At 43.0% G+C, this 112,026-nt stretch overlaps 5 protein-coding genes across 7 annotated transcripts; 2 read left to right on the forward strand and 3 right to left on the reverse strand.

Moving 5' to 3' along the window:
* The first annotated feature begins 13,059 nt into the window (after positions 1-13,059).
* On the forward strand, positions 13,060-17,796 carry LOC132078925 (histamine H3 receptor-like). The gene is made up of 3 exons (XM_059481273.1): positions 13,060-13,285; positions 13,353-13,519; positions 15,612-17,796. The coding sequence occupies exons 1-3, from the start codon at positions 13,060-13,062 to the stop codon at positions 16,497-16,499; spliced, it is 1,281 nt and encodes a 426-aa protein (XP_059337256.1). The 3' UTR covers positions 16,500-17,796.
* A 1,126-nt stretch (positions 17,797-18,922) lies between these two features.
* On the reverse strand, positions 18,923-43,147 carry VPS35 (VPS35 retromer complex component). The gene is made up of 17 exons (XM_059481272.1): positions 43,124-43,147; positions 36,209-36,307; positions 34,746-34,842; positions 34,124-34,247; positions 32,813-32,995; positions 32,299-32,512; positions 31,496-31,579; positions 30,955-31,064; positions 27,847-27,943; positions 27,608-27,756; positions 26,922-27,129; positions 26,265-26,420; positions 24,146-24,268; positions 23,113-23,292; positions 21,730-21,969; positions 20,937-21,080; positions 18,923-19,815 (listed from the first exon to the last, which is right to left on the reverse strand). The coding sequence occupies exons 1-17, from the start codon at positions 43,124-43,126 to the stop codon at positions 19,636-19,638; spliced, it is 2,391 nt and encodes a 796-aa protein (XP_059337255.1). The 5' UTR covers positions 43,127-43,147; the 3' UTR covers positions 18,923-19,635.
* Positions 43,148-43,321: 174 nt separating this feature from the next.
* ORC6 (origin recognition complex subunit 6) lies at positions 43,322-49,074 on the forward strand. Its single transcript, XM_059481543.1, has 7 exons — positions 43,322-43,386; positions 43,715-43,844; positions 44,621-44,784; positions 45,850-45,939; positions 46,736-46,848; positions 48,063-48,134; positions 48,503-49,074. Exons 1-7 carry the CDS (start codon positions 43,322-43,324, stop codon positions 48,667-48,669), a joined length of 801 nt encoding a protein of 266 aa, XP_059337526.1. The 3' UTR covers positions 48,670-49,074.
* Positions 49,075-49,961: 887 nt separating this feature from the next.
* Positions 49,962-81,855, reverse strand: MYLK3 (myosin light chain kinase 3). 3 transcript variants are annotated; one of them, XM_059481681.1, is made up of 14 exons: positions 69,176-69,784; positions 67,070-67,135; positions 66,032-66,122; positions 64,370-64,796; positions 61,803-62,356; positions 60,524-60,629; positions 59,398-59,491; positions 58,999-59,108; positions 58,207-58,348; positions 57,421-57,491; positions 55,890-56,018; positions 54,730-54,882; positions 52,051-52,183; positions 49,962-51,131 (listed from the first exon to the last, which is right to left on the reverse strand). In XM_059481681.1, the coding sequence occupies exons 1-14, from the start codon at positions 69,686-69,688 to the stop codon at positions 51,060-51,062; spliced, it is 2,661 nt and encodes an 886-aa protein (XP_059337664.1). In that variant the 5' UTR covers positions 69,689-69,784; the 3' UTR covers positions 49,962-51,059. The 3 variants fall into 3 exon arrangements, with proteins under 3 accessions (XP_059337664.1, XP_059337666.1, XP_059337665.1); XM_059481683.1 differs by lacking the exons at positions 67,070-67,135; positions 69,176-69,784 and adding an exon at positions 81,727-81,855; XM_059481682.1 differs by lacking the exon at positions 67,070-67,135.
* Positions 81,856-94,603: 12,748 nt separating this feature from the next.
* C13H16orf87 (chromosome 13 C16orf87 homolog) lies at positions 94,604-106,724 on the reverse strand. The gene is made up of 4 exons (XM_059481193.1): positions 106,544-106,724; positions 102,921-103,017; positions 100,582-100,764; positions 94,604-95,159 (listed from the first exon to the last, which is right to left on the reverse strand). The coding sequence occupies exons 1-4, from the start codon at positions 106,607-106,609 to the stop codon at positions 95,041-95,043; spliced, it is 465 nt and encodes a 154-aa protein (XP_059337176.1). The 5' UTR covers positions 106,610-106,724; the 3' UTR covers positions 94,604-95,040.
* Positions 106,725-112,026: the final 5,302 nt, after the last annotated feature.

Raw genomic sequence — 112,026 nt, forward strand, 5'->3', positions numbered from 1 at the left:
TTCATGCAGAGTGCTTGACTAAGACTCACCTGCAACAGAAACTATTGAACATGTTCCCTTGGGACTGGGAAGGGCCCTTCTTCAGATACTCATATCTCTGGGAAAAGGCCTTAAAAGAGCCAGGAAACTCTTTTTGAGATGCCTCAAAGTCCTCAGGAGCACCAGAGGCATAAATCAAGGCTCCTGCAAGGTGTTCCTCAACTGACTGCAGAGTACAATAGGAACACAGCCCACAACAAAATGTTCTCTTTGTTTGGAGAGAAACAATAGGCAGGCAGATTTTTCCAACAGATGTTAAAATTGAAATTAAGAATTGATGGGAATAAATAGAGGCTTTGGGCAAAAGGAGAAACTGTAAACAGGCTTCAGCTTTATGACTAATACTGCGAGATTCATATATCAGGCATTTAGCACTGTATAACAGAGTGAATGCTGGGTTTTGCCTTATTACTGTCAAAATTTTCACTGCCATTACTGACTCCTCAACTTCCTGCCCCTCCAGAGCTGCTGACCACATCTTTGAAAGAACAGCTAAGATGCAGTGATTAAGTGTAAAGATGAAATCATAATAACACCAGATGCAGAATGCAACAAATTGTTAGGCACAATTATGTCAGGAAGAAGGCATGATTGAAGAGAATAAAAATCACTTGCACTAATGATTTTGCCTGATCATTGCACCTCTTCATTCACTGTAAACAAAACAAAATTAAATTTACTAATGATGCAACAGAATGCAGCTGCTGGAGATGGGATGTGTTGTTTTGATCTACACTTCCTTTTATCTCAGTTAAAATTTTGAACATGGCCATTTAAAGGCGATTCTCCTATATTTTTATGATAGTTCAAGTACTTTAGGTTCTTTTTTCCAGAGGACAGCTGCGCTGTTATCTTGACAACTAATGTGTAGTAATAACAGATTTAGGTCTTAAAAATTAGCTACTAAAGTGTGTCAGGGAAGAGATGAATTAGCCTGAAGTGGTTTCTGACAAACCCTTGTCAGGGGGTTTACGAGCAGACGGCACTTGGGAGGGTGGAGCTGTGTCACTGTGCTCCCTGCAGTGAAGACACACACACTCCAGCCTGGGCAGGAGAACCAGAAGAGAGAATGCAGACTACACTGGAATTGTGCATTTGCTTTTCTGGTGTTGATTCAGTTTTCTGCAATCTGCTTAGCAATTTGTGCATAATCACAATGATCCTACTGCATGATCCAATAATGACACCACCCATAACTACATACACACTTAAATGACAAAGCCAATTCTTGTTCTAACAGAATTCTGTAGATACTCGGGCATTTTAAAAATATGTTGAAGGTCTTTCAAGAAAAAAAGTGTTCCAGACAAAATACAGGTTTTCTGCTCAGTAAATCAGGTACTGGGGTACATGCTAAGGACTGTGGTTTATAAAACAATAGAATATGTGACCCAGTGATTCCAAACACCAGTGGCCCCACCTGTGCCTGGAACAAAGCTTGGTGGAAGCAAGCAATAAAAATCCAACTAAAGCTGCATTAAAGCACAGGAAGTAGAGGGTGGCCTAACTCCCCCAGCTCCCAGGCAGGATTGCTGTGGTGTCCTCAGCACCTGCTCCAGGAGCTGGTGGCACAGGGAAGCATGGATGTGCCCAGCTGGGTGGGAAGTGCCTGCCAGTGTGGTATTCCCAGGGATGAAAACTATTTCTTGTGTGTCCTTGACATGCTGACAAATAAAGGCTGACTTTGTTCATGCCTGTCTCCTATCTCAGCTGTAACTCACTAAATATGCAGCCTCCTGCTAGACAGATAAAACTCCAGCATTCCAAATCTTGTCCATAAAAAGCATCTTTTACTAACATCCTTCTCTTGGTATCAAGCATCCTGCAGCACTTGTAACCACACCCTGGCATGTGCTGTGCTTGTCACTGATTTTTTCATGCCAGACTCCTTCCATCCATCAATTCCCTTCCCAGTACAGAAATGTGAGGTTCCCATGTTGGCAGGGGCAGCAACCATCCCCAGCACAGCTCCCTGTGTGACACACCAGCTCCTGCTTTCCTGCTGCAGCCTGGAGGAGGGAGCAGGCACTGCAAACCAGCTGATGCCCTGAAAATTTATCATCAATGTGCTTCTGATAAATGTGCCCAGTGAGAGGTGCTGCTTCTGCCAAGACAGCACAGACTCCTCTCCAAAGCTGCCAAGAAGTGGCACAGTCCTCACTCCCCCAGCACAAAAAGGTGTTGCTGTCCAGGAGTTAATGCTGGCACTGAGGCAGATCTTTCACCTCTGAGAAGACAGGGCTGAGAGGGGCTGGGAGAGACAATGTTTTTGTTCAGAGCTCTGCTACTGATAAGAGGAAGATAACAGCAAGTGGTTTTCTCTAACTGTACCCAATAAACATGGTCCCAAATGGAATATCCCATATTTACATACATTTACCTTCTATATGCCTCTATATCCACCCTGATCTGCAGCTATTTCCTTGAGTTAATCAAACATTGCTCTTTCCAGAACTCTGATAGTACCAACACAAGGCCTGGCTTTTCAAATTTTATAATAGATCAAAATGAAATGTCCCAGATATTTCACTGGAAAAATTGAAAGGAGTTTCTGTACTTATCACTTGTCCAGTTAGCCTGGTAAAAACAACTTGTCAATTCAGTCCTTGCCAGAATTGATACATACTTGGCAGTGATAAAAAGCAGTAGCTCTTAATAAAAAGCCAGGACCAAGGCTGTTATTTTCAGTGTGAATCACACTGCAATGCCACTTACTGAGCTGTTGTACTGCATGGAAACCAAAAAGTCCTCCAGACAAAACTCAAGGACAAAGCATAAAAGTTGGGGCTGAAAGACCAAAGCAGTAGCAGCAATCCAAGCAAAAGCCATGAGTTTTAAGAGAGGACAGAAAATGCATTTCAGGTGTGTCTGTATATGTGCATATAAACATGCAAAGAGAAACCTTAGTCTAGGAAAAGACAACATGAAATCAGTAACAGAGCAGATTATAGCTGCACCCCAAAAGAAAGCCCAAGTGACACAAAACCCCTCTCCTAGGTACTAGAAAGAAAAATACAGCAAGTATTTTACCTGTGACTAGAAAAGGGACTGACTTCTAGGGAAGTCAGGTTAGCCTAAATACTGTAGATATATGGTAAGATTTTATACTTTACTCATGACTTTATTAATTTAAACTTTCTGAGGCCATGGACATAAGTAACAAAATATGCTATAATATATCATATAATATAATATCTCTTACTCTAAAGTAAGAAGGTAGCCTCGCACCAGTGCTCTCTTCTAAAGCATTTCCCTCCTGATGCCCAAAAGCTAGGCAGAAAATAAATCCCCATAGAACAATGTCTACAGAGCAGGCATTTGTTTCTTGCAGTGCCACTGGTGAGTGTTTTGTGGCTAACTGGCTTTGCACTTGCCATTTTTTCATTAGCCCTCTAGTACTTAGCTATCTTTATTATTAGTACTAATTAGTACTTATTATTAGTACTTATCTACCTCTAAAGCAGGTGGATACCTGATGAGTTTTTTCTTCTTTTTTTGTCTATTCAGCATTAAGCAACTACTTAACCATATAGTAGCTATTACATTGCATTAAAAGTTATTTGTATCTGGTTGTATGAGTATAAAAAGCCATGATTCAGGTTAGATAGGTATTAGATTGTATAGACATATAAAAAGTCATGATTTAGGTTATACTGACATCAGGTTACATACATATCTTATAACTCAAGCTATATAGGCACCCTGTAACTTAGATCAGAGTTATACAGGCATCACTCCAAAGCAGCTGCTCAGCATGGCCCTTGGTGCAGGTTTAACATCCTTAACAGTTACTGCAGAGCCATGGACTTCAAGTACTACAGAATTTAAAAGTGCAAATATCACCTCAGAAACAGGAAACCTTGCCCAAATTATTTCTGTGCAGAGTTTGTTGGTTTTTAAGAGAGATGCTGGTCAGATAAGATCATCTGGGGATAGAGGCAGATCCTTCAAAACAGGAAGGTTTTGTTGCAACCAAAGCAGATGGAGACACAGAGCCCACAGAAGCAGCATCTGGAAAAATCAGCTGCTTCATTTAAAGCAGGAAGCAGCTCTGCTAGTTTTAGGTAGCCTTGTTAGCAAACTAGAACAGGAGTGGAGACTGCTCAGGATGTGTGATCAATGTGCTGTTCTGCTGAGGAAAACACAGGCTGTTCAGGGAGCATCCCTCCTGACACGACCTAGGAGCAAAATCTATGTGACATTTTGAACAAGAAAATGAAGCTGCTGTCAGCACATTTCAAATTGTGAGAGATAGTTAAAGCAAAGACCATGACCATAGGGAACTGCAGCAGCGACGGCCTAGCTGTTGTTCGCCCAGGCCGGCCGGCCAGCAGCAGCACGGGGGGCACTGTCCCGACAGCCGGGCTTGGGGACAGCGCCTCGGGCACACCCAGCGCTGGGGCTGCGGCGGCTGCCAGGGAAAGGACGAGACCGAGAGATGCTGCAACGAACAGGAACTAAAGAGCGCTCTCCCTTTGGGACAAGGCCGGATTTAATGAAATCCATGGGAGCCAACAGACGAAGAGCACACGAGGGCTGTCACATGGGTTTATAAAGGGAGTGGGAGGTGGGGGTGGAACCGGTGCAGGGACGAATGGGAATCCAGGGGGGAGTGGGGTGCATGAGACTGACATACAGGGAAACCAATGGATACAGCTTAAAGGAGGGGCCCCCGCCCCTGGGCCAATCACTGCAAGCCCTGGGAGAAGTTTCTGGAAGAAAGGGAGTGAGCAGGGAGTGAGTGGCAGGGCCCGGGGGCGGGGCAGAGGGAAGGAGACATTGGGGTGCCGGGGTAACCGGGGAGGAGCAGAAATGGATCCACGGGTAACCATGGGGACCGGGGAGATTGACACAGAGCGGGGAGGGGAGGGAGAGCCTGGGCAGAGCCATTTTAGCGTGAGGGGAGCAGAGCAATGCAACTCAAACACAGGGACAGCAAACAAGCACAACACAACACGGAACAAAAAACAACCCTTATTTTCCTTAGTTTCATGTCACAGCTGACTACGTAGAAAAATATTTTAAGATGACACCTTCTGGTTGGTTTTATACCACTGACCTAATGGTTGCCAAAAATCCCAGATATTGTGCGTCTCTGCTTCTATGAAAAGTTCTTGTGCAGCCACAACCTCTGTGTGATGAGTGAAGAAGAGAATCCTAGCAGGGGAAAAAACCCAACAAAACACAACAAACCAAAAGGTGCAGAAGAGACACACAGGCAACTTCCACAGATGATGTTGTATTTCATAGGAAGGCAATGGGAGCTTTTTCTTACAGAGTAAATCCTTCTGAGCCAATAAGCTCTGATTGTTTAGGTGTTCCCATTAAGGCTCAGCTCAAAAGGGTGGTCCCAGCCTGAGCAGATGCATCAGAGCTTGATTCTAACTGTAAGGAGGCCTTGAAAACCTACACAGGTGATGAAGAGAAAAATGCCATAAACATCTATCATTAGCAATTGTAACATATTTTCTCATTTACCATAGTGTCACCTCTCATAAAAACCAGCATGGATCAGCCATGATCAATGTAGGGTGTAACACCTCTGAGTAGCTGAGAAATGTTATACCCTTTTCACCTTGAAATTTTCACCAAAATTCTTCCCCCTGCCCATGGAATAAATAAAGCTATTGCTGCATCAGAGAAAATCTGAAGGTTGATCTGGTGGAAGAAAACTCATTAATCTCTATGATGAGATGACAAGCTCACTACATAGCTAGAAGTGCAGCACCTGTGCTTACACTCCATTTCAATTACATTCTTCGTACAAATAATAAAACTGAACTCATCATCAAAGGATGAGTATCAAATTTTAATACAGCAGATTTTTTCATCATCCTTCTTACAAGCAAGATGAAAAATTAATCTGATGGATCTGCACTGTGTCCCATCAGACAGACATGGATGGGTGAGTACTGACAGTAACTTCAGGCATCTAATTCAGGTTGTTCAAAGGCAAGGTCACTCTGGATAGGCTTTGGGAAGCACAGGCCCCAAACACTGGTGTCTTGATTAACCCTGGGAGGCACCTACTGCATCATCTCAGTGGAATGCAGTAATTTACACCAATACCTCTGCAGAGAAACAAATGTAAAGACACAAAATTCACTGAAAATTTAGACTGGGATGTGAAGCTGTGTGAAAAAATTGCAGAAGAGTCTTATTGATTTCTATAAATCCCAGATCACTTTTTTCTTCTGACCACCTTTTAAATATTTCATGGTCAGGACCAAACAAATATTCCACTCAAATCTGGGGTTTGACTCATAGACAGTGTACACAGGTTGTTGAGGTGATGATTTGAAAGCTACAAAAATGCAGAGCAATGTCAGAAGCTATTTTTTAATGAGTCAGACATAATAAATACACACACACTGAAATCCTTGAATTTCCTGATTGAAAGGTCAAAACTTTTTTGAAATGCTTAGGGAGAAAGCATTTCAAAATTTTTTTCATAAACAAGATGAGGTCACTTGGAACATGAAAGGAAGTATACATGAAATCACAAGTTAAATGAAAGTGTTAATATTAACAGCTGAAGGAAGATAAAAGAGGATGACATTCCCAACCCTAAAGTTGCATTGAAGGGTGGTTCAATGACTATAAAATACAGTGCAAATCTGAGGGCAAGACAATCCCCCTGATGATAATTACCAGGTCCTGGTATTAGCAGGAAAAGGGCATTTCTATCATTACAGATGTACCTAGAAGAAATGTTATTACCCATTAAAGTCCCCTATTATTGTGCTGTCAGTTACCATCTGTTAATGAAGCCTTCATGATCTGACAGTTCATTCTCTAATTGTCACCCTGTGCCAGTCTCTGGTTCACAGCACACTGTGAACTGAGCCTTCATATTTTATGCATTTCATGCGCTGAGTTTTGCAGGCTTCACCTCTGATGTGATCTTTATCTCCTCCCACACAGCCAGCCCATGGCTTCAGAGAGCCCTTTGTGGGCTGCTAAATTACAGACTTCTCTGCTGTTCTGAAGTAGAAGAGTATCCTTATGATCAAGCATTTCTTTCTAAGTTTGCAAGTCTCCCGTGAGACAGTCAACTCAAAAGTTTGTGATTAAGAGGTATTTAATGCTAATTATGCCGCCATTCCTCAGCTCTCTCTCCAGAGCAGTTTTTAAGTTTCCATAGATACCAGCTTGTAGCTCTGTTGAATAGCACCCTTTCAGAAATTTGTGTTTTTTCCCCTCAAGACAAGTCTGCTTACACCTAGAAACCTGTACAACCACATTTATGATTTAACACCTCCTATGTACTCTGATGTCTCTCAGATGCTTCTCTCCCATGTGATATTCCCACCACTATACAGAGTGAGCTGCTTTGGGTGTGTGTGGCATTTTAATAAAAGGTCCACAAATATTCACAACGCTGAGAAGGAAGCCACAAAAGCTAGCCAGAAGGAAACTCTCAAAGAAACAGGTTTTAATGACTTCTTTTCTCAATTTTAGATGGCAAAGTCTTCTTTGCAAGGGATGTGTATATGCTGGAATTCTACAATTAGAGCATTCTCCAGGGGAATAAAAAATAGGCCAGGGGTTATTCATCAAAAACCAAAGCAGGTGTCCAAACAGCCAGGCTGCAATTCCCTCTTCCCCCACTCTCCCTGCAATTGCTGCCACTGCAGCACCTCTGGACATCTGGGGAACTCAAGCTCAGCTTTCTGCTCAGTGTTTCAGCTTCCATCCTGAATACATGAATGAAGAGAGGGTGAAATGGTTGTACCTCTGCCACATCACAGAAGGAAACATGAGCCCCAGACACACTGCAATATAACCAAATTTCACCTGGGTAACTCAAACATGCTGCCTTTTCAGCTTTGAATGGTCTGACACTAGGCCAGGTCTGTGCCCTGCCTTCCAGCACCAATGGCTAATGCTGATACTTTCTTCTGAGCTCTTCTGATTCTGATATGCTTTCCTCCAACACATCAGGTATCTCAGTTTAGTCACTTATGAATGAGTTTTCAGAATTGATGTTCATTTATTATTTAATCTTACATTGTCCTGCTGGATGGAGGTTGCTCTCAATAGCAAAGCCCTAATTGTGTTTCCCTTCAATGTAAGAACTCGTCATCTGGCCCTGGTTATGATCAAGGCTGAGATTTTGAAAACCAAGGGCTAATATAGGAACATCCAAACCAGATCAGGCTCAGTCACTTAAATCCTGTCTCCCACAGAAAGCTTTGCTGGGAAAAGCAATCATATCATGATTTGCATGAAAACAAAGCAATAATATATTGATTACTTCCCCAGAATGAAATGGAACTTCCCCAGAACACCCTCCTAGTCTCCAAGGATTTACAGTTCAGGGAATTCTGGAGAATGAAGTTGCAGATTGTGTAATTACCCTCAATGAATAAATTTATGGTCAGAATTTACATGAAATTTCAGTATCCACTATGCCCAGTGAGTTCTGATACGGATAAAATACATGTTTAGAGATTCTGGGGAGAATATTGTGAGTCTGTGCTTATTATCAGCTTGCCATGGAAGTACCTTCCTGGCTGGAGACACAAAAAGCAGCCGTGCTCCAGCTTATTCCTGGGGAATGCCATCTACTGGTGGAGAAGCTGTTGAGCAAATACATTCACCTGCCAGAAACACTGTTTGCCCAGAACTTGAGTATCTCTCTGACTAGAATTGCCAGATTAGCAGGATTGTGTATCTGGACATTATCAGTGCAAAGGAAAGAGGTGACAAGCCAGGGGGAAAAGGAACTTTTCCAAGGATTAGGGAAGAAGGAACTAAAAACATGAAATAAGCCACAGTCTGGGGACCTCTGATTTTTGCAATACTCTCATCACCATTACAATCCTAAGAGGTATTTTTGGAAGTCTGTCCAGCCCTCACTGAGTGTAATCAGAGAACATTTGGTTCTCTGTAATGTACTTGCAGCCGAAAGACAAAATCAGGATGACATTCTTTGATGCTGGCTACATAAGTGAAATTGCCTAAGTGAAATGCTGATCCATGAAGTATCCAGGATGGGAAGCACACCAGTGCCAAACATGCCAGACTGCTGAACTGGTAATACAGGCTACCAGGAATAACAGGTGAAACTGCTGAATGAATCCAGAAGAAGGAAAAGGAAATAAAAGTACTTGCAGTGTTTGTATTTTGTTACCATGCTGCTCAGTTCTAATGAAATTCTGGTGTAACCTTAAGCAATTGCCTATGAGATGACTGTAGCCTAATAATCCAAGTTCATTAGTTAAACCATATTTCAAATCTCTCATCTGTATTCATCAAACTCACAACTCTTACTTCTTGACAAATTGTTATTAAAACAATAAAGCCAGACATCAAGGGGACCTCAGGCTCGTGATGTTTGGATGGATTCCCACAGAGTGGGACATTGCAATCGTGGCCTCCCCCGAGCTGCACAACACAGAGCAGGCCCCACTCACCCCAGCCTGGCCCCTGTCCCCTCCCTGCCTCTGCCTCTGTCACATGTGAGCACAAGAGGCTTTCCTTCAGCAGCAAGTCCCACTAGAAGAGGATGGAAACCAGTTTGTTGTCTGAGCAGGCAGTGATGCCTCTCAGCAAGAACAAAGTGCTGCAGTTTGCTTTCTTTGTGCCAGAGCCATTCCCTTGCAAGTGCCTTAAAAGCAGGCTGGGATAACTACAGCAGCTGCTGCTGACACCCACACCAAAATGCCACAGCCTCATCCCCCACAGGACAAGCTCCAGTGGATGTTTCCTTACTGAAGAAAGGAAAGTTCCTCCTTGCTAAATGGTAAGTAAACTGAACTCTGAGGCAGATGCCCCTCCACTGGCACTGATCAAACAGTTGATTTTTCTCTGCATGAGTGGGAACAAGAAGAAAATGTGAACTGCATCAAATGCAGGAAGACTTCTACAGACCATTTTAAAAAATGAAGGGAATCAGCAGGCAAGCAAAACTCTGGCTGGCAAAGGGTATAAGGCTAATAGGAAATGCTCATGGCAGAATTTAGTTTTCCCCATTCATTTAACTAGGATCAGCTCCAACAGCAACATTTGATTTCCCAAGTGATAAAGCCTTACAGGCATTTACTCAGAGAGTCTAAAAACCATTCCTTTTTTCTTGGCCAAAATACCAATCAGTCATAGCAAAAGGATAGTTTACAACAACCTCTAAACATAAACCAGGGCTATTAACAAGTACATATTTTGTCAAGATTTGCAAAACTATTAATGCATAGTTTCTTTTAAATAAGTGAAGGTTCCAGTTATGGCATCCCCCTCTTGAAGTGTTCAACAATTTCCCTTTAGCTTCAGTAAAGCTTTGGTAGCAGAGAGCACATGGCACACCAAGAAAACTGCCCCCTACGTGGAAGTATCTCTGCAAAGAACAACAAGAAGAACATTATGTACACTGTGCTATTTGGAAAAAACACAACGACTTAGCTTTGGGTTCAGATGCAGGCAAAGACCCAATGTAAATACATTTATTACCTTACTTAACTGGAAGAAGATACCTGGGGGGTCTTCAGCACCCTCTGGCCCAACAGGCTCTACAGCCAGCTGGAGTGTACCCCCTCTCCATGTGGTTTCCCAAGTATTTTTGGAAGCTGATTTTGGGCTGTTCTGGGAAAACAGAACTATCTGTCTGCCATGTGGGAAAATCATTCTGTTTTTCTGTCATTGCTCTGGAAATACTCACCCACATATGCTGGAGTCATGGGAAATGGCATGATTCAGACAGCTCTCAGTAATTACTGAAGGATGTCTTTGGAAGTGAAAACAATTATCAGGAATTACAGGGGGAAAAAGTTAAAATTTCAGAACACATCGGTATTGATGTGCCTTGAAAAACAACACTACATCTTTCATTTCCTTGGGCAATTGTCATTCCCCTTTACTAACTCTAATAATTTACATATCTTAGAGCAAGAAAATGCTTAGAGTCTGGATTTTAAGAGATGTTGTTCTGAGAGTGCTGCCCACCTAATGCACACTCGTATCACTAGCACAGTCTCCAAAATGCAGTTATGGACTGATAGTTCATTTTTTTAGGAACAGAGTTTTGTTAAGACATCATCCCCTGCCAAAGCAGCAATAATAAAGGAGCTTTTAAAGGCAGTAAAGGCAATTATGGGACTTACTGAGAATCTTAAAATCTGCCAGGAGGAAAAACACTACAAAAGCTACTTCACATAAAGAACACAAGTTTACCTGCTGCAAACTCACTGAGCAGCTGTAAAATTACTTTACATTAGAGGAGTTAAAGAATATAGCTATTATTCATGAAAGAATAAATTCTTCCATGCTTTCCTGGTGCTAGAGATATTTATTTTCTTTTTCTTTTGAGTCTCTTGGCTGACTCTTTATCTTTTATATACCACAGCATGATCAGAGAGCAGTCAATATCACAAGCTTGATCTTGTCCAAACTGAAGTGAATGGAAAACTGCCAATAGGGCTCAAAGAGTAGAGAAAATGAGTCCCCAAACAGGGAGTTAATAATAATCACAAGCTCCATTGTTCCTTTCACTTTTGTTTTGCCTGGCTTTACTTATTTGCTTTAGGGAGAAAATGATATGGGGACATGTAAAAGGAGTGTTTTCCTCACACATATCAGATATGCAGATGCCATTTCTGTCTCTGGACTGGCTGTATCATAAGCAGTTTAAATTGCAAACTATCCTCAGTGGAGCTCCTGATTTACAGAGATTAACTGGCCTGGAATTTGTACTTCTAGCATTGACAAAAGCTTTATCTTCCCTCTGAGGAAAAGGCCAGTCCACTGTTACCCTGAGAACACATGCTTCACCACAGACAAATAATAGAGAAGTAATTCAGCTGCTCTTGTTGTCTCACCTAATGCCCATTGGAATAGCTCTCTTTAGAAAGCTGCTGTGATTGCTTCTAAACTTATTTCAAACTGCTGATTTATGCAAATCTTTTATAAAAGAGGAGTTTGCCACCTGTGAAACAGTGGTTGAATGGCTGAATTAAGGGAAGATGATGCATTGATTTTGAGCAAGTTCTGTTGCCATTTAGTGATAAAGGGGCCCTACCAAAGGCAGCAAACCCCAAAGTGCTCTCAGCCTCCACGGAACTCTCATGGAAAGGGAGGCAAAGCCCATCCCTCAATGGCCATGTATTTTAAGGCAGATGAAGATCCAGCGGGCCAAATCAGGAGAGCAGAGATAAAGCTGCATTTCCTCCTCTGAATTACCCTTCAAAGTCACCAAAGCTCAGCAGCCTGAGCAGCTCCTCCAGGGGTCACTGTGTCCATCTCCTGTTCCCGGGCCACCTCGGCCATCGTGCCAGGGGCTGAGGGAGGCCCGGGCCCTTTCCTGGCTGCTCCTTGGGTTTGGTTTTTGGAACAGCTGCCCTCCGTAACACTGGCTCCTTGACATCACCACTACAATGCACTTACTCTCCAAGTCCACCGCCAGCTTTGAAAAGAGACGTCTCAGAAATACCTCATTCCTGCAATATTGTGGGAAGGAGTAGCCAGGCAGGGCAGTGAGCCCTTGTTGGCGCTGTCCCAGAGGGAAAGGCTGAGGCAGAGGAGGGGTGCCCTGAGGGCGAGAGCGCGCAGCCCGCCCGGGAATGCCAGAGCAGAGACCACCGGGGAGCGCCGAGGGCTTGGGGACCGGGCAGACAACCGAGCCTGCCCCAGCAGCGGCTGCGAACGGGCTGGGACAGACTGGGAGAGGCGCTGGGAGCGTCACGGCCGGGCTGGGCAGGGGCGGGCAGCGGGCACGGGGCGCTCCTGGCCAGCCTCAGAGCCCCGGGCTGGGGAAGGCGGGCACGGGGAGCTCCAGCCCAGCCCCAGAGCCCCGGGCTTCAGCCGCGGGCTGGGGTTTCTGGTGCATTCCCCTCTCCCCAGCGCCGCCACCGCACTCCGGGAAGTTTTGCCGAAGCGGCGCCGTCCCCAGCAGCTGACGGGTTGGGCTGGGCAGGGCAGGGCTGCACCGCCCGGCCCCTCGCTCCGCCCGGCGGGGCTGAGCGGGGCGGTGCCGCAGCCCATGCCGAGCTCGGGTCCGGGCAGTGCCGCGGGCTCTCCGCCGGCACCATGGGCCGGGACGGGCCGTGGCTCAACCTGTCCGGCAGCGCCTGTGCGGCGGGCGGGCCCTTCCCCGCCGGCACGGCCGCGCTGCTGGCCGCGCTCATGGGGCTGCTGGTGCTGGCCACGGTGCTGGGCAATGCCCTGGTCATTCTGGCCTTCGTGGTGGACCGGAGCCTCCGCACGCAGGGAAACTTCTTCTTCCTGAACCTGGCCGTGGCCGACCTGCTGGTGGGTGAGTGCCGGGGCGCCGCGGGGCGGGAGGTGGCTCCGCCCGTGTCACCGCCGAGCTCTGTCCGCAGGCGGCTTCTGCATCCCCCTCTACATCCCCTACGTGCTGACGGGCGAGTGGAGGCTCGGCAGGGGCTTGTGCAAGCTGTGGCTGGTGGTGGACTACCTGGTGTGCACCGCCTCCGTCTTCAACATCGTCCTGATCAGCTTCGACAGGTTCATCTGTGTCACCAGAGCGGTAAGGGCTGGGCAGGGGCTGCAGCGGGCGGGCACGGGGATTGCTTAGGGCACCTGGCTTCCAGCGCCCTTGAGCCTCTCTGGAACAGCGCATGAGACAGGGGCGAGCTTCTCTCAGTCCTGGAAACAGTTCTGGGAGTGATCGGCTTTGCCAGAAAATGCATTTCTTCTCACTTTTACAGTGGAAGGGGTGCTCTGCTTTAGGAACAGGCACAGGCTGTGTCTGCAGAGGGAACAAGGTGAACTTATTTCCTCCCCAGCTGCATCTTGAATAAGCTTTAAGGTATTACCCGGCTGAAGCAGAGCTGCTCCCTCCGTGCCCCACTGATAGCCCACAGGCAGAGACCTGCTTGCAGTGGGTGTCAGACTCTCAGGGGAATTGGATGGGTATGGCTGTGATGGGTCAAAAGTGGCATATTAGAAATTAACATCTTGCACAGGATGCAAATGCCATTTCTATATAATGGTCACAGAAATAGCTCAAGTCGTGTCTGCAGCATGCCACCTATTAAAAAAGGAAGATTAGACTTTGCACCTAATTTACACCTAGACCATAACGGCTCAAAGTATTTTGGATGGTGTCAAAATAACACATTTTACCTGTTAATAGGTTTCACACTTCTACACACACTCTTGGTTAGTTCCACCCACAGTTTCTCCAAGTGTTCATTTAAGTTTGTTGCTCATTTAAATCACCAAAAGTACAGAGAGACTGCAGAAACAATTCAGCAGTTTTACCAACTTCTTTTTGAAGAGGGAGAAATGAACAAATTAATTCTTTAACAGTCAACACTCAGAATTCCTTTATTTTCTAGGTTCTGAATTAGCCATGAATTTTTCTTTCATAAACCAATCTCTCATGACTATGCACACAGTATAAATATATAAACTAGACAGTTTCAGAAACAGAAATGAAAACTGGTCATAATAAATGAAAATAATCATCCACTTTAAAATACTTCTAATTAATCCCTCATATAAAAATCCCTCCCCAAGCAAGAGTACAGAAAATGACTGATGGGTTAGGGCAGTATGAGAACATATAAGCAGGACTATCTGAAGTTCTAAATTATTCTCCATCTCAATGAAAATAGTAACTCCCTCCAAGACCACTCCTGAAATCATTCATAGCTTTGTTAAGGACTGCAAATTCAGACCAAGTTCAGACACACTCAGGTTTCCTCAGCTCTGTGGCTCCTCTAGCAGAACAGCACTGGCTGTGGAGATCAAGGCCCACAGATGGGGGCAGTAAACATGAGCCCTGTACAGAATTTAAGAATTTCATATTCCAAACGCTGTGTGGCTGCACCTGGAGATGTGAAGGGTGAATTCCAAGACATCACATGAGTATTTGTTCTCAGGGACAAACATTTCAGGGAGTCAGAAACAGAGAAGATCTTGACTGATTAATTCTGATTAATTCTATTGCTGATATGGCTTAGTGACACATTATTTCTGCACCTTAGCTTCTCTATTTTCTAGATAACTGAAATCAGTTGTTCTTCTGTAAAGCTCTTAGCATACCACAACACTCCATCTATACACCTTAATTGCAAACAGCAATTCTTAAAGTACTTCATGAAAGAATGAAATTAAGTATATCAAACAGAAGAAGGTGTTGTACAGTAAATTGTGTGATTTTCACATTAAGAAAGTCTCTCTACAAAGTAGAGAGACTGATATTCTGTGACTTCAAACCCTTTTACATATTTCAAATAATTTAAGAATTCCAAATAAAGGGTCCAATAAACATTTTTAACCGTTCTGTAAACAGGTATCACAGCTAATGCAATTAAATATGAAACTGGTGACAGCCAGTTCTGGGAAGAGCAGTGGTTATTTGCTTTGAAGGAGACTTGGTTTCCAAGCTCTAATGCAAGATCTGATGCACTTCTCAGAACTTATCCAATCACCTTGATAAGGCTTCTTGGAAGGCATATTTCAGAAGTAACTCTTCTGTGATACCAGTAAGCTTGGTCTAAAAACCCTCACCTCAAAGCCAGTCTCTCACAACCCTCACAAGTGACAGAGAGGGTTGTGCTCCAAAGCAGCCACACAGGAGATGTGTAATGTGTGTGACTTTTGTCCCTCAGGTCAGCTACAGGGCTCAGCAAGGGATGACCAGAAATGCAGTGCTGAAGATGATGACTGTATGGATTGCTGCTTTTCTCCTCTATGGGCCAGCCATCCTCAGCTGGGAGCACATTGCCCAAAAGAGCATCCTCTCTGAAGGAGAATGTCATGCAGAATTCTTCTACAACTGGTATTTCCTAATGATTGCCTCTACTGTTGAATTCTTTACACCTTTCATCACTGTTATGTACTTTAACTTAAGTATTTACCTCAACATCAGGAAACGCACACTGCTCCGAAATGAAAACCTCTCACTCGGTCAAGAGGACTGTGAAATCAATTTCCAGGGGGGAAAAAGGGCACACTCTGTGTTTTTTGTAAAGCCAGCTCAGAGAGACAAACATGAGCAGAGAGCAAGCAGCCTTCTTCCCCCAGGGAAGGCTCCAAGGCCTCAGGCCTCAGCTGAGCTGGGCAAACACCCACCCAACCTGAGTGCCAGCCTTGAGCTCCCACCCCTGCAGGTGGGTGTACAGACCAGGCCTCCCAGGAATGGCTTCTGCCAAGCACCACAAGGCCTTTGCCAGCCCAGCAGCAAAGTGGACGTTGCTAACATCATGGCAAACAGATTCAGACTGTCCCGGGATAAAAGAGTAGCAAAGTCCTTAGCAGTGATTGTCTGTGTGTTTGCCTTGTGCTGGGCTCCATACACACTGCTGATGATCATCAGGGCAGCCTGCCACGGGCACTGTGTGCCCTACTCCCTCTATGAGATCTCATTCTGGCTCCTGTGGGTCAACTCAGCCATCAACCCTGTTCTCTACCCGCTGTGTCACATGAGCTTTAGGAAAGCCTTCATAAAACTCCTGTGTCCACGGAAAGCCAAAATTCATCCTGACATTTTGATGTGAGAAGTAGGAAGGCTGAAAATTAGTACAATATTATATTTGTTGGGAACACCAAAAAGCAAGTATTGCAATACCTGCAAATATTTATGGAATAGTGGTAAGTAGGCACAAGTGTAGATATTTATAAATATGTAGAAATACAGTTATCCATGTAGCTGGGAAAATCACAGCAGTGAAAAGAAAGGTTATTTTTCAAAGCTCTTTGGGAAATTACATCAACAGTGTATTTTCTGATAATGGTGGACTACTGTTGAAGTGCTGAAAACAAAAAATAACTTTCATGGCTAATAATCAGAGTTCAGGCCGTCACTTTTAATAACTGTAAATATTGCTGGAATTTCATAAAGCATTAATCTTAGATGTGTTATATCTTGTCCCAAACCCACTTCAAGATATCAAGAATCTCAGTTGTCAAGTCTAGGATGCTTTCCCTGCCTCCACTCAGTGGCAAGTCAAATAAGGCATGACCAAAGATAAAAATACAGGAAAAGCATGGGACAGGAGGCAGCACCACAGTAATGTTACCAGAGAAGCTGAGCAACTGTAGCAGGTAAGGGAGCCCTGATGTGAGGGAAAAGGTGATGGAAATAGAAGAAAGTGGAATATTTAGTAGAACAAAGTCCAGGAACAGAAGTAAAAAGGGTTTTGAGCTTTTTAATAGGAGATACAAGAATTGGTGACTTACACACTGGAAGAGTTTCACTAGGAGTTCCCTCCGTCAGCAGTGACTTCCTGCCCCCCACCAGGATCCTGCATGGGCAGGAATCTGAGGTCAAAACTCCACTGCTTACAGGGCTGAGGGTATTACCCTGTGCTTTGCAGTAAGCCTAAGTAGTCTATGAGATCCACGACAGAGCTTTAGGTAAACTTCCCTTCCAGTAATTTTTAAAACATTTACAGCTGGACCTTTACTACTTCTGGCTAGATTAAAAAAAAAAAGAAAAAGTATTGTTTTCCCCTACCTCACCCATTGAATCTTTCCATCCATCAAGTCAGAAGTAATCAAGAAAGTATCACTTCAAGTGTTGGGCTATTTCCCAGGTTATGCATCATGACTGCCATGACTCCAAGTCTGTTCCAATTTACAGCCTTGCTACTGCCCAGGAGTCTCTGCCATTGTGCCTGTGCCACAGGAGCAGCTCACACAGCTGATTCTGAGTCTGGAGTAGGTTTGTCCCACAAGGTATCACACTGAGCATCACTAATGATACAAGTTTGTTCCACCATCACCAGCATTTACTGCACAACCTAACAGATGCTTTCCTTTGCTGGCAAGTGATAGTTACTGAACAGCTCTAATTGTCCATTGCCATAGTCAAAATGCATGGGAATACAATTATCTTAAAAGTTTAAAGGCAGTAAAATTATTTAATTTGTAAACTTTCAATAAAAGTAATTAAGAGCTGTGGAAGAGTCCTAACTGTATAGCCCTAACAAGTGGGAGAGGGTGAAAAAGCACCAGTCTACAACATTTGGGTGACTGCAGCTGAAACTGCAAAACTGGTAATTCAAAGACACTTTCTAAGTTACAAGGACTGACACTGAGGACTAAACAGACATGGTTAGCAAATACTGTAACGTAGGAGGGCATATCCCTACACTATGAACATATCCACATGAACATAATCACCACACTCTGCTATGGATGTGCTATAACAAAACACCTTAACAGTTCTGCTCTGAGGAACAGTTTCAACAGATACAGAGCAACATGAAGAGTTTTGAATCAGCATCATTATAAACCTGGGGAAGTAAAGCCTTTAAATTATCTCCCCATTCATTCCTCCTCCCTTCCAAGCCAGACTTATTCATCAGTATATTAATGATCTAATTGCTGTCTACTCTGCAATTGCTTCCTAGGATTGTATTTGCCTTTATCAGAAAACAGGTAGCACTAAATTACTGACCACCAAAATCCCATTTAATATCCAGTCAAGCCAGGACACATTTTCAGAAAACAGTGTTCACTCAAGGAGTAATGCAATTCAATCAGTTATCTTTAGGACACCACGTTCAGTCAAGGCAAACCAGCCAGGTCAGAACTTCCAGCAATTGGCATTAACCCATGGACAGGACCAGGAGAGCAGCAGCTGCCACTGGCTGTGCTCTGCTGCTCAGTTCCCTACAGCACTGGCATTCAATTGTCACTCTCTGGCACAGAATCCAGTAGGATTCTTCCTCACTGCAGGCATGTCATAAAAACATTGTGAAATGTGAGCACACATCATCTCAGCACCACGTGGAGAAACACTGGCTTTGTATCACCTACTCCCACATGAGAAATGCCAGCAGCTGCCCAGCTCAGCCAGGGTAACTATGCCTTCATTCTTCTGTCCCTACAAAACCAAAATTCTTTCACTTTCATCAGAAGGTTCAACATTAGCTTGGGTTCAACAGTGGGCTCTGAAGAGACATGAAACAACAGGTGTTAATAGCAACTTTATTGTTTCACCGGTGCAAAATCATGATACTGAATAAACTTGTGTAATGCATTTTCCCCTAAATTTACAGTAATGAAGGTTATACATATCTATATAGATTGCAATTTCTCTATTTTTTTATACTATTTGGAACAAAATTATCTTGATAAATATGCCCTGTGCACAGTACTGGCCCTCACTGAATGTCACAGAGCCTTAATATGCAAAATATAACTTCTGTTTTTGAACATGGTACTTTAAAACTCTCCAAACATGCATTAATATATTCTAGTTTTAGGGAAAAATATTACACTTAGTCTTAACTCGGCATTAAAAGAAAAGCACAAGCAGAATTTGACATACAATAATCCCAAAAATCTGATGCTTTGTAAGGATCAGACACAGTTTCAGCTGACAGTCACTGCCAGTTTAGAGCTCTAGTGCTACAGAAGCAACAGTGAACAGACAGAAGAGAAATCAGAACTGAAGAGCCCTACCATGTCACATGGATTTCAAAGAAAGTTTCAGCCATGCTAACTGATGAAACCTGCAGTTGCTGGTCCAACCTTCCAAATTTGTTAGAGTACTCAACACAAGTGTTTGAAGTGCCAGACTGAACACATGAATGTTAACTTGACATTTCTGAAAGGCACAACCTAGGAACCTATCTTAAAAAAACCCATGGTATTTAAATGAAAACAGGTACAGTGAGTGTCTTTCTAAAGAACAAGACCTTCATAAATTGGCCCCTCAGATTCTGGTGATTCCCTCCTCAGACGCAAGTGCTCCAGTGTGTTGTGAAAGTGTTTGTTAATTTGTTCTGTTTCTTCAGTAGACTCAAGGTTTGGGAGGTCTTCTCTGATCTTCTGTATAAGCTGATTCAAAACCTGAATTGTCACCTACAGAACATAAAACAGAAGTCATCAACACCCTCTGTGTACAAGTGCACAGACAGTAGTTTGAACAGACTTGTCTTTAAGCTATCTGTATTTGGACAATCTTTCAAAATGCTGATAAGACTTTATGCAGACAAACTGCTGGGCACTCACTTCTTGTAACTATTCCAACAGCATTTCTGTCCAGAGTATTCAATACAAATTTAAAAAGCTTCAAACAAATGGCACACACAATCAGACTGTATATGCACTGTGAGATAATTGTTTCTTATAGAAATCAGTCAAGATGGTAATATCAGATTTAAAATTATTCTTCGAGAACAACCATGGCTGCCTACAGGCTGAAGTTCAGCACTACACAAAATGCACTGCAGGCCACCAGAGTATTTTTATATCTGCCAAGTGCTTTGAAATTCAAAGCTTTGTTTTCATCTCCATCACATACAGCATCTAGAGTACCCCTACACTGAGAAGCCAGTTCAGTTATTGGAAACTCAGCAAATCCCTCAAATTTCTTCAGGAATTCTCTCAGAACCGCAGGGTATTCTTTAACATCTAGTCTCAATCAATGACATCAGAAAAGACACTGATCTCTACTTGACCAAGCAGGTTTTTCAAACTGCATAACTGTTCTTTATCTGCTAACAGAAAATGGGTCAGGTAACTAAGATTATACACACACACAATTTAAGATGAGTACAAATGGTGTCATATCTATTTTGAGAATTAAAGCTTACACCAACCTGGCAGAGTCAGCAGTGACCATGAACACCTGTAAAAATTTTCTTTTCCTTATGTACCCATCAAGTTTGGTACCTTTAAAGCTAGAATCCTACTACTTTCTCATCTAAGTTCCAGTAAGCTTTAATCTAAAATATTTTAGGTATACAAGTCTCACAATGTTTAAATTCAAAACTGAACTGCAAACATTTCCCCCTAACTGAGAAGAACAAAGTTTAATCCAATACTTTTACTAGTACATCAAGAATTGACTCCTTTCTTCTCACAAGAACTTGTGCCTCTCATGAGGCTACAGGGCAAGCTGAAGAGAATTTGTGGTGTGTGAATGAAGAGCTTAAAGAAACCTTTAACAAAGATGCAACAGAGAATGGATTTCCACTCACCGCCTCATTTTCCTTTTCATAAAAATAGATATATCTATTCAGAATTTCTATGAAAAGCTGGACTTGCAGAGAAGGGTCCATGCACTGATTTGCTATCTTCAGAGCCTTCTTTAGGCATTCCATCACTCTTTTTCCTCCATGAAGCTAGAAGAAAAACCAAAGTTACGAGAAATGAAAGAACCTTAGGGAGCTGCAGTATCTCCTCCCTTGGCACACACAGCATTTCCTGGGGCTCTGCCACAGAAACACAAAACCACACAAACTGCAAAGAGCAAGCTGTCACTGAAAGCTTACCCTGCCTGACTGCCACCAACGTTGGATTTTGTTAAATCACACAGCAACATGAACAGCTGTTGAAAGCCTTCAATTATGAGATCAATTAATTCAATTTCGTAGCACCTACCATAATACATACTTTGAAAAATGTTTCAAACACTGCTCTTTAAAATTACAACAGCTTATGTGACAAACCCTGAAGAACACAGAGGATTTTTTAACCTTTGCTTCAACAGCTTGTATCTGTAATTTGGAAGTTTAGTAGTTCACAGAGAAACAGATAATATAATAAATACAAGCAAAGTGCAGCCCAGTCAAGTAGCCTTTAACTAGCTGACACGCCAAAGCTTGCCTGGTACTTCTACCCTTAAATTAGAGTTTTCTCCATGTTTTTATTTATGCAGTTTCATATATTAGAATAAATTCCAACCAAACCTACATCAATGTATCTACTTTAGAAGTGCCTACAGAACGAAGTGAGGCAGGATGTGTCCCACTGCTGTCCCTTTGTTCTCACCTCCTCCCCATTCTTGTCAGTGTTCCGGCCAGACCAGAACAGATGGGCACAAGTGCTCACAGCTCGGCACTGGTCTGGCTTCTTCAGGAGCTTGGAGGCTGCCAGTGCACACTGAGTCCTCAAAGGCTCGTGGTTCTCCTCACTGAAGCACTTCATCCTCTCAAATGTCCCAATTATCAAGGTGATTGCAGCCAGCTGTGCTTTTGAGTCACTGATTTCATCTTCATATAGAGAGAAGGCCTAGACAAGGGAGAAAGCAAGACTCAATCAGAACACATCAGGAAAAAAAAATCACACCTGCTACTCACAGAGCAAGAAACTGTCCAGTTTTGCATTTGTTAAAAGCTTCAGGCAGGAAAAAAACCTTTCATGTAGAGTGTAAAATCAAGTAAATCCACAGACCAGAAAAAGTCTTACAAGAAAGAGTATTCAAGTGGTCATAGCACATAAGTGTGCTCCCACAAAATCTGAAGACTGAGTTTTTCCTCATTCAAGCACCTATTCAGCAGCAGAAACAGTCCTTGAAGAAAATCTGGTTCTTTGAAACACACAAAACAGCTGAGCAGAAGCTGACAGCAGGTCAGTGATGACAGAGCAGGTAAGAAAAGCACTTGCACTGCTGCTACATGGATGAAGAATCTTCAGAGAATAGACAAATCTTGAACTGTATCTCTAATGGAAAGTAGATAATTGCCATGCTGCTCTCATAGTCAGAACTGTGCTACAACAGCAACTGATACAACACAGTGAGCAAACCCAGCTTACCAGCAACTCTCTTTAAAAACATGCATTTAATAGCAGTATTAGAGGAAAGATTAGGACAAAGCTACAACACGGATAACATGGAACACATTGGTTCTTTATGTGGTAGGTAGGAGGGGAAGGTTTTTGCAACAAGTAAGGCTTAAGACCAAGTTACAAATTCAAATAGATTTTCAGAGTAGTTTATAATAGGTTCCAATAGAAGGATTTTAATTGGCAAAGCCCAGCACAGCAGTTGTGAACACTGCAGATTTTAGGAAACCTCCAAAGAGTGCTTGTGGTCAGGCAATACCAGCTGGGTATCAGGAGCTGGAGACAGAAGCAGTGAAGGAGCATTTTATGCTGAGAAACTACACTCCTCCAGTGAGCCAACTACACGAGCAGGAGGCAGCATTGCAACATACCACTGTTGTCAGACTGAGTATTCAAATCAGTAGCAATGGAGCTTAATTCCACAGCAGCCTGGGAAGCAAGAATGAAATGAGGAGTTTCTACCTAGTAGCACTGGCTGTCCATCATTAAAGGTGTTTGAATCACACCAGATGGTTCAGTGTTCAGCAAACCTGCCTAAATCAAATGAAAGGCAGCACAGGACACCAGCTCTACCAGCTGGACACTCACCTGGGACATGAACTCATAGGCCACAGTTTCATGATTCTCAAAGCCAATCTCTCCTGCAGCCAGTGCTCCCTGCAGGAAAAGTCGGAGAGGCAGCTCTGCCAGCTCTGCTTTGATCAGAGCACTGATGGTCTGATGAGCAAATGAGAAGATCTTCTGGCACTTCTTTTCCCATTTGTCATCCTAGACAAGAAAAGCAAGTACAAGCTTGAACAAGAGCACTGCTACAAGGAAAAGGGAATCTCAATTGTTCTAAGATCTGTTAAGTGCTTCAGTCACTCCAGCTTCCAGTGTTGGCTTCAGTGGGTCTGCACAAAGTATTTCTTTCATTTACAAAAATTTCACACCCATTTTTCCCACCAGCTCATAAGAGCTTTCTTCAGAAGCCTGCACTGAACTGCAGTTAGGACAGCTATGCTTAGCACATAACTGAGCAAAAGCCTAGTTAGCCAAGGGGAGAAAAATTCTGCTCAGTCCAGAGAAATTAGAAGTGGAAGAGAATTTTAAAACCTTCATTTTAAAGAATATTTTAACATTTAAACTTATTTCCTCATAATATAACACCTACAATAAAGGAAATACATATTTAAGGTAACTATCTCAATCAGAAAGCATTTAAGTCATTATTTTAATGTACACTTCCACTACTACTGTATAAGTTAAAGCAAGTGCTTTTAAGTTTAGAAACATTACAATAATGTAGCTACAATTTAGAAATTGATGAATTTCAATATCCAGATTTAAATCAGTTTCATGCCATTAGTTCTGATCTCCAGTAAAGGCACATAATCTGTCACCTTAATGAACAAACAAAACTTGCCAATTTCTGCTTCTTCACCTCTCAAGTACTAAAGTAATTTACTATGACCTGATAAAAATTTTCATTAAATTAAAAAGCATTCAAACCTCAAGAAGAAACCCAAACAAAACTAGCCTTCTGTATCAAGTCTGAGCATACTTATGCAGCCAGCCAAAATGCATTTTCCAGAAAATAAAGCCAAGCAAGCACACAAGAGGCAGCTAGAGGTGCCCTTACCACTTTGGAGTTGTCCTTGTAGCGAAAGGCGAGCTGGTAGGCAGCGAACACCAGGGGCGGCAGCGTGAAGCGGATGCGCTGGTTCCCCCCGGCCCCAAAGTGCTTCCGGGCAGTGTTGAGGATCTGCAACAGAACACTGAGCTCAGAGAACCCTTCTCTGAGACATGCACTCAGGGGAAGCCCAGTGCCCCACCCTTAACCTGTTCTGAGATTAGATGTAGATTTCACAACCTGAATATACAGAAGTCTGTAATCACCCATTGTCACAGACATATTTTATGAAAAATCCTTTTGTTAGCAACTTTTTCTCCTGAGAAGCTGAGAGGCCTCAGAAATGAAATGTAAACAATGATTGTCTGCTGCTGTGGAATGCAACAGGTGCGTCTTTGATTGGTCTCATGTGGTTGTTGTTAATTAATGGCCAGTCACAGTCCAGATGTCTCAGACTCTCTGGTCAGTCACAAGATTTTATTATCATTCCATTCCTTTCTATTCCTTGCTAGCCTTCTGATGAAATCCTTTCTTCTACTCTTTTAGTATAGTTTTAGTATATAATTTTATTTTAATATAATCTATATATATAATAAAATAATAAATCAGCCTTCTGAAACATGGAGTCAAGATTCTCATCTCTTCCCTCCTCCTGGGACCCCTGTGGGACCACAACCCATCACACACTGGTTAGCCACTCTGGCTAATACACTTGGACTAGGCTGTTTGAATTTGCATTTCATATCTCTTCCATACAGAATGCATAATTTAAAGTGAGACACTGTGAAAATCCTATAACCTTAGATTTTTCCTGCAGCTGCTGCATTGTATAAAAATTTGATGCAAGCATTTGTGATGTTGAGGGAGCTATTAAGCATTACTAGTAAAAGGTGTTAAGTAGCTCATAGAATTGTACCTAAAAGATAATGTGACAAGTCCTTTGATGGCATTTAAAGGGGGTCAATGTGACTAAAGCAAAGCACTGCTAGATGAAAAAGACAGACTGACACTCAGAATCTTTGCAGAAACAGCTTCAACATCTCTAGCTATGTAAATTCTTTTGGGGTAGAAATATTAATTTCCTTGGTGCCAGCATTCCTTTGAGAGAAGCTTTGCTCTCTATAAGAAAAAAAACCCAAAATCTTTCTGCTTGACTCCAGTGATAAGATCCTGAAACACAACTGACTCCAGTTCCTGTAATGTTATTCCTCTCCCCATTGCACCAGTTTCATTACGTTTCAAGCAAGAGTTTTTTATACCAGACCTTAAAGTCAAGCTAAATCAATGCTAGTTGTGTTATGCAAAGCTTGCACTTTATTCTGTCGCTCTATTCTCACTGTTTATACAGTATGACATTTATCTCAGGCACAAACTGTAACTTCACAGTAGTCCCTAAGCAGGCCTGACTCTGACATGAGTTCATTGCCATCTGCAGCAGATCCAGCTCCAGCACAGCTTCTGCAGTGGATCTGGAGCGGCATAGACAGAATATCCCTGGCCCTCTACTCTAACACACACTTCTCAAGATAGTTTATTTGAAGTTTAAGTGACCTCCCTAAAGCCAGATATAGCAGATAACAACAGAACTACCTCAACTCAAACCATTACAAGTACCACAATGCACAGATTTCAAGGACATGTCAAACCTGCTGCTACAGATGGACCAAGCAGAGAGGAAAAGCATATGGAACCAAGCAGCAGGACACTACATGCTGTATGAAAACCCTATCCTTACAGAAATTAAAATCCCTAAGGCTAAACATGCTAAGCTGTATTTTCTGAGGTTTTTTGCATTCCCTTGGTATCAAAATAGCACAGTACTCCAAATAGCACTTGCTGTGTTTTCAACAGATCATTATATGAAGTTGTCAGAACATTAAGAGTTCCACAAAACAATTCAGATCGTTGCTACCTCAGGGGATGAAAACTTTCAATCAACAAATTCTTAAGTCCTCATCTGCTTTTTCTGAATAAATATCAGCCTACCACTAAAGGTGTCATACATAATGTTCTCTGCTGAGTTTGTAGTGCCAGAGAAGTGATGGCCCAGCTTCCAGTCTTGTACAGTTAATAATGCAAGAACTGAGACAGTTTAGAGCATAAACATTGAGAAGCACCAGTCACCAACCAGGTACTGCTGGTCAGGGTCATCAGAACGCAGCAGGTGAATGAATCTCCCCACAAGACTCTGCTCATCTGCAAAGTCCTCAGGGTCAGGATCTTCAGCAGGCTGATCTGGCTGATCCTGGATCAGCGTGGATACCAAATTCATGATAGCATCAACCTATAAAGGTAATAGAAGCTCTGTTTAAACTACAGTAGACCATAAGCATAAATTGCCAGCAACTGGGAACATCTTTACAGCCACTCATAGTGGTGATGCTTCAGACATATGTGCCTTAGACCCTGAAGAAGGGTCCCTCTCAGCACAAGTGGGACAGGGCAGCACAGCAGCGCAGAGGAAATTCAGATTCCAAAAGCAATGCAGCCTTCTTTAGATAGCAGACCCAGTTTTGAAGGGATTCAGGGTCTTTTTTCACACCTAACAGATTACTGTCTAGGCTGAGGTGTGGTAAATCAGAAGTAGCCTCTAGGATGAGGTTAGGGAAGAGACTTTTAAGAACACGGGAGGAAGAATTACCAAGTGGGATAAAGCCTGTGCCAGGGGAGGCAGGGGCATGCAGGCTAGGAAACAAAGCATGCCCTGCATAAAGTCACTAAATGTGTTTTCAGGTCCTTGAACAATCATTTAAATACCCAGATTTTCAAATTAACTATATCATACCTGTTCTTGGGACACAATTTCTGTGTTATAATCCAACACATTGCTAAGCACATAACAACTCATGCTCTTCCTGGACTCGTAATCGAAGTATTCAAAGAGTGGGTGAAAATGTTTTAGTTTCAGAACTGTCAGGATATTGTTGTAAGTATCAACTGGGATTTTCAAAAGTCTAGTCAGCTCCTTTGAAACAGCGCTGCTTGTTGCAATACTAGAAGAAAATATATGCAAAAAAATACAATTAATCAATGGTTCACACAGGCCAGTTTAAAGTCTGCTTCAGAGTATAAATTCTGAGACATACAACAACTACCAAGCAATTGGTGCTAGGGAGAAAGGAAACAAGTACCCAAATAAGCCAGTCTTGCTCTTTGGGACATACAGTAACAAATGCATGTTGTAAGTTGCTGCCAGCAGAAGCAGAGTGTGGCTGCAAAGGCAGCAATAGCAGAACTCTAGAGTGCTGTAAGGGATGCCTACAAAATGCACACACATTGTGTGGATGTACAGCACAATTTATTCATGTGGAGCAAGTCCTGGTTAGCCAGGAGTTTATCAGGGCTGCTGCAGCTCAGTCCAAAAGCAGTGACCTTCCACATCCAGAGCATGGCCTGCTATCTCACCAAATGCAGAAGCCCTGATTTTAGGGCATTAATTGCCAGGCCAAAGAAAATGCAAGAGACACTCACTGTTCCAGATTAAGTTTGTTGAATATTTCCACAGTAGTCTCCAAGACCTTGTCAACATAGTCCACACGGTCTGGGTAGCATTTCATGGCCAGGTTAATGAGAGAAACTTGCAAAGACACCACATCCTCTGAGGGCATATCCTGCCGAGACTGAAATTCAAGACAGCATGAAACTGATACTAAAGCACAGAACTTTGCAAAAACCACCCCCAAAACTGCATGCAGGGATACCCAACATACCTGTATAACAGTAGCAACCTGCTGTGAAAAGATATCAAACAATTTGATATCTGCTGGGATCCCAGGTCCATCCTCACGATGTGCAAATAAAGCTAACCTGGTGACAGAGCACGGAAAGCAGCTTGGTCAGGACAGCTTTTCCACTCCTCAAATACAGAGCAGAAAGAGGGACTGGCATGTCCTTTAGGTATATTTGGAAGAAAGAAAAAAACATGTCCTTTAGGTATTTTTGGAAGCTCTATTACAAGCAAAAAGGAAATTGATGGAAGTCAGAAGCCTTATGAGCAACTGAGCCTGGTAACTATCAGACCTGAAAAAGAGTGCTGACAGAAAAGGAAAGGTGAAGAAGGAACAGGAAGGACATTTCCTAATTGATGTTCTTCAGCTAGAAGCAAGTGATCTATTTTTTCCAGCAGATAAAGAGGTACAGAGTAGGCTGATGGAAGAGTAAATATCCTGCATTTACTCATTCAGTGATATTACTGAAATTAGACACCCAATAGCATCCTCCACAAAACAGCCTCCAGGAAAAAAACACACAGAAGGAATATGCTGCCTTAACTAATCTTTGTCACTAAAGACCAACCAACATGGCTGGAACTTACACTATTTGCAGAGAACAAAATACAAAGTGAACTTAAGAAGAATGGAGAAGTGAAGAATATTGGGTTTTGGGGGGTGGGAACAAGAAATTGCCATCCAGCAAGCATTTAGGAGATGGTGAGAGGGATTTTTATCTGTAAGAGAAAGTCATGCCAAGAACCATTTCTGCAAAAATGAGATACAGGATAGAAAGCACCACTATCAGAAGACTTAACACCTTACCAGAGTTGAAGCTTAAGAAGCTCAGTACTATCTTGACTTTCTAATTATTGAGGTTATTATACTCTGAATTAGAAAATGAACTACAAAAATATTTAGGAAAAGGCATTGAATTAATTTTTTTAAAATTCTTTCTACAGGGTTTCTCAATTTTGATTCTGAATCTAAAATAAAGAGGCACATAAGAAAAGCCCAGGAGGCAAAAAAACTTCACTGCCAGGAAAAATAAGACATTGAACTATTCTTATATTTGATTAGGGTGATAAGAAACAGACTTCCTAAAGCCAGGAACAATCACTGCCTTTTCTTAGAGGCACAAGGCAGCTTTCCTTGGCAACAGCTCAGTGTAAAGCCAGCAATGCTACAAGGTATGAGCAAACTGCAGGCAGATGGCAGCATAATTAAAACTCATGAATGTTTTAGTAAGGCAACAAAGATCTCAAAGCAGCATGACTACTTGCAGAGATTCCTTTAGCAGGAAAGCCCCACAGGAATAAGGATAAAATTTTCACAAGCTCCTTCATCAGTCACTGATGTTCAGATTTAATTACTCAATGCCAGCTGAAACAAAGATGAGAAATGCCAAGAAGCACAACCTACACAGGGCAGCTTCACATCTCAACTACACAATACTGAAGCTGCTGGCCACTGCTGCTACCAGCTCCAACACAAACACAAGAGCAACATTCTCCCTGCACACATGGATTCCAAGGACAGATCCACTCAAATGCTCCAACACTGGCAGTAACATTGCAGTCAAAATCTCAAGCTGCCATACTGCAAAGATAACCATCACGCTGCCACCTTTCTGCCCTTGGTCCTACAGGTCAGAGAGAGCTTTGAAAGCCTTCAACAAAATCCAGCAGTGGTAAGGCTGGGAGGACAGAGGGTCACTGCTGACCAGTCACTTACTGGTGTTTGTAACAAAACAACACAAAATCTTACTGTGGAAGTGATACCAAAGTTTAACAGGACAGCAAAAGCTACACAAGGAAAGTTTTCTCACAAGAATGACACTGCCATGCTCCAGTTTAAGAGTCTAGCAAAATATCCCATGACCTCTTCAAAAAGTAATCAAGATAGTCTCAGAAATCAGTTACAGGCAACATTTCTTGGGATTTGGGGGTTTTATGGTGTTTGGGGTTTACAATTTTGGTTGGTTTTTTAAGCTCACAGAATTATGAAAAACTCAGTCACAGCATCCAAGCATGGGAAACCAAAGAACTCCTGTGAACATCTCTGTATGAAGGCAGCAAAGGCAGCACAGTGTCTCTGACAAATGCACAAGCACTGAAAGGTACTCCAATAAAACCAAAGTCTTGAACATATAAATCTGAAAGAACCTGGAGAAGACAAACTACAAACTTGGTGAGTAAAAAATTCAAGATCCTAACTTGTACCAGTCATGCCAATACACTCAAGTCCTCTCCAGGCATTAGAGAGGATACAGGAACCCCACTCAAAGCTGAATGCCAGGGGGACCCAAGATCCCTGTGCTAGCTGAACTCCATTCATTGGTACACGGACCAGATGTACATGTTTGGGTAGAAGGACAAGGCTTCTCTACAGCCTGAGACAAGCCAGGCAAGGGCACTTCCTTTCTGCAGTAAGAAAGTGCAGGTGATCACTGAAAATTTCTGTTTCCTTTCAGGATACAAATTAAAACTTCAGTTTGACCTTAAAGCTCTTTTCCAACCTAAGGATTCTATGATTTCTGCCCCAAATCTGAACTCAGTGCAAGCAGTTTTAAGCAGCACCTCCACAGGAAAAACATGCTTTTAAGAGAACAGTGTAGATGCTATTGGCAAGCTAAGAATTAAGAAGGCAGTTCCATCTCCTACTAGTTCTGTTCTGAAGAAGCATTGTCATGTTCTCTGATCTCTGACCCTGCAAGGTGAAGTGCTCCTGACAGATGATTTAGCCATTGGGATCTTCAAAATTTCAAGAGGTACCTATGAGAGATATGGCTGTCAAAGCAGGGCACTGCTGTCACTTCAGTTCTGAAGCATGAAACTGCTCAATACTAAATGGGCTGTTCCTGGCTTAATCTGTTTACAAGTTTTAATCAGTCCATAAAGCAGGTTTCATTGGAAGCTGTAAAAGCAGAGTGCAGAGAGTAGAAGTAACAGAAATAATATTCTTCACGGCTTTAATTACAGCTGAAAGATATGGAAACAGTGAAGTGGTATCAAAAATAAACATATTCAAATGATAGAAGAATTATCATCTGCTTGTGCACAACACAAACTTAATTTTGAGTCAAGTTCCACCCCCTTGGTCACTCACCTGTCAATTAAAGCAATAATTATATTTTTCACATTCACATTTTGGTGCAGCTCAGCACAGGCTCTGAGAAATGGGTTCAGGGTTTGGAGGTGAAATTCATCTGGGAAAACCTGAAGTTTTAGATCAATAGTCATCAAGTTATAAACTGAATTTGCCCATTGTTACACAGAAGAAAAATGCAACACAATAATTCTAAAGCAGATAGCCACACAGTAAATACACTCTGGCCTATGAAGCTGACCATGACTGGGTAAATGCATGAAGCAAGAGATACGAAACAAATGGGTAACTGAGGGCCCACGTCTCTATCACAACTCATAACACAGGCACTACTGCTCAGATGCTTATAGCTACTGTAACAGAAGGAGCACAAAATCTCCACTCTGCCCATCTGTAAAAAATACAGGACAAGCTACTGTGTGCAAGTCCCAGTGATGAAGTTTTCCAGTCCATGAGGAACATGGGAAAGCTGCCTGAATCTGATTAAGTGTACAGAAGTGTCCCTGTGTCCCATCACTGCAACTGAACTTAAGCAGCTCACCTGTATGATGCACTCCATGAGGTACTCCTGAGCTAAAGCATCTCTACAGTTCACAACTTGCTCCAGTATTCCAGGCAGAACAATCTGGAATAGGGGAGAAAAGGTCTTGCAGTGATTTTACAATTACCTTCTGAGTTTATATTCACACATACATTTAATCCAAGCAGAGCAGCATTTCTAACAGTTCTCAGCTGATTCTCTACATAATGACTGTCTGGTAAGAAATCACATTTTTCTGCAGTTTCATCCTTCAGAGAAAAAACAACTCATCTCAGAAGTCTGTCCCTTTCATACATTATGCAAGCTTTGATTTCATAAGTGAGTGCCACTGACTTTGCAGGTACATATCCAGGGTCTCAGCAGCACCATGGCAGAACTTACAAGGGACAGACTTTTAAATAATACATTTCCTTCACTGTCATTTCACACAGTAACACTTCTCTTGAATGCTTCGGGAAGCACAGCCTCACAACTTGTGAAATCTATCCCAGAACACCAGATGTGTATACAGCCCTTAGACCAACCCATTATTCTGCAAGGAAATTGGATTCAGGAAAGAAAGGTTAGAATTTCTTGTCACTGTTACACTTACAGGAGAATGTGTGAATCATGTCCCTGGCCTGAGAACAAACACACTGTATGCCAGTATTCACAACTTTTCCTCAGGTGAAGAGTTTGAGAAGCACTGGGATTACTGAACTTTTAGCAAAGCTATAACACTTCCAGCTGCTCATCTGCAAGTCCAAACTTGTTTAGTTTGGAACAAGCTGGCAGGAGTCAGAAAGAATGGAGAGCCATCCCACCTGCTTGTATCTCTCCACATTGACCCCCTCCAGCTGGCTGAGGCGGACCAGGTTTGTCCCCACCAGGATCCTCAGCTCCTGCCTCTCTCGCTCCCTCTTCTCCCTGTCCCGACTGTGGCCCTGGTGCTGCATTCGCACCCACAGCTTGTTCATCTCAGCAAAGTTCAGCAGCACAAAATCCATGGAGTCACTGATGTCTCCAGTGGTTTCTTCACTGCAGACAAGAGGTTAAGAACAGAAAAGCTTGTCAGAGGTATTCATCCTTCCAGCCACTGGTGGACATACAAGTTTTAATAAGGTTAGAGGGTGGGGTTTCTGGGTTTGTAAGAAAGGTTCATGTCCTCACTTGTGAGGAACCTTAATGCTAGAAGGGAATTCTTAATAGATAAAACACCTGTCAAGTCTATGGAATTCTAGCATATCTACTTCTCTCAAATCTGAACTAAGTTGCACAGAAAACTTAAATAAGCTCTATTAACAGTAATTTTATTGAGTTATAGCCCATCCTCCTTACTCTGCTTGCTCGCCTTCATCTGGTAAGATATTCCTGGTACACTGCAGGAGATAGTTTCTGAGGAACAGGCCTCTAAGAGGATGCTGCACTCCACGGCACATCTCCACCAGGTCTTTCAAAATATCCTTCCTGGACTGTGGAAATGACTTGACATAGACAACACCTACTGTTATCAGCAGATACCTGCAAAAGACACAGAGTCACACAATAAACCATAAAGTAACAACATCACACTGAAAGGCAATAATAGTTCCATTTGTCCATGATGGCAGGACAACCAAAACAGAAAAAAGCAATAAAATTATCACCCGTGTCCATGATTTTGGGTATTTAGTCAGCTTTCAACTCCTATCTTCCTCTGCTACAGAGAACAGCCACTAGACCTCATTACAATGCTTGAGACACCGAATGTGTAAATGCTCACAAAGTTCTGAATACTCTCAGACCAGCTCATTTATACTTCCAGCATCCCACTAAGCTGGAAAACAGTTCTGACACATATAAATAAGTAAGCACCACAAGTTTCATCAGGGAGAACCAGAGGCTACAAGCAGACAGGAAGACAACTCTGATGGTTACACACAGAGGTGAAGACACTGTGGCAGCCATCAGCCAAACCCCAGAAATTGCATGAAGATGCAGCTGGTCTATCCAGAGCCTCTTCCTGGCATGAACATAAGGTCAGGAATGAAAAACTTGAGTACCAAGCAAAACCTAAATCCCAAAAGTGACTATGGCAAAGATGTACTGCAGCTCAACAGTAACATATTTAAATATAAGTTTCACAGGCCTTCAAGTATCATTTCTGGCAAAGTAACACTTGGCCAAAAAAAAAAAAAAAACCAGAAACACAAAGACTCTAAGAGTGAAGTCACAAACTTTCACATTTCCTATTCCCTAAAAAGATAGAAGGTTATGAAGCAACTACTGTGTGGGAGAAGGTAAGATCTAGATCCTCAGATAACTGAAACAGTTAATGAAGGCACAGTCTCTGATCAGAGCATGGTACTTGGTTATCTTCCACTGACCAGCTCTTGACCCAAAGGCCAACTTCATTGCAAGATGTAGGTGCTCTCATCTTGGTCATGTGCAAAATTAACACACTGGCAGGAAGAACTGACCTTCTGCACCTGCACTCTGGGCCTATCTCAGAAGTGTCACAGTAATTGACTCCAGACAGGCAGAAATAGCATTGACCATTGTAAACTGATTGAGAAGGCAATCACTGTCTGAACCCAGAGCTGGACAACTATTCAGCAGGTTAAAAAAGAAAAAGCAAACAAAGTCACACACCAACATACACACACTTACAGTCTTGGAATGATATTTCCAGCATATTGTACCAGCTCATAAAGGTCTGCCACTTTCCTGCCTTTGGCAAATTCATCTGTCAGGTAGACTTCCAAGTAGTGTAGCTCATCAGAAATTGCCATGTCTTTTCCTCATAGTTAAGGATTGTAACTGAGAATGTCTACAATGTATTTTCATAGTAATTTGCTCATTCTCACCTAGGAAGATAGATGTTGTACCAAATACAAATATGCCCAAGCAGGCAGTACTTCTGAACAGTAATCATGATTGGGATAAATGTGCAAAATTAACCCAAACCTTTGAGCAATTTTTAGCATATTAGATAAGGGAATAAAACTAGGAATATATGAATAGTTTTGCTGATATTGTTTTTAGAACTAGACTCCTGAAACTTCCCAGAGGACGATATGAAAGAGTATAAATACCTGTTTTATACCAGAGAGAAAAACTGAACTTAAACAGTGAGCAAAGTGCATATTCTCCTACAATACATACACATAATTGAATTCTGAGGAGAAAAGTGCTAATAAGTACCTGACACAAGATACCATTGTACCAAAAAAGCCGATGAATACCCCATTGCAAATACATTTCAACTATTAGTTTGCTCCTGAAAGGATACAGAGCTCATAATAGCTCTTTGGAGATAACATAGAAGTCCGCAGCTCCCCAAGCATGTTGGAAGCATGTTTCAGAGCATCCATGAGCTTGTTCTTGTCCTTCAGAGGAGGAAAGAGAAAAGTCTGTTAGAAATGACACTAGGCAACTACAGGATTTTTTATCTATGAAAAAAAAATCTCAAGTGGTTTAATATCCAGCTTATACTACATCATCCATGCTAGCTAAGTGAATATTTTACCTGAGGTGATAAGAAGATGCATCTGAAGACAGAGCTACAGTAAAAAAAAAAAAAAATCACAAGGCTAATGGCAGAAAAATCTAAAATCATTCTGCTTATACAGCAATCTCCTCCCAACACTCAGATTCTATCAAGCAAGTAAAACAGAACGTGGTCCCCTCCTCCAAATCTGGTCTGTTTTGCTCAGATCTCACAGATCTCCTAGAAAGCTCTAGGAGACAGACAACACACACAGCCATCATCACCTTCTCCTTCTTCTCACCCACAAAAAACACCTCACTGAAAGCCACCCCTTACTAGTCTGCATCTAACTCACACTTCTGGTGCATTTAATCACCTGGCATCAAAGGATACAACACAGACCTCTAATCTACCACTTTTACAGACTTGAGCAAGCCATCATAAGCAGCAGCAGCAAGTTTTGAGAGAGAACAAAAAGAATTGCTAGTGTGATCCACTTAGTGTATTTATACTGCCACTTAATCACAGATAGCAGTGAAAAGCACAGCTGCAGCTACTTGAAGACTTCCAAAGCATTCCACTGAGCACAAAACTGGAAGAGGTGTTACACTTCTTGCCACTGTCATTTGGCTGCAAACAAAGTTAGCTTGGCTAACCACATGAAAACATATGGGAATATTTAAGTTTTCATTGCAACTTTAAGTAGTTTCCCCAAATAAAAGCTGAGGCTTCTCAAACCCGAGAAAGCTCCGTGTGATTACATAATCTGCCTGAATTGGCTACAATTCCCAGACAAAAATCTCAGCACAACACCAGCCCATGGTGTTTTCCAGTCACAGAAGAATTCACATGTATGTCTACAGTTAATCAGTACAAAATTGATCCCATGCAGCAGGTAATTCATCAGCAGCCTCTCAGTCTGATAGTCACACCAAGAAAAGGCTACATGAAAAAAACCAACAGAATGGTGGACATAAACAATCTCATCATAAAGTTCATCTTAGGTTTATTTAAATGCAAGCATGTAAATTATAAAGGTACATCTTTAACTTATCTTGTCAAACACTGGAGCAAAATCAGGAACACATTCAAAGAATACCCAAGGCTCACTCTCAATGAGCAGTTGCCTCATTTATTGGCAAAACCTCTGGCACAAAGAAACATAAAGGGTTAATTTTGCTCACAGCACTAGAGACTGGTATTGATTTACTGTTTTATTCCTAGCAGACAAGAAGCTTCATTGCCTTTTAAAGTCACATTCTTACCAAGCATCTCTTCATCTGGAACGACTGCACCTTCACAGCCTGAATGGCTTCGTCCAGGAGCTTTTCCTGTTCATCCTGAGGAGATTGCTGTGTTGTTGGCTGGAGGAAAACAGAAACCAAACAAAACAGAACTCAGTGAAGCTGCTTATGACTTCACTAAAACTGGATTCCCACACTTTAGAATGCACTGCAAGTGACACTGCAGTGTGACCACTCAAGGCTTGTCAGAAATAGTTGTGTGACATAATGGAGAAAGTTCAAGTGCCCTGCAAACACCTGAGGGGAGTTACAGGTATCCTCAAGCACCACTGCTTCTGGGACAGCAAAGCCACAGGGACAGAGCAGGGCCAGCTTTGCCTTTCCAACATTTAGAGGCCAAGAACCCAGTGCAAGTATCTGGGAAGAAAAGCTCCAAGGGAATGCAGAGACTGTGCTGAGAGGAAGCACTGCTGTTACCCCTGCCCACAGAGCCTCAAAGCAGTGCCCAGAGCACGCACTGCAGCTGTACAGATGCTCTCTGTGCTCACAAGTCACAAGTTCTCAGCTGCTATCTGAGCTACCATTCCATTCAGGACAAGATCCTGATAAGCAAAGGATAAAGTACAGTTAGTGCATTCCTGAAGGTAGAAGCTACTTGCAGAGTGGATCAGAAAGCTGAAGAGAAACAACAACTCTTCATGTGTCCTTGTCCCAGTCACATTGGCAGAGTGGCACTCTTGTTTCCCCTCAGAGAGGGGCATTCTATGCCTTCAACTGAAAATCCCACTATCTTTTGACTTCCAAGGTTCATACTGCATTTTCTTAAAATATTAAATAAATCCATTGCTTACATCCTTATATTTCCCCTCAATCCAGCTATAACAGGCCTCCTCCTACTGCAGCTGCTACCCTCCCTCTACCAAAATAACAAGATCAGTTTCTACAAGCATCTTTCAGTTATTTTTGCTCAGATGTCCAACTCAGATCAGAACTCCGACTGCTGTCCCCACCTGCACCCAGCCTTCCTCCTAAGGCTTCACAAGGAACCACTGCCACCCACCTCTGGTTCAGGATCAGCCTTCAACACCCCATTACAGCATCTCCATTTCTCTCAACCCTTGCAGGCCTCTCTGAAATACTGCTGGAGACAACAGCACTGATGCTGTATTTCAGCTACATCTTCTCTAGTCATGACAAATACCAAGCACAGTCATTTGCACAGCAGGTTCTCTGAGGCTTCACCTTCAATAAATTCTCAGCTATTTATACTTGTTCCCTTCATCCACTGTGCTCAGAAGGTCCCTGGTCTGCTCCTTTTAACTGCATTTCAGAAACAAGCTGGTAGGCCACAAATTACATCACCCCAAATTACATCACCCCAATGTTTTTAAAAACTCTGTCTTCAGTACCAACTCCCACATGTCCCATATGAGGAGTCCCCAGAAGTATCTATTGAGATTAAAATTGAGGCCTTAATTAAAGCAGGGAAGTTTTAGTTTAACACCAGTTTAATGGTGATAGAGCATTTCACATCCCTGTTATTTCCCATATTTAATTGGGTTCTTTTTCTGCAGTTGAAATCTCCCCACTATCCTTTTCCCCTTACAGAAAAGAGAGAATGCTCTGCAATGCTGTTCCTGCCTTGATCATGCCCTAATGAAACTCTGCTCCTGAAACTCCTCAATCACCCAGCTGGACAAAACCAAGGCTGATCTGATCCAACAGACAAACCTGTGACAAACCTGCTTCAAGGAGGTTATATTAGAAAAAGGTTCCTTCCAACCAACACTTCTGTGAGTCAGTGTGCCTCAGTAACACTCCAACTATGCACAATAACTAATTAAGAAATGTATTTAGTCAATGAAAATGCCATCTCTGCTAATTAGAGTGACTCCACCTCTCACAAAGCTCTCTCTATATATAACTAATCAATGTGCAGGTCTTCCAAAAATGATTTAAGCATAAGGAACAAGCAGCAACCGTGGTTAGATGATCCTATTTCCCAGGCAATTCAATAGCTACAAACCCTCAGACAACCTCAAACTGTGAAACAAGTATGTTCTGCCAGCAGAAGTTTCTGTAATTGCTAAGCTTTAATTATTCAATGGCAGATCAGACTTTTAAGGAACACAAAATGACAGTGCAGGGACTAGTGCGCAGTAATCAATATCAGAACATCACATTACAGACTTGCTGATTTATGTCTATGCCAGAACATTGGTTACACTCTACAGTCCCCTGAATCCATACCAGTGCTTTAGAGGAAATAAATCACTACTGAGCTGAATGCCATATGCCCTGACCACATCAGATGTCTGTTAAAGCCCAGCCAGGAACAGTGCAGCAATGCTAACACTGACCACACCTTCCCAGGCCCCCTGTCCTGATGGGCATTAAGCTAACACAGCCACCAGCCCTGCTCTTCCACCCCAGCTGTTCATGGGGCCAGGCAGTGCTGGGAGAGCACTTAAACCATCTAAAAAGCTGTGAGACAAACCCAGCTGATTAATGGATTACCATTTACCTGGTTCAGCCTAAAGCCATATAAAACACTGCAAGCAGGGCTGTGAAAAGAAGGCTTTTTAACAGCAACACCAAGCCAAAGCATTACTGAAAAAAACACATATTTGCTACAAGCCCAGGAAGTATTTGGCTGAGCCCATGTGCGTTGGTTTCCTTACTTCTGGTGTGCAAACAACACAGAATCATGGCAACAAGTTCAGAACTATCCTTTCCATGATACCAGCTACAAGCCCAGCAGAAACATTTGTATCTTCTTAGAGAACTTTAGCCACTGTAGTTTAGCAGCAGCTGGGGGGAAATTGGAGTTTCATTCATTTATAGTGTCAGCTTTACATCAAGCTCTGTCTGCATTAACAGAAGACAGAATAATTCCCCTTCTGCTCTAAATTTGAACAGCCAGGTCCCACACTGTACTCAACACTGGGACTAAGTACTGAATTCATCAACAGAAGCATTTCCATATTAACACAAGATATTAATTTATTTCTTCTGTATCTCTCTAAGATACAGAGAATTAAGAAGGAGGAAAACTCAATTTGTATGTATGCTGATTTAAAGACTGAGAAGGTGACCAGACTAAATTACTACAAGGGCACTATACTCCATGTCTGAAGAAAAGACAACTGCAGCATTTTCCAGTGGCAGGGGTAGCACAATCACCTACACTGCTGTCAAAAGCACACCACAGGAGCAGAGGTGTCACTTGAGGGGCTGCTTGCAGCAGCTTTATTTCTATAGGAATAGAAAATATCTTAACAGCAGCACTATTGAACAAGTTCCAACTTTTACTTTTCCAAGTCTGAATATGTATCAGCTTACCCTTTTCTTCCAACTTAGAAGGCAAGCTACTTTCAGTTTTTATCAGTCTTTAGAACTGCAGCAGTTCCCAAACATAACCTGGTCATTATCATGATACACAAGATCACATCAAGACACACGGATGCTACTAACACATGCCTGAAGTTTGAGGATGTGGTGACAAAAGGCAAATGAAGGAAAGAACATACAGCAAAAGCCAACCAGTGAGATCCAGCAGGACACACAATGAATCAGAACACAGCTCTGTCAGAGTCCATGTTGAATGAAGCTGTTTATGTTCTGTATCTTACACTTAAATTACCAGCCTAGTAACGTAAGATGGTATTTTCAAGTGTCACTTTATCAAAGAAGCATCTGTGGAGTCCTAGGTCCATCTACAAAAACAATCCTGAACATCAGCTTTGGAAGTGGAAGACACTGACCCTGGGCAAAAGCAGCAGCACAGAACATCCTGCCTGGTCAGCCACATGTACAGTAAGGTACAAACCCCTGCCTGAGCACAAGAGGAGCAATTTATACCTTCAATTATGCAGCTATTTAGACTTTAGATGTGTCTGAGCTATACCCATACTAGATATACTGCACATGTTGTAGAAAACACAGAAAGTTGATGTGAAGAGCTTTGCTTTGCTCATTTTTTGCTCTGAAGCAATGAGGCAGCAGGTGAGCAGTGGGGAAGGGACAGAACTGCCTCCCCCAGGTGCACCAGCAGCTCCTGCACAAGACACAGAAGCCTTTGCTTGCTGTGAACACAGGGCCAGCACAAGTGACCACATGCAAGTTGTGGAAGTCAAAACTCAGAGATGAATTTGGAAGGGGGTGAGGAAAGCTAGCTTTTGGGTGGGTTTTTTTGGTGTATTTTTCATTCCTTTTAGGTTTTGTTTCTTTGGCTTTTTTTTTTTTTTTTTTTTTTAATAAAGGCTAGGAAACGAAACTGTAAGTTGCCCTGGAAAACAATTTTTTAAACCCAAAACAGCTTGAAACCGGCTGACCAGAATAGTTAATAAAAGTTATCCTGCAGATAACTTAGGGAAGTGTATTACTGCAGCCATAAACATTATTCTGGATCATGACTATCCTCATAACAGCAATTCCTCCTGAACATACAAAGCAAACATTGCACCTATTGTGTAAGACTTACTCATTTTCTACCACTCAGTTCCATGAGATTCATTTGTAGTTCCTTATTTGACACTGAACTGCACTCCAGAGAGGGCCCAAAATAATAACCAATGTGCTGACTTATTTCACTTAAAAATCTGGTACCTTGGAGTACTCAAGAATGACGTAGTACTGAAAGATAGCAGAGTTCCAGAGAGCTTGTCAAGCCTAAAAGCTCCTGTTCTGACACACAGGTGCCTCAAGCTGCATGCAGAGTATAAATAATAATGAGTAAAAGGTTGTGCTTCCATTCCATTCTGAAGTGCATTTTCACCCAATCTCCAGAAGTCCTTTTCTTTAGGTAACTGATGTGCTCACAGCCTGTTCCTATGGCAGTTCCTTCTGTTTGCTCACCCACTGAGTAACACAACAAATGACACCGACCCAGGGAGCTTTCCTGCCTCCTGCCATTGTTATTGTCACCTGCCACCACAGCACTGCTGGGACACTTCAGATGGGGCTGCCCAGGAGAGGAGGGCTGAGCTGCAGCAGCAGACCAGGACACTGCCAGCCTACAGCACACAGAGCACTGCTGGCTAACAGACTGAGGGAATCACCCAAAAAACCAAAACCCAAAGCATAAGCATTTTATACCATACAGGAAGCATTTCCCTGCAACACTGCAGGCTCCAGAACTTCTATGACATCTCAAAGTACAGGAGCTCAGAGATAAATCACAGAGATGAAAGCATTTTTCACGTGTTGAAACTGGTACTTACTGCTACAGGAAGCCACAAGACACCATTAAGTATTAAAGAGGTGGACTTTTTATTCAGGGTATGATCAAAAGCAGCCAGAGCCCTCTTAAAGCAAGTCATGTTAAATGTACTTAAGCATTCAGCTTCAAGGTTTAAGCCAAGCTCAGCCACAGGAAATCACAGGGGAGCCTAATTTGGTAGAGGGAATTATCCCATGTTTAACACCTGTGATTATCTCATGTTCAACATCTGTAACTTTATTTTTTCTCAATCACCTGACAACAACTATTCTTAGAAAGAAGCCATGAGACCAGACAAGTGTCTGGCCAGTTCCCATGGAAATGACAGGCAAAGAAAAGCAGTTGCACTGCTGAATAATTGACCAGCACAAAATATTTGTGTGGGGGACAGAGACTGGTGGCTATATAGATTTAGCACTTCTCATTCACCCAATTTAGTATTTAACATTCCTCTTTCAAGTAACAGTACAGGCTTTGCCCAGCCCCAAAGATACAGAGCTCAACATACATATAACTTAAAAAAAAAAAAAAAGTTCTGTTCCAAAAGTCTAAGAACTGAGCAATTCCCTGTTTATAAAGTTATTTTCTGCCTCACTATCTATATACTGTTAGTACTGTTCATATGCCACACTTAGGCATTGTGGTGGTTACAGCATGTGCTGCTTAAAAGTTTCATTGAATATTACCACTGAAGGTGCATTAAAGATACTTCTGTTTTACTAGGAAACTTGACTGTCCCCTTATTTTCATTGAGGACTGAAAAGTATTAATCAGTATGCATTATTTCCATGGGGAAATTTCAGGTTTCACAGGATGAATGAAGTTGGAAAGATCAAACACCACCCTGCCAGCCAGACCAAGGCACTGAGTGCCATGTCCAGCGTCCAGTCTTTCCTTAAACACCTCCAGGGACCGTGACCCCACTACCTCCAGGGGCAGTCCATTCCAATGTCTGATCATCCACTTTGTGAATAAATTCCTCCAAATGTCCAGCCTGAACCTCCCCCGGCACATGTTCAGACTGTGCCCTCCTGTGCTACTGCTGAGTGCCGGGCAGAGGAGGCTGAGCCTCACCTGGCTGCCTCCCTGCCGAGCAATCGCCAACGTCTGCGGCAAAGAGCGCTACGGAGCGGCGCCCACCAATGCACAGCCACCGCTTCTGCCGGAAAAGAAAGGAACTTTACTCGGGCAGCCTACCACAGCCGTTCTGCAGGCTCGGCAGGCTCAGGAGCGCAGGCTGCAAGGCGGACAAGCACGGCACACGTGCACAGAACCGGCAATGACACAAACCCGGGATTAACACGGGGGCAGCACGGCTAGAGAGAGCGGAACTGACCGAACTGACCGCTGCACGGCCGCGATTCCGCGGTAAAAACACCGCCTTTCCCCGTGCCCCTACGAGCAAAGGGGCCGAGCCCAGCGAGGCGGTGAGCGGGCCCGGGCCGCGGGCAGCGTTACCGCGGGCACGGCGGGCCCGGCCCGCACCCCAGCCCCGCCCGGGCCGGACCGCGCGGCCTCCGCGCCCGCTGCAGCCCCGCACCCGGCCGGGCCCGCCGCGCCGCCGGCCCAGCGCAGCGGCTCCGGGCGCTGTCCGGGCGCTGTCCCGGCGCTGTCCCGGTCCCGGCCCCGTCCCTCGGCCGCCGGCCCCTCGGTCCCGGCGCAGCCCCGCCCGCAGCGGGCACCCCGCGCCCCCGGCCGCTGCCCCGCACCCTCACCATGGTCGCGCCGCCGCCGCCCCCGCCAGCGCCGCCCCGTCATGTGACTGCGCCGCGCGCACCGCCCCGCCCCGCCGCCGCGCGCCGCCCATTGGCCCGCTCCGAGGAAGAGCCGCGCTGCGCGCCCATTGGCGGAGCGGGCGGTGATTGGCGGCGCGGACGGCCAATGGGCTACGAGCGCGGCAGGCGCGGCGAGCGATGGAGCGCGGGGCCGTGCGAGCCATGGCGGCCCGGCTGGGCCTGGCCGAGCCCGCCCTGCTCAGGTACCGCCGCTCGCCCTGCCCTGCCCTGCCCGCAGCCCCCTCCGCGCTGATCCCGCCGGGCCCGGCACCGCAGCAGCGCCCGCCTTGGCTCCTGTGGATGCGCTGGAAGCCCCGGAGCCGCGGGCTGGGTGAAGCGTTGCCGGCCCTGCCCTGCAGAGCTGCTGCTGCTGCTGCTCAGCATCAGGGCAGGGCGGCCGTGCCCCCTCAGCACCCCGGGCTCTCAGGCTGTGCTGCAGCCGGACTGCCGAACCTAGGCTCGGCTCTTGCGGGACATTGTGTCTCGTAGCTGTGTTCCTGACGAGGGCTTTGCGTTCTGGATGTTTTGCAGAAAAGCCGAGGAGTATCTGCGGCTGTCGCAGGTGAAGTGCACGGGGTTAATGGCTCAAATGACGGCGACGAGCAGTGCTGTGATGTGCCTGGACCTGGCGGCGGCTTTCATGAAACAACCGGTTGACAAAGTAAGGCAGTGTGACTGGGCGGCTGCTGCATTTTGCCTGACTCCACAAAACCGCTGTTCTCTAGTGTGTGCTGGGAACAGAAATGGGAAATAATAACTAACTTTCCCCTAAATCCCACAGTTTGCTGTGGTAAACCTTTCACTGTTCAGTTTGAAACAGTGAAAATTGAGATCAGTATCATAGTCCCTTCACTAACTGAGCTTGCTTTGGTATAACATCAACTGAATTTGAACTCTTGTAGTAACAAATAGATTACCAACAAGGATGTTAAATTTAGGATCTGCCTCTTTTACTGTGGGAAGAAAGCAGCTGCTCTAAGAAATCTCTTACTATAGGGGTACCTGTAAACCTTCATCTGTAAATCTGCCAGGTGAACAATACTGAGCTGTCAAAATAATGCCTGGTATAACCTATTCATGGTTGTCCATTTACAGCAGAGGAGAATTTAATTGGACCTGACTCCATGAAAGTGTTGCTCATGTCTTCAAACCAGGCTTTGGTAATTTTGTCACTAATTACCTTGTGATAAAGGGGTCATGTCACGAATGGAAATGTCAAACCTTACTTCCAGCGAAACAGCCTAAAAATATCACTGCATTAAAAGATGTGGCATTACTAGGTGGTTAATCTTTCTGTGTGCAGTGAAAACATAAATTATTCATTGCACAAATTTGCTTAATGTAGCTACTGAACTTAATGGTTGTGTTGGTTGCCTGATTAAGATGTCAGAAAGGACTCTTGCTAATTCTTGGGGCTTGTCTTTGTCTTCTTGACAGAGCTATTGTGTCAAACTCTCTGGTTTGAACAAGACCACCTACCAGAGCTCCATGAAGTCTTTGGAGTGTTTGCTTGGGGTGAACCAAAGGCTGGGGATGCGAGACTTGGCTGTGCAGTTCTGCTGCTCAGAGGCAGTGACCATGGCTTCAGAGATCCTGCAGAGGTGAGGAAGCTCTTGTGGGCACACTGGGAACCACAAGCAGGGTTCTTAGCTCTTCAGTTGTGTAAAGAGCTTGAGTTTGGAAGGGCCAGATATCTCCTACTGATTGGAGCACTGAGGTGAGTTTTCAGCACTGAAAATCCAGCCATGAGCTGGGCCACTTTTTAGAATATCTGTTAGAAAGATTTAGTCTGTGAATCTCAGCAACTGATTGTCCAACTAGGAATTTTTCAGCTGGGAATAGTGTAAAAAATATAGGACTCTAAATCTCTGTATTTGCCCATAGCATCACACTGTCATCCATTTAACTGCTGATCATGGCACAGTTCAGAAGTAATGCTCAGTAGAAATAAATCCTCCCTTTTGGGGATAGACATCTCTTAAAATACACATCACTCTACTGTAAAACCAATAGCTAGAACACTTCAGTGGAGATTCAGCAGAGTTAACTAAAATTTCCCATTCTGTAATATCTGCTTTGAGCAGAGCAGTCCCTGAAGAGCTCAGTGCTGTCCCCTTGATAGCACATGTTTAATGCTGTCAGGTCAGTGCACAAAGGCTCTGCCTGCTTGGTGGCACTTAATACAAACTGGGAAAAAGTAGCCTGGGGCAGGTGGACAATAAAAAATGACATTTTTCAGTGCTGCATATCCACTTTGTCATTTTCCATTTATAAGCCTTTCTCTCTGTAACATTCCAGGGAACAAAGAAACTGTAATGCTGCCTTCTACTGTAGGATGGATTTATGGCAAGCATCTCACTGTAAATTTTAAGATATTAGGGAGAGCTGAAAGTGCTGTGTGGATCAGGAGCACAAGAAGTAGATTTTAGTGACATGCCTTGCTCCAGATCCCCAGTTTAAAACACCTGTAATTCCAGAAGAGGAGGCAATCCCAACCCCCTTCTTTCCCTCACCTGTTTGCTCCTCTCAGCCAGTAGCATCTGTTTCTGCTTGAGTCTTGAGTGGGTTGCAGAGGCCCAGGTGGCCCAGCAGACCTGTTCTGAGTGACAGAGGGATTTGAGAGCTTCATGTGAGGCAAATGCCCCAGTGTCCCTTGCTGTTCCCAGGTACGAGTGCAGCCTCTCGGAAGCACAGCGAGCAGACCTGGATTTCTCCAAGCCCCTGTTTGTAACAGCTGCTCTGTGCACTGCATGCAGGTGAGTGCAGCCCAGAGACCTTCTGGTGAAATGAAATACCTGCTGACACACCATCCACTGCAGCAGCTCATTCACTCAGGGTCTTGCTTAGCACGTCCTGCTGCCCTGCTCCTGCAAAGCTGGAGCAAACCAGGCCTTTCCTCATAGTGAAGTCTTCAAAGTGCACTGCACAAAGCAAAAACTTACATGGCTTCTGGTGAAATACTGCTCAAGGTGCAAGAAGGGCTTCTCAGCACCAAGAAGCTGCCATTCTGAAGAAGGAAAAGCCCCAAGAGCTACACCATCCCATCCTGAAGGTGCTGTAGCATTTGGGAGGTGGCTCTGAGAGCTGTAGGCCCATGTCAGCTGAGAGGTGTGTGACTCAGCCAGCACTTGGGAAGAATTTGCTGGTATACAAAGATGTTCCTCCCTCAGCATTACACCTTGTGACAGTCTTATTCAGAGTACAGGTGCTGTGTAGTTGCACAGCTCCTCACAAGGGCTCTCTTGACACATTCAGTCACATTCAGCTCTTTGTTGCAGTGGCATTTTGTCCTGGGTTCCCTGTACCTTTTCCTAAAACAATTCCTTATGTAAGTTCAGCTCACCCTGAGTTTCAGTTGAGCTGCATTGACTGAGTAGTGCAGGGGTCTGGTTTTTAACCAGATTTGTTTCTGAGTAACACAAGGATAGGTGGGACAAAAAGTCAGGCCTGCCTTCCTCATTCTCACAGGCAGTGTGAGTACAGTAATTACCACCTCACCTAAGTGATAGTTGCTGAAGTCTTGCTTTGTACAGAGGTAACTTTCTCTTGTAGGTGTTTGAAGCTAAAAGTGGACAAAACTAAAATGGTGGCTACATCTGGAGTGAAAAAAGCAATATTTGACCGGCTGTGCAGTCAGCTGGAGAAGATAAGCCAGCAGCTCAGCAGTAAGTTTTTGCCTTTGGCCTCAGTACCCCATCCTGTTCCACCGGTGATTTCAGTCTGATCACTTTCAGCTGTCCCCCTCCAGCCAAATCTGCCCATCCATTCCATTCCAACATGTTTCCTGCAGCCCAGTTCCACTCCCAGTCCTTGCTTCTGGAGAAGTTGCCATAGCTTAACAAGAACAAAACTAGGGGAAAAGTGGCAAGGACAAAAATAATATTTTCCTCTCTTCTCAAATGCTCACTGCTCTTTCCTGTCTTTCCTGCTGCAATTTATTCCTTGCTTCTCCCATACTACCTGACCTATCTTGGATTCCTCCCTCTTGCCTGGTTTCTGCATCCTGTTAACATGGCAACCTGGCACACAAATTATCACAAACATCTCAGGCTGACTCACTCCTGTGCTTTCCTTTCCCCCACTGCAAGATTAACAAGCAGAAGCCTTGCTGCTCTGCTACCAACTCAGCCATTCCCTGGCACCACCCCTCCTCATACACTGGGCAGATGTCAGGAATATTTCTTGTCCATTGTTGAGCCTGCAGCTCTCTCTGCTCCCTTTTGTGGGGGAGAAATACAGTATGTGCCGTAATGTCCTTGTATTTCTGCCGCCTCCTCTTTCTCCTTTTCTTTTCCCAGGCTTTCATTTTTTACTTTCCCACTGAAAGTTATCCTCTCTCACTGTGTCTTCATACCCTGACGTTTCCTGCAACATGCTGCCTGAATCTACCCCAAAAGCTGCTACTTTCTCATAGGCATGTGCCATATAAACCCCCAAAGATTACCCAGCACTAAAACAACTAAAGAGAGCTGGGAATTTCCAGAAGAATTCAGGGAAGAGTGCATCTGTACACCTGCACAGCCTCCTGCCTGTTGTGGGTATCTATGAAAATAGTGGGAATGGAATAGAAGGGAAAGAAATAATTGGTAATCCTGCCTGAGTGACCTGGAAGGGTAGCAGCGTGGTTTGGGGCAATGAACATGGTGGATCATTGTGGTTACCAGTGCAGCAGCCTGCTAATTAAAGCAGCCAGTCAGTCCATGCCATACTTGAAGTGCTGGCACCTCTTGTAGAGCTTGAGCATCAGTCAGGACCAGGGAACTGCTCTGACTGGACAACAGTACTTGTGGAAGGTGGCACTGCTGTCCAAGATTCACATTTAAGCCACCCTTGGAGCCCCAAATACCATTCAAATCAAAGCAACTTATTGTTTTTTTAGAGGCTGTTCCAGTGGCTGCAGAGACACCTGAGAGCTTGCAGAGCACCCTGCAGCAGTGTGAGCAGGAGGATGGTAAGTTGTGTTTAGCTGTGAGTGACAATCACCTCACTGGGTGGTTCTGAGCTCTCCTGCTGCCCATGTTGCAGCTGTGTGATGGGCCATGGTGCTCTCAGTCCTGCAGACCTCTGTGGAGCACAGAGAGCTGGCAGCAGGACACAGGGGTTTATCCTGGATAGGCCCAGTGGAATGAAGGACAGCTGCTCTGTTCAGACACACAGGTGACTGTCCCTGCAGGTGAGGGGAGCAGCACCCACAGGATCAGACAGCACAGGGACAGCTGTGCTGTCCTTCCTGCTGTCTGTCCCTGTGCTCACTGCCTGCTGTCCCCAGCAGCATGCTGCCCATGATGGCCTCTCCTGAGCTTTCTTGTTTCCTCACAGGCTCTGAAGAGGATGAGGAACTGCCATGTAAACAGCCAAAGACTGAAACAAATCAGGACTATGAGGAATGGAAAAAGAAAATCCTGGAAAATGCTGCTAAGGCACAAGAGACAAGGAGTAGTGACTCTGTAATGCCACCCAGTAATGTAACTGCTGCTTGCTCTTGACTTTAACTCTCCCTCTGCTCTAACAAGAGATCCAGTAGCATGTGAATGATGGCTGCCTGGCAGACAGCTGATTTTATTTAGGTTTTAAGTATTTAAGAATGTTATTTTTAATAAATGACACCATGGAGTGGTGGGATTTTACAGGAAGTGTGTGTGACTGCTCACAGGCATTAGGGGTAGAATAGCTTCCTTCTGTGGCTGCAAGAAGCAGATAAGATTCTAATGCTACTTCCAGTGTAAATAAGTTATAAGTTACAGGCCCTTGGGCCCCTGCCTGGAAGCAGTCAGTGAAACAAGAGGAAGGGGACTAACAGTGCCTTGTTAAACTGCAAAGCCAGCAGAGAAATAAAGCCTTATTTTTTAGGTTTTTTTGGGTTTTTAAATAAATATTGTTCAGTCAATGAATTTGATTTATTTTCTTGTGTATAGGAATGAAATCTCTTGTGCTTTTGTAAGGGGTCCCAAATATTCCAAGAAACAACAAAAGTACTGGAAAGAAAAGCTTTGTATTATGACATCATCTTGGCACAGGTACTTGGAATGCAAAATAAGAAACATGGAGATGTCTGTGCCTTAAGAGTGAAGATATCCAGAGGAAAAGGATGTTGACTGGGCAACAGATTTTTTGTGTCTCACAGTCATATGCTTAGAGAAGAGGCCTTTGTTCCATTTCTCTGGCATGTTTTCTGCCTGGCCTGTATCTCTGGACCCACCCAGAAATACTTTCAGGTTTGTTTGGCAGCAGGGCTTAAACCAATGCTGATGAATATTCTTGTTCCACTTGCATGAAATTTATTAGTATTAATTCAGAAATATACAGAGCAATGAATACAATGACATTCAGCATGCAGAAACACTGTGGAAGGAAAACATGAACAAAAGTGGGCCTTCATAGAAGGTGATAAATTATCAAGATTCTTCTCTGTCCCAATTCTGGAAATGCTGCAAATAAAGTCAGGACTATGCAAAGTGAGAAGCACTTGAGTGGAAAAAATAGCTAGACCAGAGTAATGCAGTCTTACAAACCTCATCATTAGCAACCAACACTTCTGCAAAGTCAAGGGGTGTCAAAGTCCATAAAGTTCAAAGGAACTTCACAGATGCCTTTGCTGGAAAGCTACTTTTAGTAATACTAGTTTCCGTTTTTCCTAAGAGCCCATCCAGTTCACACTGAGTTGCAAAATCCAGAACAGGAAACCACAGGTTTAATAAATAATATTGTACTTTTATCTGAGAGATTCTAAGTGGCTCTCACTCTATGCATAAGAAAAGAGTTTAAAATCCAAAATAAGTTAATATTGTGAAGAAGCAGTTTATTGTTCAAGAGCTAAATGAGGGGGAAAAAAGGGCTTCAACCTCCTAACTGGACTAAAGGCACAGTCTGGCAACACACTGTTTCCCTGTCACTGAACCTATCAGAAATGAAACCTGTTTTGCATGTCATACCATACCAGCTTCTCATACTGCATTAAAATTTCCAGAGAGGAGAAACAAATCCTCAAACTAGAACTTAGCAGTTTAAGTGCTGCAGTCATGGACAATGAACAGCACTTACAAGTTTTAAAAACATAAAATCTCTGTAACTCTCCTCTTTTCTGTACAACATGAGGTCTTTTTGCATAGACCCAACAGTTATTAGGTGATTTGTATGCATGGCAGTTTCACACATCTCCTTCCAGAAGTTCAATCAATTCAACTTGCCCTAAGAAACAGCAGCAATGGACTGACTTAAGTTACCTCAAACCAGGGTTCCTCACAGTTCCTAACTATGCAGTGATTATTTTTTAAAGGAGAGAATAGAATAATAAAAAACCAAAACAACAAACCAAAACCACCCAAGCTGGAGTTGCACTTAAGCATCTTCATGTTGTGGGGAAATTACCTTTTGGAAAGAAATATAGAAGAAAACAATGTCTGTGTCTTTTGTTTAAGTAACAAACACCTGAGGGACAAGTTGTGCCACTGTGTAGCAGTTCTCTAAAGCTGGTAACTCACAAACATCAGTCAGTAAAAAGTCTTTAGAGATCCCATGCTTGGTGTGAGAGACCAGAAAACTGCCAGGGGTTTTCTGCTATAAACACACCAACAATACTCTGCAGAGCCAAAGCCTTCAGCAAGAAGTCAGCCCCAGTAACAGCCACGTTTTTCCACCACTCTATAGAACAACTAAAAACTTGTAAAAGCAAACAAAAAAAAAGCTTTTGCTTTTAGAAATCCTGTGTTTCTTCCTTAAGGTTCTTCTGGAGCCACAGCACTAACACACAAAATAATTGAGGAAGACAGTCCCAAAACCTTAGGTTATAAAACAGGGATAGAAATGTTTGGAGACACTGAGTCCTCCTTCCATGGCCTCATGTCCATCTCCAGGAGTGGAGGAGGTTCACACAAGCTCATGCAAGCTTGACAGACATACTCTGAAATCTCTTCAGCCTGTTAGCAGCAGCCACCACATAAAAGTGTTTCTGTGAACAGAACAGAACAGTCCAAGTGTGAGTGAAACCAAGGCAAAGGAACTTTTCTGCAGCTGCCAGGGATTTCTCTTCCTGGTAAATCCATTTTCCTGTAGTGACCCAAGCTTGTGTGGGCTGCAGTGGTTCCTGCACAGCACTGTGAAGTTCTGCAGTGTTATTATAAATTGTAAATTGTACAGGGATAGGTCTTTAAATTGTGTCATCTTTAAAATGCAAGTGCAGAAGTTTGCCAGCAAGCACTTGCAGTGCAGGACTGAAAGAAGTGCAAGTTGCATTTCCTTGGCAAGGAAATGCAACTCCCCAGTGACAGAAGAGAAGGAAATTATCCTGAGTTTGCCTCACAATTCCACATGCTTCCTTCTAAAAAGATCACTGTGTTCACCTTTTAGGATCAATTACCTACAATCAAATAGAGACTCAAACACAAATTATTACCTATCACTTCATAAAAACTTAGTTCAGAAGGAGTCTAGGGTTATCAGCAAGATCCTGCAGAGTTCTCTCCATGGGTTTAAGCCTAGGTTTCTTTCCTCTCTCCCACACTCCCATTTTGCAGTGGGAGGCACAAACTGCCTTAAGTTACATCCCCACTCCTTAGTGACAACAGATCAATGCAGCTGCTAGCAATGGAAAAGTGTTAAGACAATGAAATTTTAACATAAAGTAGCATCTGAAGCCTCTGAACATGTAGAAAGAAAGATGTAAAAAACTTCTAAACACCAATCAGCGTGAAAATTGAAACCAAACTTACAAGAAATAGAAGCATGACCAAACACCTCATTTACAGGTAAAAACAGACCTCATAACTAGTACTCACAGCCAAGGAACCTGTGGGCACCAGGGAGCCACCACACCGGAGGGAATGGCTGTGCCTGCGGTGTGATTTCCCTGTGGAAGCAGAATTATTTACCTTCCATTTCCTGTGGGCCATGTAGCTCTGCAGCAGCAGCTGGGACTTGAGGCGGAGCTTGCACTGCTGGGCCTTGGCGGGGAGGTCCGAGAGCCACTGGTGCTTCAGGCACTGCGTGGCGCTCATCCGGCAGCTGCGGGGAGAGAGACAGAGCTCCGTGAGAGCCCGGCCGGCCCTCTGCTCCCCTCCTCAGCACCCCGAGAGCTCCGTGAAACCCGGCCCTGTACTGCCCAGAGCTCCGTGAGACCCGGCCCTCTGCTGCCCAGAGCTCCGTCAGAGCCCGGCCCTTTGCTCCCCGAGAGCTCCGTGGGACCCGGCCCTCTGCTCCCTGAGAGCCCGGCCCTCTGCTCCCCTCCTCAGGGCCCCGGGCTCCTCTTTGTTAGTGTCCTAGGGTGACGTTCTGATGCTTGTATCCCCATCCGTGCGTTCTGTTTATGCTGGATATCATGTTCTGTGCCTCCAAGACTGGCTCTGAAGAGTGAAAGTTTTGGTTTTCTTATCAGCCGCTCCCCCACGGCTGGCGGGACACAGACGGGACAGTACATGGTGCTGCTTTTGCTTTTCGCTTTGCTCTTGCTTCTGCTTTGCTCCTGCTCTGCTCTCGCTTTTTGCTTCTGCTCATTAGTCAGTGGCTAAGCAGTCCAAATTTCCCCCTGGACTGTTTCTCCTTTCCCTTTTTTTGGACCTGGGTCCTGGGAACACCGAGAGTTTGCACCGTGTGGCTGCAGCAGCTGCCCCAGCACAGGACGGACTGATAACAGAGTGACCACCCCCAGGAGAGACTTTCTGAATTTGTCATCTTTTTCAGAGCAATGACAGAGTGGTGCCATCCGGCATTGTTCATTTTGTGTGCTGGGGGGTGCTGTTCCTATTAAATGAACAGGTTCTTTCCACTTCTCTCTGAGGAATCCTTCCCAAACCGGCTGGGGGAAGGGGCCGTGTAGGTTTGCTTTCTGGAGGGGCCCCATTTTGGGGGTTTTCTCCCAAATTTGCCCTAAACCAGGACAGTTAGGGATAAAGAAACTGCCCCGAATGAACGAACACGGTACAATGCCCGTGCCCGGATCCTGACAGCATCCTGCGCTCTCCAGCAGGAGGGGTGAGCGGGATGAAGGACTGACTGCTGCTGGCTCGGCAGTGCCTCGCTGCAGCTGGGCTTAGGTTAATGTATCACTTTGTTATGCAAATTCAGAACTTTGCTAACAGAAAAGTAACATTTGTGGTGTTATCTGTCTGTCCTGACAGCACTAGCTGTGCCTCGTAGTTAAAAAGCATATTCTGTGCCTCATATTTAAAAAGCACTGTTGTCTATTCACCCTAAACTTGGATCAAGTTAAGCATACTTTAATATCCTGACATCCAACAATGGGCCCAAATGCCACAGCCTATCCTAAAAGGTTTGGGAAGTATATGGTAATAGAGGAAATCTTAAGGTAGAGCTGTTGAGAACAAAGTTTAATTTGCCTTTTTTCAAATCAAAAGCCTATGTCTAACTCCTGAGCTCTGAGCTGGTGAAAAGACAATTCCTGCCCGCCCAGCCTGATTTCAGCAGTCAGGGAGGGAGGGGCTGCAGGTCCTGCCCAGGGCCAGAGCCAGGGTCCCAGCAGGGCAAAGGTGCCTGCAGGAGAGCAGGGGCTGCCACACACCTTGTGAACAGTGGGGCCAGCTGATCACTGCTCTGCCACTCACTGACACTCTTCTCTCACATACTCACTTCATTCACACCTCCTAACCAGACTTCGAGAGGGTGCCTCTGGACACCCTAATCCCATTGCACAGAAGAATTGAAGACTCCAAAGTTTACAGTCTCACAGCAAATCATCATTACAATCTGAGAAAAAATCCTTAGATCTCTCCTGCTGGCAATACGCTAAATTTCACTTAATTCTTTGTTTTTCATAGGAACCTATTGTTCAAAATAAAATTAGTACTAGAACTGATTTGTCTGATTTAGGTAATGATCTGGAAGCTGTTAATATTCTAAGCACTCCTTTGAATTCCCCTCAAACACACAATCTGTTTTACTGTATGCATCATTTCCTGATTTGATTAGTTTTGTATCACTACTCAGCAAGAGAAAAATTTCTGTTCTCCCAGCCAACTCCCCAGCCATGGTCTGACATCAATATGATCCTCATTCTCTGTATTGTTTCATATCTGCAATCACTTTGGATCTCAGTGGAGCTAAGAATGAGAAACCACAAGCAGAGTTAAGTCCCAAATGCTCCCTAGTATCTCCCAAAAGCCTGTAAACCACTTTAGAAGAGAACAATGCACATTTTCACAGCTGCAGCTTCCATTTATCCTCCATGGCATTCAAGAGGCATTTTTGCAATTTCTGTCAAGGCTTGTGACAGTCCAAACCAACAATAGAAATAGTTTTTGCTCAGAGAAGCAAAAGCTTTAGAGACAGATTCCTATACTGCAAATCCTTCCAGATTTCCAGTGTTCTGCCTGTATTGATGCTACTGTGAAAAGCAACTTTTTTCAGCCAGGGTACACAGACACTTTCCTTTAAAACAGGGGCTTCTAAATCACTGAGGAACGGCCCAGCAAGCCCAGAGCCAGTACACAAAAATGTCACATAGCAACTTCTCACTGTTGGCTGCAATCCAAACAACTGGCTGGTAAGAATTTAATATCACTGGTGCCACTGTTCTCACAATCAGACCCAGGTACCTTTTCTCCTTCACAAGCAGTCTGGAAATAAAGTCTTTGGCGTCCTCTGAGAGCTGCTCAAATGCTTCTGCATCAAAATCCCAGCTGCAATTGACTACATAATTCATTGTCTCAGCATCAGTCTCTCCCAGGAATGGGGACAGGCCACTAAGCCTTAAAAAAGAAAGAGGGGGTGGGGGAGAAGAGCAGTTATCATATTTATCATATGCAAGGTGTGGTTTTCCTTCTATGACTCCTCTGCTTTGTAGCTATTGTTATCTTATGGAGGGAAAAGGCTCTCAGCTATGGAGGGTTCAATTTCTCAGTCCCTGCCAGGATAAGGCAACAGTTTGGGGAAATTAATTTAGCAGTTCACTTAGGTCAGGGAGCACCATTAATAGGTCCCCAAGGAGTGGATTCAGTGAGGATTTAGGGACATCCTTCAGTGCCTTCCCAGCAAGGAAAGCTAGAGGGACTCAAGAGCTTTCCCAAACTGGGGGCCATATCCTTATGTGGCTTGAATTAAACAGAATTCTGAACAATAAATTACTTTTTACGGTTAGTCTCTAAGCCCATCTTTATTGCTTCCATCATTTATTACTTCATTCAGTTGGGTTTTGGCTAACATACAAATTTTAACCAGAAATGTATCCAGTTCACAGAAAATGTCTGTGAAAGATTCTGGGATGCAAAACAAGCCCATCAGAAGGCAGAGACTTTGGACAGACAAGCTGTCCATGGTTGCCATCCAGATGTCAGAGAAAAGTTTTTGGCCTATTCATGACAGGTCATTTCTCAGACCCATGGCCCAACACAGATCATATTAATTCTCCTGAGCAGATGCACACCAAGTGTAAGATTATAAAATGATCAGATTACAAATTTAAAAATTGATTCAAGTCCTCAAAAATTAAAATTCTCACATATTTTGGGCAACTTTTCAGAGTGAAAAAATGACCTGACCCATTTACCATCACCTTATCTAAGTAAGATGATAAGGGAGAAGAACATTTACATATTTATCAAAGGCTCATTTGCTGTTTAGAACTTTGGGCACACAGTGAGGTGCCCCTGTATGGAAAGCTTGGGAGTTTTAGCAGAATTCCTTAGGATTGGTCACAGCCAGGTGGGCTCAGGGGCTGCTGCAGCCTGGCCTGGCCTGCAGGGCCCTGGGCACTCACAGCATGTATGTGATCACACCCACGCTCCACATGTCCGTGGGGAAGGACACAAAGTCGTAGTTCACCACTTCAGGAGCCAGGAACTCCGGAGTCCCAAAATTCACCTTCAGCTTCTCACAGGGTTTGTACCTGTACCAGGAGAAGAGCCAGCCATGAGTCAGGAGCTGGGAGCTCATCCCCCAGGGAACAGCAAGGCACAGCTTTTGGGAGCCTGGCAGGGGAGCAGAGCTGAGCGCTGGCAGCCAGGGCAGCTCTGGGGAGACCTCAGGGAATATTCCATCATTGTCCCTCTGCCAGAGCAAAGCCACGAGGAAGAACAAGGACACTAAACCCTGCAAAGGGCTCCCCCAAAGAGTCGTAGCCAGACACCACAGGATGCTTTCCAGATGTTGCCCAAAACCCATTAAAAAAACAAAGCAGTTTTGACTATACAAGATTTGGAGGGCACTGGATTAGTGGGATGTCCCCAGCTACAGCTCAGGGTGAACATCTGCACCACAGATATAACTCAATATAGCTGAGGTGGGACTGAAGAGGATTATTTGGGCTCAGGAACAAGTAACAGTGACCCCATATGGGGAAAATGACCCTGTTCTTTTTGCTACTGCTAAAGAGGGAAAGGTTACAAAACTGAAGCAGTAACAATTGCCACTGATGGCAGCTGGAGCCACATCTGTGTTCTGACAGAACAAACCACTACAGCACTGCCTGGAAATCCCTTTCTCCTGGGTGATCTTGTTGCAAAACTGCCCTCCCAGTTGAAAAACCAACCAAACAAAACCCCAAACTCAATGTACTTTTTGTTTTTCTTCACCAAGTATTTTATGGAAACAAAGTCCTTGAACAGACACTTCTATACAAACACATAAATATATATGTGCATGAATGAACCAGCTTTTAGCTGAAGAAAAATCTCAAAGGATTTAGAAAATAATTAGAGAAATATTATTGTTCTTACTGTCCTAATAATAGTAGAATTAATTCCTTTTTATTCTAGGGCAATTGACCTATGCTCTCACTGCTTTTCTTTAAACTCATGCAAGCAAAATAAAAGAATGGACAAAATTTCCTATTTTTCTGAGGGTTTCCTGTTTCACATGAGATGGCTCAAACATGCTTTTTCTTTCTTTTTTTTACCTTCAATCAACTTAACTACTTGAAGAGTTTAGCAGATAATTTCTACAATTAGAACCTGCACCATGAAACCCTGCAGTCATGAAGTCTCTGGGAGCCTTCACAGAGTCCCTAGAGTAAAAGCTCTACATGGGGAATAATTTTGAGATAATTAGAACAGTAGTAAAGCTTTATTGAAGAGAAATGTTATTTGAAAAAGTAATTAGATAATTAATGCACACAGCAGAAAACTCATGCCTGCAAAAGCAAAATGCTTAACTCATTCACACAGAATTATTACAGAGCCATCAAAACACAAATCCCCACCAAAGAACTACCAGAAACATGTCAGAGGTTTGGTTTGGTGAGTTTGATTTGGTTTTGTTTTTTAATATAATTCACAATTGAACTTTCTTACCTCCTTGCTAATCCAAAGTCAATAATTTTAATCTGATTTCCTGTGTGATTTACACATAGGATGTTTTCAGGCTACAAAAAGAGAAGAGGGTATTTTGAGTTAAATGTTTGAGAGAGATATCTAGCAAAAAATAGTATAAAATTCCCTCCATAAAAAGCCACAAATACACTCCATTTTTTTTTTTCCAGTGAGAATGTTTTTCAAGGTGGGGATGGGGGGTGATGGGGTCCAGCTGTAGAACTGTCTATGAGCCAGCCTGGTTTAATGTCATTTGTGTAAGGTGCTATTTAAACAGGCAGGAAAAAACCAATTTGTATTTCTGTTTAAAAATATCCATTATTAAGGGACTATTAGGAAAACCTTGCAATTTTGCTGCAGGTTGGTTCCAGGCAGGAAAAGGTACAAACTATAGAAGATGATTGAACAGGTATTTGTACACTGTTAAAAAGGGTAGGGGAAATAGAGGGAAGACTGTGGGCGTTTCCAGCCAAGGAGGTTTTGGGTGAATTTTTTTAAAATCCATGATAAAAGGGAATTGTTTAATGCTACAGAGAATGAAAAGCTCTGATTTAAGAAAGGCAAAACCCCAGAATCCTGATGATTCCAAGCAAGCTACTGAACAGACACTGGAAAAAAAGTAATCAATCTCTAAGGCTCCATTCATTGCAGCCATTAATTCTATTCCTTTATGAAATGAGTCCATGAAATGAGAAATTACTCCCCAGTGATCAGAGACTCTGTGGTGCCTAAAGCACCGCTAAAGCACAGAGAGCACAAACAACTGACCTTCAGATCTAAGTGGAGAATGTAATGCTGGTGCAAGTAGTGGACTCCTTCACAGATCTGCTTGGTGAACAGGATGGCATCCAGCTCTGTCAGGTGGTAATTTTCATCTGTGATCCGGTCAAATAATTCCCCACCATCAAGACTAAAATTTTCACACAGAAAAGCATTAAAAACCCTAAAATCTTGCATTAGCCCAATGAATTATTTATTTCCACATTAGGAATTAGGCTCTGTAATTGAGGATCCTAACAAAACATCCAATAGAAAGTGTATCAGCAGCCTCAATGACTTCAAGAGACTTATTTCTCTTGAAATTAAGTATCAATCTAAATTCAGAAATGGCAAAGTTGGCACTAGTATTTGGGGCACACATGTCAAACCCAAACCCACATGACCTGGGGATCCTATGGGACCTGGAGAACCTACAGGGTTCTGCACTCTCACTAAAGTGTCTGTTGTTCTCTCATCTTACTAGTCATGGGAAAATAAGTCTTCAACCTACAAAATTCACTAAATGGAACTTGTCAAACTGAAAGCTGTTTCACATGAGCTGACAAGTGAACTTAATTCTGCGCAAAGGAGAAAATTACTCAGAGATAAAGCTCTGACTAGCTTTTAACCTGAAGAAATTACTTTTAAAGCACTGTTTTTTCCTTCTGAAAGTGAGATTAACTCTCTTTTAGGCTGGGAAACCGCTCACTTCTTCACAGCTAAGAATTATCCTTCCCTATTTGCTTTAGTGACCTGAGAAAACGCAGACATCTGACAATTCCTGAGATAATTTAAACTTACTATTCCATTATCAAAGTGATGTTATTTTTTGCTTCAAAAGCATCATAAAGCTGGATCAGATTCACGTGATTTAACTGGTTCATGATGTTAATTTCATTTTTTACTTCCTCCTGAAAAAAAATGACAAAGTAACAAAAAACGAGCAAAATACAATCCTTGAATTCCACCACACTAAAACAGAACTATTATTTATAAAGCCCAACAACAGCTACAGCACAGATTTCAATGGGACTGGGGGTTTAATCATGAATACAGGAGATGATGAAGAGTCCCAGCAAGCCCAAGATTTTGCAGTATTTGATGGTACCCAAGGATGGGCTGCCCCTCATGGGCAGCTGGGGGCAGTGGTGCTGGCCCTGGCAGGGAGGGCAGGCTCAGAGCTCCCAGCAGTGGGGTTACCTTCTCTTTGGCTCCTTTCACTTTGATGATTTTGGCTGCCAGGTTGAGCCCCGTCGATATTTCCGTGCACTTGTGGACCTGCCCAAAACGCCCCCTGTGGATGCCAAGGAAAAGATGGGAAAATGGGAAAGATGGGAAAGATGGGAAAGCAGCTCAGCACAGAAACCTCTCCTGGAACTATTCTTATCATGAGCAAAAATAGCCTGGGACAAAGTGAACGGGGTCGGGTGGCCAGCAGCATGGAGCTCCTCTTTCTCTCAGCTTATGAAGGATTAGGTTTATCTTTCCAGCCAGTTGTTCAGTGCTTACATTAAAATATTAAACCCCACTGGTCCTGCTGAGGTATGATGGCCTGGCCATGCTCTGGCTCCCTTCTGTAACTGGACCCCCTTGCTGTCCTTCAGGGATATGTTAGTGGGTCTATTAACAAGGATATTTCTGTCCTGATCCCAGAACTTTTTAAATGACCATAAGACCAGTAACTGTAGCCACTCCACAGCCTGCATTTCTGGCATGCTGTAAATTCTCCCCCATGTCATGTTAATGCCCCTTGGGATGATTCCTCACCACCATCTTCCCTGCTGTTGCATCACATTGCTTATACTTATTAAGCCATATTTGTATGTGGATCAATGTGTAAATCAAGCCTTCTTGTCACATAAGTAAGGATACAGGAATACAAAAGCTGAAGCAGCTGCAGACTTCCTATGAGTGAAAACTAAACATAAGGTCAAAATAATTATAACTCTTCCTTAGTTTTCTTTAATGTGCAGCTCAGCACAGAAAAAAAAATTGGAAGCTGCCTGGCCTAATGGGCTTTGTTGACTTTCAAATGTTCTGAATCTGTCTGCCTTAAGGGTACAGGTTCTTCCCACAACACTGAGGCCAGGATTATTAAAACAAATGAAAAAAACAGTCACCAGGATGGCAGTGAGGCACATGAACATGGGACTGGGGCAGAAACCATCCATCTAAGGGACATCCTTGATGCAGGAGCAGCTGTGACCACCCAAAGGGCTCCAGGATGAACCGACCCCCTGTGGCTGCAGAGAGCTGGTGTGTCCCTCCCACCCAGCCCCTGGGGGCAGCTGCAGGGCCCCCAGAGCACGGGGACAGGCACACTTACCCCCCCAGCACCTGGTGCCGGCACACGGAGTAGCTGGCGGTCACCTCGGCTTGCCGGACGCTCACGACGCGGTGCTCGAACGGGGCTGGAGGAGAGGGGCTGTCATCTGCAGGGGACACAGGCTGCTCTGACACTGCTGCACTCCCACTGCCCTGCTCCACCTCCTCACACCAGGGATTGCACCCCACGGCTGTGAGGGGCTTTCGCTGCTAAATCCCTTGTACAGACAAGGATCACAGTCCCAGAGCTGAGATCAGCATCCCACCTCCTGAACCTCCACTCTGTTTTCTTAACACACTGGACACCTTCAGGAGACCAACATTTTAGTTTATGCATTAACAGGAAGGGCCACCAGAAAATACTACCTGAAAGTTTGAAACAAATTACACTTATCTTTAAATTGTTACATGACAGCCAGAAAAACCAGCAAAAATACACAGCACTGAGGAATGAGGACAGTGATTGATAAAATCATGGGGTTCCTCTTAGCAGCAAGAATCTTGCAGTTTCCAAATTAAAGGTGCAATTATATTAGCATTACAAACACTACGTTTAGTCTGTTTGTGGTAAGCTAAATTAGTTAACTGTGATCACTTAATGTCCAAGGTTTTCTAGGGTAAAGCTTCATTAAACCCATTTTTTATGTCCCCCATTGAAAGCAATTTTATAATTAATCTCCAGGTATTTCAGGCTGCAATTTAACATGTATTCAACTCATCTCTAGCCCCTGCTCAGAAAACCAGAGCAGTCAGGTCATCTGCCCATGTCTGTACACTCTGGAACATACACACACACGTGCTGCCAGGAGAGAGCATTCCCTGAGACAAAGCAACCAAGTGTTCCCTCAGGAACCCAGAGATTCTGGCCAATAACACAACAGGCCACAACAAGAAACATTTCCTGCAGTACTTTCTGTGCTCTGGATCTCCACAGCTGCTGAAGTGTGCTTGGTTTGCACCCTCTATCTGAAGGAAGAAATGCTGCATCTAAAGAAAATTGAGTTTTTCAAAATTCTTGTACTTCTCATCACACATACACTTCATGCTATTTTATTTGAAATTATTTTTTTTCCAAAGCACACTTTAAAAAAAAAGTTACTATTAAAAGAATCTGTGAATTGTTATTCACATAGTCAAAGGTACCCAATGCAAAAAGCCCTTGAAGTGTAAGACATGGGTGTTCCACTGAGCACTGCTCCTGCTCTTGCTGTCTGTACAACAGGCAGGAATAGCAAAAATCCTCAATGTACAAGTTTCAAGAGTAGCTGTGAGCAACTTACCAATGATTTCTCCTTGAACTGGAAGAGCTCTGCCAGCTGCCAGAGACTTGGTTTTCTCTGGTGCCTCTCCTGTACCCTGCTGAGCATCATGTCTGCTTCCCCCTGCAGTCTCAGATCCCCTCCTCTCAGACTTGGTGTCTGCTGGGCATTTTTCTGCTTTTGCTGTTTCTTGATGGATTTTTACTTTTACCCCTGCATCTTTCACAGGCTCCTTTGCAGAGGTATTCGGTGAGGTTATGGGCTCACATTTTAATTCTGATTTCTCTTCAGCTTTTTCACCTGGTTTGGGCTTGCTCAGGAATGGCTTTTGCTTCCCTGTTTGAGGTGCAAGTTCATTTTGCTTATTGTCCCCTTTAACTTCTGAATCTGGCTTGGGGCTGATGTTTTTAGCAATCTGTTGAAGTTTTAATTTGTCAGGCTGCTGTTTGACTCCTTTCAAGTCTGCTGGTGTGGATTTCACTTTGGAACTTTTACCTCTGCTGTCACTTACATTTCCCTCCTTGGCCATCTCAATCTTTTCTTTCATGTCAGTCATATGTACACTGATGGATATCCTGCAGAGCAAACAGGAGACATTTGATATTGATGCAGGTGGCCAGCCTGGTTTTTGTAACTTTGTGGGGGAAGAAAAATCTGTGCATTTCCAAACCCATACATTTCTATAGTATGGATAAAACCTAACTGTACCAATCCTGCTGGGAATGACCCACAAACACTAAGGGGAGAGCACCAAAAATCATGCTGGCTCCTTCTCTGTGTCCTCCTCTCTCTACATGTCTGCCCTTCAGCTGAACAAAATGTCTCACCCTGCAAAGAGTTAATCCCACATTTGAAAACTTACTCACTTTTTGCAATTATTACAGTTGGTCTAACAAAACACCACTCAGATAGTGATTGCCTGCACAACTTACAGGCTGGTTAGCTAAATGGCTGCCTGCTCACATGGCTCTACAAATCTGATGGCTTGTGTCCTCTTCCAGCTGGCTGACCTGCACACTCAGCCATCTGGGTTTGGTCTTCTGATGGGATAGCATTCTTTCCACAGCCTTCTCTTAAAAATCTAGTTTTGATAAACTCTCTTACTCCAGCAATACTATTTTCCTTGGCATTTTAACTACTAGAAAAGTTTAATGATTTTTTCCCTCTTGTGTTGCCTAAAAAGAGTACAGGTCAGAACCAATTCTCTGTGCTCCTAAACTCCATCAGACATTTGAGTGATAATGTTTGAGTCAACTGTTACATCTCCAACTGTCATGAGCAGTCTGATTTGACCAAGGCTGAATTGAAACTTGTGAAGTTATAAAGGAGATTTTATACAATGGCAAATGAAGCCAGCTTCTGATGTCTGGGAGAGAACAGACCTCATTTTCACAAAGGTAATTGCCTCTTCCACTGGAGCAACCTCATTACAAAAGATGTTCTAAAAGAAAATGTTGCTGCTTTCTTAAAACAAGAGTGTGAAATGTCTGATTTTCTGCACCTTTAACACCCTGGTGCTGCTGTGGTGTGAGCTGGGAGAGCAGCTGAAGGCAGCTCTGAGCAAACACTTCCTCTGCTATCTAGACAAGCCTGAGCTCAGTGGGACTCTTGGGCACTTCTCCAGGCAGGGGAACACAATGTTCCTCTGATGCCTCTGTGTGGGCTTACAAACTTCATTAGAGCTGCATCCATTTCAGAGAGGTGTTTACCACCCTCATGTGACTTCTCACTCCAAACCATGACAATGCTGGGCTGCAGCTGCCCCTGGGGTTCTGCCTTCCTCTTGCCTGCTGGCCTCCCTCATCCCCAAACCAAACCTGGGGCTCAGACACCACATTTGGACCCAGGAACAATGGAGAAATTCCCCATCCAAAGTCATACATACATTTGTGGGTGTGTATGGACGAGTGTCTGTCACCCCCACACACACATATAAACCACTTTACAGCCACCCACCCACCCACCTAGAGGGGCACTGGCAGTTAAAATCTGCCACAGAAGTTCCATTTGTTGGGGTTTAGTTGGAGGGGCCTTTTGGTTGTGGGGTTTTGTTGGTTTTTGTCATGTGGGCTTTTAAAATTTTAAATAAAAGGGATTAAAATAAAATCCCAGATAAATAAGCCAAAGGAAAATGGACACACCTATATGAGGAAAATATTAGCCTGATAGAGATGAATAAATGAACAATCTTTAGGTGACCAAAACACTGAAAACATTGAGGAGAACAAACACAAATTCTTTGGTTTCGTCATACACTAATAAATATCTCAAATTCCTTTCACCCCCATGGCTATAGAAACCAAGGAGCTGGGAAGGAGTGAGTGGTTTATAACTACCTGAGCTCCTCTGTGGTGGTCACCTTTCTGTGTCAGTGCTGCCACCTCAAACCCCTCTGTCCCACCTGAGCCCTGGGCTGCACAGAACTTCACCCAGGGCCCCCTGAGCCTTCTGCCTTAACCCTTGTAGGGTCTCTCCTCCTCTCCCACCACACAGGAGCTGCCTCCTTTAATGGCCTGGCTTTCCTTTTCTCCCTTGTAACCCATGGAAAGGTTCCAGGTCCCCCAGAAAGCCACCAGCAAGGCCATTACCTGGTGTGTGTCACTTCACAGCCTGTGTCAGATATGGCCCTGGACGTGGAGGGCGCAGCCTCCCGGGACGCTGCAGCTTTGCTTTCATTCTTGCCAGGCTTCTGGTGAACGAGCTGCCTGTGGCACTCACCAGGGCCTGGGGCTCTGTCCCCCTTCTGGCCTTCAGCAGGAGCACTCTGGTTGCCTGCAGGATCTTGATGTACGAAGGGAAGACCATTGTGTTGATTCACAGCTTTGACATCGATGTCCTTTTGCTGTGGACAGCTCTTGGAGCTCTGTGTTTTGCCAGCACCTTCTGCCCCTTGCTGCTGGGCTGTCCTGTCTTTGAGCTGGGGTTTGGAGTCAGCTTTGTGGGCTACAGCACTGGAAATGGTCACCTTCTCACATGCTCCCTTGTTTTCATCCAGCTTTTTCACATTTTTTGTCTCTGAATAAAAGAATCCATTAATAAACTATCCTTGGCAAAAGTCATGGCGAAACAGAGGAGGAATAAAGCAACACACCTCTCAAAATAACCTGCAGAGTTACACTTGAAAAGATAGCATAAATCTCCCAGAAGGTTTAAAATCCTTACACCATCAGGCTGGAGATACTACTCATGCTCATGGCTTAAAACCAGAGATTCACCTGCTGGACTTGGATTCCTTAAAGCAAACAAAAAAGCTGCAAGGCTCAAGTTCATTGCATCTAAAACCTGAAATCACTTTGTGGGCAAATATAACAGGTAGTTTAAGGCACTGCAGATCCTGCAGGACCCTCTTGATCCACACCCCTCTCCCCAGTTAGGGGAGTAGGGACAAACCCAGCAGGACTGCAAGGGACACTGAGGCATGAGACAGAGCCTACTTGCAGTCTGCACAAAATGTTCTCCATTAAAAGGTTCTCCATCACCTTCCCATGACAATGGCTGTGATTATTAACATTCAGCATGCCCAGATCACCAGCAAGCAAGGTTTGCTCACAACTCTGTGCAGCTTTTGGGTCAGAATTGTGACCATTTGCTTTGTTTTTGTCACTTCCAAAGCCATGAAGCTAAAAAGGGGACTGCCCATAAGGATTCAGTGACAATTTGTGAAGACAGCAGCATGACAGGGCCTGCTCAACATCACCTTCACCCCTGCTGCAGCTCCACAGGCATTGACAGTGGATGCAACAGGGCAGTGCCCTGACAGATGCACCCTAAATAGGAATCTGGCCCTGACACATCAGGGAAACTTGCTGATCAAAAAAAAGATATTCTAGTGTCAACACATCCCTTTTTCAGAGAGGGGGAAGAGGGAGGGCTGCTCCAGAGATATTAATGGAAAAGAACTTGTTGGGTTTGCTATGTATAGGGCCACTATCTTCACAGTATCTCCAAACAAGCTCTGCTCTCTGATTTCAGTTCACTGAAACCCAACTCAAAAAACCCCAGCTCTTCAGCTAAACAAAAGTGCTCCTTTTAATTTCTGTATCTTCTAGCTTTTTGTGGTGCTTGATCCTAGGGATAAATCATCTTGTGAAGGTGGTGAGAACAATTCCATTCTCCCAGTACTGAGGGGCAAAGTTACTCAGTTACATCTGAGTAATTCAGGTAGTGGGAAATAGCAGGCTATCAATTTCCAGTTTGTCTGCTGCACATTCTGGAGTCAAAGCTTGCAGCATGCCTGGAGTGATACATACCTTCCAGAGGCTTCTTGCTTTCAGTCTGGGTTCCTCTGCTACTAAGCACATGCTTAGGCTTTGCACCACTCTCCTCAGACTTATCCTTGGCCTAAAAATGACAGGGGAACACAGAAATTACAGTTACAGCCAAGAGTGTCTATTTCCCACGAGGTTCCTGCAGCTATGGAGGCATTCAGACTCTGAAAAAATGGAGAGTTACACCTCTTGTGAATTATTAGTCAGTGCTCTGTTTACTTCCTTCCTCCAGTCTCTCCCTGCCTTTGCAGGGAGAGACTTTTAAAACACCATAACAGATTTATACATTAGCTCACTGCTTTCCAAAATTTTCACTGTCAGGGTTTTTGCCTCCTGTCATCTACTCACACTGATTAAAAAGTATGACATATGAAACATGAGACAGTAGAAAAAGAAATGATGCTGTATTTCTGTTGCTTTTTGGCTGGTGACAGAATGAAAAGTAATGTTTCTGAATACATTTGTCAAAACATATTTGTCTCAAGGTACCCAAAAATTCCATTATTTGACCTGATAAGAGGTGGTACCAAAAAAGAACATCTAGCTTTAGATCAACTCTTGTGTATGCACTTGATATTTCACATGTCACCTTTACAATGATTAAAAACAGAAGCAGATTTTTATCTTTAAGCAGTGTTTTCCCCCCAATTAATTTGAGAGGAGGGATATTTTGTAACAGGACCACTAAAGACCTCAGACAGCAATACATGTGAAACCAAATTACAGCTGACTTCTGTGTAGCAAAAAGCAAAATTAGGGAAAGACATAATATTTCCTGTGGTTGACATACAGTTAAAAATCTAGTGATGATCTAGCCTCCTATCCTGATTTGTACAAGCAAATAAGCAACACAAAGTATTTCTGCAGGTAACTGATTACAGCTGCACATCAGCCCTTCACCTGTTAGTAAAAGCAGTTAAGGATTTCATGCACCAACCCTCAGACTGAACAGAGCCTCCCCACCTCCCATTCCAAAAAAACCAAAACACCCAAAGAGCAAAAGTAGGAAAAAATCATTACCCTTTTTATTACAGCTCTAAGCAAACCTGCAACAATGACCAGGGTGAACATTATTCTGGCACAATCCTACATGCAAAGAAAGCCTTCGGTAAGTGACAGTTTAATGCTGGTGCTTTTTTTTTCTGGTTTTTAAGTAAGAAGTTAGAGGTTTGGAACCTAGGAAGCTCAATTCATAGCCTTTTGTTGACTCCAACCCCACAAAACTTCTTCCACAAGCATTCCCAAGGCATGCCTGGAATGTTGTCACAAACAGCTTCACCCAGAAATGCAAACAGGACCTCCCTACTCCCAGCCCAGCCCGATAAGCAGAGCCCTGGGACAAACAGCAAAGGCTGCAAAACAGGAACAATCAGGCAACAAGTTATTTTTCTGTGCTCCCCCTGCAACTGTGCAGCTCTTTGGACAGGTCTGTGCTGCTGTCACAGAACAGGCTGCAAAATGCAGCCCCAAGTTAGCACATGGCTCAGCACAAGGTAATTTGTTCACCTGTGCTCTCTGCACAGTTCCCAGCCAGGTCACGTTCACCACAGCCTCACTAACTCGAGACAGTTCAGATATCACTCAGCAGTCTGGGATCAAAGGATGGACTTAAGGTTTTATAACTGACCTCATGCTCCAATTTCAAAAAGTGTTCATGACCAGAAACAAAGAAGGAGGAGAATGATGGTCATACTGCAAAACAGGAGTTTGCCATAGAGGTGCTCACCCACTACACCCTGACTGTTCTCCAGCCAAGGCACAGCTTGGAGCCTGGGACACAGACCTCCAGCCCCTCCCAGTCCACCAGGCTGTCACCAGCAGGTCATTCCACCTCAATCTGCACCTGACTAGCCACAAAATGAACCAAAGGACAGTATCTGTCTCCAGGCATTTTGTAGTGACTGTAATAACACAGCTTTACCCAAAACATCAGACTTGCCATTTCTCAAAAAACCTGTAGAACTGAAGCTGAAACTGCTGGAACTGAACTTTATCTCTATCCCGATTTAAGGTTGATAACTAATGCATGATTTATTGTTCTCAACACTAATGGAAGCACTTTATAAATTCTCCTGTCTCCTAACAGGCTGGCTCACTTATCAGCCTCTGGCACTTAAAAAGGGAGACCAGGAGAGCACTGAAAGCTTGGAAAGATACATTGCCATCAAACACTGCCCTGTTCTTCTAAAGGGTTAGATGTACTTCCTCATCAAAGGATTTTACAGCTTTGGTGAAAAATATTTTAATTAGATATCAATGGACATTGTCATTTGAGATAAATTCTCTTACTGTAATAACATCTCCACATACATGCAGATCTGGAATGAATAAACATATTCCAGCCCTCACAGTTTTCCTCTCTTTCATTCCCATGGTGGGGTAGAAGCCACAGTGAAAACTGGAAACTCCCATTACCTAGAACTAATTCCAGATGCCTGCAACTGTTAAAAAACAAGGCTGATCTATTTTCAAACACCGTATCAGCTAAGTACTGCTCTTGCCTGTTCCTCACCCACTGTCCTCAATAATTAAAAAATGCTTGGGAACTGATGTCTGGGAACTTGCAAACACAAGAACTACTTGATTGCAGGAGTGAATGATGTCAATGGAGCTGATGAAGTCACGGCTGCATCACAGAAATATAGCTAAAGACAACTAAGATCTCTAAGGATGTGTAAATCTGCACAGTAACATGACTACAAATCAGCACAGGTCTCAAGAGTGGGTGCTGTGTTCAGAATTTGTGAACGAACAAGGAAATAGAAGCTTGTCTCTAAAAACCCAAAAGCTTCTAGTATGTACTTTTCACTGGGGCCTCAATTCAGTCACTAATTTGGGTGACATTGCTGAGCTTTCAGCACTGGTAGAAGCTGAGTTTTCCTTTCCAGTAGCAATCTCCTGCTCACAGCCATTCCAGGACTGCTCAGCACCCTTCAGGAACCTCAGACACTGTTTTGAGCTCGCTCCCTGCCTTAAGAGCCTTGCAATTCAAAGGTCCCAGCAGTAACCTGTGCCAGCAGTACAGAAAGGAAAACTTGAATTAAACATTGTGCAAGAGATTGCCAGGAGAGCCTAAAGCCCCGCTATGTCATAAAGTGAAATGAAGAACAGTAAAACTAAACCAACCTCAAGAGGGATTTCCAGCAGGCTCCCCTTCTTCCAGGGCACAATGCCTTTGAGAATAAAATCCACTACTTTAGAATTTTTTAATACTTCTCCCACAAATGTAATAACTTTATCCAGGGTATCAACCCTTTTCTCTATCTTTGCCAGCCTCTCCTTATGCTTGGAGGCATCTAGCTGGGCAGCTTTCATCAAATTCAACACTTCTGAGCACATGCTATGCACATCAGCCTGGGCAGTGCTGTCCGGTTCCTTCGGGCCTTCCTGCACTGCAGCTGTGCCACCAGGAGCTGCTTGGGACACTGTGAGCTTGTTAATGCCATTTCCTACAGCAGCAATGCCTCTGTCCACTTGCTGCAGTTTGCCTGTCAGGTCTTCTTGGAAATGCAGCAGTCTGTCCATCTTTTCATTCAAGAGATAGAGTTTTTTGTCCACCGTACTCAAACTGTTCACTTTTGGAGGCTGAGACTTGGTCAGGGCGTGTCCCTGCGCGAGGTCCAAGCTCCCCACAGACATTGTGTCCAGACAGCAGGAAGTCTGACAGATTAGGCTGCCTTTGCATTAATCATAAATTAGAAAATGAGGCTCTGAAAGTTCATTTTCTTCAGCTATTCCTACACCAGACAAGCTCACTTACTGGAGTCGCTAGAGCATATCGTGAGATAGCTACTGCACAAAAGATTTATTTCTGTGTTATCTATTTCTTACTGGGTGCTTTCAATGATGGAGGCAATTTGGCATCAGACTGTGTTTTCTTGTGCCTTCTTGACGTCACAAAACCATTTAAAATTCTTTCTCGAGTGGCTGTTGATAGGCAAGCATCTTAACAATGGCCAATGCCTGGGCAGGCCTCTGGAGGGAGGGGGATTGTTTTCATGACCAGTTTTAGTTCTGTGATAATGAAAAGGTGCTAGAGCATTTCCCTTCATTAAACAGAAGAAAAAATAAAAGTGAACTGGCCGGCCTTGTGCTGAAGCTTGGAAGAATTCAGCTCTGTAGCACGGATGCAGAACGCCCAGCATAGACACAGGGTGCTCTTTCAGCTGGCTGGCACTTGAATTTAAAAATAGAGTACAATGACAATGACCTGAAATACATATCTAGCACCAGCATGTCTTTGTCAACTGAAACTTCTAAAATTAAATCTTTCTCCCAGGTTATAAAAATGAACCAAGAAAAAGAAATCATAACGAAGGCACAGCAGAATTAGTCTAACTATTGGCAATTAAATTATTAAATCATAAATCTTAAAGGATTTGTTATTGATTTGCTTTTCACTTCTGAATCACAGCATATTTACTGTACAAATTACAGTCACTAGAGAACAGAAAAAGTCACTTCACACTGCACAGGCTCCACTGCCACAGCTCTGAATGCTTTAGAAACATTAATGAATGTATCCTTACAGCAGCACACAGAAGGGGAGTCAGCTCTCTGCCACAGAGGATGAACTGTGGCATCAAGAGAGAGCAGTTTGTCCCATGCCAGATGTGACCCTGTCACACGACTGTGTCTGGCTCTCCTGGGTCCCTCTGCACTGCTGAGTGCTGAGCAGGAAGGGAAACAATGGAACCACAACAAAGCCTTTGGGATCCCCAGCACCCCTCTGCCTCCAGTCCCTTCCTCATTTCTTGTAAAGTGTACATGGAAAGAAAATGTCACTCTTAAAAGTGAATTTCCTGTATGACACAGAACATTCTAGACATTAAAACCCTTCCCCCACAGAGTAGTAGCAGCATTAAAATTCCCCTCTCAAGACAATATTGGATCCTTGCCACTTCTGTAAGATGAGAATTTTTATTTACACTTTAAAAGAAGTGTTACATCTACCAAGGCCATCATGTAATTATAGCCAACCTGGTGTTTCTGTGACATTTAGAGGCAAATAACCACCTTTACCAAACACAGCCAAAGCTGTGAGCCTTGGACTGTTCATCACCTTCACAGAAGAGTTTGAATACCAAGCAATGACTTGAGAAGAAAACCTGGCACTTTGTGCCATGTCACTTCTTCTAAACAAAAAGGTATTTTAAAGTCACTAGGGTTTTCCCAGTGGTCTGGAATAGAATGGTGTAAGTTTTGTGATATCACATACAACACAGTAAAATATTCAGCTCTGTCTTGAAGGTTTAGGACATGGGCAATAAATGCCTTGCAACGCTACTACTGCAGTTAAAGAATCAAGAGCTTTTAGCCAAATGCCTCCAAAGAATTAATTCTTTCAAAGCCACAAACATGCTTGATGACAAAGATAAAAACAACCAAAATAACTCACTAAACAAGAGTACCTGTTGAATGTTGTCCTGTTAGGAACAAGAACAAAGGGAGTGAGAGTGTTGTATTTAAAGTCAGACAACTCAGAGGAGATACTTCAACAAGGAAGCTTAGCCACAGAAAGTCATCCCCAGCTGCACTCACAGAACTCAAGTTGCCACCAAGAGTGTGTTATTCCAGGCACAGCACAGGGCCAGGAAACAATGCAGGTACAACCAGGAACACAACTGGCTGTGCTTGGGGGCAAACAGGAGTCCTGCAAAACCTTGAGCTGCTCTCAGTTACTTAACAACTGAGAGCAAAAAGCATGATTGCTGCCCAGTTGTTATTATCTAGTGTTATTATTCCTGTAACTGCTGATTTCATCCTCCTCACTTACTGTGGTAAATGCTTTGTAAAGCAAAAAGTGAGGCTTCAAAAAAAAAAAAAAAATCCCATCCCTTTCTCCTCTGGATTCAGCCACATGCACTGTGTATTCCAGCCACATGGAACAGATTTCACCACCCAACTGCTCATACAGTGCACTGAGAGATGTTTGAAAGAATGCTCTATGGAGAATTTTTGCTAAAAATATGCAGCAAACATTCCTTGCTAGTGTTGTCTGAGGAACAGTGAAGATACAGCCATAACTGCCTCCTACTCTGATACAGATGTTTAACCTATTATACTGCTTACATCAAACTGGGTCACCATAAGCAGCTGCAAAATTACAGATGGGATGAAGGACAGAGAAGGAAACCTCATTTGGACCAAAGTAAAAAGTTTTAAACATCTGTCACAAAGTTAAGGTCAACTGTTCTTTATTCTTTTCATTTTCTCCTCTACTCTCTCTCCTTTTGCACTGCTGGCAAACACACAAACAGAAAAAAATGGCTCTGGCAAGTCTAAGAGTTTGTCTTGCCTTCAGGATGATAATATGCTCAAATACTGGCAAAACCCCTTGTATTCCTTTTGCTTTGAATTACAAAAGCAGGCAATTGTTGTTCAGAACATTGATTCAGTGCCCAGTGTTCAGATCTTGCTTGAGCAGCCTGCAGAGAGTATTTATTTCCATTGCTAGTCCCAAGCCTTTCAATAGTTACCAAAAATAAGGGAAAAATCCTAAAATGCCTGACACCACAAAAAACATTGTTACAAGTGCCACAGCCTATCAAAGTCACTTTTGCTTTGTGAAGAGCTGTTGCTTACAAGGACATTTTGCACTTAGATACCACAACACAGGGTGCTTCATCTTCAGCCCCCAAATTTACAGAGTGCTGTGTGAACAACAAATGCCAGAGAGCACAGTTATGTTCAGTCACTGCCCAAACTGGTGACCCACAAACTCCATCATTGTCTGGGTGTAACCTGAACAAAGTTTCTGATAACAATTGGTCTCCTGTGGGTTCCTGCTCATTTCTTCCAGGTAATAAAAAATGAGCATTGGGATCTGGAGTGTGCAGGCAACTGCCTTGATTCCATTGTCTGCTGGACTGAAATGAACTTTTCTGATCCCTTTAAAACACCTCCAAGGTATCAGGTATCTCAGGAAGGCAGAGAAAAGAACACACATGCTGGAGAAACACAACTACAAGTGACCTTGAAGCAATGGTGCCACAGAGATTTCTATTCTCAAGGGGGAGAAGAGTTTATTCCTCTTTGGCTCACACCTCTCACACACATTCCCAGCTGGGAGAGAGATGTCACGAAACAAGAGAAAAATTCAGATTCAACACAGAAAACCTATCATATGGCAGTTTAGTTACAATTCCTCCTTGCTAGGTCTGATCCAAAGGAATAAAAAATCCTCAAAGATGAAGTGAATAGAAAACAAAATCTTAAAAAAAAAATCTACACCATGTACTGAAGTGACAGCAGAGACTGATACCCCAAATGAGAAATGTCACAGAGGTTAAAACCAGCTGCTCAAACAGATCATCTCATTAGATTGTTGCATTGCTTCCAACAACATTGTAAAACTGGAGATGGCTGATAATACATAAGAAAGTGAAAAAATAACTTTTTATATGGCCTATAAAAAGCCAAAGGTTAATACAGAACTTAAAGGCTTTGGGAAAAGTTTGCAGTGCAATAGAGTTCCAAGGAGATGGAAAATGCAATGTGGCAAAAAATCAGGAGATTACAAAAGGGAAAACCAAAGCAAATAAGCTCAAAGCAGTCTGGCTACATCTGATAAACACTGCTCAAGCAAGAAAAAAAGTAAATTTTTTTACAAATATCTTTTACATATTTAGAAACCAGATGTCAGCTTTTTCAAGTTGTAATGAAAATCTACTTAATCTACATCTAATTGCTGCAGCTCATTAACATACATTTCCCACTTTTCTCTCCAGCAAATGAAAGGGTAACTGAACCTTTTTAGGGTAAATTTTTGAAATACTAAACCTAGTTTCTCATGAACAGCACAAAAGGTAAATTTATTATATCCACAGGGTAATGCTGCAGCAACAGACCAAATCTAGTAACAGCAAACACAAAGGAGGCAGTGGCTCTAATTCAGAGGAGTAACTTCCAAAGGCAAGATATGCCCATCAGCCTGGATAAATCCACCCAGCCCATGGCTGGCTTTCCTGCTGGGACCAGGGGAAAGTCCAGATCCTCACCCTGGGAACTGGACCACAGCTGCTTTAGAAGGCCAAGAACTCCACATTTAATGCATCACTCATGCCCTGTTGGTTAAATCCACCTGCCCACTAAAAAGATCTGTGGAACACTGTTGGTATCCCCAGGTGACCCTGGCAAGAACAACTCAATATTGCCTCTGTCACAACATGGCTCTGGTGCAGGTACTCCCAACAATCACCATGGAAATTTGGGGTTTCTAGTATTGAATGAGAGAAAACTGCTAGCACAGTCAATTAGGAAATACCCTTGCAAGTCCTGCCTTCCTTCCCCACTTCCATTTCATTATTTTCCAGACAACTGAATCTAAGGATGTCTGCAGGCAGCAGCAGAGCCAGGGATAGGTTACTGAACCTGATACCATGTGCACTATTGTAATGCATCTCAGCCAGGCAGCTGACAGCAGAGCTGAACAGATCAATTATGACATTTCATTTACATCAAAGTGATGAGATTTCTAGATAACACTGTTTACCATGTGCCCACAGTCCTTCCACCAGGTTACTCAGCCTCTCAGGATGCCAACTGGCACCTGCTGTCTATGCACATTCACTCACTTGACCCCAGAGCTCATTCCTCACCACCAAGTCTGTTACTCACAGAAACTACATTAGAAAGCTCATTACTTGAAATTTTCATCCTTTCAATTTACTTTATTTTTAAGCAACTATGGAGCAGAAGAGTGGTAACTGAGAATGTTTCCTCAGTGTGATGGTAAGGATTCACCCTCCCACTCCTCCACACCCTCCAACAAAGACCTCTCCCCTGGAAACTGAACAAAGTTGTCATGTTGTTCCTGCTTCCCCTGAATTTCAGTGGTTTTATATCTAATGCAGTCAGTTCCTCATAAAGCCTGCAGACTTTAAGGGTCAGCCACAAAAGCTTCCCTCAGAGTCAAGAAGCCTCTTACTTACTGGATGCTCTCTCAGTACCACTGGGAGCTCAGCAGAGAGCCCTGAGGCCCACCTGACACCTGCCAAAGCAAAAACTGTCAATGCAGTTTGCTCAGGTACAAGAAATTCTGTGTCACTGGGATTGCCACAACAGGAGAGTGACCCTGGCTGTGCAATAATGCCAACAGGAATAAAACCAGTAAAGGCAAACTCTCCTCACTGAAGTGATGAGATAGGGCTCTCAGGATACACACACAGGGAACAGATCTGTTGCATAAGAAAGGGTTATTTCTAGACAGTCAACTTTTTGAAAAACAAACTTACATAATACAGAGTTGCTGCTCCAAAACACATTAAAACCAGTACAATTGTTCTTGCTGACTTGAAATTTGACTGGCTTCAAATCAAATCCCTCAGAAAAGCCTCTACTTTGCCAGCAACATGCTTTTGTTTGAGAAGATGAAATCCCCTAACTGCACTTTCTGCACTTCTGCTCTCTTCTTACTTCAGAAGATCTTTTTAGATTCAAGTCTGAAAAGATACAACAAAAATGCACTCTCAGAGCTGTACTTGTTAATTTGTTACCATCATTTCCAACTCCACCTTTCACCCCACCATGACTGACAATTGTCAGAACACATGATACTATTTTCTTTGCTTCTCCACTTACATTCACAAGGTTGAAATGCAAGAACTCTCCTCCAGCCCCCTTCCTGGATACTGACTGAGGTATGACCACCTCAGCACAATTTTACATTGCAGTGGTTTAGGTCTGTGACAGGTAAAACACACAAGCACCTCAAATCATGCTGGACTGCACTGGAATTAAGAGACAGAAGTGTTCACAGGCAGCCTTGCAAGAAGCAGCCTCCAAAACCATCCAACTGGACTCCAGCATCCCTTGGTACTGCCACACACCCTTGGAACTCCTCCCAGTGGAGTTTACAGTTCCTGCCATCATGTCAGGTCTGTGCAAGCTGGGGTCTCAGTCCCTGATTTTTTCTCTCACCCACCTTCCCACCTGACAGCTCCCAGCTGTGGCACAACAAACACCAAGCACTGCATTCACTGCTGCTTGCTAATAATGCTCTTTGCAGGAATTTAACAGTAGGAGATTTTTTAAGTAAAAACTCTTTGATATTGCTATTCCTCACTAAAACCCAAAACACCATGTTAACAAAATTTTAGATCAAGTAAATACTTATCTGTCCTATAATGAAGTCTGTTATGTGCTATATTCACCTGCTGATTTAGATCTCTGGTATTTTGCTTTGACATCATTCACAAATACAGGAATAACCATCACTTCAGGCTTAATAACCAACAGTCTCAACACAAACTGCTTTGAAAAAGATTGAGAATGTACAAAAAGTGGTGGTTTTGCAAACTCTTCTCAGTAATCAAAGCTCACATAGAAGCCCCTTGCTGTCCTTGAGGTGAATGTTTCAATGTTTGGCAAAAAGCAGAGAAATTGCTGCATCCATCTCAGCTGTGAAAAACATCTCCAGCTAATATAATGGTTTTTATCAGGTTGGAAGAAGTATACAGGAAACAAACAAAAGAATGTAACCTACAGAAAAGCTTCCCTAAAGGAACATTATACCACATGCCAGTGGAATTGCAGAAGGCAATTAACAACAAGGAATGAGAAGACAATTTTTAAAGTTTATCTCTCTGAAGCAGATAGCTTAAGAACAGTTGGGTGTGAATGAGAAGCCTGGAATGAGGGCTTCAGTGGTATGATTGAGCACAGAGATCCATCTTCCCATCTGGAGTTAGTATCTCAGCACAAGTATCTAGTAAGAGCAGAAATCCAGAGTACATTTGGTACAGCCATTTCCACTCCCAAAACAGCAAATACCCTCCAGTGCTTCCCTGCAGGGCTTCTATCAGGACTCAGGAAGTTTTGCTTCTGAACCTCCTTGCTATCTTAAATCAGCAGTCAACAGACACCAGAACATTCATTTTCCTCAACCACACAGACATTTCTCTGCACTCACAGGAGGCTCCTGAATTAAAACAAATAAATCATTGATTTTGGAATTCTGCTGTTAGATCAGTGACAAATTAATCTCCAGCTGCATTGCAGAGACAGCTGTAGTGTAAACAGACACACTGATTATCAGTGCTGGACTACAAAAACAGCCCAAAGGCCTGGCACCACAGAGGCAAAATCACTCAGAGGAAAGCAAGCAATAACAGTGCTGATAAAAGATCCAGGATATAAATGGTCTGGATTTCATATTAGCTGATACCAGGAGTATTTGCCACCAATGGGCAGTAGGGCAGTGCCAGCTAGAAATCCAGTAACAGTGCATCAAGACCTTTTCAGTGCAAGAAATTAGGAGAGGAGTTAAAACATGAGGCTGGATGCTGAAAAATACCGCTGTCATGTTCTGCAGAGGTAAGCAAATTACAGCTGGCAAGAGTCCCTACATAATATCCCTGAAAATGCTGAAATACAGGGGTCTCATGCTCTTGTTCCACCACAAAAGGAGAAACAGAAAAATTTTGATAAAATTTGTGTAAACTAAATCAATCCAGTGAAAAGTGGATTCTGCACTGACCATAAAACAGATAAAAGTGCCCCAAAACAAGCTCAGTGTCCCACAGCAATGACTGGCAGCTTCCTACCTGCCTTGCCAAGACAGGCCATCCCTCCTGGCCAAAGTGACAACTGCCTCACACAGTGGGGTGACCCACAGACATTTGGTAGCTTGTGACAATGTGTTCTGGCCCTAAACCTGATAATTCTGCATAAAGAACAAGAAACAAGAAGGTCAGTCAGTTATCAAATCTGTGGCAATTTTCTATTTTCTTTTTATAGCAAGACAGGTCAAGGGAGATGCAAACCAAGCTGTGCTGATTCCTAAAGGGGTGCTGAGAATTAACCAGAACCCTGAAGCTTCCCCCACTTCCTGGGGACTTCAGCTGAAACTGGGAACAGGAACCCACCAAGAAAACATCCAGAACAGAGTTATTGATAGAAAAAGGCATTTCTTTTCAACTCTGCCCAGCCCCAGACCATATCAGTGACCATGCAATGGCAGTGCTGGAAGGAATCAGGTCTCTGAAGGGAAGTATTCAGCACCTGAAATCAGAAATATGCCTAAGGTAGGTGAGCAGAAAGCACATGGGCTGCTCAAGCCTGAACAACAAAACAAGGACACCAATGAGAGAGTGAAAGGTGAGCACAAATATAGAAGACAACAGCAGGACGACCTGTTAGCTCCTGCTATCTCAATTCAGCCATGGAGAAGGTGAAAACAAACCTGGTTTGTAATGTCACAGACTATATATAGTTTACTACTTTAGTTTCTGGGATATGAACTGTCTGAAAGGATACTCAATAGAATATATTTAGACTGCAGACCACTATGGTGCAAAATTGAAATTGGAGCACATGATATCTTCCTCTTGAGCCCCCACAAAGCCTGGGGAGACAGTGTTAACAATTGAGATGCTCAGAAATTTGTCAATCATGTATTTTTCTGAAAATCCCAATCCTTCAGAATGGTTTACCAATTCCATTCATTTCTTTCAGTCTGTCTGCCTCTGTGAGCTCTCCACAGCAGTGTGCACACAGCCTGCCAAGAATCAGGAGGGCTGTTTGGGCCCTCCAGTACATGGACTGTCCAGAGCCTGCATCCCAGAGCTGCCCTGCTGGGGAGAGAGAAGAGTGACTCCCAGGTAAGCAGGAGCCTGAACTGCAGGTGCCAAGGCCTGATCTCCATCTGCAGCTCTGCAGTCCCAGCACCAACTCACAAAACAGGAGACAACTGCTTAAAGAAATTAAAGGTAATTGTTGTGCAGTGCAAGAACAGGAAGCTCAGGATGTGAACCAACAGCATCTGAAGAGTTCTAAGTAACTCTACACAGAACTCATAAAAATATCTCTGAGCAGCAAAAGCAGTAAGATGTTAGCCCTCCAGAAAAACCCCACAGAGTGAGACACCTACCCCCAATCACAAACATGAATGAGGAGAGGAGCATCAAGATTAACTTATGGGAATTACTAGGTGACTTCAAATATCTCATTAAGTAGCTGTGTCCTAAAAGAGGATAAAAAATAAATCAGGTCCAGCAAATCAGAAGAAAGACAGCAGCAGCACTAAGGTTAAAAGGATTGATCTAGGTGAACATCAAAGCTGTTCAGCTCCAGAAAGCAAAAGCCTGAAGGAAGTACAGGTGCCTTGATCTTCAGGCACACATTAGAACACTCCTGTCACTGCCTCTCCTATGAGTCCAATTAATTTCAGAGAAAAAATGCCTCACCTTATTACTTGAGCACCAGCTCCCCCCTCCACTGAACCTCTGAGCAATAACAGATTTCCAATCAATCTGTAAGAACAGGCAGGGCACTGTTGCAGAGCTGCCTGGGGTTAGAGTCCTTCCACAAGAGCCCAGCCAGCCGAGCCAGCCCTGGTTTGAGAGCAGCAGGCACAGCACAGTACCCCAGGTACTGCACAGGAGGCTCCAGCCCACAAACACACAAACAACAGATTCCCCCTGCAACCACTGACCTCAGAACTTACACACACCCACCAGATCCTGCTGGGACAGGCTCAAACCTGACCTGCAGGCTGACACTGGGAAAAGAGAGCTCTCCCTAGGGTTAACATTAAACTTACACATTAGAGCAGTTCTCACCAGCTTTACTAAGAATTGCACATGTGGTCCAAGACTATTCATCCTTATGTGTTCTCTGCCAGTCCCAGCCTCCAAAAGCATCCTTCCCTTTGCAATGCTCCCTGAATTTGAGTACTAGCTTTGTGAACAAAACAAAGGATGATTTTCCAAGAGATAAACATAATGAGTTTGGTAAACTGGCCAGAATGATGTAATCCAATGCGAGACATCCAAAACAAAGTTGGTTTTGACTGTTAGTGCACTGAGGACAAGGAAAACCAATAAATCAAAATAAAGCTAAGATAACATTAACCTGTGGACCTCAATGTGTTTCCAGAAGAGAAGCACCATTATCACTAATTTCACAGAAAAGGAAATTGAAGTAATGAATATGAAAGAATTATTCAGTCACCCAACAGATCAATTACAGAGAAACAAGATATTCTGAATCTCATTACAGTCTTCATTGCAAAACACTAACTCTGATCTGCACAGAGCCAAGCCACAGAATGCCATGGAGACAGATAACTGCAGTACTGACTTATTTGCCCCAAGACGTGACTAGTCAAAAAAAACCTAGCTCTTTTGTTTTTATGGTTCTAGGGCCACCTTCTGTAGTCCTGAAAATATCTTTCATTTGCGCTCCTTCAGAAAAAAAGCAAGATAAAATCTCACATATTTCAGGCTGTTTATTACCTTTAACAAAAAGCTGAAAATGAACAATTTAAACACATCATTACCTCTTCAACAAGAACAACAGATGAGCAGCATATTCAAATGAACAGACCAAAACATTTTTCTGCTACGTTGCCATAAATAGACAACAAAACATGCAGTCACTAGGATATGAAATGGGTCTGGTCAACTGAGCCTGTTTCTTATGTAATATATGATTTAAAAAAAATCATCATACTCTTGCCTATTAAATCCATTGCATGTTGTTACATTAGAGGAATTTAAAGCTTTGGAACAATATACTAATTATTTAATTTAGTAAAAATTTTGTCCGTTCTTCAACTGAGCCAGAATTCAGTTTATTGCTGTTGATTTAGTTCATTTATTCCATTGGCTCTTTAAAAAACAAAGATGATTATGAATACAGGCTGTTAAAGAAAAGCCATTACAGCTATTGTTGAACAAAATACATGAGGAAATCCTTTCTTCAAAATTTTGAAAGAGAACAGTTTCAAAAAACCCACAATAATCTGATCCATTCCAATTAAAATGCAACTCCTACAATTATTATTTTTTTAATTTCTTGAACATTATTGTATGCCCATGGGATTCTTTTTAAAATTGCTTAAGTACATTTTCTGCTACTACTCTTTTCAGCAGCTCAAAAAGTAGGTAAATGCAAACATGCTGCTGAAAACAAATACTTTTCCTAGACTTTCTGCCACGGTAGCAACTGAAACTGAAGCTCACAGGCAGCTTGAAGCACAGTGGGTTTTAATGGGTAGCTTACAAAGGTAGAAAAGCAGATTCCCATCCTCCCTTCACCAGTGGTGTCTCCACAGCTCTGTGCTCACAGGGTCTGTGCTCTGTCCATCAGGGCTCCAGCTCTGGGGAGAGCTCTCTTCTGCTTTGCTCCTCAGACCTGTGCACTGTGGGGTTCTGATCTCACAGCTTTCCAGGATGACCCCAGAGCACCCTCTGAGGCACTGAGTGCCACCACTCAAGGTGATTGCACTGCTTCTACCACAGGTCAGATGGGCTCATGCAGAACTTGGCTGCTCATGAAATCACCTCAGGGTCATCCTGCCCAACAGAGTCACTATATAAAACTCACAGACCTATGGCAAGCAAAGCAAAAAGCACTAACAACCAACCTCCACATAATCTCAATGTCAGTGTGCCATCCTATACAACAAATATTCCAGTCAGAACAAAAGTTTGAATGTGCCAAGGCTCCCATGAAAAGTAAATTTATTTACAAAGGCAAAGCTCGCAGTCATCATTTCAGAAACACCTCCTTGAGGCTGGCAGGTGTTTTGCAAGCCAACAGGCTGCACAAGCTGGCCAAGAATGTCAAACACACACAGCATGTTACAAAAGGCACAGAAACCAATTCTGCGCCATCCAGAAAGTTTTCAGTTTCAAACCAGGCTCACAATAAAGCACTAAGGAGTCCCTTACCGTAAATCTCTTTATGTAATCTGAAACACAAAATCCTCCCACGCTCAAACGCAGGGATCTGTGCAGGGCAGATTCTTGATACAAAGTCCCCATTCTGTTTGTCTTGTCTGGTGGTCACCCTGGTAGCCTGCAGCCTTTCACTGAATAAAGCTGCACAGCCTCCCTGGATCTTGCTAGAATTCTGCCTGTGTGATAAACCAGGCATTTCATCTTATCTGACACTACACCAGGCATTTCAGTCATTTCACTGCCTTATCACAGTACTAAGTTCTATCCATATCCCAGCAGTTCACTTCCTGAATCACTGATAACAGATACTCCAGGGCACAGAAACAATACAAGATGACAGCCAGACCTCTGGAGCCACTGAGCAGTCCCTTCTCTGCATTTCTTTGTTCCTTCACTTATTTTAATCCAATTTTACGTTGCTCTAGCTGTAACTTAAGGACAGCATGTTGGCTTCAGCCAAGCAGTGACAAGACTTTAATTTATCTAAGTGCTATTCTATTTTTCAGTGACACTGATAACTGCTGCAGGATATTGCCTTCAACACAACACAAATCTAACACATGTGGGAATTTCTTGCATGCTCAATTTCTTAAGCACAGGAATAGAGGGAACAATGAATGGACTCAAAATGACCATTCAGAAGGGCTCATCCTCCATCAGAATTCACACATCTATTATGTCTTAAGCACTGTTTCTACATCTGATGCTATGCACACAGAGCCATTCCCTTCAGTCTCTAAATGCCTCACTTACTTGCACAAGTGTACATTGCCATGAAGTCCATGTAGGCATATCTGTGAACCCCCTAGATCTAAGATCTTTTATTTCTACCTACACAGTTTAATATGCAGCCACAATGCACCCAAATGATGTTCCTCATGCATTTGATTCTCAGCCAATAAATTCCTTTTTATTTTGCCCTGTGTAAGATATGCTTTTTTTAAAATAGAGTTCTTACCTGTAAGTTTGTGACCATGGAGGACAAACACACAAACAGAACAGATACTAAGATGCTGGATGACCTAAGAAGGAATTAGTTCTAGAGAAGTAGAAGGAAATCTGCTTTCAGTTTTAATCTTTGTTTTCATCTTTCACTCAGCCAACAAGCTGTAATAGAATTATCTCTGATTACAAGCTGCAAGTGATCCAGCATAAGGATGAATCCATCAGGCATGGGCACAAAAATGACAGCCTCTCTCTATGGCCCTCCCTTTGAGCAGGAGGACAAGAACCTCAGGCAGCAGGAGCAGGGCTGGTATGGGCCACATCTTCACTGCTTCAATCCCAACAGGAGTGTGTCCCACCACAGCAGGGGTGCACCCTGCCCTGAAATAGGCCAGTGATGGAGGTAAGATACTGTACCTTTAGCATTATGATCTAAGAGATGTCAGGTCCAGACGTGGGGGTACAGAGCTGGCTGCCCCTCTCACAGCAACAACAAGCGGTGTGTTTCCAGCTGGGTTTGTACAGCAAAGTAACAAATATGCTGTTAAAAAATGAAATGGAACCAATGTAAGTACAGACAAAACCAGAATCAGAGTGAGGAACTCTTGCAGGGCAAAGGCCAAGGAGGAGATGGCCATGCCTGGCAGGGAATGTTTTTCAGGCTATTTAACAAACAAGTATGGAACGGGGGTTGCCGGGGGTGACTTGAGCACAGCTCTAGAGATTTTAGTAATGTAACTACTGCTAAAGGGACATAGGAACCTGAGGCTGCCTCACATGCTGGACTTAAACCTCCAGAGATGAGACCAGTCTCCTCTGCCAGACCCCTGTGCAATCCCTAACTCAATCTCTGTGCCTTGGCTTTTCCACCTGTAAAACAGAGTTAAACCTTTCCTAGCTCATAGAATATTTTCACAGCTTTAAGACCTATTGTTACCATTCTGCCTTTTAAAGGGCAGGAGTAAACTATAAATTTTAGGTCCAAACTGCCCCAGGATTTTTAAGACACATGAGCTTGGTGCATGCAGTGGCACAGGAATACTGGTGAAAGCCCTGCCCCTGCTGAGCCATCCCACAGGGACAGGGCAGGGATGCTGCTGGCCTTGTGGCAGCACCTCCAGAAGCATTCCTGGCACTGGGAACAGCAGCCAGCCACTCTCAGAGGAACAAGAGACCATCCCCATGGACACCAAACTCTTGAACATGGCCTTCAGCTTTTTTACTACCATGTAACTGATTGTGGGAATTAAAGACCCCCATTCCAGTACCTAAGAAAAGAACAAATATTGGAACTGCTCAAGAGGTGCAGGGCTTAACAATGACCTTAGACCCAAGGGAGGGAAAGAAGTATTTTTATATATTTGTGACTTCTTCCAATAGCACAAATAACCATGCAGTTACTCTAGATTTAGTAAAGAGACACTATTACTTCATGTGGCAGCAGAGGCATGTACAGCATGCAAGCATCATGCCACAGGGGAAAGCTTGCATGACAAAGAGAATCCTTTAGAAACTTTGGCAAGAACTCTGGAATGAGCAATGCTCAGCCTGCAACCTTCCATTAGCAGATCTAAATACAGAACCATAGTGTAAAACAACACCTTCCTGCAGTATTTGCATTCATTAATATTAAGAATATAATTATTATTATGAGTTTCACTGACTGCATTTTTTTCCATTTAGGTTCTGAAAAATAATTAATTTGGAGCTTCTCTTTCCCTCAGTTTAATCTCCAATCTCACAATGTCAGTTCTGGACTGCGTGATTCTGTGAGTATTAAAAGGCATCGATTTAGTAGCAACTATGTAACTTGCGATCCCCAACAAGGTAATACTCCACTTTTCACAAAGTTATATTTCTGTGACAATGGACACAGGACTATGTTATCTTTAGTACCTGGGTAAAGTCTAATGGATTTGACATATCAGGAAATACAGATCTTGGAGCCTTGCCCTTGAGCTAGAGGCAAGGAAAGTGATCACTTTGAGTCTAGGCTTTGAAGGTGTCACAAGACACCAATTACTTATAGAATAAATGCAGAACTTGACCAAAACTCATGCACATAACATCCAACAAATGAAATCAAGATCAAGGTTAGTACTTCAGCTTTTAGAGGAACTCTTCAAATCTGTTATACTTACACCCCAAAACTCCTTTCTCAAATTAGAGAGGATGCAGCACATCAGTGCATTTGGAGCACAGACCAAGACAAGAGGTAGAGAGGTTTATTTTAACTGGCTTCTCCAGCCAGCTGCTGACAGATTTGCCAATTCCTGCCCTAACTATAGAGTAAAATGAAGGGACTCAGCATTTTTGAGGTGACCTCTCTCATCTCCCCAGCATCAGCCTCTGTGAATTAAGAGGAGGTGCACTGGTCCACAAGCACCCCATTTTCAGGGAATTTATAATCTGAACAACATTATTTAGCTCAAATGGTTAATACAAAGTATTAATACAAGTACCTTCTTTCCTGAAAATGAGGGGAAGCTTTAGTCACTTGGCACATTTCTTCTACACACACTTAAGAGTTATGAAATGATTTAAGTACTTACAAACTTTGTTGTGATTAATAATCAGAGGCAGGGACCTTCTAACACTGATGTCACCCAGTCTAAGTCACCATAACTGTGCCCTAAACATCAGCCTGAAGGTTCCCAGTTCTCTTCCACAGGCACTTCCAGAGTGCCCTGCTGACTTACCCTTCCATTACGCTTCCATCCACACCTCGGGCTGGAGCTGAAAGCCAGCACAGGAGTGTCCCCAGGGAAATGCACACAGGATCAGCAGGGAACTGACACCAGAAATGTTCAGGTGCCCTTCTGTATCTGATCAGGACAAGTATTCAGGAGCCTGTGAAGACTTTGAGTGATGAGGCATTTTCTAAGAGCAGTCAATGCCTGCTTGTCTCTGTGCCAGTATCAGCTCATTGCTAGAGCTGCTCCTCTCACAATGGATTAGTATTAAAGGACAGGTCTGCAACCCTCCCCACCTCATTAATATTCATTGTAGATTTTAAATTCCAGTTACACAAGGACTCATGCCCAGGGCTTGATGCCTCATAAATTATATTCCATTTTTAAACCTGCAGCATTCCCTGTCATTGTTTCAGAAGGAAAACAATAGCAGAGACAGCTTTAGGCAAGCTGGTTTTGTTGAAAAGAATACTATCTAAAGCCCTGCTTTAACTTCATTAGCCCACAAAGATTTGCACTACAACGAATTCTGCCTGCAAAGCACAAATACAGCTGCCAGCAAATTTTAATTCTGTCAATATTCTGCTTTTGTTCCAGCTGCCACAGCAAGTGCATATAATGTCTGCAGCTGAATAAACTCACAAAAGGCAACTTACCAAGGGAAGACTTGAAAATAGCTACAACCACCATTAAAAAAAAAACACAAATTAAGAGACAAAGTGACTCTGTATGTACTTTGTCTCCTGGCAAACATGGGTGGGGGATGTAGAGGATTTTGCATTGAGAGCTACCACATTACACAGCCAACCTGCCTTTGATGGTCAGAAGAAAGGTCCAAAGGAGAAGAGATTGAGGCCTTCTCTGTAAGGGTGGGGGCCAATTTTTGGGTAGCAGTCTCCTCCTTCTGTGAAACCCCAAGCCTTGGTACATAGGTCAATCTGACAGCACCTGGATCCTTCTGGTCTCCACTACTGAAGGAATGAACTGCAGAAGGAAAAACAAACTTTGCTCATTTTACCTTTACAAAAGGTAGAAGTTGCTGCAGCACAGATTTCATGTTCAACAGCCTGTGAGTTTAAAACATGGGGAGGTAACTGGAAGCAAAATTATTTGACCTCATTCTTCTCCCTGCCTTCTAAAAAGCTTTAGGAGGGAGAGGAGCAGACCAGGCTCGTTTCCCAACATGGGATGAGTAGGCTGACACTTGCATGGGATGAGAGATTTTTATCAAGCTCCTATTCTGCATCCTGTCATTTTTATAAAGAATTAACACATATCCTCTTGCCCACTCTGAGGCAGCCACAGAAGTGTAATTACAGCCTCTCATTTAATGGTCCATTAACTACAAGAGATATCATTAAATTAGTAAACCCCATAAAGTACACATGAAGCACATGAATATACATGTGGAAATCAGAATTATACAATCCTCTAGACTGAATATTAAATTCAAAGGTAAATATTTTAGCTGGATTTTAACTTTGGCAGCATGGATTGATGACTTTTTTCCCCCGTCTTTTAAATCACTGTCCCCTAACCAGGTTCATTCTAGCCCTCAAAAACCTTCACAAGATGTCTCCCCATTTTGACTAAGCTCTGAAAAACAAGGATTAACACTCTCAATCCCACTCCCAGTGGTAGTGGGATCTTGTTCACCTTCCATATCATGTCTGAATCTGTTGCCCACACAAAAGCCCAGTAAACTCACAAGGGCACAGATGGGGAAGACCAATCACAGGAACAAAAGAACACAGCCTCTGGAGAATTCCTTTTTCCAACCACTGAATTTCTAGATATAAAGGAACTACCTGACTCTGGGAGCAGCTGAAATAGCAGTATCCTTACTCCTCTGTAAGAGCAGCACCTCTCCAGTTACTCTCCTTGTTCTCCAACTGCCCTGCTCCCCTCCAGCTCCCACTGCTGAAGCAATGCACTGCTCCTTCAGTGACATCCTGACATCCTGCAGGTCTCCAGGTCATTCTCCCCCACAGCCTGACCACACTCACTGTTAATTCCCACCATCAGACCTTTCTCCATTCCCTAGCCAAATCTAGCTTGTCTTTTTCCTACCCTGTCCATTCCTGGCATGCTCTCTCTGGTCCCTGCCTCCCCCTCATGTCTGAGTGAGCTGCAATCACCTTCCTGCCTTTGCTATATAAGGAAACCCCACTGCAGCTCCAATGCTGGCCAAAAAGGAAAACTGCAAGCCTGAAACCCCAGAAACTGAGATTACTGTAATCACAATACAACCCAAGAACAGGCTGACAGTGGCCTTTTAAGTTACTGTGCTTTTGAGTATTGCTGCAGTCACAGAGTGCAAGCTGTCAAAAACCCATTAAGATTTCACAGCTTGATCAGCAAAAAAAGCACTGGTGAACTGAGAAGCAACAATCAACAATCAGTATTAATTAATCTAATATAGTCTCAATCCATCTGTTAGTCTCACAAAACATAATTTTTATGAATTCCTCAGATTCCCAATGTTCAAATAATGAAACCTCTTGTTTCCAAAGAATGCATCTGCAATACAGGCATTCAAAACAGAATGTCCCCTACTCTTTACCATTTCCTGTATTTTTATTTTTGATCTTTCTGTAGTTGGTCAGAGTACGGTTCTGTTCATTTGGATTTCAAATTTTTGCAACATATTAACAGTCTAATAAAGATTTGAAAAGACAAAATATTTTGAGACTAATTGTCCTATATACTATTGCCATCAGTCTCAACCACTGAACAGTACAAATTGTTCAAGTGTCTGTTTCCCCTTCCAAAGTCCTTTAACCTTTTATTTTTTTCCACAACTACATTTAGATGCACACGCAGGAGCTGTAAGCAAACGTGAGCTTCCCTGTTGCTAAGTAACTGTGTGCCAGAGCCTGCCCTGCCACTCTTGGAAGCAACAGCACCACAGCTGCCACGTTTGGAATTCGCTCAGCGCCAAGAAATGTAAGCTGAATATTTTGGATGAGACTCCCAATCTTCTTAAAATGGGTGTGAACAACAATGAAAGAGAAATAGATCTGGAGATGACCAGACTCATGAGTAATTCTAACGCTGTGGGACACTTTTCCCCAGCAGAGCACTCAGGCTGTATTTCAGAATGCAGCTATTAGTATTTCTCTAAATTAGGCTTCTTGCTTAATTTCCACTCAGCCCATACACTGCTTTGAGGTACTATTTTCAAACCATTCCTCTTTCTAAGTGTTAGAAATAGTAACTGTGATCATTTAGCTAAACAAAGTTTTCACTTTGTTTTAAAAGTGAAAACTTTTTGAAAACCTTTCACTGGATGTCCAGACCTGCTACTATAAAAAAAATCTTAAAAAGTAAATTCTAATGCTCATCTTCTAATCTTAAGATAGATTTGTCCACACAGTTTAGCAGGGAATTCTAGTTGTGCAATTAAAAACCACATTTTTTTATAGTTTTTATAGTTTCTAATTTAGTTTCTTGTTTGTAACACAATCAGAGGTAAAACTCCTGATCTCAGGATCAGGCTCTGAATCAGTACTTGGCAAAGACTCAAGATAGTTCTGTCTTATGCATTTCCTAACCTACTGCACCACTTTTCCTTCTTTAGAATTGCTCTGTCCTAAAGAACAGATCTTCATTAGTTCTCTAAGATGACAGGAAACAGTTTTTATCCTCCACTGTTTCAGAAAGCTACAAAAAAAGGCACTTTTACCTTAAGCCTCAGCCCACAGTTCCTCAGTGAACTTAAACAAATTGAGCTTTATTCTAACTTCATTCACCTGAGTTACACACCAACGTTTCAGTTTTAATGGTCCCCAGCTGAGAGGCTCATGCAAAATGAACAGCTGTTCTCTTCCAGAGTTCCTTACACTCCTGCCTTCCCTCTGACTGTCTGTACAACCAAACCTGTACCAGGACACTGTGTGGTTTCACAGACAGATTTCATACCTACTGCACACTCATGCAGGTTATGACAAGTCTAAATCTAAATATCACTGAACTCTGCTGTTAATAGGCTGTATGCCATTCCTTAGAAATATCCTTAACACATCAGAATTCTTTATTTGCTGAAGAATTCAACTCCACCAATAAACACTACTGTCAATACACTACACCTGCTGTGCTAGTAAAATCATTTATGCGTTTTACTGAAAACCAGAACTCCTGGGTCACCTCTTGCCCCAGCAAGTTCACTGACCCTGAAACATTTCTTTGGTGCTGTTGAGAACCAGAGCTGGGGGCCAGAGCACCTCCACAGCAGAGACTCCAACTCCACCCCTCCAACCTCCCATCACTACACCTGCTCACATGGCCACACCCCTTTCGCTCCACAACTTCCCCAAATAAAGCAACTCTGACCCAGTCTGAAGATTTCTCTTTATTAGCATTGTATTTTCCACTAAATATTCATAAGTTGTTTGTTCCAAGACAAAACAAACCACAGAAACTTGGTAAGGTTCCAGACTATTAATATTTGTGCTTCTGGTATCTGGAACACTCACTGTTCTTAAAAGCATTTTATGGTCCTCAGGGCTGTCCAGGATTAAAAATATTATTTAATTCTTAACTGTGATTAACAAAATTAGTAAGTTATAATTGAGAGAAATAACACTTAGTAGAAGACCAAAGGCAGAGCTCAGGTTAGATGTACAAAGTTAAGAAGTACCAAAAAAAGCAACTTATGAGGGGGACTGAAGGGAAGATGAAGAAGAGGTACCTGTCCTTTTCCTGGGGAAATACTGCATGATGACACCACATGATTCATGTGAACCATGTTCTGGGCTTGAAATTTTAAACAACATTGGTGAAAGCAGGTTTAGGTTTTCTTCTGCAGAAAAAAATAAATACAGGTATTTATCCAGTCTCAGTGCCTCCTGCCTAATCAATTCCTTGCCTCTTACTTAGATGACACATCCTAACCAACAGCTGGCAGTGCCAGAAACCATTATGAAGTAAGTGCAGGGAAAAAAACCCAATTATTTTAGTATACTGATTCACAGATATTTTCATTTCATTATGACCTGACAATATCTGTGGAAATCATGATCTGCCATAATGCAGAAAAACTGATTTTCATCTCAACCAAAACACCTGCTTAATCATTTATAACATTGGGACAACCAGACTTAAAATTCTGTTAACCTGTTTTGAAAGTGGAAACCTAAAAAAAGAGGAAATAAAATTATTCTATTATATATTAGAGCTGTCCCACTACCACTGCAACCAAAGTGGCAACCTCCTTAAAGGATAGGCAAATAACTGGGGAAAGCAATGCCTTGGAATGCTGCAGTTAGATTTGCCAGTTATTTTCCAGAACCCACAGTGAAATTAATGAGAAACCTACCACAAAAACACTGACAGCACAGTCAATACTTTGAAGGACAAATTGCATTTAGACTCACCTGATGGCACTGGCTGTTAACACTGGCTCTCTGTATTGCCATAACAAGCAGGAAGATCTGTGGGGTGGAACAGTTGGAACTGAGAGCTCAGCAGCAGCCACAAGGAGTCCAGGTCCTGCAGACCAAACAGCCACTGACAGCTGAACAACCTTCCAGGCCAGTTCTCCTGTAAGAGCCCTGTCCATCCTGCTTCCCAAGACTGGCCCACGATGCAAATCTAAGCCCTGGAGGTGCAGAGTGCCACGAGGTTTGCTTGGAACACTCCCCAAGCAAACAAAAGCCCTGGCACAGACACTCAGAGCTACAGCACACCTGCACCTGTGCATGCACACACAGGGATCCCTCTCAAACAGGTCCAACCTAAACTGTGCCTTAACACAGCTTTCTGCTTTAATCACAGGTTGTCAATACCTTAAAGGTTATCAGAAGCCAAGCACCATGTCCTGTTAGGCAGTGAGATGCTAAACATCCTTCATGGTACAGTCCAAGATACAAGGAACAGACACAGAGCTGCTAGTAGCCTATATGATCACTGTTTCACTCTAACACATCCCAAAATCTAGAAAAACTACAAAAGGAAAAAAAAATCAAAAAGCACTATATAAAACCAACCTTCTTTGGGAACTGATATTCAAGCTAGTATCTCATTTTTAGTCTCTTTCTCAATAAATCCTGCCCAGCCACAGGACAATGATAATTTGCAAAGTATTCCCCAATACTTTGTCCCAATTTCAACTTTTTTTACTCAACCATAGCAGTATCAGAACAAAAGTAACTGGACCATTAAAAGATGGTTTGTAAAATTTCACCAAAGAAAGCTTTCAGGGGACTTCCAGGGGAGGTGACAAGTTTCCTTAAACCATTTTCTATTTGATTGCCAATTTGAAGTTCAGAATTCTCTGGTCCTGACAAATTATCCAACTCCACCAATCTTCACACCTCCAGAACTGATGAAGCAATGTTTCAGTGCAGACAGCCAGTAACACCCATTAGCAGGATCTTCATTTCCCTTGCTAGGTAGGAGTGATGTTCTAAAGAAAAATGATCTTTCAGGTTGCCCCCACCACAAACTGAACACTCCGTTTGCTGGTCTCCATGGTGAGAATGCTGAACTCCGGGGAGCTGTTTGGAATAAGGCTGCCATCTAGGAGCAGAGCAGGGGAAATGCAGAGAAATCTCAAGGCAAAATTTGAACTGCGAGCCCATTTGATGGTCAGACATGCTATTACACAAAGCTATAAACACTGTAAGGACAGATCTTCAGGGGAAAAATGGATAAGTGGCAGAAAGCAGAACTTGTTAAAAGGTGGTTTACAAACAGACAGTTCCCAATACAATCCTAAACTATTTGGTTCACAACAAACAGTTTATCCAGTCAGACAAGTCAATGTGTACAGACATGCAGTGGTACTGCACTTTATCTTCTTTCTTTCTTTAAAAGACTGCAGCCTAACTCACTTTTCCTGAAAGAGTATTTTTCCATGTGAGGTGGTTGCAGGCCACAAAAAATGCAGTGAAATAAATGAAGTCAGCCTGAACCACAATGACACAATGACAGTCAAAGGCAGAGCCTAAAATCTTACACTGAAACTAGTCACAAGAAAACCTTCACATAAGCAACTTCCTGAAGCCTTACCATATTTATTCTTGCTTCTCAGAAACTATGCAGTTTCCAAGCAAGCCAGAGCTGCAGTACACAGAATTTTACTCTTTCATCATTCAGCTGTCACTGGCTTTATTTTACTTTCATAGATGGAGAACAAATGCAATTTACAATTATAATCTCCAGTGATTTGTCAGTGTTTCATCCATGGATCATCTCTGACACACAAAAGAAAGAGCTCTTGAGATCCATCATGCTGATGCCTATTTTGTACAAAGCAGACACTTTGCAGTTCAGTTACTGAATATGTTCCAAGAAATCTGTCTTGGCACACCACAGTTACCAGGGCTTTTGGAAGAGGCTGCAATGTCCTGTCAATGCAGGAAAGAATGGTTTGTTCCTGGTTGGTGGGAAGAGAAAGTCAGGTTTCTTGCTTTGCCAGATCCCCTGGCAAAGACCCACTCCCTGCCTAGAGTGTTTTCAAGGCCACCTGTTCCCATCACAGCTTTCTCAGAGAAACTGGAAGCCATCAGGAAGAAAAGTAGCATGAGGATATGTGGGAAAGGGATGACAGAAGAGACCTGGGGAATACAAAGAGAAGAAATACAGAAATAGAACTCAACCACTGTTTCAGGAGAACCTCCACCAATGAAGGAGAATAAATGGCCTTGCACATTTGAGAGGTACAAATCTGTTTTTCAAAAGTACTGATTAGAAAAGGCACCACTCTAAATGTAGAAATTAACTTACAGTTTTGTCACATCCAACAACATAAACTTTGGTCCTGTGACAGCAACCAGGATACAGGAACCTGCAGGAAAGCAGTCAGAGCACCAAAGAGACTGCCTTGGCAGCTCCCCTGTGCCTCCCTAACACAGCACACCTCATTCCAGCCTGACCATACCCTTAAGTGAGAACGTCCCTTTTGTCACTGGGACTTGTAACTTACCATGCAAATGAATTCTCTATCCTTAACTGACTCATCTGTCCTCACTACTGGTATCTGTGACAGGCTACAGCTCTGGGAAGCACAAGTTCAATGATGCACAGAAGTAGGTCTTGTATTGGCAATTTCTCATTTACTGCAATAAAGACAAATGTGTTTTAGTGGCTTAAGCACATTTCCACACCATCTCTCTCATCCAGTGTTAACAAGGATGCAAATAATTCCTTAGGAGTTAAGAAGTGAAAAGCACTTTCCATGCTTCCTGCTTTCACTTACATAGGTTGCATTTGACCAGTGTCTTGTGGTTAACTTGAAGCTATCACAGCTCCCTCTGTTAATCAGTAACTAATAAACAGCCAGTATCTGATAGTCCAGCTTTATTAATAAACATTTTGGCTTCCACCCAGAGATCAGTTCTGTAGCTGAACCTCAGGCAATTCTCATTACTCAATGTGATACTGAAAACCACCAGTAATACTGACGAAAAAGACATTTAGTTGCATTTCCCCTCCTAGAATAGAGGAAATTAAAGGTGACTAAATCCCAGTGCGTCAGATTTTATGAATGTAATTATCTCCTACACCTCCTCCCTCAGGATTTTACACAGCTTGAGGCTTTGGGGTTTTTCCTTGGTAAAATAAAGTCCCCACATAATTATTAAAGGAAGAATTTTGGCTGAAATTACATTATACTACTTTAAGAAAGACTACTTTGTTAAATGTCTTCCCCAGAACTATTTATATCAAAACAACTCATTTTTGCAAACTCAGGTACACTTTTTTTGGTATTTACAGTCAGCAATCCAAACACAATGCCAATAACAATTACGCCTTAAAAGACAGTCAAAAAAAGCTATGGGGAGTAAAAGGAACTACCACACAATGTTTTGGAAATACAAGTCACAGAATGCCAACTGCAGATCTACATTTTTGATGTCTCCTTCTCTCCCTCTCCAGTAAATAATGGGCCAAGAAAGAGTACAGGGCAAGAACTTACCAGCTGGACAAGGCAGGTACTCAGCAAATAATTGTTACAAAACAAGTGCTTGGCTCAAACTTCAGGAGTCTGACCCCCCAAAGTATATGATTTTTAAAAAACAACTCTATGGAGCAAGAAATTATCTTCTAGAGATAATTCATAAAAAATAGGAAGCTGTCTAACAAAATAATCCTCCCAAATTAAACCACTTTCATTTTCTTCCTACGAGAAGTATATCACACCTATTACAAAATGTCATACCTAGGATGAATACCAGACTTTTAAGAGGATTAAAACCAACAACCCTGAGTATCACAAATGTACTTAATTCTCAGTTCAATAAAATATTGGAGTATCAATTTATTAAAAAGTTATGTGAACTGTACATACGTAAACTGCAATATAGCTGAAAAATCTGAAATATATAATTTTAAAGGAAAATCATTTATTTCTGAAAATATTTAAAATATTGCATTTCTGGCAGCAAATTCAAAAGAAGTGCTCTGGAATGGGTGCAGTCTCTCTGTGCATTTGTCTTCAAGGCATGAAACATATCTGCTTTCTGATTTTTCACAGCACAATCTTGTGACCACTTTCTTTCTGATTTGTAGAGACAGAATTGGATTTCCAAGAACAGGAGCAGAATTTTTAACAGGAAATGCTACGGTCCTTGTTGGTGCAGACAACACACTTTCCGAGAGTCCATGGCACCTTGGAAATCTGCTAGCCATCCTGCATAAAACTGCATCAGATTGTGCTCACAAGTTACAGAATAAGTCTTTGATTGATAATTTTTCTGTTTATTTCCGCCAAGGCCACTGAAAATACGAAGGCCTTTTCATCTGAAAGGTTAGCATACATGTCAACTTCTTTTTCTTGTTTCTCTGTAGAAGAAAAAAAAGTCACTATTAGAAGCTTTTTCCATTATTTGAAGTTAATGCAAGTTACACAGAAATTAGTAAATTATGTGAAGTAGTGGAATTGAAGTTACTCAATCAACTCCTATGCATGGAGGGGGTTAGAAAGAGGAGGAAGTAATAGAGGCACACAAAGGTGCTGGAAGAGCCACAGAATGAGTCAGCCAAAAGCATGACTGAACTTCTCCTCTTTAACAGTGAAGGAAGAATGAACTGTTAACATAAACAAGTATTCAAGGGTTCCTTCAGGTTTTTTTGGTTTTAGTGGTTTGGGTTTTTTCTTTACATGCCCACCTCCCATCCAATAAAGCATAGTTATTTCACAATATGCTAATTAAACACAAGATTTGCCCCCTTACTTTACAGATACATGAAAGAAACCCAGGAGTTTAGTGACAGGGTCAAAGGCCAAAGAGCAGACACTTGAATGAAGTCAGGCTCCAGATTTACCGTCATGCACACTTCTGGACTTTCTACACTGCAGACTTTCCATCCTATCCCAGCTGTAGAACAATGCTAACACACCTCCTTGAGCAAGTAAAACCCATGAGCTCCCTGTGCTGATGTTGGCTTTCTTCAATGCCACAGACAAACAGGAAGCCATCAAAAAGTTTCCGTACTGCAGTGCTCAAATAAACTAAGTTACACTACAAAAATTCATAAAAAATTATAATTTGAGTAATACCACTTGCATAAATACCACCTCCTCCAGATCCTGACTGGTTCTATCCCAGTTTAGCAAGCCACAGGTAGCTGACACAAACTGTTAAGAAAATAAAGCAAACAAAGAAACAGTTTTGTCAGCAGAAGAGCAGGCTTGCAGACAGAAAGAAGAGAGAAATACATTGAGAGCTTTCAGCTGTGGAGCTCCATCTCTAATCCAGGTTCCACGTGGCTTGGACTCATTTCCAGTCACAACACAAAGCCCACCTGAGAGACCCCTCAGTCTCACTAACACACATACACACACACACACTTTGGCAAGTGCTCCAGCAAGACACCTAATCTACCACGGGCAAGCCAAAGAAAGGGCAGCACTGGAAAATAACAAAAAGCAGGATCAGGAACAAAGATCCCAGCAGCTCCCATCTCCACCTACCCACACAGTTACCCTTCAGTGGGTTCACACTCATAACAATGGTTTTATTTGGCTTCACATTTGTGTGCAGCTACACAGAGAACTCCAGCAGACTGTTGTCTGTGTGAAATCAAGTGCTTGTGCTCAACAACTGAGTGGGAGAAGCTCCAAAATCCTTTGCCACTGTGTTCTGATTTACTGACACAGAAACAGCAGAAAGCAGCTTTTTGCTGACTTCCTGGCTATGCAAGGCAATATCCTCTAGTGCATTGAGTTTGAAATGAGTTTCAAAGTGAGGTTCACTGCCAGTCCTACCCTGCAGTTTAAGACAAATCAGCTTCTGTATGTACACTCTGGGCTGCTCCACTTCCTCCCTCTCACCATTTAAAAATTAACAATGCTGGGAGCAGTTCTGAGTACAGACACTACACACACTGGTTATTCCACATTAACCTTTTCTATTTTCATATCTAAGCCCCACCCCTTGATTCATACTTCCTGATCCAAACGAATCCAGCCACAACTTGAACATATCAGCAAAATTAAAAATACTCCCCCTGCACCACACCCTGGCTGCTGTTAACAAACTGTGGATTTCTTAGTTTCCCTTCCTCCCAGATCAGCCTTATTCTGAGACTTGAGCTTACTGAAATCTTTATATCAATATATATGAGGGATTAACACAGGTGTGCAGGCTCCATGCACTCTCAGGACAATTGTAGCTCTTATCAGTAACAAGAGAAGAGCTCACACCTGCATGACATTTTATCATGCACTACTCCTAGGATACCATAGCTTCTACACACACACTGAAAACTTTCCCACTTCAGTCTTATCTGAGAGTAGTTTTGACTCATTTCTCTGTTATGAGCAAAAGAAAAATAGTATTGTGTTTCTACAAGACAGTAAGACATTAAAAACCAGGGGGTTTGCTATATAGCTAAGAGGCTATTTAGGCAAAAATAGCTCTTCTGGATCATGCCTCTTGTGATCCCTTTATACTGTAGCCCTTAAACAGTGATTATGTATAAATCACATATGGACCTCTCCATTCACAAATGTTGTATGGATTCGTTTTTCAAGATAGCAAGTTACTTCAAATATCCACACTGGGAAAGTAAATGTGTGAGTAATGCAGCTGGAAATTACAGAAAAAAGAAAACTTGCATCAAGAAAATGTATTCAGCTTAAGTTTTATCAGGATACTGAAATGTCTGTATCTACCTTTATGAAGATCTGGCCTGCTAATAACAAGTCTGCTTCAGCAAATCTACTGCTCTTACTGAGACTTACTTGCTGGTAACCTCTTTCAGAACAATCAATACCACTTCCCCCAGTATAAAGGGGTTCTTGTTTGCTTTACTACATCAGGGTTTTTACCCAGATAACAAGACAACCTGGGAACCAGTCTAGCTGTGTGTCACAGTGCCACACAATAAAACAAAGAACACACCTCCACAACAAAATCAGAGTCAAATTATTATGGAGTGTTTGTATTTTCAAAATACATTGCAGTACATCTGACAAAGAAATTAAGTGACAATCTTGACAAGCCAAGGCTGCAGGGAGGAGTTCCTATTTTCCGGGGTCATCACATGCCTCTGAAACATGTGATAGGATCATTTTCTGGGTCCCAGCACTGCCATATCCCCTCAATCTACATCTGCTTCCTCTTTCCTCCCCCTCCATTCCTTCTTGCTAAATCTGCAGGGAAAATAGCTTGTTTTAAAAAGCCTTTTTGCTTATTCTATTCTTCTTAATTGCAGCAGCTCTTTGCTGTAATGTGAGCCAGTCACGAAGGACACAAAAGAACCAGTCAAAGGCACAGCCACAACTGGGAACAAGCACAGTGTGTATGGAATTGCATGACAAGCAAGGAAGCAAAGCTACAAATGTCACTGGGGTCTTTAGGAAGGAAATTTTCACAGCTGGATGGTCTTCAAATGTACAGATAATCTGTTCCTCCATTTAATACCACTGAGGTGTTTTCTGTCTGCCTGTTTTACCATCTACAAATGCATTAGGAGCCAAGTATCTAAACCATACAAGCAGTGGCTTCTTTTCAAGTGTTTGGGGCAAAAGCACAACCTCTAAAGAAGTACCCAAAATATCCCTGAAACAGAGAACAGGCAAGGAAATTAGATACTGCCACCTTGCACTGCAGAGCTGACTTTGAACACACACAGACTGCTGCAAGGACCAGCAACCACTCACACAAAAACCACCTTAACTGTAGTACAATTACATTGCTTAATAGACACAAACAACACTATCAAGCAGCACATGTGGTAAAGGAATAATATTTCTAAAATTCCTGCCAATTACTCCACACAGAGTAGTTTCAATTTTGTAAGCAACTTGAAAAGGGAGAGGTCAATGGTAACTTTAGTAATTACTTACAAAAGGATGAGCTCCCTGCTGAATTTATTTTTACAGCCATAACAGCCTAACCTATAAACTTTTTTTTTAATCTGCCTGATAATCATAACAGTGGTCTACACAAACTACAATCTGACATAACCAGAAGTAAAAAAATATTCTAAGCCTACTTAGTCCTCAACAATAGGATGAGCTGCACTGGGGCAAAGACAATGACAAATGGGTATGAGCCCAATCCCTCCACAGGAGGCTGAGGAACAAACAGCCATCACAAGACCAAGGAAAAAGCATGGTAAAAACAGCACAAGAAGATCAAGGCAATCTTATCCAGTAAGATTCAACTTTAGGGAAACCCCAAGAAAAGGGACACCACACACACTCTTATGCAAAGATCCCACTACACCCAGATCTCTACTCTTCTACCTCCAAGCACTGCAGTATTGTCACACTTTGGAGTTTGCAGCAAGAGGTTAGAAACATTCACCCTAGTTTTGGATAGAAAAACATGCTCTCTTAATATCTCTCCTGCTGTCAATTTCTTGCTTTTTGGAAACTACAAAACATGTCTCAAGAAAATGGATCTTTTCCTTTGGTTGCTTCTGTTGCATTCCTCTTTGTCAGGAGACAGAAAAGAAGATTCACTTTTACAGGGCAGCCCAACCAGCTTGCTGGAATTTTAAAACCAAGGCTGTTTGTGAACTAGACTGGCAGTTAAATGCCCAGAAAGGATCCTAAAGCTACCAGACAAGTCCAGCTTGGGTCACTAACAAATAGGGAAGCTATTATGACTTACTGACATCAATAAGTCATATGCAATAGTGAAGAGATTAGATACTACAAAGTGCATTTCTATTACACTGAAACAATTGCCATCTGGAAAATGTACAGAAATGAAATTCCACCTCTTCCCACACTGAAAGCACTAAAAAACCCCAACAAATCCAAATTTATACTTGGTTTTTACATTAAAGAAACATTAAGAAACAGATTTACATTAAACAGCAGAGATATCAAACTTGGTTTTGAGAAGTCAGAAATTGAAGGAATTTCCAGCATGAATTAACACCCTTTTTTTATTTTGTAAAGTGGAAAGGAAGAAATAATTGCATTTCTGAATTATGCCATATGATATACTTCAAGATTTCAGGAATTTTAGGAACAATATCTGCTGAATATTTGCATGAAGTTTTGTCATTCTCCTTTTATCTGCCTTCAAACCGTCTGAAGCCCATGCTAAATTGTGGATTCATAACTCAGGTCTAAAATTACTATCTCCAAAAACACAGCTAGAAAATGCAGTGTCAATAGGCTCTTAAAACAAGAGGAACCCTAAGTGACAGTTGCATTCTTGAGGGTTTCTAGAATTACTCTAGCTATGTAACAGGCTCTGTATAATGATTAATACCAGCAGGTCACCAAGGAACCTCAACAGACAAGGAGTCATTCTTTCCTCCAGAAACAGGACTAAAATTTGGGTTATAGTAGTGATTCAACATGCCCCTTTCACTGTGGCCCCTCAAAAGATTTCAAGAAACTTTTAAAGTAATCCTGTCATCCTAATCCCCTCTCTGACAACAGATATCATTACATGCTGTCCTTGTGATACAAAGCAGCAGCAATTAAAAAAAAAATTTAAAAATCACCCAAAAAAACCACCAAAAACCTACCTAACACTTCAGTCCAATGGCTTTCAAGCTACATGTTGAAACTTGATACAGTGGCTAAAAATACAGATTCAGATCTTTGTAGTTAGTTTCATCAGACACTGAAACATAAAACCAGAGGTCTCTACACATGCAAATCAGTCCCTTCCCCACATTAAGGTATCAGGTACTGGCTGAACTAGTTTACTTATTGAATGGTATCAAGGTTTGCTGATTACAAAAGATACACACAGAAAATCCAACAAACAGATTTCTGCAGCTCTCATACCTCTTTCTTCCTCGTGCTTTTTTGCTGAGGCACTCTTAGGTCTTCCTCTTCCTCGTCTGCTGTGGTCTGAATGGCTGTTGGACCTGGATCTCTTGCGGTTTTCTAAGTCTTTACTCACTGCAGAATTGATCTTCTCTCGCTTAACTCTCTCTGTCCGCCTCCTTTTGGCCTCACTCTTGTTTTCTGGGCAAATGAACAGAAATGCCATGATGCAGGGTTGTTTTCACCTTTGTTCTTAATTTACTCTTAATGCTTACCCCACCCAATCAACCTTATCAAGTGCTCAGGTGCCTGTACCTTTACAGAACAATTGCATCTGCACAGTATCCATGCAGAAATCAAGGTGCCAGATCCAGAAGGGCGCTTCACTTCTTGATTCCAGGGATCAACCCTTTAATTGCTTCAAAAGCATTTTGCAGCCTGTGATGTTTGCTGGGCCACAAGAAGCTGTTTCCCAAATAAGATGGGAACACAAACTGCACACATCACATTCTGTATCTGTTCCACTGGAAAAGTTTATCATACAGCAAACACCACAGCACTGGGGCTTCCAATGACACTAAGAATGAAATCATTGCTGCTGCTCAGACAAATTGAATGCTGAGTCAGTGGTGCTGGCAGTGAACACCTCAGAACACAGTGAACGTGTCCCACCACTCCAGCCTGTGACAGGGCCCCTCATGCTCACTGCTGAACAGGTATTGTTCTCCTCCACACCCAAGTCAAAGAAAGGTGCATTTCCATGAGTTTTATCTGAACAGGTATTGTTCTCCTCCACACCCAAGTCAAAGAAAGGTGCATTTCCATGAGTTTTGTCTGGAAGTTAAGCATGAATTAATGAGCTTGGGTACCAAATATAGTACAGTCACCACTGCACATTCATGGCTTAGCTGCACATTTGTAAGGCTGCAGCACCACTCCACAGTAGCTGCACTGTTGAAAATACTGGAACAACATTTTGTAGAAGTAGTTGTGGTTATCTTAGGAGCACAATACAGACATACACAGTCTGCTACTGTATCTCTCTGGGGAACTGATTTCCTTTGGCTGCAGTTGTGCCATTGATCTTGTACACACACAGGGACAAGCAGGACAGCAGGGTCCAGTCACTGAGGCTCATACAGAACCTGCACTTCAGTGTCACAGCCAGGGTGAGGTAGAGCAGGGGAACCTCTTCAGACCCTGCCTAACCCCTGCTCACACAGGGCCACCAAGAGCCAGCTGCCCAGGACCATCTCCAGAAGGCTTCTAAGTACCTCCAAGGATGGAGACTCCACAACCTCTTGGACAGCCTTTCCAGTGCTTGGTCACACTCACAGTAAAAAGCACTTTCCAGAGCTGCTTTCCAGGAGGATGGCCTCTAGCATGTCTCCATTTTGCCTCCCCTGGTGCATTTTCTCTGTACAAAGCTGAATTATACAACCACATAATGGCCTTCAGCTCCATTTGGTAACTACTTTATCAAAAAAGCAGGAGGAGGAAAGAAAATTGATCAACACTTCCAATCTACCAGAGACATTTCTTAACCTCCTCCACCTTGAAAGATCAGTTGTCAGCATAATGTCAGCTAATTCCTACAAGTGGTATCCTTCAAAACATTGCTACAAAATATCAAATAGCTGACTTCCATTTTGTAGGTCTGGTAGACTATTTAAAAAGTAGGTATTATAGATCAGATATTTGTTAGGCTTGGGTCAGATTTTTTGGGGATTTTTTAATATATTATTTTCCCTGTCGGGTTCTTTTTCTGACTAATTCCTACTACTGCAGGAAGTGACATAAATGAACACAAGGAGAATGCTATTCATGCCAGAAAGCACATTCAACTGACTTCTTACTGAGTCCATCAACAAAAGACACACAAGTCAGGCACAAAAAAAGCACTATTTAATTTAATCATGGAGAGAGAAGCAAGATCCACCCAGTTTTAGATTAAACGTTATGACCAATTTTTTATTTTCAGAAAATCCAGCTTCAATCAGCATGAGCTCTGAAATCAGATCCTTTTGGGACCTCTACACGTTTAGCTTCAAAACAGGATTAACACAAAGCATTCTGTAAGGGGTTATTCTGCATAGTGATCAGTGTGTGCAGCTAGACCATAAACAGAATAAATGCCAACATCATGAGTACAAAGGAAGACTGAAAACAGCACCTTCCCTCTTCTCCTCAAAAATCAAGAAAAATTAACATATGCAAAGTCTACCATGCACAAATTGAAGGGAAAGTGAACTGACAACAATCCATTTACACAGAGAAGTAAAATCCACTATCTTTTGCCTCCAGGAAATAAGAAGAAAGAACTGTTGCTCCCTTCTCCCCCCCTCTGGAAGGATTACCTGTGATGGGTGGGGATCTCTCAGCACGTTTGGCGTGCAAGAGTTTTCGGCTGATAAATATGTAGCCACAGGGACATGATTTACATGCAACAGGAACCTGGGAAAACAAAAGACAAATTTTTCAGATAATTTCAAATTATGACCAAACTCCTGTCTCATGAAGAAAAAACACACTTAGTAACTCACATTTTGTCCTCAGAGATAACTCTTCAAATTCAGTCTGTACTGCAAACTACAGCCTGTCCTATTACTGTATTTAAACAGAATAGAGCCAGATTCTGCTGTAAATCACTCACCAAGCCTTTTCTTTATGCAGTTGTTAAAAATCAAGCTTGAAATGTACAGCTGTTGTGATTGCTTTGCACTACTTTTCCTCAGACTGACAGGAAGGGGGTGGGGGAAAGCAGAGAGCATTAAAGGAAGGCTGAATTAAAATAGAATTAGTTTCTCTTCAGAGCTCTCAAATATCAGTAGTCAAATCAGTCAGACATTTCCAGTTTTGCTTCCTCTATATACTTGGAAATAAATTAATTATGAGTTCAACCCGTCAGTACATTGTGAATGCATTCACTTCCAGCAGCATTTGAAAGCAGCTCCTTTAGAGAGGAGCAGCTTTAGAGGCACAATAGAGCCTGAAGCAAAACAGATGCATTTGCAGCACGCTCTGCTCCAGCGCTGCAGACAAGGCCGGGTGGGTACAGAAGGAGCTCGTTAATTCAAAATGCAAATAACCCAGGCCAGGCAGGCAAGAACTGACTGCAGGCCCCGGAGTTTGAGAGAATACAGTGCCTCTGAGCAGCTAAGCAGGCAGCAGCAGTATGCTCCCCCAGAAAATAACAATGTAAAACAAGAAATGCCACATTTCATATGAAAAATAACAAAAATCCACTCAGGGCAATTAAGAACAGCAACACTGATAAATTACAAAACTCATTACCTTAGTGCCAATATCTTGTGAGATCTTTTAGAATAGTAAGCAATACACCATGTTGCTTTGATTAGGTTTAAGACTGAAAACACAAATCAAAGCAAGTTTAGGCAGAGATCTGGAAGAGATTAAACAACACACATTAAAGTGGAATCAGGCTGAAGCATGATAGTGGGGGGGGAAAGGCAGGAGGTGATTTCTCAAATGTAATTCTTTAAGACAGGTCACTACACGTCTGCCAATAGCCACTGAAACAAACAGGAGCACAGAACCACAACTGCCCTCCATTTAACCAGACATGGGGAAGAACCAAGTTCCAAAGTTCTACTGACTCAAAAACCCTGCCAAATTAGTATGTGAATTTGTAAAGGGGAACTTTAATGCTACTCAGAATAATCAAATTATTTTGCTTTCTGTAGCACATCTGAACTCCTGCACTTCGCCCTACAAAAAGCTTGCAGATAAGACTTTTTGATACAGGTTTTGCAGAACTAGAGATTTTAACTCCCTTTATGGAGACACTGACATACCAAAAACAAGTCCAACAGAGGTTTATTGAACTTTAAAGGTCAGAATTTAGCAGGCTTGTGTGCACAGTTGTCTCCTTGTTCATACCTCAGTGTAACAATCCTAAAGCCCCACCATCTTACAGATAATTTGTGTGTGTTCTTAACGTGACACAGAATTCCAGCTAAATCCATTTCTGAGCACTTGGGTCTCTCCAATAATTACCTTTCCAGGCTTGGCCTAAAAAAAATAACTTTGGCAAAGCCACCCAAGGGGATTGGAACAGAGTCAGTATTTCTCAAGGAACTCAAGTGTGTTTAACAGAACAATACTGCTCTGGTGTTACAGGTTTGGGGTGTGCAGCATTTGGGGGTGGGGGCCTGGGGGAAGGGGTTTATCACTGAAACTGATCACTCTCAGCTATCCTTTGAAGACCCACACTGATAACATCCTGCAACATAATTAAGGCAAAAGAGCCCTAAACACTATTTCACACTGTTTAGCATTTTCCTAATAAAAAGAGATTTTTTCTTACACAAGACATTTTACTTGATGCTAAATTAAGAAGTGATTATTATTTTCTCAGATTGACTGCAAGTACTTCAGGCTCCCTAGCTAAAGGAGCTGTGCTTTGATTGTGCAAATACTGAAATATGATATATTATCTAAATTACAACAGAACAATGTTTTGAAGTCTAAGAAGTGTTACTCAATATTTTGCTCCAATAATTGTGGGTGTCTAAATATTTCCATGCATGCCACTTCTACTGAAAAAATCAGAAACAAATGCTAAGCCCTTGCTCATGGAAGAATTTAAGAAACAGCAGCACAGGACACAGTCACATAAGAATTATATGAGTTTCCCCAAAATCTGCAAAGGGTTGACTTGTACTGTAGGCCTTAGCTCCTTGTTCCCTCTCAAATATTTGGCAGTGGAAAACAAGGTGTTTTCCAGTATGAGCAATGTGTGCCAGAGCAGGACATATAAGCACATAAAATCCATGGAAGCCATAGAGGAGGTGCTAACGGAAAATCTACATTGACAAAAACAAAACACACGATATGCATATAAGTGCAGAACAAAGTGACACTTTTCACATCAGTGAAAAAAAATCTTACAGTTTTTCCTTACTCATTGTTGGTAGTTTGACATTCACTACATTTATCCAAAAAAAAAAAAAACCCAACGAAACAAAAACACCACCACTCTCATATATGATTTCTCCCTCGTTTTAGTTTCTCCTTTCACCAACTGAATAACCAGAACTTGGCACACGATTTCTTTCTCAGAAATAGTATTTCGGTGACGTGCCTAACGTGCATTTGCAGCGGTTAAAACATGAAAGGACGCCCACACACAGCTCAGCGCTCCCGACTGTGCCAGGATGGGCAGGAATACTGTAAAACTATGCAAGTCAGAACAAAAAATGCCATTTTTCTAAAGCTATGCAAGTAGAGGAAAATGATGTGAGGCTATTTATTTTTTCCTAGGTATGGCTAAAGCAGTGACAGGGGTGCCTTTCCAGGGTCACGGAGCCGATGTCCCCCGGAGTGCCGGTGACAGGCGCTGCCCCTCGCCGAGCCCCAGGGCCGCTGCAGCGCCGGGCCATTGTTCGGAGCTCCGCTGCTTTCAGCGCTCACATCATTGCCGGTAAATGGAGACAGGCTCCTGACACGGCAGCGGTGCAAGCATCTGCCTCTCTGTGAGAGTGTGAGCAGCTCCATTTTGTGCACAGCAGACCCCGCAGTGGGACACACCGACAGCTCAGCGGGCACTGGGGAACCGGGCACAAACTGCACCGAAGGTCTCCCTCCATTCCGCTGCTTCCCGACCACCCCCTGGGAAAACAACACCTCTGAGCCCCCTCCCGCCCAGCCCCGGGCACATCAGTCATCCAGAGGGCAAACTGCATTATATAAATCACCCGGCTCGTTGTATTTTTAACAGATCACACAGTTACTAAACAACACCAGCACACAACCGTGAGGTTCTGCAGTCGCGCAGAACCCCTCAGCACAATCCAACTACTCCGCTACCCTGCCGGAGGGACGCGGCGTTCAACCCACATTCCGTGCAGAAGCTGCAATGGCAACAACCACTGAGTTCACAAAAGCACCGACTGGAGCCGCACGGAGCCGGTCTGCCCGCTCCGCCCTCCGCAGCCCGGGTCCGCCGGCAGCCGCTCACCTGCTGGTCGCACTCGGGGCAGGACTTGGTGGCCATCTTCACTTTCTTGGCCCTACTGGAGGACATGCTCGCTGCTGCCGTGGCTGGGCTGACACGGCCGCGGCCGGAGCGCCCGCCCCGAGAGGAGCCGGCGGGAGGAGCGGGAGGAAGGAGGTGGAGCGAGGAGCCGGCGAGGAGCGGGAGGGAGCGGCCAGAGGAGGAGGCGGCGGGAGGAGCGGGAGGAAGGAGGTGGAGTTGGAGTGAGGAGCGTGAGGGGGCGGCCAGAGGAGGAGGCAGCGGGAGGAGCCCCGCGCGCCCCCGACAGAAGACAAGCCCCGCCCACCTCCGCGCGCGCGCGGGGCCGGCCCCGCCCGCGCCACCGGATTGGCTGCGCGCGGGCAGCGCTCGGAGCCCCCTGGCGGCCGCGCTGGGAACGGCCCGAGGGGTGGGAATGGCGGGGGGAGCGGGAATGGTGAGGGCAGCAGGAATGAGGGAGCCTGACAAATACCCTGCCGTCAGAAAGCACCAAACGCCACCTCTCCGGTCTCCATCTCGATTCAGAAAGAGCCAAGCCTGCAGCAGAGGGGGATGTTTATCGCCTGCCACACTGGTGGTCCCAGAGCGGGGTGTCTGGCCGTGCCTTTTAGTGGGTTCTGCTCACAAATTGGATGTTTTGGAGCACAGTGTCCTCAGACAGCAGTGTTTCACTGCCAGACCCTACCAGGACCAGAGCAACAGGAACAGCTACTCAGGAATTTCTGACACATAATTCATTATTCAGGCATTCATGCATGTCCTAGCGAGGATCCTCCACATTGTCATGCCAGCCCTCTCCATCCTTACTGCCAATACAGTGTGATGGATAAAGAATCAAACATCGTTTGCAATGTTGTGCCAGGACAACCTGTTGATTTTTTTTTCCTCCTCTTCCACAAGTGTCTGCCCTGAGCCTGGTTCCCACCCAGGGCATGAGAAGGTCCTGTTCTGTCCCTGTGAGCCCTGGGGTGTGTGGTGGTTTCTGGCTGTGTACACAGGTGCCAGACTGCCTCATTTGCCCTTTTCCTCTCCTCCTCAGTATTTAATTTATGACTCAGAGGGTGGATTTGTTTCCCTGTTCTCCCTGCAGATTTTTTCCAGCCTATACCAGTCCATTGGCACAGGTGTTTCTCCAGAGATACACAAAGACAAGACAGGTTTATTTTCCATATAAACTGTGACTGCTGCCAGAAAGCAAATATGTTCTATGTAGGCACAACATTCAGATTTCATTCCTGAGTCCAGAACAAATCCATGCAACCAGGACCTTGAGCTTGCATTTGTTTCCTTAATTGATAAGGTTCAGCGATAGCAAAACATAGGAAGGTATTTGAGGAGAATTTACAACAGCAGGGGGCTCTGCTGAGTATAGTAACAGTATCTAGTAAATTAAATAATGAATATACAAGAGAGCTCACAGACATCTACGACAATACCCTGCTTTTCTTCATAGAGCGAATAGTCAGCTGTTAAACTACTCCACAAAAACAAAAATGTTTTCCTTACTGAATGCAAACAAGGTTATTCCTAGCTAGAAAACTGATTTACCGTACATGTATTTTTCATGTTATTCAAATTTTTTAACACATTACTTTTGAGTTCTGAAAGTCCAAAACTATTTCTTTTACATAATTTCAGAGGTTTAATACAGCACTGAGATAAAAACAGCAAATAAGGGAACAGGTTTAAGGGTACAGGTACTTTCTCTCTTAACAGAGTCAAGGCACTTTGCAAGACCAAGCCTTACTTAAAATGTCTTTTACACCAATTTAAAATAGAAAATAAGAAAATTTTGCAATGTCTCTATCTTATGAAAAGTTGCAGGTGACTTTGCAAGTGCCTGATGGTCTCTTTTCTTGGCTGTTATCACCAGAGACTCTAGCTGAGCTGAAGGGCCTGAGATGTTTCCACTGCCTGGCACATCAACTGCCTGCAACTACAACCTTACAAGGAAACAAAAATTCCAAAGTAGGATCAATTCACACATCTGATGCACCTCAGAGTGGCAGAGAGAAGCACTCCTGAGCTATATTTCTGCTCAGCACTCCACGCAATTTGGAAGCATCCTACTCTCCTGCAGGAGAGCTGACAGCCTTGGGCTCTGTCAGCCCCAACCTGCTGACAAAACACAGCAAATTGAGAAATTAAATTCCTAAAGTGCTCTGCAAACTTGTGTCAAAAAGGTTATAAAACACATCCTGGTTAAGTAACAACTTCCTAATTAGTCAGCTATAGTCAGCAGAGGTATTATTCTTTCCACGGCCAAAGTACTATCCAGAGAATTCTTAAGCTATATATCTAAAATACAAGGTTAGGATGCATGACAGCAAAATTACAAATAATAGGAAGAGCTAGATTATAATATTTGCAATGTTACCATGAAAGGAATTGAAGTTGTAATGGGACAGTATTCAACTGACAAGAAGAAATTACTGTATGAAAAAATACACTGATTATACAGAGAAGCTTCAATCCTATTTTATTATTCTGATTTTGGTAATTTTGATAATCACAATAATTTATAGTACTTAATAATGTCACTGTGCTTCTCACCAGTAGATTTCAGGGCAGCTGTAATCTGAGTCCCCTCTGAGTCCTTTCACAGGCAATCAAAGCCATGCCTAACAAGTCCTTTGAGATCCCATTACTCTGAATTTGGGCAAGACCAACATTTAAGTGGCAAAATGTTGGCTTTGTTCTCCAAGTACAGCTAAATATTGAGTGTTTCCCAATTACAGAGCATTTTAAAATTCACAATGTTGTTAAGCATTGATGCCTCTTGGTTTCAGGAAGCCCAGGCTTAGGCTGGCTCCTGCCTCTGGCTCAGCTGAGCACATTAATGCTTGCCTGAGGAAAAAAGGCCACAGCCTCAGATTTTAAAAAGAAGCTTTTCTTAAAATATCAATAATTTAGGCTATCTAATAGCAGTAGCACCTACTGTTCCCTAAAAAAGGGCTTCCAACATTTTATTCTCACATATTAGGCCTTTTTTGGGGGAAACTTTTTAAAAATCCACATGGCATTCAGAACAGTTTGGTTTCTACCAATTCATACAGTTTCACCAAAAGCTTACATTATTTTCATAGAGCATCTTTTCAATTAGTTCTTATGAAGAGAATTCAATAGATTAATTTACAAATTCCCTCTGAGTTTGGTTTTGGGTAGGAGGTTGGGCTTTTTTTTCCCCTCTTTATCATGAAATAACGAGTTGTTAAACATTAAGGTATGAAGTAATTTAACTGGTATTTTTGCAGTGGACTGGATTGATCTTTGCACCAAATCAAAGTTTTATGTTCATTTTGAAGAACAGTAGAAATAGTAATTTCTCTGAAAATAGTCCTTATATTCTGAACTGCTGCCATAAGCAGTAGTCCATAGTAAAAAAAACATCCTCCTTACTTGAACAACACAGAGTACAGAAAACCTTGCTCTTTTTGTCTGAATAAACCTGGTTTTCATAATGTGGTTTCCATTTACTTAGTATGCTGAAAGACTCCCAAATATCATTAAAAAGACTTTGGCATTTTAAGCTATTGAGAGCAGTTTTCTATCCAGAATCTTTATTTCAATGGAACAGCAGCAGCAGAATGAATGCTCAGTTACCACATATCATTATTGTAATCATGGGGTTTAAACCATGCAACTATTCATGGCAAAGCAGCTTGTTGAAGGTCTGTCAGAAAGGAACATGTGACAGCAGCTGTTATTTTGTTTATCACTCTTATTTCTCCATCTACCTTTCTTTGTATTTATGCATTTGCTGCTATTCTGTATCTCCAACTCAGCACTATCAACATGCAATTCATGGCTTTTTTATTTTATTTTAGCTTCATGGCTTTTTTATTTTATTTTACTTTAGCTTCTTAAAACTGCAAGAAAAGCAGCTTGTGTCTTTATGACTAGAGGTGGAACACAACCTGGAGATCAAAGAACCTTGGTAAGCAGCACTGTCCACCTTCAGTGTCTGGTTTGTCTGTAACCTGTGTTCATATGATTTGAATATTCATTTAGAAGTAACTTTGCCTCAACATTGCCAGTTCATCCTACACTATTTACTTTCAGGAAAGCATCTGTATTAAAGTAACCTTTGGAGATACATTTACCACTTGTAAAGAGAGAGACACTTTTCTCTAACACCACTTCACACTGCATTTACCATGGAAAGGCTTTGTTTCAACCCATTTATTTCCTGTATGCTTTTCTAAGAAATTATCCAGACTATTGAACCCCAGTTTTGCATATATTTATTCCAACGTTCTATTAAAACCCTTTTGGCTTGTGCCAAGTGCATTTGCAGGTGTGGAGCCTCCATCCAAGGCTGCCCTGTGTTACACACAACCCAGCAGCCTCACAGAATTTGCAAGCAAGGTCTGAGGGTTGCTTGGCTTGTCACCAGTGCAGGGACAGAGATGTCAGGGGATCTGTGCCTTTCCTTGTGGGGGATCAGAGGGAGACTCAGGGCAGTGCTGGCTGGACTCTTTGTGCTGTGCCAGCTCTTTCTGGGGAGCGGGTTGGGGGTGGAACAGCAGCGTGTGGACCAAGAGCAAGGGTCAACTTGTGTTCTTCCCCCAGCAAAATTAGTGTTTCCAAATTACAATCCATACTCTGATCTTTAATAGTCTGGGGAGCATTTCAGCCTTGATTTCTAAGGAACCATGAAATACACTTGAATTAAGATACCTGGGAAATCTACTTGTATCCACTGAATGTAAATATTAGAATTCAAAATAATTTGAACATTTCAGTTCATCTGATAAAAGCTTACTATAAAATACAATGTGGTTTTGTGGTAAATCCAACCTTGACATGTCTTACCACAGCTTGAAATATTTTCTTCTGAACTACTTTTTATCAAACCTAGAAAAAAGGGACATGACACTATTAATTATCAAACTGCCAGATTCAGAGAGCACTCTGCTTTCCAGATACACAACTGATGACAACCTTAAAAGTAAAATGTCAAAACATACAGGCACCAAAACCTGACATTTCAAAAATCAAAAAGGCTTATGGGAAAAAAATCAGATGCAATCTCCTGGAACAGCTGCGGCGGCTTCAAGTAAACAAAAATGGACTTCTTGGAACATGAATTTCTAACAGAGCACTCCATTGGGTCATTCTGTGGGCAGAATTTTGGAGGCAGGACAAGCAGGGTCAGAAACACTCAACATGGCCTTCACAAACTGAACAGTAAACAAGAAAAAGCTCTTAGTAAAATCAGTACAACGATTGGAAACAAAAAACAAATGAGTTTTCTGCACCACCTCGAGAATGTTCCTTCAGCACAAAAAAATTCCATCTCTGTTATTTTTGTTAACTATGACTTGACTAAAATCCTCAAGCAGCATTTATTTTAAAATTAGCACAAAGCAAGTGCTGAAAAATATTGCACTTGAAATAAACTAAGAACTGGAGCAAATTACTAGTGAAATTAAAGACTATGGCAAGCAGAAGCTTGTTAGGAAGAA

The sequence above is a fragment of the Ammospiza nelsoni genome, chromosome 13 (assembly GCF_027579445.1).
Source record: "Ammospiza nelsoni isolate bAmmNel1 chromosome 13, bAmmNel1.pri, whole genome shotgun sequence".
Classification (NCBI taxonomy): domain Eukaryota; kingdom Metazoa; phylum Chordata; class Aves; order Passeriformes; family Passerellidae; genus Ammospiza; species Ammospiza nelsoni.

Coding starts and splice junctions, on each gene's coding strand:
- LOC132078925 (XM_059481273.1), top strand. CDS start 13,060: ATGGGCCGGGACGGGCCGTGGCTCAACCTGTCCGGCAGCGCCTGTGCG. Junction 13,286..13,352: donor CGTGGCCGACCTGCTGGTGG/GTGAGTGCCGGG, acceptor CTCTGTCCGCAG/GCGGCTTCTGCATCCCCCTC. Junction 13,520..15,611: donor TCATCTGTGTCACCAGAGCG/GTAAGGGCTGGG, acceptor TTTGTCCCTCAG/GTCAGCTACAGGGCTCAGCA.
- VPS35 (XM_059481272.1), bottom strand. Junction 27,944..30,954: donor ATTATTGCTTTAATTGACAG/GTGAGTGACCAA, acceptor CTCTGTCACCAG/GTTAGCTTTATTTGCACATC. Junction 19,816..20,936: donor ATGAAAAGGAAAATGAGGCG/GTGAGTGGAAAT, acceptor TATGTTCTGTAG/GTGACAATTCAGGTTTTGAA.
- ORC6 (XM_059481543.1), top strand. CDS start 43,322: ATGGAGCGCGGGGCCGTGCGAGCCATGGCGGCCCGGCTGGGCCTGGCC. Junction 43,387..43,714: donor GCCGAGCCCGCCCTGCTCAG/GTACCGCCGCTC, acceptor GATGTTTTGCAG/AAAAGCCGAGGAGTATCTGC. Junction 46,849..48,062: donor GATAAGCCAGCAGCTCAGCA/GTAAGTTTTTGC, acceptor TTGTTTTTTTAG/AGGCTGTTCCAGTGGCTGCA.
- MYLK3 (XM_059481681.1), bottom strand. CDS start 69,688: ATGTCTGTGGGGAGCTTGGACCTCGCGCAGGGACACGCCCTGACCAAG. Junction 62,357..64,369: donor TGTGAAGTGACACACACCAG/GTAATGGCCTTG, acceptor TTTGCTCTGCAG/GATATCCATCAGTGTACATA. Junction 59,492..60,523: donor CGGCACCAGGTGCTGGGGGG/GTAAGTGTGCCT, acceptor TGGCATCCACAG/GGGGCGTTTTGGGCAGGTCC.
- C13H16orf87 (XM_059481193.1), bottom strand. CDS start 106,609: ATGTCCTCCAGTAGGGCCAAGAAAGTGAAGATGGCCACCAAGTCCTGC. Junction 103,018..106,543: donor GCCCCGAGTGCGACCAGCAG/GTGAGCGGCTGC, acceptor TTGTTTTCCCAG/GTTCCTGTTGCATGTAAATC. Junction 100,765..102,920: donor GAGATCCCCACCCATCACAG/GTAATCCTTCCA, acceptor TCATTTGCCCAG/AAAACAAGAGTGAGGCCAAA.